Raw genomic sequence first — 144,179 nt, forward strand, 5'->3', positions numbered from 1 at the left:
AAACAAATATTACAATTTATAAAAAAAATGAATTTCAGTTTTCCCACAGTGGAGGGAGGGATAAACAGTGCCCCAATTGCGCAGCCCTCCTTCGGCGAGACTGCAACAAGCATAAGTCAAACCCTCCCTGTAGTTGAACGAGGCGCTGTCCTAGCAGCGGCCACACTGAGCGCAGGGAGAGGTTACGAGCAGTTCAGGCCGCGACAGGACAGGTCTGCACAGCAGCAAGCAGCAACAGCGGAGTACAAGAGCAACAAGCAACAAATAATTGGCCGTGGAGGATCGAGGCCGGGCAAAACAGCAGCACGTCTGAAGTAGAAGTGGAGAAGAAACATTAGATTGGAATATTGGAGCTCAACCACCACAATAACAGACATTCCTTACCACTTTTGAGCTGAAATGCAGCTCCTCAAAAGGGAGAGGTTCCAGCCGAGAGCTGCACTGTTTGCCTGGCGACAATACAGAGGCTAAATTGGGCTAAAGCCAAGCTAACTTAGCTACCGGAGCCCTGTACCCCCACGAATGAAAAATACGCTTACCAGCGATCGTGCCGCGAGAGGCATAGGTCCGCGTCTAGGTGAACGACTGTCCGTGCTAAAAATAGATGCTCTAATTAGAAAGGGATTTATATAAATTTCCAAGCAGATCAGAGCTCCTCTTACCTGCCGCGAGGCACCGAAGGACACGGAAGTGAAACGCCGGTAGGCGGGCAGATGCGTGACGTCAAAGGGGCAGACCAAGAAATGGCACTTTTATGGATCACCAGCTGGCGCAAGTGGCCAATGAGGGCCCAGGCCCTCAATTGAAATCCCACCTCCAACCACGTAATGCCACATGTGGATAAGTTTGCACAGCTGAAGGGTTCCAAAGGCTTGCTTTCCCTTGTTGCCTCTCCCACACCAGTTGAGCTGCGTGGAGACATCCTTGCCTAGGAGGGCCCCCATGAGTCTTGCTACAGTGCTCCTGGCATTCACACCTCCAATCCAAGACAGCTTGGCGAGCTGAAAGAAATCCAACAACATTGCTATGGGCAGCCGTTTGTAAAGAAGCTCATGCTGAAAAAAACGCCAACATTTTTTTGACATTTAGCTCCGAGCAGTGTTCGAAAAAAACAGAGTGAAGTGTCTGGACAAGGACACAACAGCACATGACTGGGACAGAGCAGGATTCAAACTGCCAACCCTTCGGTTATTGGACGATACGCTCTACCACCTCAGCCATGGCTGCCCCATCATATATGTGTAAAAATCACATAAATGTACGAGGGGGGACCGGAAAGTTCCCGTACTGTGTTTATAATTTTAAAACAAGAATGATTTCAGACTTGTGGCCATTATATGTCGCTACAGCATAGCCTTGAGGATAACTGTGAAAAATTTCACCTCCCAAAGACACACAGGCTGCTCACAGCCAGTGTTTATGTTATTACAGTCCCGCCCCCTTCTTCGAAAAATGCGAAAATGGTCCCACGCCTCTGAACCACGGAGCAGAAACAGGCTCGCGTGGACATGTGCCAGGAGCTGAAAAGGCAGCTGGAGGACGATGGAGGCTGTCTGGAAGATCCTCCCTGCTGCGGCGCTCCGGGAGGCGGTCAGGCTGAAGCGGCGGCGCTGTGGGAGAGGGGGGACTGTTTTACCCACAGGGCTCTGCGGTAAAACAGTTCCTGGTGAAAAATGGCATGGCCCCGCTGCTCCATCCGCTGTATCCCCTCGATTTAGCCCCGTCAGACTTCTGTCTCTTCCCAAGAATGAACACGGAACTGAAGGGGCGGAGATTTGATGACGTGGAAGAGGTGAAAAAAAAAATCGAAGAAAGCTCTTAAAGGGACCATTACGCATCAGCATGGTGACTGTTCTGAGTAATGGAAATCCCGGCTGCAGCGTTGTATTCAAGCCAAAGCAGACTACTTTGAAGGTGACAGTTCTGATTAAATGTGAAAATAAAAAAATAAAAAGTTATAACCACAGTCCGGTTTCTTTCCGGTACCCCCTCGTATATACATGTAAAATAACAAAGTATGAGAGTACAAATTCAATACGTGTATACATACCAATGCTTTTCTGGTGTTGTCATCATCATGAAGGGCATCCTCCATGGCCTGCAGCTGCTCTAGGGATGACAGTGGTAGCTGCATGCCACAAGGAAGGTCCAGGGGTGGATCGGCAGCTGCCACCGATCCTGCCATGTGTTGTTGCGCCTCCAACACCCTCATTATTTGCTGCTGTCCTAAGGCCAGTGCCTCAAGTTTGTCAAGGACAAGTCTCTCGAAAGTCACTGCAAGACATGATTAACAAGAAATATTAAAGAGATTAAAAATAACATGTTCAAACCAGCCAAGATAGCTTACCGGTATGCTATAAGCATGATTCCATTGGCTATTGTACAGTGGTTATGTCTCCGATATCACTAAAGCTATCAGAATTGAGACAACCATGTGGTTCATAACTCAGACCAGTAGCAATTCCAGTGATGACCCTATTTCAGCCTAATTAGCAGAGTGCTCGCTTCGAGTCCTCGTGAGGATTTCAACAAACAATCATTAGTTCTACCCAACAGAACAATCAGAATCGAAATCCCTTCAGAACTGAGGGAGGAGTACCAATTAATTTACTGCAAAAAAAACAAAAAAAACAAAGCTGCTAGCAACAGCAGCAAACATCACCAAAGCTAAATGTGCTAGAATTGAGATTGGTTGAGAAAATATGGAGGAGTCACAATTCTTGTGCTAAAAACCATGTCTTGGACCTAATTAGACAAATTAGACAAGTCCTAACTTGAATTTGCTGCTGTCCTGCCACTGTCATCCTTGGACGGACAGATGGCCATGCTGGACAATGGGGACATTGGGCGAGCCACGCTGGACGATTGGGTCACTGGGCGAGCCACACTGGAGGGGGTCTTCGGGCCACGAGCCATGCTGGATGATGTCTGGGGGCGCTCAGGAGTCTGAAATCCAAATGGCACAGTCGGGCCTCTGGGTAGATTACCGGTGCGACCCTTGCTCCTGCTGCAGGATGGCTGCTCCCGGACATCCACCTGGCCCGGGGCTGGCTCATTGTCGGGCTCGGAGTCAGAATTGAGAAACCGAAGGCTGCAAATACATTATGCAATGTGCGCCAAACAATCAATCAAAGTTGAATTCAATGCTGACGAGAATGTTGTGTTAGCTCATCCAACCAAAGGTCAGATTAAGTCTTAGCAGTTTCACAATACTTACGGTCAGCTCCGTTTACGTGCCGGGACTGGTTCATTCCCATCTTCTTCAGTCTGACTCGCCAAGTCAGATGTCAGTTCTGCTTGTTGGAGCTTCCCTGCTGCCAGAGTGTATGTCTCTGCAATGTACACAGGTCTGTTTAAATTTCTCATAATATCAGATTATAGAGCAAGATTGAGGAAATATAGAGTTAATGTTAGTTAATGCAGCATAACCGGAATACTTCATGTGTCATGGGTGATATCTGTTTAAAAAGTAGCAGTGAATAGGACTGTCATTGTTTGGAATGAATTAAGAGTGCAGGCAGTCCTGAGCATCAAAGTGTAATCATACCTGCTCTGTACAAGATGCAGGCTTTGAATTTATGCCATCCAGATTCTGGCTGTCTGGACTCCCTCACCATCTTGTCAGCCTTGGTCACACAGAGCACTTTTGGCCACATGCAGTAGCGTCCATCCTGAGACATCCAGTTGATTGGAACGGCTGCCACACTCTTGTCGTCAACAAACTCCACCACAACGAACATCATGTCCTCCGTCATGTCCATGTCAAGTCTACTGTATTGCGACAATCAGGAAAAGTGTCATTATCAGTGACTTAATTTTTTAATACAGTTCTCAATAATTAAAGGGGGGGTATTATGCAAAATCCACGTCTTTGAGCTTTGTATAATGCTGTAGTGTAATTTCACCAAGCTGTTGCTTGAGTGTAGAATGACTGTAGATTGATACTAAAGGGCTAAAAAACACCTAATACCCCCCACCCCCACCCCCCCCCAAATGAAAAACATCAAATCTGCCAAAATGGCGGTTGCTACATGTAGCTCTGCATACCAGAAGTAAAACAGTTAGAGAGCTGACTCTGGACTCCCCATGAGCTGATTTCCCCACTACAACCTGTACATCAATGGTTCACATACATAATTTAACAGGAATGCAGCAGTGGAATAGTGGCAAACTCTCCCTGAGCAGGCAGCAAAGCGAATTTCTTGCTGATTGATGAAACTGGACATGTATCAAGCACATCACTTTTAGCGGAAACAGAATGGATGCCCAGCATGGCTGAATCACAGGGATAGTGAAACAAGCTCTCCACAGACTGATAGTTGCTAAAAACCACATAGATCTCATTTCCATAGACCAAGATGTTCTCAACAGAAACAACTTTCCCATCAACTTCTGCACAGTTGTCTCCTTGACAGGTTGACAGAAAAAAAGATTCCAGTTGCACTTCTTTGTACTGCACAGCACCAAAGAACATGCCAGGAACTGGACCATGGGTGTGCTCTTTCCTGGGAGAGTTGATGACTTTGTTTGCCTTTGGCTTGTCAGGCAGCTCAGACAACCTGCGTATAACCTGTTGAAGTGGATATGTAGGCTTCCTGACTAGTTTCTTTAGCTGTCCCAAGAAGTTTTCAAAGGGGAAAGCTGACACATTGTCTAGTGGCCAAACGTTCTGGCATCACTGGTCAAATGAATGAGGAGATGAACATTGTACACAAGTTGGTCTTTTCCATACAGATCAGAGTAGTGTCCCACAAAGGCAACCAACATACTCTCTGCATAATCAGCATGGGTGAAACACAGCTTGGGTGACAACAGGATGAACATTCCCACAGAAAACAGCATGAAATTCTCATAGACAGCTGCTGGCACATCTCTAGAGAAAATGATGTGCACTCCATAGAGCATGAAGAACCGCAACTCTGTGGCTTTCCACCTGTCAAGTTCACGTAATGTTCTTGGTTTCCTTGAAAATTCCCTTGGAACAAACTTCTGCATGGAAATCAACTTTTCTGAAAAAGTCGAGATGACACGTGGACCTAGCCGAACCTTCAGAGGGCCTTTACTCAGTATGCGCAAAATGCACCTGGTAACCCCCAAGCAGCAAAGGTGCATGTAATCCATGGGGAATTGAAACACCAACCCTAAGGTAAGACCTTGGAAAGGAGATTCTCCAATGCGGTGCTCATCATCATCTCCACCAAACTCATCATCATCATCATCATCATCATCATCATCCATTGACTGCAAAAAATCTGAATCTTGTCTCAGATCAGCACTGGTTTCAGGGAACGTCATTCTCCCATGCCATTCTCCATGCTGCTTGTATCTGTCACACCCATTGTATGCAGTGTGGCCTTTCACATTTTTCACAAATGCACGGGCCGGAGCATCACAGATAACTGCAGCCAAGTGAAACTCGTAGTGATTGCCATTGAACACTAAACCTTCCTTTTGCAGTTTGGAGCATTCCTCCACAAAGGGTTTCAAATATCTGGATGCAGAAGTTGGTTTGCCTTTCCCAAAATATAAGCCATGACAAAAGGGTCTTTGAAGAAGTCTGTTCAAGCATACCTAGTATTGGCCAGAATTCTCCATTTGTGCTTTTAGATAAAGGTAGTCCATCGATGTTGATTTGCATCCACATGCAATTATTCCCTGAAGCAACTGAAGGATGCAGTGCTAGCTTGGACAGCAGGTTTCTCTTCATACCAAAATGATAATACTGTCCACCTGAAAGATTTTGAACATCTGTGACAGTTGCTGTGCCTAGCAATGTGCGAGCATCCTTGGGCAGACAGGGGATGACAGGGGATGACAGGCTAGAGAATGGCAAGCAAAGCTGACAGTGCATTGAGAGGAATCTTATATGTGGTTGCCCAGTCAACAAGGTTCTCCAGCACATCTTTATAAAACTCCTCATCTGAAGAGGATGATATTGGATCTCCTGAATCATCCACATCATCCCCATAATCAGGATCTGAAATACAAGGCCCTTGGGGTACTTGTTTATATTTTCCGGTTTAGAATCAGAAGAGAGGTGTTGGGCACTGTCAGTTTGTACAGCAACAGGGATTGACATGTCCATTGTTTCCATATAGGGATCACTGACTGGACGGAAACTGTCATCATTTAAAATCAGAGACTGAGAGTGTATCTCAGCTAAATGTCTCTCTACCCTCTTTCGAATTTGACGCTGTTTAGTCCAGTATGATTTGGGCCTGTCACTCATTTTGGTCAGTCAAGAAATTTGTCAAAGCAGGGGGAACATGCAGATGAATATCTGTAAAGTCAATGAAATGAAATAAAATAAACATGAGTCTAGGGTATATGGGTATTTCTTGATGCTTGAACAGTATTCTATTCAAAGTCCAAAGCTATTAGAATTGAGATCAGTTCTGAACTCACGGTGGACTAGGGATTCTCGCAATGTTGTCTGTCTCCCACCACCACTCGTACCTTTCTGCATGACTCGTGTATTGGTGGAGCTGATAAGAAGACAGCTGCCTCCCTCCTCAAGCGATGTAATTTACTCCTGGCTGGGCCGTCAGCTTCACCCCACAGCAACAGCCTTTTCTGCGAGACAGGTGACAGATATGAGAAACTCTTTACTGAAAACATTCACTTCCAGCTCCGGCACATTCATCTAACTACAACTTTCATATAAAAAGGTGCAAGGTGCCAATAAAATATCCTCTATTAGTCTGAAAATGAAACTATCTTTAGGAGAACGCTGTTAGCTCTAAATTAAGGTTGGGAGTCGTGGGTTGTTAGATTGTAGCAGCTGCTTAACAGAGATGTAATCACTTTAAAAGGAATACTCCGAAGATTTTGGACCGCCCTATCCCTATCAGGTAGCTTAGCTCAATTGCTGGGGGTCAATAGGAGGAGCCAGACTGACAAAATGGACAAAACACTCTTACAGTGGTCCAGGGGACGGCGTATTTTCAGAAGTGTCACGTGACACTTCTGAAGAAGGCTGCAGGTTGACAGCCGAAACATGTAAAGGTAAGCAAGATCATCATTGGCCTGTTTATAAGAATCAAACATGAATACGTCATTTAGAAACTTCAGAAATCCCAAATTGTTTCTTTTTCACACATTAAGTTAAATATAGAGAAAACTGTCAGACCTCTTTGACCAAAAATTTTGTTTGGTCATTTTAAAAGGTTTCAATTAATCTCCCAGGAATTACACTGCATCACTGATGTGTACTGATAGTCTTAGGTAAAATATACTGTGAAAGGTGAAAGATGAGGATAATCCAGTGTAAATATACTGTAGGGTATTAAAGGACTTACCAAATGTTTCTTAAAATTGCTGTCCTGACAAAGTCTGTCATCAAAGTTGTTTAGCTCCTCTAATGTGGAAATGGGGAGGCTTCTGTCATACTCGTTGCCCTGAGGAGTTGAATTAGGAGCTCTGTTTGCAACGACTGACTGTAGCAGCTGTTGAATGGTCCACTTTAAGATAAAGTTCGATGATATGTATGCAGTAGAAACAGGATCGTTGCTGACAGTTCCTGAAATCATTTAGAAATGGGGAAAAGAAAATCAACATTAAACGGTGCATATGCCACGCAGATAATGTTATGATCACTGCTAAGGTAAATGCAGTGAGTCCATATTATATTCATTAATTTGGATCATGAACCAGTCGTCTGGGACATTTTGCAACTAACAGGAGGACATTAAACATGCCTTGATGAAGAGAGGGAAATGCTTGGCTGAGGCTCCAATCAGCATGGACTAAAACACAGGACAGGCAATTCAGAAACAATTCGGGATGCGTTAAATCGGAATTTTCAAAGAGACAAAGTATAGCTTTCAAGACTGCATATTGTTTGCGGATCTAGTTTTGGTCTCAGAGTGCGGCCGTGACTGGTTCTTCCGCCTGTGTGAGGTTTACTAAACAGTACCAGAGGAAGAGACGCCTAATCGTATCAATCATCAGCTAAACAGAGGAAGAGAGCAAATATATAAAAGCACACACTCCTCCAACAGAACGTTCCACTGGTTCTTGCTGGTCGCTTCTCCTTCTTTGTGTGTTCTCCACCAGCGCACCGAAGTCCAGCGATCCACTTCTCTCTCCGTTCTACATCGGCCGTAAACCTGTGAAACGATCCTGCCTTTTCTCCTCTGTAGCTGCTACACCCAGCTGCTACACAGTTGAGAACCATTTTTTTAACTACCAAAATATCTAGAAAATTGGACTGGTGAGTGGTGACAATCAGCAAGCACGCTTCAGCAAGTTTGAACGCAGAGGATGCTGTATGCACATGACATTGTGTTGCCAACGTTGGGCCCAACAGTGGCCCAATGTCCAGACTGATTCAGGGAATGACAGGCCATCGTTGCATTAGATAGAAATGGCCTGTGAGAGGAGACGGTGTATCTTAGATGCAATATGACATAAAACTTTTCAGGGCTGGCTGGTTGGGGAACATGTGTTGGGCCAACAGTGGCCCGATGTCGGCAGCCAGCGGCGATGTGCCAACATGTTGCCTACGTTGGGCCAACTATTACATGTTTGCTGGGACGTCTTCGGCACCACATGTCGTGACGTGTCGGTCGGATAAATGCGACCTGGCCGTTCAGACTGAAGTCGCATGGCAAAAGATTAGGGGTGTCCTCAGGTAGTCGACGATTCGATGATTCGTTCGAAGGGGCCTGATTCGACTGCCAATCACGCAGTCGAAGCATCGAAAAAATGTGGTTATTAAACGAGGACCATTCCATTCCAGCTGTATGGGGGTGCTGAATGACTGATTTTACATAGGATTGCTTGTTTTGTTTTGTTTTTTCAAATAAACATGATATGAAGCCTATTTGATATACATGTTAGCCTATCAAATACACTGTGGAAAAATTTACTTAACTTGTACTTTTATTCAATATTCTATCTATTTAGTGTTTGTGAATGAACCACCATGGTGAGTGGCACAATCCGATTTTGCGCAGAGCTCCATCACAGAGCAGCATCTCGGTGGTGATTTGGGTTAACTTTAAAGGGCTCACAATGTCGGGAAAAAGAACAACTGAACTTTAGACCAAGTCAAAAATGATCCAAAAAAATTCAAATGCAAATTGTTTCTGCAGCTCCTTTCATATCACTTCACAACAACATGACTTTCCACATTAAACGGGTCAGTAGCCAGATAATTGGGCTAATAAAAGACGGTTCTGTTACTCAATTCTCATTTTTAATGCTGACTTTATTTCGTTTAATTGTAATATTTTAGGTTATTATTATATTCACACTCTCCACTGGCTTCCCATTCAGGCCCGTATAGAGTACAAGATCCTCCTACACACCCATCACTGTCTGCACGGTGCGGCCCCCACCTACCTCACTGAACTGCTCACACCACACACCTCTGCCCGGACCCGGTCAGGCCAACTGCATCGTCTCTTTCAGCCCAGGACACGGCTCAAAACCATGGGGGACCGGGCCTTTGAAGCCGCAGCTCCCCGTCTGTGGAACGCGCTCCCAGACCACCTTAGGGCCCCACAGACGGTGGGCACTTTCAAAAAGGACTGAAGACCTTCCTCTTCAGAAAGGCATACCAACAATGACGTTGCTTAAAGTGTGCTGTATTGCAATGTTTTTAACCCTGCGCTTGTTTTTAATCCTGTGTCTCATGTAGCACTTTGAGATTTGATTTTAAATGTAAAGTGCATTACAAATAAATCTATTTTATTATTATTATATTATTATTTTATTTATCTAAAGGCTAATTCTATTTAATTTAGTGTTTTTTTTGCATGGATGCTGCGCTGCGAAACGGACCCGAGACAGTGCAATTAAGCCTATTTCATTTAATTTGAGCAGATAATGTGAGAAATTGGTTAGCCAAAAAACTTGAGCTTATCTGCAGAGATTATAGATATAAATAAATGACATGCCTTTAGCCTGTTTGTTAGAAAGAGGGTTTGGTTCTGGTCATTTGAAACTACTTCATTTGTTTGATGTTTAGAATTACCGACACTTTGTTCCAGTCTGTGTTTCAGTGTGTAGGAATAGGCGGCTTGTAGGCATAGGCGCCCCGACGCTCCGTGTGCCGTGTGAGGCCGCTCTGCACTGTGCTGCTTCGACCCCCGTGTAGGAACGCTCCGCAGCGCCCCCCCCCCCCCCCCCCCCCCCCCCCCCCCCGCTCCGCACACAAGATGATAGATTCCACTATCAGTCCACTACTGGCAGGATCGGACCAAACAGATTCGACTATGGAAATTCTTAGACTGTCATGAAAGATCTGATACAGGTCGCATAGGGGCAAAAAAAATCGGATTTGGGGTCACTTCAGCCTGCAGGTGAACGTAGCCTAAGTTAGCCCAAAACCCACCTTCCACAAAGTTCATTGCAATCCGTCCATATACTTTTTCCATGGTCTTGCTAACAAACCAACCAACCAACAAACCGACGTGATTACATAACCTCCTGGCGGAGGTAATTAAAACAATCGCTAAAACATACAGAAACTGCTCCATGCATTAAGTCTGTCCTTTCTGGTGTGTGTGAATGAGGTCTTATGAATGAATGCTTTCATCATGAGTGTGTGTGTGTGTGTGTGTGTGTGTGTGTGTGTTGTGTGTGTGTGGTGTGTGTGTGTGTGTGTGTGTGTGTGTGTGGGGATGCAGTGTCAGTGAGGTGTGTATAGGAGGGACTCCTGAACAGGTGTGCAGAGTGAGAACACAGTTTATGATCAATTTGTGTCATGCTTCATTTTGTTAAATGGGGTTTTTGTAACGCAATAAAGTTGATTCATTGAAAATTCCCCTGTCAGCTGTTATTATAGCCAGCTATGGAAGTGACTGTCCACTGTGGGCAAGACAGCAAGGTTATAAGTTATATACTTTATATTTATGCATATCTAATTGAGTTGTTCTGTAGACATACAGATGTACAAACAAGTACTGCAATGTTTAACTGAGAGGTTGAAAAAAATCACAATTCAAATCATTGTAATTATTATCATAATTATTGTAATTATGCTGTCATAGTCCAAAATTACGCTTATTATTATGATGCATCGCTCTTTTGTACTGAGCCTCTGACAAAAGAAACATAGGAAAACACACTTGTGGTTTTAGACTGGCATCTGGGGTCTATTTCACCAAGCAGGTTTAAATAATTTTGCAATTATTTTTCTTCAAAAATAGCAGAATTTATGCAAAATAATGATACCTCAGACACATCCGGTTCTATTTTGTGGGAAATGTTTAAAGTGGTCATGAGGGGGCATGTCATATCTTATGAGGCAGCACAGAAAAAAACAATGAAATGTACAGTTAAAATAAATAGATAATAAATTATCACAGATGGAAATGGTACACAAACGGTGTGGTAATGATCAAACGTTGCAAGAGATCATCAATTCGTCTCGGCTACACCTGCGTTAGTCTGAACTTGGTGACAAACCACATACGCTTGTTAGCTCACCAGCTTCGGGGGCAGCAGAATAGCCGTGGCAATATATAGAATTACTTCAATTACAGGTGATACCCTCACCCATCCTAAGGCAATTAATGAGCGTTTTTTACATTTTTACCAACAATTATATAAATCAAAGGAAAGGGTGATATTGATTGTTGGCTTGATAATGTTTCAATTCCAAGAATAATTTTGAATGAACCCATAACAGTAACAGAAGTAATGCATTCTATTACAACTTTAAACCAATGGGAAAAGCCCTGGACCTGATGGGTTTGGGCCTGAACTTTTAAAACGTTTTCTGAACAGATATTCCCACTCCTGCTTAGGATGTTATCTCACTCAATGGACGTTAAACATTGCCTTCCCTTCATATGAGGCAGATATAGCACTCCTATTGAAACCAGATAGGGATGACACTAATCCAGCATCATATCGCCCAATTTCCATTCTTAACCGAGACTGTAAAATTTTTCCTAAAATATTGACTATCAGATTAAATAAATGCATCGAATCCATTGTACACACGCAAAAAAATGTTGGGTTATTTTTGCAACCCAACAGCTGGGTTGAGACTGTTGGTTACTTTAGTTGGATTGTTTTCATGAAATTGGGTAATTTAATAACCCAGATTGCTGGGTTATTGTAGTTGGCAGTTGAGTTATTTGCTGTTGGGTAGTAATTTCCATCATAATGTGTTGGGTTATTTCAGACTACCCAACATGTTGGGTTGACATCACCAATACCGAAACTTAGTGCTGCTACAGCAAAAGAGAAAAAGACTGTTACAATAGAGACGCTGCTGGCAGATTCTTCTAGGGAATACAGAGAGCTTTATTTAGTATTTTTACGAGAAGTTGTATTGTCGCATTAGGTGTGCACCATGCACATGAAAACCTTATCTAATGCAGCCAGAGCTTCATCTGACCAGTCTTAAGTAACACTCCAGTCCAGTTGGTGGCGGTAATGCCCCAAGATGGTGGGCAGCTGCCAATAAACAGAAGAGAAGAGAAGAAGTTGTTTTTCTCAAAAAATGTTTTAAAATAGTTTATATGCTTAGTTTTTAAAAAATATTCTGTAAATCACTGTTCAGTATTTATGATACTGTAGCGGCCGTGGGGCTGCTGGGGCTCGCTGCCCAAGTGACTGTGCCAGTAGCCGCAAGGCACTATGGGTAGGGATTGTTGGGCCGTTTCGGGCCGTGTTTCATTGTGTTTCATTTGTGTTTCTTGTGATTATGATTGTGGTTAGTAATTGTGTTTTTGTGTGCTGTTGCCATTTTTCCATTTCTTTGAGTTGAGTTTCGTTTGAGTCCTGTCGGACCGGGGGCCGAGGGATGGCCAGGGGAGTGGCCTGGCCTGCGTGCCAGCAGGTTGGCTGTGGTTCCAGCTGCTTAGTTGTTGTAACAATAAATCTCTGGTGTGTTGAAATGTGAAGAAGTCTTGTCATTTCTGTGCCACTTCATTTCAAGTTGCTGCTCCAGCGTCACAAATAATATTGACTTGGATCCTACGTTTGTGGCCTCAACTCAATTTAATATGACAAAGACTGTAAATATCTTGGAGTAAAAATTACTAAGAATCCTAAGTTATTTAAGCATAATTTTGCTGAGAGATTAAACGTATTGAAAAACAATATAGAAAAATGGAGAACATTACCCTTATCCATGATTGTACGGATAAATTTGGTGAAAATGGTTTCTTTGCCAAGATTTTTTTTATTTGTTTCAGAACATTCCAGTATGCATACCAAGGTCATATTTGAAATATGACCTTGGTTGGTATGACCAGATTGACTTGGTTATTTAAATTTTTTTCTGGGGATATAAGGCTCGCAGAATATCGAAGCAGCATCTACAAAAACCAAAGAATAGTGGTGGCCTAAGCCTTCCGTGTTTTTTAATTCTATTACTGGGCTGCTAATTTAAGATCAATGGCATATTGGCAAAATAATCCAGCCTTAGATCCAACAGTTGTACTTCCCTCCTGGTTAGTAATAGAACGCAGTTAATGTCATGCCCGGCTCCTGCCTCTCTGCAGGCCTGCTGTTCTGCTCTCTCTCCCCCTTCTACCTGCAGGTGAGCAGGCTGTGTGGGCGGTTCGTCAGCGAATTAGAGTCACCTGTCCGGAGAGTGGCCTCATCCGTTCCACCTGCACTGCTGCCTACTTAAACTGGCTGCAGTCCACTCTCCGATGCTGGGTCGTTGACTCCCTGAGTTAGTGCACTAGAGTTCCTGTAAGTGTAGCTTTCTGTTCTGGTTGCCTCTGACTCCGTTCCTGTCCATCTTTCGTCGGCCACCTTCTCACCTACCTCCTGCCTGGCTGCCACTGAAGCAGCACCCCGTCTCCCTGTCTGGCAGCAACTGAAGCTGCACCCACCTCTGACCGGTCCTCGGCTGCCAGTGGCGCAGCGACTCGCCCTCGGACTGGACCGATTATTAAACCAGTTAAAAACCTGACTTCGTGTGTTGGCTTGCCTTCCTGCATCTGAGTCTCCATTGCACGCCCCGTAACATTTAACCTCGAAAACATCTCTTGAGGCAATTCTGTTCTTGTCGCCAAGACCAGCAGCCTTGTGCAAAGGAGAACATTTTATCTTGGTTAACTGGCAAAAAATCTGGACACAAATTAGGAAGTTCTGTGAACTCCAAATTCATCTGCCATGCTCCCATATGACATAATCACGCTTTCCCTTCCTCATTCACAGATCCAGTTTTTAAGGAGTGGACACATCTAGGTATCAAAACTGTAAAGGATCTCTATATTAACAAGAGGCTCTGCTCAGGAGAAGGAAAGCGCGTCCACTAAGCGGCGGTTTATGATGTCCACTAGTGATCCATGCGCACACAGGAAATCAACCCCAAGAATCGACACGGCTACAGCAGCCATCACAAAGTCCCAGCCGAACTGCCGTCCATCAAAACACACAGTCACGTACCTGGTGCCGAATGTACGGACAGGAGTCTCATTTGCGGCATCCAGCTGCAGGCCGTGTTCACCGCTGGCTCTGTCAGTGCTGGAAGCCAGTAGAACGCTCAGCTGTGCGCTCGTGTCCCACAAGGAAACTTCCTGCCTTCCTGATCCAGTGTCTTTTATATACAGCAGCTTGTTGGTTTCCTCAGTGCTCACAGCTGCTACCGAGCGCTGAGGCAGCCGTCTCCCTGCACCGGGTGTGCACACAGCGGCGTGCAGCACTTCGCCCGGGCCCGAAACGCGGCTCCAGCAGGCACGCAACATGGACTCCGAGCAGCCATGACACGAGCAGGATCCTGTCAAGCAGCGAGCCTCCCCATAGAGAACTCAACTGTCGGACCAGGGGGGAGGGGGGTGCAGTGCTCATCCGTACCGTCGAACCGGGGCGGTTGGGGGGAGCAGTGCAGTGCTCACCTGTACCGTCGGACTGGGGGCGACAGTACTCACTCCGAGCTTTCTTTCCAGGTGTAATGTTCTGCTGTTGTGAGTAAAATAACACGCAGAATACTTCGGACAGCTCTGTTTAGTCTACAGTTTCGCACGGGGGTACGGCAGCGGCACTGGGACATACTGCGTGATTGCTACCAAAGCCCACATGCAAAAAGCTCGCCTCGCCTCCCCTGAAGCCCTCCGGTGCCCCCCAGAGGAGGCGCGCCTCACACTTTGAAAACCGCTGGTTTAAGTGATAAAAAGCAGATACTGTATGAGCACTTCTATTTTTCAGAGCTTTAAACACAATTATATTTTGTGAAAGTTAGAAGGTTTCAGACATTCTGCTGCTGCTTCTCTTCGTTTTCAGTTGAAATTAAAGCAGCTATGTAACACTGTCCATGCATCCCTCTATTTTGTTCTTCCTGTGGTGTGGGAAAAAAAATGTATTTAAAAATGTGAGGACCAAGCAACAACCCAAGATTCTCCCCTGAGAACTAGTCAAAAAATATTATGTGCACCCCGGTCTAGTATCAATGTTTGTTGAACTATTTCTACAAAAAATCTCTTACATTATTCCAAGGCAAAGTTGAACAAATTATTCCCCCAGTCTTCCTCTCTCTGTGACAGATGAAGGTTGCTCGCTGTACACTTGCACATCAACTTTGGTTATGTCCGACTCTCCAAAGTTTCTGGTGCTCAATATTTAGGTGGTACTCAAATGTATTTAATATAAATTTGGATTCTGACCCAAACGGATCATGCCACACATTGTATTTCTCATGCTGAAAAAAAAAAATACTGGTAAATTTGTCTGGTGCGCCGCTGCTATGGAACCGTGAGAAATACAATGTGTGGCGTGAGTGTGTGACAAAAGACCGAAATGCGTGACTGTCATGCTCAATGCGTGAGACTTCAGAGCCCTGCGAGTTTGCGTGGGGCCAGCTTGGCTAAGGGCCGACTTAGTGTAGGGCCGAGTTGGTCCGGGCTGAACTTGGGTTGGGGCTGACTTGACTGTAAGCCTCAGCAACTACAGGAATAAATGCAACAGTCTGCAATCAGCAAGCCGAGCCCTGTTTGGGCTTGGGGCCGAGTTGGTTAGCCTGGAGCCGAGTTGATCGGGGCCGACTTGACTGTATCCCAGTTGCTGAAAACTTCCTATAGTTGCTGAAACAGTTGTGGTCTGAGCTAACTACAACTACTCTGGTCACCCGCCATCATTTAACGAATCATTCACTGACTGGTCGAGCCAGATGTGCACACCACATCTCTCAAAGGGGCCACACATACTCTAATAACAGGCATTCATAACACAGCACATTTGCACCATGTTTTAAGCTTGTTAAAAGAGAAAAAAAAAAACAAAAACAGGACAGCGTCGTGTAGGCAACTGATGTAAACAATTTCTGTTGTCTGCAAATCTGACAGTGCGGGTGACGTCACCCTTTCAAACCCACTCTAACTCTGTATTAATGTATTAATATTGTAGGAAGCGGCGGTGAGAACGAAGGACAACTGAGTCTGCTCTTTGGTTTGAACAAGCACAGGAGTTTATTGTGAACACAACTAAACCCGCATCTGGCACCCACCCCGAGGCACGCAGGCCAGGTCCTCCCCGAGAGGTCCCCCTGACCCACGGTGCTCATAAAATGAAAATAAAAGGACATAAAACGGTGGCAAACAGCAAAACAACAATAAACAGAGCACTCCCATAATAAATGAACACAATAAACACATAAAACACACATAACACGGCCCGAACTGGCCCAAATAGTCCCGCCCTTCCCATGAGCCTTTGTGGCTCCAACACAGTCAGCAGGGCAGGCCCTCTGGCGCCCCCTAGCGACAATATGCTACAATATGTCGCTAAAATATGTATTAATTTCTCAGCATCACTTTGAGTCTACAAGTTCCTGATTGTAGAAATATTAGGCAGGTGAAAGAAAGAGGTCCTGCAGACCTGTTTAATGTGTGAGTTAAAGGTAAAGTCCTGGCCTGAAGTGACTCCCAGGTGCCTCTTAGTGGTTCTAGTCCTGGTTTAAATCCACTCCAGTTCCTCTCAGTGGTTCTGCTCCTGGTCTGAAGTAAGTCCAGTTTCCTTGTCAGTGGTTCTGGTCCTGGTCTAAACTGACCCCAGGTTCCTCACACTGTTACTGGAGGTTAAAGTACACCATCCAGAGTTACTAGATCATTCCCCCTCAGATGTTTTGGGCCAAAAGTAAAAACTTCTATTTTATCAGAGTTTAGAAGCAGAAAATTTCCACTCACTCATCCAGACTTTCATGTATTTAATGAAGAAAATGAAGTGTTGATAGTGCAAAGGGTCTGTTGAGAGAAAACATAAATCACACGTCATGCGATTGCCAGTTTACTGTCAATTCAAAGTGAAAGAACCTTTAACTGAAACTACAGTTGGCATAAAAGAAGCAAACCAGGAAAATACACAATTAAATAAAATGTTCCTCATCCCTCTTCACAAACACACACATTATCAACCACAAACTGCTAAACAGATGTAATAACATCATCTTCATCAGTAACAAGAACTTTTAAACATCATCCAACAACTTCATGTCTCAGAGAAAAAAACCCAAATCCCCAAACCAACTCAATCATGCTACAAGCTAACTATGATATTCCAACCACAGCTTCCCTCTTTCAGCATTCTGTGTCATTAATGAGCATCACGTTGTGGAAACTGTCTCAACACTGAATTTCCTTCATCAAGAAACTTCTTTATATGATTATTTAGACTAATATTTCACTTATTTCCAACCCAAATCACAGTAGATTCGTCAACTGGATGCAGAACAAAAAGCATTGGGTGTTTCCGTTTCATGTGAAGAGCTCTTCTTGGTCCTGGACTCAGAGACTGGACTCCTTCTTCTGCAGGGCCTTGCGGAGGACCTCCTGGATTTTCTCCTTGTTGTTTAAGATGTTGTAGGTGGTCAAGTCCCCGAGAGCATCATAATCCTCCGGGGAGTAGACCAAGTTGTTTGTTGTGTATGGAGAATCTTCACTGGTCACATCCACCTTCCCAGCCTGGATTTCCTCCTCAGTCTCTCGTTCACACCTGGAAGGGCACACCATGAAAGATCTCATTCAAATTCTGATTTACCAAGACAACCTGAAAATGTGGAAGTGTTCCAGAGTCAGTTTCACCAGTGGATGCTCCCCCTTAAATATTGGACGTATGGACGTCCAGATCATGTCCATATTGCGTCCGTCCGTCCAAGACCAATTATAGACCTATTTGGGACGTCCAAAATAGGTGAGGTATTTGGACGTCTTATTATTACCCAATTTCGACGTCTATATGACGTTGAAGATCTGGACGTCTAAATTAGGACCCAATGTCTACATGCGGTTGAACATTTGAAAGTCGGGGAAACTTTATGTTCCTTGATTAAAAGTGTTTACCATCTGAACGAGATGAGGAATGACGTATTATGTATGAAATGGGTTTTAATGTATTTTATTTTTGTTTTATTTTGAAGGGCGACAGACAGGAAGTTCTGTGTCTGTGTTCACTTATTGGCTGCCATAGTGTATATTAGCTTGACTGAGTGAACCCGGAAGTGGAGGTGTGTCAGATGCGTACACTTTACTGCGAAAGCCACGGAGCTGGAGACGCTGCTGTCAGGCTAATTAAGTGTTTTTCCCTTAATCGCGAGTCCAGCGGTTGTCGAGGAACCCTGATTCCTGTTTTGTGGACCGACGGCAGTCTGAAGCCACCTCGGACTGGCCGGTCTCAGTCCCTTCTGAGGGCAATCAGCACCACAGCATGCTGGCACAGCGGATGGAGGCAGAGTTAGCTGCAGATTTGTCACTGGTCCGGTATTTTGAGTACTGTCAAGTTTTTGCAATAAAATCTGTTTAAAAAGAATTGGATTGTGATCGTAGTTTCCTGTACCTGTGAATTTTGGCTTGTAGATAGAATTATGTCTAATAAAAGAGCTGCCCAAGCGGTTAAATTTAGTTCGTATTTTCATCAAATTGTGAACTTTGGAGAAACACAAAACGGACATTTTTAAAACCACCACTTTGTTTCGTGTGTATTGCGCTGTATTTCAGGAGAAGTAGTTTAAATAGTGGTCACCCTCCTATTTACGCAATAAACTAACAGCTCAATAGGTAAGGCTGAGGATCGCTGAACAGTAAGTTGTGAGTTCGAATCTTGTGTGTCACCCGTCTGTAATGAAATGCTGTAAAGACTGAAAAGAACATGCCTGAAACTGAGTGCACACCCGGTGATTAGATTTTGGTCAATTTAAATTATATTTTCCCCTCTTTTTTATGGCCCTTGTCTGAAGGTCCTGGTGACATCGATACCCAACGTCGAAATTACGTTAAAAAAAAGACGTCATTCTGTACCTTGTGGGTACCTCGCTGGGACGTCCAACAATGACCTTAAAAAGACGTTGATTCAACGTCTTTTTGCTCAGTGGGTCAGAGGGGGACACCACCCTCAAAATACATCCTGGGTAACATGGTTCCTGTCATCACTGTTTCATGAACAGCACATCTTATCCAACCCATCAGGACCTGTCAGACTCCGCATGAGCCTCATCTCTCTGACATCTCTGCATGGATCAAGCATCCACATGGATAACTCAACCTTTTTAGTCCTGCTCCAAACTCTGGTGACTGATGACCAGCTAACTTCTGGGATTTAGCACATTCAGACCTTTTTTACAAATGGAGCATGAACTGTTGCACCAAACCTCCCTGGATACAGTTTGTTCACAGAGGAAATGTTTGGTTTTCAAAACAGAACAGAGCAGATGAAATCCCTCCACTCACTGACCAGCAGACTAAACTAACAGGGACCAACCTGTCAATCACAATGAGAGACCGAGAGACAGCTGAAGGGAGAGAGAGTACTCCCAGCACAGCAGGTGTTTGTACTCTAACATTTACACCCTTCAAAGAAATAAAGCAAAAAAGTACTACAAACAAAAACAGTTCAAAAGACCTTTTACAGTCTGGTGGAGACATATAAAGACAGCACACGCTGAAAATCACTGACCAGGTTTTTTATATTGTTGATATGAGAGGTTGATGAGTGGGAAATGCATCACGATGGGAGCCTTGGGGTTCTCCTCATCCTCAAAGACGTAGACCTCCTGTAATGGCTCCTTTTCCAGACCGGCAAAGTCTGCGTCGGGGAACGGGATGTCATGATCTTTACAGTACACAGCGGTGTCCTCCAGCATCTGCAAATACATTTTTTTTTTTATTTCACAGTGCCTTTCAAAACAGTCAAGGACACTTAATAAATAAAAACACATTACAAATAAATAAAACAACAGTAAATGTAGCACAGTGAAATTAAAAAGAGTGAGGTTACAAATGATAGGCCGATTGAAACAGATGAGTTGTGAGTCTGCATTTGAACTGAGAGAGTCGATGTTGCAGATGTCAGGTGGGAGAGAGTTCCAGAGTCGGGGGGGGGGGGGGGGGGGGGGGGGGGGGAGCGGCTGAAAGCTCTGCTCTCCATGGTGCTGAGGCGGGCGGAGGGCACAGAGAGGTGGAGAGAGGAGGAAGACCTGAGAAAGCGTGAGGGGGGGCAACGTGAAGGAGATCAGACAGATAGAGGGGGGGCCAGGCTGTGGATGGCTTTAAATGTAAACAGAAGTATCTTAAAAATGATCTGGAATTTGATCGAGAGCCAATGGAGCAGCTGGAGCACTCAGATCGAGGAGGATGAGGACGGAGATCAAACCGGAGTCAGCTGCCATTAGAAGGTCACTGTGATCTTTATTAGTGATGTTTCGGTGCTGTGGCGGGACGGAAACCGGACTGGAATCATTCATAGAGACTGTTGTGGGTGAGATGGAAGTGGAGTTAAGAGGCAACAATTTTCTCAAGGATTTGGAGATGAAGGGAAGGTGAGAAATGGGGCGGAGCTTATTGAAGTTGTTGGGATCTGAACCAGGTTTCTTCAGGATGGGGCTGACAGCTGCAGATTTAAAGAGAGTGGGAACAGTTCCAGAGGACAGCGAGGAGTGAATGATGGCTGAAATGAGGGGGAGTAGAGAGGGGAGGCAGGATTTGACCAGGACGGTGGGGAGGGGGTCCAGCTGACAGGTTGAAGGCTTGGACTTGGTGATGAGATCAGAGATATCAGAGAGAGGAGGGAGTTCAAAGGTGGAAAGCAGAAGAGATGGCGGGAGAGGTTCAGAGGAAGGGAGAGGGGAGGTAGAGGAGCCGAGGTGTTGGTGGATTTTCATGACCTTGTCATTGAAGAACTGGAGGAGAGAGTTACAGGACTCTGCAGAGTACAGATTGGGGGTAGAGAGTCAGAGGGCTGGATGATGCTGTTGAATACGGAAAAGAGTGTCTTACTGCTGCCTGCATTGGAGCAGATGAGATCGGAGTGATATTGTGATTTAGCGTGAGAAATGGAGTCCTGATAAAGAGATAGATGAACAGTATACATGTCTTTGTGGATGTTGAGTCCAGATTTACGAAAAAGCCTTTCAAGCTGACAATTTTTGGATTTCATATTCCGGACAACAGGAGTGAACCAGGGAGCAGACCGGGCGGAGGAAACAGAGCAAGACTTCACAGGAGCGAGTGAATTGAGGTTGTGAGTGAGACCATTACTGTACAGGGAGACAAGGTCATCGGGGTGGAGGAAGAGTCAACAGTCAGGGTGGAGATGCAGGAGGAGAGGGAGTCCATGTTAATATCCATTGTTGTGGAATGAAATGACACGGGGGTCTTAGGAGTGGCGTCATTGAGCTGGGAGAAGTCACCAGGAAGTTGCCAAGTCTCATTTAAACAGAGAAAATCAAGCTTACGGTCCGTAAGGAGATCCTGGATAAGGTGTCCTTTGCCCGTGAGGGAGCGGATATTCAGCAGACTGAAGTTGATTTCGATGTTGTCGCTGGAGCGAGGAGTGTTAGCCGGAGCATTAGCCGACCTAGCCAGGCAAGCTAACACGCTGTGGGTGACAGACCGGCCCGATTTTCTGGACGGACGGCGAGTGGAGGACCAGATGGGAAGTAATTCCTTTGGAGCCGCCGAAATGAAAGCCCCACCAAGAGCCACGGTGGGGAGCCTCGGGCGAGGCTGGAAGCCGATGTCCAGGTAGAGCTTCAAAGATGCCGGAGGAGATCCGGACCGAAGAGAGTGAAGCCTGGGGAGCTCCGCCGCCAAATACTGTAGGAGTCCTTCCACTTGTAAATGGAGGAGTGAGAAGACAGTCCAGACCAGTATGGACCACACAAAGATCCTGCAGGCCTACATCTTGAAGCGCAGTAGAGAGGCGATGATGAGGAGCCAGGTGAGGAGCCGAGCAGGTAGGCAGATAGCCGACAGTGGGCAGCGGCAGTAAGGCGCGCCAGCGTTCACTCAGCTGGAGATTCACAATGCAAGATTCACAGTGACCGTTTTCTCTTTAAACAGTGTATTTTTGCTGTTTCTGGAACAGCTGGAAGAGGAAGATTGACGAACAGTTACATCTCCACATGAGAAATAAATGTTCTGACAAATTTGGTTTGTTTTTTTCTTCTTCATGATGCCTTTTAGACAGATGACTCAGAGGAGTCTCATAGTCTCCTAATGATGGTAACAGGCAGGAAATTATTACATGGAGACAGTGTTGTTCTTGGCAGCCTATTTTGATTTAGTTTTAGTCTTAGTCTTTTGGACAAAATGCTTAATAGTTTTAGTCACCTTTTAGTCATTTCTACACTTCATAGTTTTAGTCTAGTTTTAGCCGACGAAAACCAAATGGCTTTTAGTCCAGTTTTAGTCATTAAAAAAGGCTTAAACAATAAATGAGGAAAAAGACAAAGGAAATTGTGAACCAAACAAACATAATAAAATATATTTAAAGGAATACTCCGGAGATTCTGGACCCACGCCCTATCCCGATCATTTATAGAGTGAGATAAGCTCATAAATACCTTTTATGTGTCCGTTCTTCCAGTGGCTGACTCCCAGTTGTTAGCATCGTAGTTAGCTTAGCTCAACTGTGGGAGGTGAAGAGGAGACAGAGCCAGACTGACGAAAGTGGACAAAATACTCCTTCCAGTGGTCCAGGGGACGGCGTATTAGCACGTGAAGTAAATCTGAAAGCTGCTGTGCGCCAGTATATCCTTCCGCGGCGCACTATGCTTGTGCAGATCTGTGTGTATCAAAATGCTATTTTAACAGATTGAAAAGAAAGCACGTCTTTTAAAATGTTTTATAACCATTCAGATTTACTTCGTGTGCTAATACGCCGTCCCCTGGACCACTGGAAGGAGGATTTTTTTCCACTTTCGTCAGTCCGGTTCTGTCTCCTCTTCACCTCCCGCAGTTGAGCTAAGCTAACTACGATGCTAACAGCTGGGAACCAGGCACTGGATGCGGAGACACAAAAAAGGTATTTATGAGCTTATCTCACTTTATAAATGATAGGGATAGGGCGTGGGTCCAAAATCTTCAGAGTATTCTTTTAAATGGCACAAAACCAACATCACACATTTGAATAATAAATAATAAACTGGACTAGTTTGATACTTTGCAAACTCAATGCAGTGCTTATATGAGCTCTGCCAGACAAACTGAGAGGACTAATAGGAGTTTTGCTGATACTTTCAAGCTATTTTTATAATGTTTTATAACTGATATAAAGGCTGAGATCTTTTATTAAAACTGGTCTGTTTTGTTTCTATGTTACTGATTTGAACTGGTAGAGTAACTGCCTGTTATTACTTTTGGAGGAGCAATAAAACCAATATTAAGATGGTTATTAGGAAAATACTACCATTAAAACAACTGAAATAAACAAAAATTAATTCCTTGGGTTCTTGATGGTATGAAACTCTTGGAAGTCTTCAAAACTGCAATGACAAACATAACTTGAGTTTGATAAACTTTGTAAGTATTACTTACCTGAATTTTCTGTACACAAATTTTAAACAACAGTGAAAACACATTGCTTCAAAATAAGAAAACACCTGAATTATTAAAACAAAAATAATAATAAAATAAAAAAAAAAACAAGAAAAGAAAAAGTCAAGATTTATTAGGTACTTGGGGGAAAAAATCTTCACTAATCAACGGTGGGCTCCTATTGCAGTTTCACAGTTTGGATTAGATCCTTTGTCTGCCACTACAAGGCGTTCTGTTTTATTTTCTGCTGGATTCTGATTAAAGTACATCCATAAATCACTGCATCTTTTCCTCCCGCCAAGCCATGGGGAAAGTTGCTCCACGTTCTCTAGTGCGCCGGTGCATGCCGTGCAGGCGTGGTCAAACAGGAAGCAGCTCATGAATTGATATTTTCAGAGTAAAGCAGCCGATCTGCGTGAACAAGCTGGGGGAATCGCATTTGCTTTAATTTATTTTGAAAGTCAAAATACTGACATTTTCGTATCATCTCGTCTCGTTAATGAAAACAACAGATATGTCTCGTCACATTTCCGTATTTAAAGAGATATTTTTAGCTTGTCACGTCTCGTTTTAGTCACGGAAAAAAGGGGCATTGACAAAATATTTTCGTTGTTGTCATCGCTAACGAAAACAACACTGCATGGAGATCATGTAAACTCCACAGCCGAAAGCCAAATTAGGTGTGTTGTTGCTGTGAGGTGAGAGCGAATCAACTTCATGGTAGAGTGGTCATTACAGAGCCCATGAGCAAGACGGTGAACTCCAAGATGCCTCCCAGAGGAGGTGGAGCTCCATGCCTGGTAGCCGTCACCATTGCTGAATGAATGTGATTAACAATGTGGAGTGCTTTGGGACTACTGAAATTAACATCATGGTTCTAAAAAAGTGAAATCCCCAAAGTTAAATATGTTCAAATGTATCTGAAAAAAGGAGGTTTATAAAAGCTAAGAGTCTAACTGAAAACTAGAAAGACTTTATTTGGGCTTTGAACGGATGTTCAGGGTCGGCTGCTCACCTTCAGGAAGCGCTCTCCGTCCCACGAGAAACCAATAGATATGATGACGTCCACGTCTCTCTCTGGCCTCAGGACCGGCACACAGCCCTGTGTGATGGAATGACCGGCATCCACTGGGTGCAGAAAGGCGTCGCTGGGCGTCAGGCGACTCGGGATGGCATCAGGACGTAAGTCTGTGCGGAAAACAAAGGTGGAGGAGGATATAGGACATCTTACTCCTCAATGATTCTTTAATCACAAACACATATCTGACATGTTCAGTTTTCCTGCAAATTTGAAATTTGTAGATTGACATTAGCTAGAATTGTTATCAAATGCCTCAACAAAGCATCCATCTGATGTTAATGTGTGAGTCAAATCTATGAGTTTGTAAATGGAGGAACTTTTTAAAAATATAGTTTCTATTTTCCATCTGTTTTCAAAGTGGAGGGAAAAGTCTGAGGCTGATATTGAACATCGTGATATTTTTTCTTTTACTGTTTGGGAAGAATGAAAGAAGTGGAAGGTAAAACATTATTAAACATCACTAAAAATAATGAATTGTGTTTCGTGCACATTTTCGCTGGCAAAGTTTTTGGTAAAAAATCGATCAGAAATATCAGAAAGTTATTATTCTACTTCGTGTGGTGCTAAGCCCACCTACGGGCTTTGCTATTGGTACTCTCCCTGGCGCCAGCCAGACACTGCGACAGATAAAAAAGCTACCGTCACAATCCCACTCGCGCGCTGACACACTGCCCCGCCACTCACCAAGGGGATTTAAGCAGCTCGAGCGCACACAACTTCCTTCTTCTTTCTCAGCAAGCTCCTCTCAAGACTCAAGATTTTCAAGACGCAAGAGAAGATATGGACAAGCCGGCCCGAGAATCGTCGCCATCTGGCCTTGGGCCATCCAGCTGTCGTGGCTGCGGCACTTTCGCTCCTCGAGCAAGACTGCCATGAGCGGTGCTTCATCTGCCTGAGCTGGCAGCATCAGCGCCAGTGGGCTTCCTGCTCCGCTTGCCTCGCTCTCCCGCTCTAGGAATCTGAGCGGCAAGTGGCATTTATGGGCGCCGTTTCACCAACTTCTGCTCCCGACGAGACCCGCGAGTCCTTCCTCTCTCACCGCTCTCGCATGGGTGGACCCATGCTGAGCCCGGCTGAGCTCACTTCTTCCCTCACCGGCCTTCCTACGCTGTCAGATAAAGCGATGTGTTGAGGCGAGTGATGAGGATGTGGCGGCACCCGGAGATTCTGGCGTCTCTAAAGAGCAGCAGTCCTTCACCATGCTCGCGCCACTAGGGCAAGCGGAGCGTGGCGGTGAGCCGGACCCGCCTGTCTCCATGACGGCCGGCCCACCTGCGGCGGACCCCCGCTGCCAGGAGTCTCGTGACGAGTGGGCAACCCGGGTCGCTTCAACCGCGACCGGGCACCCCGGCATTCCATGGAGCTACATCTTCTGCATCACGCCGCACCACCAGGCCGGGCGGAGCGCAGCAGCGACCCTAACCCGCCGGCAGCGGTCGACGAGGGTCCTTTCACCCTTGCCCTGGCAGCAGCGGAGAAACTGGCGGCACCCAAAGGATGCACGAGAGGGATGCCTCTAGTGATGTGGCATCGGCCCCTAAGCGTCCCAAGCTGTCGTCCTGGGCAGGGTCTGATGCCCCCCGCTCGCAATCTCTGCCCACCGCTCGGTGGGGAGTGTCGAGCGCGACCTTCCCACGCCTTTTTTCCTGCCTCCAGCCTCGCTTCCCCGAGGGAGCGAAGCGGGGTTTTATGGCCCCGGGACCAAGTTGGTTCCATGCCGGGACCCTTCCAGCAGAAAAGTTCTGGACCCTGGCTCCTGCACCGTCGGCGGGGTGCTGGAATTTCTGCAGGCTTTGCTGGATAGCGGTCGCGCTGCATCCACTCTCGCGGTGTTTGCATCAGCCATCACGATGGGCCACGAAGGTTTTCGGCGTTTTTCAGTCACTCGCTGGTGAAGAGGTTTCTACGAGGGGCGTGTTGGCTGAGGCCTCCCCCCACGCATGTAGTTCCCCCGTGGGACATCCACACAGTACTGGATGGTCTGAGGGGGGCCCCTTTTGAGCCTTTGGAGCAGGCGGACTTCCGCTTTCTTTCCTTCAAGACTGCCCTTCTTTTGGCTCTAGCCTCTGCCAAACGGGTTGGGGATCTCTGCGCCCTGTCAGTCCACCCTTCTTGCATGGCCTTCAGTCAGGATGGGGGACTGGTTCATCTTTAGCCTAACCTGGCTTTTCATCCCAAGGTGATCACTTCGGACTTTTGATCGAGAGTGACCCGGATCAGGGCACTTTGCTCCTCACCTGGTTCGTCAGTGGATGATCCACGGCTGTGGTTGCTGTGTCCCGTCAGGGCTCTGCGTTGCTACGTTGAACGTACAGCTAGTTTCTGCACAACGGACCAGCTGTTTGTGAGATTTGGAGCCAGGGGGCGTGGCGCTCCGCTGTCCTCCCAGCGCCTGGCCCACTGGGTCGGTGGTGCTATTGCGGCTGCCTATGAGGCACGCAATCGCCCACTGAATGGTTCTAGCGTGGTTCACGCTCATTCTACACATAGCGGCGCCGCTTCTGTGGCTCTGTGCAGAGGTGTCACGGTGGGTGACATCTGCCAGGCCCCCTCTTGGGCCTCTGTGTCCACCTTTGTGCGCTCCTACCTGATGGATATGTGCGCAGATTCTGTGGCCATGTCAGTTTTCAGAAAGGACAGGGGTTCTGTCGCTTGACTGTGTTGGTTCTTGACCTGGTCGGCTGCTGATTCCCTGGAGGGATTCAGGCCGTGGGTGGTCTTGTTGCCTGCCTTTGTGACTCTGGGGAGTTCTGGCTGGCGTATGTGTGCCATTGTGTTACGGTGGTTGTCAAACACGTCTGCGGTCAGCACCTTGGTGCGGGGCTGCTTGCCGCCGGTGTCTTGGAGGTTTGTTGTGGCAGTACTGGGCGTACGTCCTGCCTGTTTCATTTCCACGCCAATCTTGTCAGCCTGTCCAGCTGGGGGTACATTTATCCCTACGGCTTCCGCCTTGGTAGTGTACTAATAGCGAAGCCCACAGGTGGGCTAAGCACCACACGAAGTAGTAATTATAGTTACTAAACGTAACTGCAGTTCTACGAGTGTGTGCGTGCCCACCTACCTGCAATCCCAGCTGACCTGCCTCTGTTTCTCCAGGGCTGCTCAGAAGAAGGAAGTTGTGTGCACTCGAGCTGCTTCTATCCCCTTGGTGAGGGGTGGGGCAGTGTGCCAGCGTGCGAGCGGGATTGGCGTGGCAGCTTTTTTGATCTGTCTCAGTGTCTGGCTGGCGCCAAGGAGAGTATCAATAGTGAAGCCCATAGGTGGGCATGCACACACTCATAGAACTGTAGTTACATTAATAACTATAATTTTCTTTAGTTTATCTCACTGTACCTTCACATAAGTAGCTGTTGAAAGTACAAAAATGAGTTCACACAATACTTTAGGAAAAAGTAAACTAATGATGTGCTTTTAGCAGGCAGCTGCTGCTGAACGCAGTGTTTCACAGCTGACCTTTGCCCGTGTTGAAGTTGCTGTTTTCTGTGTAGTTCCAGCGCAGGGAGAATCCACGTATGAAGTTGAACATCTCTCCAATTAGTACTTCATCCCGCAGAAAGCAAGACACCCAATCAGCCACATCTGATACAGGGTCAATGACCACCGTGTCCAGACCAGAATGTTCAGAGTCCGTTTCTGAAAACAAAATTCACATTTCAGGATGAAGGGGAGAATGTGTTTCTTTAAACCTCTTTCATACAATTGATATTTAGAGCCAAGTGGTAATGATGGTTTCCCCATTATTGTTTACCATAAAGATGACATGTTGTTGTATGTACTGATTGAAATTCGAGTCTGGAAGGAGTTTGGGCAAACCATGCAGGAGGACTAATGGTTGGCCTCAAAGAAATTTTTGCAAACTGTCCGGTGCCTCAGGAGGAGAAATCAGGTCTCCACCAACACTGTTTACAGTGGAGGAGGGGAGCTACTGACCTCGACTGGGGATCTTATTGAATGGTACCTTGTGGGGGGGTGATTCAGGAGTATGGAGTCCGGGTCCCTTTGCTAAGGGCCATCTGGTCTTTGTATGACAGAAGTCAGACTCACTGGTTCTGTTCATAATTTCTATGGACAGAATTTATAGGTGCAGCTAGGGGCTGTAGGGTTTCCGGTTCAGGGACCAGGGGCTGTATGGGGTCCAATTTGGGGACAATCTATGCTACTTTTTTTTTCCTTTTTTTTAACTGTCCTGTCAAGCATGGAAGCAGCAGAATGGAGGTCTGGCTGCTGTTATGTACCCCACAGATTTGCTCTTCCAAGAGGAGCTTATGAGCATAAAGTTCCTCTTGATGACATGGTTTCTTACTTTATTTTATTTTGAGGACTGACACAAGATATTACTGGACCTGACAGGAGTACAGAAAGACACAGAGAGAGACAGAGAGTGAAACAAACAAAGTGAACAGACAAGCAAACAAACAAACAAAAAAAAGTTAAGAGAAGGAAAAGAGAGCAAAGATAAGACATCTTTCAATTACTATTGACACTCCAGATGACCGGCTACTGCACCTGAATAAAGATATGGCAGAGGGAATCCTATGGACTGTTGTTGGAGAATATAGCTGGTAGTGAAATGGGACGTGCAAACTGAGGATCCAGGTATGAAATTACACCAGAGCATCAGGAGAGACCTAACAGATATCCATTAATCTAACCCACCACAAAAAAACAAGGTGACCAAGTCCATAAGCAGAATATGAAGCGTGATTAAAGATCAGCGTGATCATGCAAATGTGACAGTGACCTTTTATATAGACCTCTGACCCCTGAGAAGACCAGAAGCAGGCTAAAGAGGCCCACAGGGCCCAGACAACCTTAGAGCCCAGATCCAAGCCCCCCCCCCCCCCCCCCCCCCCCACCAGGCAAATGTCCACACACCGGTCCAGAAGGGAGCAGAGGAAATCCCCGGCCGGGAACTCACGGCGGCCACGGGGCCCGGGCCCCAGGGAGCCAAGACCGACTGGAGCCGGCGTCCCCCTCCGGGCACTGGACGCCCAGGGCGGGGAGAGCCGAGAGCCCAGGGCCCAAGAGCCCAAGATCTAACCCCACCTACTCAGACAGACGGCCATGACCATACTCAGGAGTACCAGCCCCAAGGGGCGAAGCCAAACAAGCAGTCCCACCTACCCAAGCAGCCACCCACCCCAACCCCACCCCCCACCTCCACCCCGGTCCCCCAGATGTGTGTGCTGTATATATCTGTATATATTCGGTCTTGCTGGATGACGAGGTGCAATTAAAACTGAGAGGCGAGACACCAAAGGGTTCAGTAAATGAAGCCACTTAGATGGCCCCCTCCACCAAAACCAACGTGATGAGCACGCCTCCCAAGACCCTTCATGTGTGTGAAAAAGAGAAGGGGGGAGACACTGTCATATTTGCAGATCACAGTGTCCTGTTGGTGTTATTGACCAGCCTCGTCACTCACCAGGTGAGTCATTATTGTGGATTTTGCAGAAAAGATCTAACATGAAATAACTTTTGTTCTCTATATCTATCTGTTGTACCTGTGACTCTGACTTTGGCTTTAAGCTGGTCGCCCCATGGAGCTTCATGACCTGTGAAGAACTTCCATAGCTGAGTGATGGATATAGCAAAGTAACTGCCCCATATTCCTGAAGAGAATAAGAAACACAAGCAAACATTAATTGAATTTTTGTTACATTTGTGAAATTCCTCTGTATATTGAATGAAGACCAGAGTCTCACCAAGAAGATATGCGATGCGGAGCTCTGGGAGTTTTTTGATGATATGACCAAGGAAGAACTCGCTGCCAAAGTTCTCAGTTTGGACAAACGCTCCATACTTGTGAAATCCCACCTCATATGGCGTAAATTCACACCACTCTGTCAAAACAATCAGTTGGAAAGTCAGTATATTTGACAACTGTTAGTAGTTTTACTGCATTTCTTTTTGCTCTTTTGTGGTTCAAGTTAATGTCAAAGAAACTTGATCTGATTGAGACTGAAGTTGACTAAAGGGGTTTGCTGAACCTGACACAAGACACGTCACTCCAATATTTAATATAATTGTTTAACACAGCCATTAAACATCGACAGCTTGGAGAAAAATGTAGATGATCCTTGTGTTTAATTACTGTTTGAAATCTCTGTAGGCACGATCACCTGTGTTAATGATTGCTTTTGGTCCTGAAAGTGGTCTGCATTTGAGTCCTGCTACCACGCCTTTTGATACACTACTCATCAACACCTATCAGTGTTTTAAAGGCAGAGCCTTGCAATAAAAGAAGGCCAAGCTGACTGAAGCTCTGCTGTGTTCAACTGAGCACCGAGCAGGACAAGATCAGCTCCACACAGTAATTCTTAGTGCTGATCAAACTGTCCATGAAGTTGGACACTTCTGGAAGCTCTGCAGAATTTTTTGGCTCACACCATCATGATCATCTTCATGAAAACAGTTCTGACACAAATCAAACGTCTTCCAGAATATTTACCATCTTCACTTCCACTGCCGTGCAGGTCCTCTTTTATATTGACAGCAGTGTAGATTGGTAAAGGGTTTTGACCTTCATTCACTGCCATCTGCTGCTCAGACAGGGTACTCTCGACTTTCTGCAATAAAAAAACAACATGCTATAACACTTGGTAACCTTTAAAATATTTGATCAGCCAGCTTAACTTTCAGCTTCTCACCTCCCCAAAAACAAGTTGCTCAAAAACCAGCCCGGCGAAATCAATGGCGGATGAAATGTGTCCCTGCTCCTTTTTCTCTGCCATTTCTTCTCTGTAGTAGCGCAGCCTCTCGGGTGAGAAGAGGTCCGGGATAGTCTTTGTCATCAGTTCTTTCTCAGCTGAGATGACTTTGTTTAAGTCCTGCTGTGACCAGTTTGCCTCCCGATACAGAGCAGACATCGCCCTGTTCACCAAGAAAAACACTGATGTTACTTTCCTTTGGACTGACTGTAAAACACAACTGAAGGTCTCTGTTCTCTTCCTCACCAGGTGGATCCAGAAACACCAGAAATGTAAGTGACAGTGTCCAGGACCCCTATTTCCTGCAGACCCCTCAGGCTTCCCAGAAAGCCCGTCATTGCTCGAGAGCCTCCGCCTGAAGATGCCACTGCTATAGTTGGAACCTGGACACAGAGAACAGACAGGGATTCACACATTGCTATGTTAACGGAGTCAAAAGGAGCAGCATCAGAACAACAGCTTAGAGGTCGGTGAAACTCAGACATGATATCAACATAGAGATGAATCCTACAGTTTATCTTTCAGAGTTTCTAACAGTTTAATGAGTTTAACAGTTGAAAATGGTTCCTCAGTTCTCTTATTTCACATTGAAATTAACTGCTGCAGAGGTCACACAATGGTGCAGCGGGAAGGAGGACTGTTCACAGAGAGAACAGAATATACTACATATCATCAGGATTTTACTTTACTTGAACACCAATCCATCCATCCATCCATCCATCCATCTAAACTGGATGGATCCAGTCCCCTGGAGTCTCAGTGGCAGAGACCACACACCTCTTTCTATCTCTGCCTCCTCCACCTTCCTTCAGCTCTTCTCCTCAATTCTCTCCCAGACCAAACCACAGATATAACCCCTCCAGTGAGTCCTGGACCGGCGTTGGTTCCTCCTTCCAGGCAGACGTACCTGGTAAACCTGGGAATGGAGGTGACCAGGGGGCATCCTCAAATCAACATAACTTTATTGCTATGGCACTTCAAAAACCACCTGCTTTGACAAATCATCAAGAGTCAGCTGGGATGTGCACACAAGTCTGAGCTCCTTTCCTGTTCTCAAGTAAAAAGTTAAAGATCTTGAGTTATAATGTTTTTTTTTCCCTCTGTGAGGCTGTTGGAAGGTTTCTGGGTCCTGGTTGATAATCTTATCCTTAAATTCCACTGCTGCGTGCGCTCCGCTCTGCTCCGCTCCGCTCCGGTCCGACCACCGCAGCAAATACGTTGCTATTTTAATGACTGTAGCTGATTCCACAGCCTGCGTTCAGCTCCGTCTGGGTCCGCTCAGCTCCGTCAGTCCAAAATAGAGCCAAGGTCTATTTTTCTCTCCGGTCCGGTCCGTCCGGGTCTCCGTACGCATAAATTTCCACAGTTCAGATGCACCAAACAGGAAAGAGAACTCCAACAACCTCCGGCTTTATACTAAATAAAATCATTTTGTCTTTATTAAAAACTTTAAACTGTTTAAAGACGTTTTATTTGTCCTCACATTAAGTTTCAGATATATCACGAATAGACATACCATACTGATTAAAATACACACTTTAAAAAATGGGCAAACAAAAATTAAAAACACACTTTCAAGTTTTATATGACAAACTTCTATTTTGTCTGTAATCAAGCTATAGTCAAACGTTTCTGAATGTTTACACAGCTGCATATATGGCCCATTTGCAGGCTATTGTCCATAAATTTCGTGTTTTCTACAAAATACATATTCAGGACCGTGTATGCATTTTATTCTGAAAGGCCCGAATGTCAACATCCTGTTGCACGAAATTCAGCTGTTGAAGCACAACAACCAGGATGAAGAGACGCTGATTTTGGAAGTGGAAAATCATAAAATTTTATATGACCCCATCATCCTTTCTACAAGGATTTACAGAGAAAAATGCAAGTGTGGCCCAGATTGCTCAACTTTTGGAGGTCGATGCTAAATAGCGCTGCGCTGCTCTGCTTCTCCGGCCGGCGGAACAGAGACGCAGCGGAGCAGAGCGGAGCGGAGGGCTCTGACAAAACGGAGCTGAGCTGAGCGGAACGCAGCACAAACACACGCAGTGGAATTTAGGAGCCCAACAGGTCCACAGTTCAGCAGAACAAAATAGAAACCCACATTGTAAAAGATTTTGGTTCAAAGAAACACGAGAGCAGATAAAAATGCTAAAATTGTGAAATGTGGCTTGAAAAAAAGGTCCAACTGCCAAAACAACAACTAGAATAGTCAAAAGCATTGGAATGGGTAGAAAATGAGAAAATCAAAAAGAAAATGTCTGAAAAATGTACATGAAAAATATATTAGAAAAATATGAAAACAGGTAAAATAGCATTGCTAAAATTGCTCAGGATGTAATAAAACTTTCTAAACCATTATAAAATGTGAAGGAGAGAAAAAAAAGAAATCAAAACACTTAAAGAACCAAAAATGTCTAAAAACGACTCCCACACAGATCAACATGTATGTATTGCAAAATTCTATAAACAGAGGTTTCTTAGCTGTGCTATCGGCATTTTAAAGTTGGCACAGGTTTTCTGGGCTCAGGTAAACTCTGCAAGATGCCACCGTTCAGCCTGACACACCTCTTGTAGTTTTTATTTGAATAGATTATCAGAGACTGCTGTACCTTCTTGGGGTCGAGTGGAGAGGTGAGGGACAGAGTCTTCTCCAGAGCCTTCATCACCAAGGCCTTCCTCTTCATCAGGAACTCTCTCTCCTGCGCCGGGAGCTCATTATCAAGCCGAACGGCAAGATGCTCCTCCTGGCTATTTATAAGGTACGTATATGAAAAGCGTGCAAACATACACACGTATACAAACACAGAAACTTTCAACAGTTCGTCTCCAGTTTTGGATCATCACCATACCTCTGCTGTGCTTCTAGGTCCAATACCACAGTTTTCTAGAAAGACAAAGTGTCATGAAGATTGGCATAAAAATTCACTGTTCAACATTCCAACGATGCTTTCAACACTACAAATTAGGAAAATATCACTGTATACCTTATGTTCCCTGGAAAATCTGTTTTAACTCTAAACAACGCTGCAATCTTTATCTGTATGTCTGATATATGGAGAGAAAAGTTGAGTTAAACAGTTGTGATGAATGAACTGTCTGAATTAGAGATGTTCCGATTCCAATACCAGTATCGGAAATTGCGCCGATACTGCCAAAAATGTTGGCATCAGTATCGGTGAGTCCTGGAGTCCAGCTACCGATCCGATACCACGTTATTTATTAAATTAGTAATTTATTTACTGATTAGCCCCGTTAGCTCTGACACAGTTCTTCTTCGTCGATCTAAAACTGTGCCACTGTGCTGCAGCGCCAGCTTGCTCTTTTTTGACCGACAAAGAAGAATGGATCACATGACACACGCACAGCGCCGGAGCCGGAGTTTGTTGACACGGGACCGGAGCTAACTAGCACTAGCGTCATGTCAGCGGTGTGGCAGTTTTTCACGCTGGATGCTCCCACCAGTAAGACTGCGACATGCAATATATGCAAAAACAGGATTTCGAGAGGTGGCACAAGTGCTGCTAATTTTAACACCACCAATTTAATTAAACACTTGAAGACGCGTCACGCTAAAGAGCACGAAGAATTTACGAAAGCAAAGGGGAGTAATGAGCCGCAGCAGCAAAGCTGCCTTCCAACGACGAGAGAAATTCCCCGGAGAAAGCCCAAAAGCAGGTAAGATAACAGACAAAACTGACAAATTTATAGTCCTGGATGACCAACCCCTGTCTGTTGTCGAAAATGTGGGGTTTCGCCGCTTGATGGAGCATTTGGAGCCAAGGTACTGTTTGCCGGGTTGTAAATATATCTCTGAAACTGCGCTGCCAAAGTTATACCAGGCAGTTGGGGACCACATTTTGTGTATGCTGAAAGACGTGAACGCAATCAGCTTCACCACGGACATCTGGAGCTCTGGCGTGTCCCCCATGTCTTTGCTGAGTTTAACGTCACACTGGGTGGACAGAGACACAAAATTTACCCCGCAAAGTGCAGTGCTGCACGCCAGCGAGTTCCGAGGATCACATACTGGCACATTAATTGCTGAAGCCATTGAGAGGATGCTAGTACAGTGGAAAATCCCCAAGTCAATCGTTCATGTTGTTTTACGGGACAATGCTAGCAACATGAAAAAAGCCATGGACGAGATGGATGCGCCAAGTTTGGGATGCTTCGCCCACACCCTCCAGCTGGTGGTGCATGAAGGGCTGCTGTCACAGAGAAGTGTGAGTGATGCACTGGCGAATGGGAGGAAGATTGTCGCGCATTTTAAACACTCGCCACTGGCTACTACACGCCTCGGTGACATTCAGAAGGATCTGAAAATGCCTACCAAATGTCTGCACCAAGATGTAGCAACGAGGTGGAACAGTACCTGCTACATGGTCGAGAGTTTACTGGAGCAGAAGCGGGCAATTTCAGCATATGGAGCTGACCATGACCTGCCAGTGACCCTTTCAGCTGACCAGTGGGCTTTACTGGAGAAAACAGTCACTGTTCTGGCACCATGTGAAGAACTGACCAGACAGATGAGCTCCTCCACCTCATCTGCAGCTGAAGTCATCCCCTCGGTCACAGCGCTGAAACGTCTGCTTGCTCGGGAGAACGAGGAGGACACAGGAATAAAAACCATGAAAACAACCCTGCTTGAGGCTGTAAACAAAAGATTCAAGACCATCGAGAATGAGCCCTTGTATGCAGTTGCTACTCTCTTGGACCCTCCATTCAAAGACAGGTATGTCTCATTTTTCATTAAATGGCTATATTATATACATAACATTTTGAAATGTTTTAGATAACTACATATTGCATTGTTATTTATTACTAAAAGCTACTATGGAGGGGGTTGTTTATTTTACACATTATGACTTTTAATTTTTTTCATTGTTGTTTCAGATACTTCACAGATACAGAGAGCATCAAGCATGCCAAGGATGCTCTGACCCAAGAGGTGGAGAAGATGGTGACGTTACTGAGCAGAAGGATCACACCTGAGGAAGCAGAGGCGGTGCCCAGCAGCCCCGGTAAAGCCCCTCGCATGGAAGAGCAGCCAGATGACAGCAGCAGCAGCAGCAGCAGCAGCAGGAGAAGCAGCTTGAAAGGCTTCTTTGAGGAAATCCTCCAGGAGCATGATGATGAATGTGGGCTAGTAGCACAGGCACACAGGTTCAAATAGACATATTTGACAGAGCAAACCATCCCTCGCTCAGACAGCCCCTTCCAGTACTGGGGAGTCAACCAAATTCGGTTTCCCACCCTGGCTGCCGCTGCTGCAAAGTTTCTCTGTGCTCCTTCTACCAGTGTTGACAGTGAGAGACTGTTCAGTGTAGCGTCCAACATCGTTGATGCAAGAAGGAACAGACTCGGAGGAGAGAGAGCAGAAATGCTCATCTTCTTGAAAAACAATCTGCCTCTGTTCTTGAAATTATGAGCTGTACTCGATGTCTAAAATGCTGCTGCAGTGTTCAGCTGACTTGTGTTAAAGAAGCCTATTTTGTTTTTACTGTTCTGCTCTTTGGATTTTTTTTTTTTTTTTTTTTTTTTGAATGTTAGTTTTTAGAGGTTGGTTTTGAACTATAACATTTTTGGAAAATAATCTTTTAAATTGCTGTTGCACTGTTTTCTTTTTTGCTGTTCTATACAAATACCCTGTTCATTTTACGATATTATGTTTGCACCTTAATTTAAAAAAATATTTCTGGATTTATTTTTTAAGTTACTTTTGCACCACAGTTATTTATACTGTTTTATGTAAATACCTTCATTTTACAATATTGTGTGGGAACTTTAATTCAAAAATGCAACAATGTATATTCCTAGATTTAAGTTGTCATACTGTTTTATATGGTTCTATTCAAATTCCTTTTTAATTTAAAAATATTTTGGCTGCACTTTTAGTGATTGAAAATGGTTATTCCTAGATTTTAGTTCAATTGCACTTGCACTACTGTTATACTGTGTGTTTATACTGTTCTATTTAAAAATAAATGGCTTGAATTTGCTGTATTTATTCATGTTTTACAAAGGGTTTAACCTGAGCCAGGCCTTACCACAATGACAATCATGTGACAGTCATGTAGGCGTGGTATATTACTTTACAGGGCATGAAATTCGTCAAAATTTTAACAGGCCCTCACAAGTTTTAACAGGTCCTTAATTTTCAATTTTGTAAAATGCTGATCAAAAACAGGATCAAACAATACTTTTTTAATTAAACTGTTGTATTTTGTTGTGCTTGTTTCGTTCTGTTTCTATCTATTTGCTGCACTGCGTCTGGGATGGTAGATCTTCTTATATATGCTATATGGCCCACCCTAAGTTTCAAATTTCTGAAATGATTTTTATTTATTTTGCTGCAGGTATGCATGTTGCTAATTGCTGATTGAAGCATCCCAGCTTTGACAAGTTCCTTTGGTGGTGGTGGCACATTCACCCTAGAATCCGTACCAGCACAAATCACATTTCAGATCATGTCGTTGCTCCCAACTGAAACTAAATATTTTAGCTGAGATCCTGCTGATGGCTATGAATGTCAGTGTAGATTCTGATTCTATTCAGGTCTTAATCTGACCAGGTTTTGTCTGTGTATGTATCAGACCCTGGAGGACCTCTCTCACTGATGTTCATTGATGTTGTTCTGCAGCTGTGACGGCCTCATTCAGGGGTGGAGAACTGTAGTATCGCAGTAAATCATTAACTGTTTTGGCAGATTTGCATATTTACAGTTACTACTGTTTACACCCATTGCTGTCATTGTGTTCTGAAGTATTTGTTGTTTGGAGTTCACAGACGCGCCTGAATCAAGCAGTACCTCCTTCAATCCAGCAGAGGGCGCATTGTGATTGTTGATGCATAGTGCAGCGTGAAGCACAGAGAAGAAGAATGCAAAAATGGAATCCCAGCGTTAAGAGGCGTGTTGGTTATGATCGATTCATTAAAAGAGAAGCAACGCGTCTGACGTCACTCCGGTGAGTGTTTTCCGTGTTGGTGAAGCTTGCAGAAGCCTGCGAGCGACTGAAGTGCTTGCTGTCTCTCTCTTGCTATTACTGTTAATTCACGAAGCAATCAAAAATCGGGGTTATTTACGCCCCCGGGGTTACTTCGCCCCCGATTGACCAAGCGATCTCTCGTGAATTACATTTCTTCTCCGCCGTTAGCGCCACCGGCGTGCTAACTAGCTTAGCGTGCTAACTAGCTTGGTCCGCCGGGACCGCTATGGCGTCCTCCCCTCTGTCTTCTTTTCTTTCCTGCTCAGTGTGCCGTATGTTGAGTCAGAACCCTGCCTCCCTTGACGATAGGGGTATTTGCGTAAAGTGCAGTGTATTGACAGCGCTGGAGGCCAGGGTAACCGAGTTAGAGGAGCGGCTGCGCAGATGTGAGGGGCAGGGCAGCGCTAGCTATAGCGAGGTAGCGGCAGGGCTCGCAGCCCGTTCCCGCAGTGAGAGGAGTGTTAGCAAGCCTAGCCCCGCAGCGTGTCCCGAGCAGCCGGGACAAGACCAGGACCGGTTTGTGACAGTCCGGAGGAAGGCTAGTGCTAAGCACCGCCACGTAGCACTCCAAGAACCGCTTCACGTCTGCAATAGGTTCTCTCCCCTCAGCGACGACACGCCGGCTGAACTGGACACGCTGGTGATTGGCAGCTCTATAGTTAGAGACGTGAAGCTGCCAGCGGTGAAGGTTAGGTGTTACCCGGGGGCCAGAGTGGGGGACATCGAGGGGAACCTTAGGCTTTTAAAACAGGAAGGTAGGAGATTCCGTCGAGTCGTGATTCACGCAGGCGGTAATGATGCCCGGCGGAGACAATCAGAGGTGCTCAAATTACAAGTAGCCTCGGTGTGTGAATTGGCTAAGTCGATGTCTGATGCCGTAATATTCTCTGGTCCCCTGCCCAATTTGGTCAATGATGAAATGTATAGCCAACTTTCATCATTCAATCGCTGGTTGTCTAGATGGAGTGAGGAAAACGGAGTTATTTTTCTAAACAACTGGCGCACCTTCTGGGGAAAGCCTGGGCTCATCCGCAGGGACGGCATCCACCCAACTTTGGATGGTGCAGCCCTTTTAGCTCACAATATGGCTGATCGGCTTCGAACTCTAAATTGACAATCCAGCTATGAGCCCCGGGCGCAGAGCAGTCGTGTAGAACACTCCTCTGTTGATCTTGTTGATCCCGTCACTAATCCTGCTCCCGGATTTTTACAAGTCAAGCATGGAGGTTTACCTAGGCTAACAGAGACTGAGTCTGTCCAAAGTGCTCAAAGCATTAAAAAAAAGTCAATGGGTAAAAAGCTTAACATCTGTACAAGACAAAATAACTTTTCCATTAGGAAATACATAAAATGTGGTCTACTAAACATTAGAGCAATCTCCACTAAATCTCTGTTAGTTAATGACCTTATCGGTGACAATAACATTGATCTCCTTGCTCTAACAGAAACTTGGCTCCAGCAAGATGATTATGTGAGGCTCAATGAATGTACCCCTCCAACCTATGTTAATTTCCAAACAGCTAGATCAACAGGTCGAGGTGGAGGTGTGGCAGTGATTTCCCACTCCAGTCTTCTTCTTAAACCCAAAACTAATGTTAAATTCAACTCTTTTGAAAGCTTAATACTAACGCTTACTTGTCCAAATTGGAAGAATCAAAAAGCTGTACTATTAATTATTGTGTATCGACCTCCTGGTCCTTACTCTGACTTTTTAACTGAGTTCTCAGAGTTTTTAAGCAATATAGTATTGACTCATAACAAGATCCTTATTATAGGTGACTTTAACATCCATGTGGATGATTCTGGTGATAGTTTGAGTAATGCGTTTATTGCAGTATTAGATAGTATCGGTTTCACTCAAAATGTTGATGAATCCACTCATAGTCACAAGCACACCCTGGATCTGGTCTTAACATATGGGATAGAAGTCAGTGACCTAAATGTTCTCCCTCAGAACCCCATACTCTCAGACCATTTTTTAATTACTTTTCAGGTTTTGATTGAAGACTACTGTGCTCAAAAAGATAAAATTCAGCTGATACGGACATTATCTGAAAAATCTGTGGCTCGGTACAAAGAATTGATCCAGCCTGCATTTGCTGCATTATCTTGTGAACTCACAGAAATGAGCTTATTGACCAGTGGTGATAATAGTGATCAGTTTGTTGACAGTGCTATGCACTCACTAAAATCTGCCCTTGACGTAGTGGCCCCGTTGCAGCTGAAAACCAATCGACCCAGGCGCGTTGCTCCATGGTTTAATTCTGAAACCCGTGTTCTCAAACAAAAACTCGGCAATTAGAAAGACTGTGGCGTAAATCTAAATCAGAACAATCTCTGAAGGCCTGGAAATGTAGCTTGCTAAGCTATAAACAAATTCTTTTTAAAGCCAAGACATTATATTACTCTCGTTTAATAGAAATAAACAAAAATAACCCTCGGTTTCTATTCAACACTGTAGCCAGACTGACAAACAGTCATACTGTAGTGGAACCAGTAATCCCAGAATCTTTAAACTGCCATGACTTTCTTAAATTCTTTAATGATAAAATCATAACCATTAGAGGTAAAATCAGTGAAGCGCTTTCCTCAGATCAAGCTCAGGGAATCCAGCCACTGCCTCCACCTGAAATACCTGAAATACTAGATAGTTTCTCATTAGTAAATGGGGCTGAGATTACTTCAATTGTAATGTCTTCTAAAACCTCAACCTGTCTCCTAGATCCAATTCCAACTAAGCTTTTCAAAGATATCCTTCCAGTTATCTTAAATACGATCATAACTATAATAAATACCTCTCTAGAAAATGGCTATGTGCCACAGTCATTTAAATTCGCAGTAATCAAACCACTGCTGAAAAAACCTAATCTCGATCCTGATATTCTAGCTAACTACAGACCGATATCAAATCTGCCTTTTATTTCAAAAGTCCTGGAAAAAGTTGTGGTTAAACAGCTTTACCGCCACCTACAGGACAATAGTTTATTTGAGAAATTTCAGTCAGGATATAGAGCTTATCACAGCACTGAGACTGCGTTAGTTAAAGTCACTAATGACTTGCTATTGGCGGCTGACGCAGGTCTAGTCTCAATCCTGGTTCTCCTAGACCTCAGTGCAGCTTTTGATACAATCGACCACAATATTCTCCTGCAGAGGTTAGAATGTGAGGTTGGCATCAGAGGAAAAGCCCTCTGCTGGTTCAAATCCTATTTATCTAATAGGTACCAATTTGTTCACGTTAACCAACAGTCCTCACCGTGCTCCCAGGTCAGTTATGGGGTTCCTCAAGGGTCCGTGCTCGGGCCAATTTTATTTCTGTTATATATGCTTCCTTTAGGGAACATAATTAGAAGTCACGATATCAATTTTCATTGCTATGCAGATGACACACAACTGTATTATCTATGAAACCTGATCAAACTAATCAAATAGACAGACTCAGTGACTGTATCAGAGAAATTAAAACCTGGATGACTACGAACTATCTCCGTCTGAATCCTGGCAAAACAGAGGTCATTATACTAGGCCCCCCTAAACTGAGAGAGTGTCTATCCAAACAGATTATTACCTTAGATAACGTCAGTGTATCCTCCTCCTCTACTGTGAGGAACCTCGGGGTCTTATTTGATCAGGATATCTCATTTAAAGCACACATCAACCTGGCTTGTAAAACAGCATATTTCCACTTGCGCAACATAGCTAAAATAAGAAACATTCTACCTAGAAGCGATGCAGAAAAACTCATCCATGCATTTGTTTCTGCGAGATTGGACTACTGCAACTCCCTTCTCGCAGCCTGCCCAAAAAGTGTATTAAAAAACTTTCAGTTGGTTCAAAATGCAGCCGCCAGATTATTAACTGGAACTAGAAGACGTGAACACATTACTCCCGTTCTAAAATCTCTTCACTGGCTTCCAGTCGAGTTTAGAGTTAGATTTAAAATCCTTCTCCTCACTTACAAAATCCTAAATGGGATGGCTCCAACCTATCTCCAAGATGCTTTAACGCCTTATCAACCAATCAGAGCACTTCGCTCTCAAAATGCAGGGTTACTGGTGACTCCTAGAGTCTCTAAATGGACACTAGGTGGAAGAGCCTTTAGCTATCAGGCACCATTTTGATGGAACCAGCTTCCAAGTGGTGTCAAAGAGGCAGACACAGTCTCCACATTTAAGGTTAGGCTCAAGACGTTTCTCTTCAATGCAGCCTATGATCAGGTCAGCTAGGGATTCTAAACTAAACTAAACTAAACTAAACTAAACTAAACTAAACTAAACTAAACTAAAACAAACCAAACCAAACTAAAGTAAACCAAACTAAACTAAACTAAACTAAACTAAACTAAAACAAACCAAACCAAACTAAAGTAAACCAAACTAAACCAAACTAAACTAAACTAAACTAAACTAAACTAAACTAAAACAAACCAAACCAAACTACAGTAAACCAAACTAAACTAAACTAAACTAAAACAAACCAAACTAAAGTAAACCAAACCAAACTACAGTAAACCAAACTAAACCAAACTAAACCAAACCAAACCAAACTAAACTAAACTAAACTAAACTAAACTAAACTAAACTAAACTAAACTAAACTAAACTAAACTAAACTAAATTAAACTAAACCAAACCAAATTACACTAAACAAAATTAAACTAAACCAAACTAAATTAAACTAAACTAAACTATACTAACTAAATACTAGTTTAAACAGTTAAGTATCCACAAAGCTGCCCCAGGAGCTAGAATGCTGTGGGAAGTACGGTGCACTGAGCCCTGTCCTCCTCTAATGTCTGAATGTTATTCCCTTTAGTCCGTTCATTGCTTTTCACCTGCTGTCCCACCCTTCGAGGGGGAGTCTTCTCCAGTTTCAGTTGCTGACTCCACTATTACGAAGGCCTATGAACAAGCTCCGTCTGGACCGGGAGGACACCCCTGTCGGTCCTGCACGTGGACTGGCTTCGGTTCTACTGCTGGGATCCGTGGTTCTTGTGCTGGACCGTCCAACGAACTGTCCTCAACATTGTCCTAGGCTTTACTTCTTATTGTCTCATGCTAGCTGTTGCCAAAGCTGTCCGTCCCTGGGAGAGGGATCCCTCCATACTGTGGTTCTCCCCAAGATTTCTTCTTTTCCCACTGGGTTTTTGGAGTTTTTTCTTGCGGATGTGAGGGTCGAAGGCGGTGGTTGCTTCGTTCTGTCTCGTTACTGTAAATATGGCATATTACCATTATGCTTATTCACTGTTTTTACTTTTACCGACAAATGTAACATCTTGAAGCCCTCTGAGGCAACTGTTGTTGTGATACTGGGCTATACAAAAATAAATTGATTGATTGATTGATTGATTTCATGATAAAAAAAAGCCAACAGGCGGTAAGGACCTACTTATAGATTCGATCTCAATCAGTCCCCGCCACCATTTTATAGAGAATTTCGCGCACTGCTTTATAACATACTGGTATCGGATCGGTACTCGGTATCGGCCGATACCCACAGTAAAAGTATCGGAATCGGTATTGGGAGGCAAAAAATGGTATCGAAACATCTCTAGTCTGAATGACTGAAATGACTCAGACTTGATAAAATGTAATCTGAAATTTAGTCTGAAATGCCTTTTAATTTCATAAAATCAATATCATTTCCCCTTCATAGGAGAGAAAAAGGAATATCGTCTCATCAACTGAAGCTTAGTAAATCTATTAAAACTAAGCCTTGAATCTTCAGGCTGATTTTATTTGGCAGTTCGAATGTCTCTTCTTGTCCTAAAGTTGCAGACCTCTGCATGAAGAAGACGTATGAGTGTGTTTCTGTTGGAAGTGGAACAGTTTGTGAAAAGCGAAAGGAACCATGTGGTCACTGTTTTGTTCTCAACACACACACAGATTCACTTTCTCCCCGCTGGTCTCATTGTTTCTAAAGTTTCCCACCAGCATGAGCAAAAAGGTCACCTGGTCAATAGTGAGAGTGGCCGTCCCTGAGTATCGAGCTGGGAGAGGCGGGGACGTTGGCAGCAGATTCCAGAGGAGCATCAGCGTCGTCTTCATCAGAACCAGACTGATGGACACCAGAGGAGAGAACCACGTCGTGAGATATCATGTGTGGGATGTCATGTCAGGTGAAGAAGCTCTTTGCTTGAAGTGAGTTGATACAGAAGATGAGGAGCCTGTTTTGTACAGAAACATGGCGCACAGCGGCTTAGTGCTCCGGTATATCCTTCCGCAGAGCACTGCGCATACGCAGGTCTGTGTGGATCAAAACGTTATTTTAATGGATTGAAAAACAGATAGCCTGCTGCAACTGTCTTATTACAACTGTTTGGTGACATGTAGTGCCAACATGCCTTCAGTACAACAGACAACCTCAGCAAAATCAAGGCGTCTGTTGGGGTTTACGATTGATAATTGGGAATAAATTACTGAAGTATTGATTACCTGGAGTAATATGTTACTTTAAGTCATTTAGTTACTTATTAATTTGAGTAAATTTTGATTTACCAATTAATAATTGCAGGTCATTAACAGTGGATCACCAATAACAATCAATTACATAATTTTAAACTGTTTAAAGTGAAGCACCAAGTAATTTAACCCAACATCAATTATTATTAATCTAAACAAACTGTTATTTATTCCTTAATAATGCCAAATAATCAGCTATTTGGGAATGAAGTAGACCACAGAGTGATTTTACCATTAAATTATTGATTAACAAGGTGTTATTAATTAATCAATAATGTCACAAATTAACAATTACTGGAAATTGGTAAATTACAGACAATGAGCAGAGAGAAGTTGTAAATTAAGCATTAAATTAACCTGTGGTTTATTTAATTTATAATTTTGGGGCATTCCCAAATAGCTGATTATTTGACCACTATTAACGAATAAATAACAAATTATTCTGATTAATAATAATTGATGTTGGGTTAAATTACTTGGTGCTTCACTTTAACAGTTTATTACACCGTGATTGATTGTTAATGGTTGATCCACTGTGAATGACCTGCAATTATTAATTGGTAAATCAAAATGTATTCAAATTAATAAGTACTAAATTATTTAAAGTAATCAATTACTCCAGGTAGGGCTGTCACAATATCAAATTTTCTCTTCACGATTATCATGGGCCAAAAACTATCACCGATAACGATATTATCATGATATCAGCAAAAATTTAACTAATAGCCTAATGGTACAACAATTCAGATTCATCTTAATTTTATTTTTGTTTGTTTTCTCTCTTTTCCCAGATGAATTACATTCAGAATACTGTCAAATGAGGTGTTGAAACAATATGAGAACAGTAACTGAACAACTGCCTACCAACAGTGTAGTACACTCAACTAATTAAAATCTGATGAACTGATTAACAGAGGATCCACAGCAGAGGCTTAATTTACGTCCGGTTGGCGGGTTCACCCCTGTTGGGGTGAAATCCTGTCCCACCACCACACTGCCGAGAACTTTTGTTTGTTTGTTTAAATCCGAGGCGGAATGAGCAGCAGCGCTTCTCTCCAGCCAGAGGCGCCGCTACTGGCTAGGGCCCCGAGCTGAAGGGGGCCCCGAGGAACGACTGACATCAGTCAATTTCAATGACAAATTTAAGGCGCTACACTAGATGCTGCAACAACAACGTGTCGAAAATCCCCCGCATGGGGCCCTTTTCCGAGTACTCACGGTTAGTTGCTAGAAGGGGGGCCGGCAGAGAAGACGGCGGATATCAGCGACACAACTTGAAACCCCCCGGACACATTACAATGACACGTATACTACGACAGCCCTAACTCCAGGTAATCAATACTTCAGTAATTTATTCCCAATTAGCAATCGTAAACCCAATATGTCAAAGTCCTTAACAGGTCAACATGGGCCCACCTTATTTGAAAAGAAGCTCACATCGACGCCTTCCTGGGATGCAAACAGGTTAATCACCATGTCGTTGAAGTCTGGTAATTTTTGGATCAAGTGCGTCTGGATAGACAGCGTGACGAGTGCATTCAATCGGTCCAAATAATTGGATTATCCAGAGCAAATAGTCCACCTCGTTCATGCTAACGCCCGCCATACCTGAACTTTTCTCCCTCCTCCCCAACTCTGGCACAAATAGCAGCCCCGCTGCATTGAAGGTGCTGTAGGCAGGATTCTGCATCTCCGCCATCTTGCTTAGGGTTACCTAAGCAAGATGGCGATTTAACCCATCTAAAATGGCGATTTGAAACCCAGCACAGCCAATCCTGTCCTGTTTTCTCTGACATCACGCCCTTACGCAAGTTAAGCCCCTCCCACAAGAACGTGCGATGAACGCCTCTCGACCAATCACAGTTAGAGCCTCAGGGGCTCTTCTGATTCGTCAAAGATACCTGGAGCTGTGGAGATTCCTTTTCAGCTCAGAACAGAGACAGATGGAAACGCTGTGCCTTCACGGTAGTGCAATTATACTACACTCCTAAAGGATTATCAATGGATACTCTATACATTTAATCCAAACAAAATACAGAAAATTAGCGTTGACTAGCAAAATCCTGCCTACAGTACCTTTAAATCGCTGCTATTGGTCAAAAGTCAGTAGCCTGTGGGCTAAATGAAGTTAGCCCAAAATGTTCAGTAAACCACGGGGGGCGAGACATGACACCTGTCAATCACTTACAAGAACGAAATGAATGTATCTGCTGGGGCTGTAAAAAATTCAGCCAATTTAGAGATATTCTATGTTTTCCTTTGACTGATTGGTGCTGTTGCTACCTTTGGTTTTATCTAAACTTAAAAACAGTCTGTTGTAAGTTATTTAAAAAATGCTTTTCTCATCTTTTTTGTATTAGCTGTCCTTTTGTGCTGGGAGGGCTTAGCCCTACTAGCCCATTGATACCAGCCGTCCCTGGTCCTGGACCACTGGAAGGAGTATTTTGTCCACTTTCGTCAGTACGGCTCTGATTCCTATTGACTTCCAGCAATTGAGCTAAGCTAACTATGGTGCTAACAGCTGGGAACCAGCCACTGGGGCGATATCAAGCTCTGCAGAAGCCTGATACCAATCCTGATCATTTGAATCGGGTGTGTTGGAAGAGGAAAACATCCAAAACATGCAGGATAGTGTGCCCTGAGGACCAGGGTTGGGAAACCCTGCCGTACGCCACCTTACTTGGTGCAGTGAATCGCTCCATGGCTTCTCCTACCCCTGTTATGCTGACGCCACTCAGCTTTTACTCTCTTTTCCACCTGACAACGCGACAGTCTCAGCTCTGATGTCAGCATGTCTGGCTGATATCCCTCATGGATGAAAGAACGACACCTTCAGCTTAGGGTTGGGTGGTATGAACAAATCTTATATCACGGTATCAGAAATTTAATATCACGGTAACGGTATATATCACAGTGTGTATTTTTCCCCTGTAAATTTCAAATAATGCTTAAAAATAACCAAACTGTCACATTTGCTCATTTTCCTCTTTTATTTTTTAACTCCGGTTTATATAAGTTCAATTATTTAAAAAAATCACAACATGAAAGAAAAAAGAGCTGAGTTTTTAGCGTCACTCCCAGAGCCACTAGTCGGTAACCAGTCAAATCGGCCCCGACATAGTTGGCCCCCAAGCCAAGTCGACCCCGACCAACTCGGCCCCAACTAACTGAAAAAAACTACCCAGTAAATTTGTCTGGTGCACGCTGCTATGGAACCAGGAGGAATCAAACACAAGCCTGTCACGATTTGACTGTAATCCCTGCTAGTCTCTGCATCTGCCATTATGGCTCCCACCTCTCCGGATACGCTGGTGTTGTTGAGCGCATCCTGTGCTGACCTGACAATGAAACGCAGCGAACAAACCCCGCACGACGTCGGGACACGCTGTGATAATGCACAAACACACTCAAACAACTGCGCTCCAGCTGTCCTGTTAGCGAGTGCAGACGACTGTCCCACTGACTCAGAGAGATGCAGACATCTGCTCTCTCTCCGGTATGGCAACATTTCAACCGGTATACACTTTTACAGCGTCACACGGTATTATACCATCAAACCGCTCAGCCCTACTTCAGCTACATCTTTCAAAGACTGAACTCATGGTCTGTCACAGCTTGTCCATCTGTCCAGCCTCAGGTCAGTGTCCAACTTCACTCCGGCCTACTTGTGCCCACAAACTCAGCCAGAAGCCACGGTGTCATGATTGATGGCCAGTTGACCTTTAAGGGTCACGTGCCCTCAGTTTCTCAAACTTGTCGTTATGCCTTCTACAACTGCTGAGTCCTGTCTACTTTTAAGAGACAATTGAAGACTCCATACAGAGAACACCTAGGCTCTTTATCCAACTCCACCCCACCTTAGGGGTAAAATAAGTCAGGTGGCCCAAAACCCAGCACTTAGCACTGACTAAGTTGAAAATAAATAAATAAATAAATAAATAAAAAGAGGGGTTGGCACTTCTTCTGTAACTTGATGGCAACACCTTTGAACCAATTGCACTTGAAGTACTTTTGGCACTTGCTAAAGGTTTTCCTTACGTCTGAATTCTTGCTTGTGTTGTATGTCGGTTTGGACACAAGTGCCTGCTAACTGAAATTGTAGAATTGTAGAATATAATGGAAGGCAGATCTTAAAGAGCTTGAAGATCTGCCAGATTTCTTGAATAATCTCTCTGTTGTTGCTCGTAATTACCAATTAAAGGTGAAAGATTAGTCAAAACTGAGAGTAGTGTTCAGTGCAGATGGATCCTCTGTCTCTTTTGCAAGCTATAGACTTAAAATACTCACTGACTGTATTTTGAGATCAGTCCCCAACAGTTACAAAATGAAAAAACATCACATGGTTTACAGGAAGTATAGAGATCCAAAGGTAGACATGAACCATCCATCTGAGTAACTCACACACATCAAATCAACATTCATGTCACCACAGACTTCAACAGTCCAATATACTCACACAAAACTAATATTTGACATGAACAGCATTAATTCAGTTTACTTTGTTTTTAATGTAGATGAAAAAACAGAGTGAGACTGATTTATCTCATCATGTTTTGAACACAGGTCAGTGCCGCATTAAGACGTATTAGAAGCTGTAAAGGCAGAGGAAAGATGTTGCCACTCACCAGGACTCCCAGTTCAGTCTCCAGGTCTCGGTTGATGTAGAAACACAGGTCCGTACCCCTCAGAAGTGAATCTCTGGGTTCATCATAAGCCCCCTCACCTTCAGGATCCTGTCTTTCAGGATCTGGAGGAGAAAATGAGACGCACCAGAAGCTCAGAGACAGGTTGTGTCAAAACAGGAAGTCAGGAATCATCCAGGAGTGAAGACCTACAGTCACTGTTCTGATGGTTCCTCATGCTGAACTGCAGCACAGAGAGCGGGGCAGCCTGTAGGAAACCAGAGGGACACTCACCATCACAACACAACCAACAACCAATCAACTCCCTCAACCCAAACCACTCTCTATGGTTCACCCTGAAAGGCTCCGGTGGCACCTAGCACGCTAAGCTAGCTCATCTGGTCAGGACCCCTACTTGTCCATGGGCAACACATCAGTCAGCAAAGAGGTTAATGTGACTGATGCAGAAGCAGGATGATATGATCGCAGCAGCTGGGGCTTCCAGCTAGACCGAGCTGCTTCCTCCCTGGACTGTGAGTGCATGGAGCAGGTTGGCATTCCCCGTATACGCCTCATGGAGCTCTTCATCCATATGGTGAACGACATCCTCCAGGAGCCCCACTCTGCTTCCAGTCCATCGTGACGGAGCAAGCCTATAAGCACTGGCTGTCAGGGTGCGTCATGTTTCCTCAATGCTCGCAGGTTACCAAGCTGAGCAATGTGGAATATGATGACCAAGATTGACCCGGCAGTGTGCAACAAGATTACCGTGATGACAGATATCTGCTGCCACGTGCAGCACTGTGTGCTTCAAACCACTGGAAAGTCTCTGCTGATGATGGTGTTGCAGGAAGGAGTGTGATGACTCAATATGACCAACCTATCTGACAGAGAAGAACATTCTGGACACGCCTGCTGGCCTGTGAGCTCATTCGACCCGTGGCCTGGCTGCATCCTGGTGAGATGTCTCTTCAGAAAACCCTTCTTACTGGGTGAAACAAGCAGAGGTGCTTATTTGAGTGACGGTAGCCCAGTGTAACCAACGGGCTGTTCGTTACTGGTAACACGACACTGCACTTTGCACTGAGCACTTTTTCTCTCACTCACATAGCAGTTTAAAATGCACACAGCACTTTAAAAGGAAGTTAATTTGCACATAAGAAAAAAATTGCACAATAAATTATTATTAATTTATTGGAGAGCTGTTTGTCTGTGGGTCCAGCTGGGTGCGGTGATGGCGGCAGATCTGCAAGACAAACAGGACTAATCAAATCTGAGAATGTGCAACATGTGCCTGTTTTTAATTGGCTTTTAAGGTGTTGGTGTGCATGCAGTGAGCGTGAAAAGGTGCTGGGTGTGTGAGTGTGGTGAACTGTGTGTGATTTTCACTCACCTTCTGCTCTTGTGTCCAGTGGTGTCCAGCCAACAGACTCCCCAGGGACCGACTGCCACTAAAGAGGGTTCCGGGCTGGACCAAGACTGGAAACAGGTGGGGGTGCTTTCACAGATTTATTTGGATAATTAGTTTTTATTTTCTTAAGTATGGGTTTTGTTTTGTTTAGATTATTATCATGAGTGTTGCAGTGGAGAATTTTAACAGTTTTAGCAGAGTAATGTTATGCTTTTACACCTCATGGAATTTTATGGTGAAGCTGAGTGTATTTAAGGGCACTGAAGACATTCAGTCAGTAGTTGTGGTAGTGGCAGCTGGGTTCTATGCTGCTGCTGGGGAGCCTTGCTCCAAGGAAATCCTCCAATGCACTTTATGCACTTTGTTTTTGCCCAAGAAAATAAAAGAAGTGGACCTCTCAACCTCTGACTCATCTCCTCTAGGTGCTCACTGTTTTTCCGCCGCTCATGCTACACTGCTTACACCAGGATACTTTAGGGTAGGTGGCTCCACCCAATGCAGGCGTCATTCTCACCAGCCAATCGGAGCTGGCATAATGACGCTGGGGGCGTATCCCACAGTGAAACGTCTCCCTCATCGCACTCCGAGAACCAGGATTACCTCAAGCAATTCATCAATTTCAAACATGACCAGTGTCTACAGAAAGCTCACGGATCTCTGGAATTAAGTGTCGCATTGAACAAACTTTTCAGTGTGACATGATGTTACCATGATGATGCCGTTGCTGATGTACTCCTGAGGGGCTTCATCACTGCAAACAAAGAAGAAAATGGAATTTATTCAGATGTTATATCGGACAATATGTTCAGGTTTATGAACATATGTACAGAAACCTGTGTGATCCCAACCTCTGAATGAGCTCGAACTCCATCACAAGTTCATCATTTGTCTGAAAGAGAAAGAAAAAGAGAAAACTTTGCCACCGTTTCTGGCGTTTGACAGGCTTAAATCAATGATTATCTGGTGGAAAAACTCCAAATAGTGACTTGGTCTGAGTTTAATCAAGCTGGAATCAACCTGTTTTAAGTTCATGAGTAGACTCAACTTGGCAAAGTAACAACTTCGTGCTAAAACACTGTACGGAAGGTGTTCTAAAAACTGACCAGATGGAGCCTGGTCTATTCTTGGCACAGATGAAGCACACCCAGTGCTGATTTGGCTGACAGGCACACACACACACCAAAACCTCACCGACAGGTTTCCAGAGTGTTTGGGTTTTCTTTGTTGAAAGTTGTGTACTTCAGTTCAATACAATTCAGCTTTATTTATATAGCGCCAAATACAACATTTCAAGGCTGCTTTTATAAAGAAAACCCAACAGATCCACATGAGCAAGCATAAGTGACTGTGGAAAGGAAAAACTCCCTTTTAAAAGGAAAAAATTGTTACAGAACCAGGCTAAGAGTTGGCAGCTTTCTGCTATACCTGTCGGGGTGAGGGGACAGAAAGGGAGAGAAGAATCAGACGGACAGATTTATTCTCTGAAACGTTTTAACTTAAATGATTTCTGATAATATATCTCAGGCCTGAACCTTCTGTTTTACAGTCTCCAGTGGTCTACACTTTTTTAGTTTCACTGACAGTTTATTTCTCACACTGCTGGATGATCAAGAGGAATATTCTGGAGGACTGTCAACATGTTTTACCTCAGAGTTCAACTCAAACACCTTGGTCTCCTTTTCCCCAACACGCAGGTTTCCCAGGTCAAACAGGACTGTTGAAATGTGGTCGTCAGATGTGATGAGATCCTCATCATGGAGCTGGATCTCCAGAACATTCTGGGAAAACAGCAGATAGTGTTTGGTCACATCAAACCAAAAAACAACCAAAACCAAGAAAGGCAGAAAGGCAAGGGAAGCTCCCATCATAGGATTCATCAGTAGAACACAAAAACAACTTGTTCATATAAGCAAAGAAACTGACAGATTAAATTGTGTTCATGATGGATAAAACAAGAAGACCTCCCCAATGGATGATCAGGGTAAAGAGTAAAAGAGCAACAGAAACTGAAGCAGATGAATGAGGCAGAACTGTCCTTTATAGTTTAATAAACTGCCAAGTACAAAGACACTGGCTGGCTCAGAAAAGCTGTACTGAATGAAATATGGACTCAGGTAGAAACTCTAATCAGGATTTACAGGAGAAAAATAAGAGTAAAAGGAACAAGCAAAAACACAGTATTTCCTGTTAATCACATCATCACATTTCCAGTGACTGAAACAATAGAAAATGTTACTTACAGATAGATAATGTAAAATCTGAATCATGTCAGACAACATGTGGTGTACCTCAGGGGTCGGTGCTTGGACCAAAACTATTTATTTTATATACGTATACCTTATTTCTCTGTCTAAACTGCTCAAATGCATTCTCTAGATATATCTAGGTGGGTGAAAACACTTTCTTTTATTTTTTTGGTTGGATGTGGTCAAAAAAATTCTTTTAGAACTAAAATCGTTCTACATTAATAAACAGTTTAAATTTTAGCACATAGTAAAATCACAGTATTCTGCAAATTGTGCATAAAGCTCATCAGAATCTTAACACTTAATCCAGAACAAGAGTATAATGGGGTATAAAGGAACAGAGCTCTGCACAATATCAAGATTAGTTTGATATGAAGAGGCCAATTTCATAATCTTATTCTTGTTGTGATCGTTGTTTCTTTGAAGTCTGGAGTCTTCCCTCTTTGTACTGTGTTTTCCTTACTTTGTCAATGTATGAAATAAAACGAACAGAGAAGAGAGAAAATGACTTTCTCTCTTCTGGCTGTGAATAGATTTTGTTTTTGCATGACTGTTCAGAAAGTGAAGGAGGGATTGGTTCTTCTGAAAAATGAAGAGTTCATTCTTTCCTTCAAAGGGAGAAATGTCCTGACCACAACCAGAAGAAGTAGTGAACATATCCACCTGTAATCACCCTTCATCTTTTAGTCAGTCCAGTCACACCTAATGTTCTAGAAGTTTGACCAGTAAGTAACAAGATGTCCTACTTTGAGCAGGACGGGGACCCGGAGGGTGAAGGTTTCCTTCCACTCCGGCTGGTTTGTGTTTGACACAGTTCTGGTGCGGTACTTCCTGGCTGTTGCCGTTGGAAGGAAAAAAGTGACGTAGCAGTCTGAATTTGAAACTAGAACACAGAAACAGAAAGCCGGTGAGAGCAAGTGACACATAAAGGTAACGTCTTGGTTTCAAACTCAGCCAGAAAAATTAGGTTCTGTTACTTTGGTGACTGTTTTTCATAGAAGGTTGCAGAGGTGGAAAGAAAACTGAAAACATGTACTCAAGTGCAAATACCAGCTGAGGCCAGGTGTGTGTGTGTGTGTGTGTGCGTGTGTGTGTGTGTGTGTGTGTGTGTGTGCGTGCGTGCGTGCGTGCGTGCGTGCGTGTGTGCATGCGTGTGAGTGTTGAGTGGTAGCTTTTGGGGCGGCTGTGGTTCAGTGGGGAGAGTGGTCATCATTTAATCAGGAGGTTGTTAGCTCGATTCCCATCTCCGCCTGTCTGCATGTCCAAGGCTACGTTCATACTGCAGGGCTTAATGCTCAATCTGGATTTTTTTTTGTGAAATCTGATTTTTTTTTGCAACTTGTATGTGATCTCTCGTCTGAACTTAAATACCACCCAAAAGTGCCCCGCATGCACAGAAGAGGACATACGAGGGGGGACCCAAAAGTAACCCAACTTGGGCTATAACTTTTTTTTTTTTTTTTTTCAATTTTTGCAATTATTTGAAACTGTCACCTTCAAAATACTCCTTTGGCTTGAATACAACGCTGCACCTGAGATTTTAACTGTTCAGAAGAGTCGCCATAACCGTGACTAACTGTGCCTTTAAAGGTGCTGTAGGCAGGATTTTGCTAGTCAGTGCTAATTTTTCTGTGTTTTATTTGGATTAAATGTTAGAGTATCCATTGATAATCCTTTAGGAGTGTAGCATAATTGCACTACTGCAAGGGCACAGCGTTTCCATCTGTCTCTGTTCTGAGCTGAAAAGGAATCTCCACAGCTCCAGGTATCTTTGACCAATCAGAAGAGCCCCTGAGGCTCTAACCGTGATTGGTCGAGGGGCATTTGTCGCACGTTCTTGTGGGAGGGGCTTAACTTGCGTAAGGGCGTGATGTCAGAGAAAACAGGACAGGATTGGCTGTGCTGGGTTTCAAATCGCCATCTTAGATGGGTCAAATCGCCATCTTAGATGGGTCAAATCGCCATCTTGCTTAGGGTTACCTAAGCAAGATGGCGGAGATGCAGAATCCTGCCTACAGCACCTTTAAGACAGAACTTCGATTTCCCCTCCCCCGCCTGTATGACTGTCTTACCTTTCCGCTGACGCTCCAGTTTCATCTTTGACAACAAAAAGCAGTCACCTGGGGCGGTGGGGAGGCTGGCTGGTCACGGTTTTAGTCCAAAAATATGCTTTACGCACGGCATTTGGTGCTATTTCTGTGCGTAACGGGGCGTCCTGGTCTGCTGTCTGCAATGATGCGGCCATTTCCAGGTGCCTTGGTCTCACTGCTTCTAATAACCGCCAGAGGATGATCTGTCTGGATCTCTACAATACTCCCATCAGATCTGCAATGTCATCAAAAGTCCTGCGTGGATCTACCAGGACGTCTTCTTCAGTTTTTGTGACGTTTTCCTCTGTTCTGGAAGTGGATTGTTGTCCTCTGCGTGCCTGGTTTCGTGATGTAATGATTACTCTTCAAGGGCCCAAACCACTCAGAAACCACAAGCAAGCACGCTTCAGTGTTTGCAGAAGTAAACATGGGCGATAATGGTGCAGCGTATTTTACGATTCTGACATTGTTGTCCAACCGAAGCAAGCACACTGACAACCTGATTTTAAGAAGAAGGTTGAGAAGGAAGAGAGCCAGTTTTGGACATCGCGTTTTGTGGGGCGGTGGCAGCAACATTCACCCAGAGAAACGCATGGGTGTGGGGTTGCAGCTCGGAGTGGCGGGATAGTGATGTGAGAGGCTTTAATGATACGGACTTCATTAATAATTTTCAGATGACAAGAACTACCTCTGTGTACGTCTGCAAGCGCATTTTTTTTGTGATGTGTAGGTCAGATAAATGCAACCTGGCCGTTCAGACAAAAGTCGTATGGCAAAAGATCAGATACGTTTCAGATTTAGGACAACATATGCAAGTGGCCTGGGTCGCATTTGAAAAAATCGGATCTGTGTTGTTCAGACTGTCACGAAAAAATCAGATACAGGTCGCACAGGGGCACAAAAAAATCGGATTTGGGTCACTTCAGCCTGCAGTCTGAACGTAGCCCAAGTGTCCTGGGCTCCACTGAATCCTAAATTGACCCCAGTGGATTGACTGAGTGTGTGTGGCAGCTGGCTCCACTGGTGTGTGAATGTGTGTTTGAATGGGTATAATACAGTGCAAAGTGCTTTGGGACCACTGCAGTGTGTAGTCCATTTAATGGTGACTCTACCCCTCGGTGTGAGTGTGTGTGGTTGTGTGTTTGCCTGTCACTATGCGATGGACAGGAGTACTGTCCAGGGTGTATCCTGCCCTTGCCGGTAGCTGGGATTGGCTACTGGTTGACAAAATGAGTGAATGAGGACTGCAAGGTGAAGGGATTCTGGCCTTCTTTTCACCATGCATTAAAATGTGTGTCGGATGATCCGAACATAAATGTTGAGCCCTGAAGACCTCAGAACTCTTCCCACATATCTAGGCACATGTTTGGTAGTAGAAACAATATGTGTCTTGAATGCTCCCTCGGACAGCGGCACATCCGGAAGATACGTCACACACAGTGAAGCTGGAGGTAAATTTCTCATGAATATGTCGACACATCTCTGCCACAGTTTGCTGGTGTGTGTGTTGTGGTGTCGGCCTCTCCTGGTTCCCCTTCCCCTCTGTGACTGTTGGGCGGAGTCATCTTGTCTGGCACCCAGCAGAGCTGCACACCAGTGAATCATCATCATCATCATCATCTCCTCCATCAATTCTCCGGACCTTTCTCCACTCCTGGCCGGATTGTCCCGTTGCCTACGTGGTATTCTGCTCTGCCAGGATCCAGTTCTTGTTTAGGCTCAGCTCAAGTAGTCCATGTCTTCTGATCCATGTGACTTCTCTGTGCACAGATCCCGTGCGCTCCGTGGATTTCCAAGTCAACTGCGCTCTCGTTTTATGCGATGGGTCAGACAGCAGCCCCAGCCTATGATCTTCCTTGCACTCTCATGGCATCCAAGCAGCAGCAACCCAAATAAAAGTTGTTGCTTACTCACTTCCATCTCCTTGTCAGCTCTTGGGTCCAGCACTCACACAACCGTAACAATCACAGTTTTAAAGACAAGACTGAAAGTAATCAAATGGCTGGGCAGGCTTCAACACTTCAACGTTAAATGAGAGCTTGTGTCTGAATGAGTTTACCTGGATGAAAGCTAAATGAAGATGAAACATCAGCCCAAAGACCTAAAACTCCCTCCATCCAGATGATGATTACAGTTCATTTAAAAATCAAGTCTTCATCAGGAATGTCTTAAAAGCATAAATGATTCTTACAGTAATCTTCAGAGGTGTGCAGGCGTGCTCTCAGTACGGTGACCTTCGGGTCCAATAAGAGACCTTCTCCTTGTGAATCTGTTCAAGGAAAACAGAGAAGCCGAGATCAAATCATTCCGTTCATCCTTCAACCCCCAAATAAAGTCATCTTAAAAACAGAGGACTATATCATAAAAGTGATAAACCTTTCATCACTTCTCATATGAGGACCCTGAAATTTTCCTGCTCCATAATGGGAAACAATGAAATAGTTGATTGGGTAGATTTAAAAACCTCAAATCAACACATGACCAGAGTCCCAAGTCAGAGGTCTGGGTCTGAGAACCTCCACCAGCAGTCTGGGAGTTTGAGGTCCACCAGAATGTTGGTACTTGGATTCCTTAAAGGGCCACGGTTTTCCAGTCCACTCTCCCTGCCACTAAAATTTTCTCTCCATGTTTCTGATCCTGGTTGCATCTGACACCCTGCTATGGTATGCTGGACTGTCTCTGGGGCATCTTTGCACAGCCTGCACCTTGGATCTAGTCTACTATGGTAGACCCTGCAGGTTTCTATGACCCTTGGGTCTGATCGACTATAGTAGACCCTGCAGGGCTCTTTCCCCAGGTCAAACAGGACTGTTGAAATGTGGTTGTCCGATGTGTCAGGGTGTTCATCATGAATGATGCGCTAAGCCAGCTCCCATCATACCATTCATCAGTACAACACACAGCAACAACAACTCCTTCATTTAAAGGTGCCTTAAGGAGTTTGCACGTTTTATGCGAAACAGCGCCCCCTGCAGGCCTTGGGCGTAACGCAGCTTAGTGAAAAACTCGTGCCTGTGGCTCACGTGCACGGAAGAGAGGAACTCCTTCTCGCTCTTTTAGTAGCACTCAAGTAAGATTTAAGTTTCTTCTCCTGGTGGAGTCTGTGTGGAGCTGCAGTGCTAGAAGCCAGTCTGTTCTTACTTTCTGGAAGATCCTGCTCAGCTGTTGCTCACTAAGCATCTGGCGGAGTAATGGCGGACAAAGCGAAACCTAACCAGCCGGAGCGTGCATTATGTCATTCCTTTCAAATTCTCCCCCAAAAAATTCTGGTCCCGGACCGGCACTGTGACTTTCAAGTGACAATTTAGCACTGTTAGCGGTACTTGCAATGAATATGTCAGGGGACATTGTACACATCATTAAAAATGTGTAACATATTTATGGTGGAAAATAAGTATTTTTAAGGTTGAAAAACTCCTTAAGGCACCTTTAAAGGAGCACAGCGCAGTTTGCTCGTTTTATGCGAAACTCCGATCTGCAGGCCTTAGGTGTAAAGGCTTCAGTATGCTCCTCCGTCGCCGCCACGGCGTTCCTACCCTACGCCGCTACTGAACATATCTTGCTTCTGCGTCAAGGGAACGCCCTCCTCTGCCAAGCCGCTAGCAGTCACAACAACAATGCGGCTTCCGTAGCTCCGGCTTTACCTAGACATAGATCTGTAGTTATAGATTTCTAGACGTACGTATCTAGACACGCGAGCATTTACCGAACATATATCTGCATATAAGACATATCTGGCGACACCGGGCTGTGGTGGAGGAGAGGCTGAGCGGACCGTGATGAAATATTGGTGAAACTAATGAGCTTTTGAATGATTAAAGCCGTTTAGGAGCGGCTACACACAGCCCCGTCTGCTAACAGTGCTAACACTGCTAATAGTACAGGGATGTGCGCCGCTCAATTTTGGATCTAAATTTCTCCTGAAGCTCTGTTCGGATCAGAAAAGCATTCCGTGTGAGTTCTACTTTATTCTATAAACAACGCGAAAGCGGACCAATCACAGCCCTCGACGTTCACGTCACCACACGTCGCCACAACGCGAAGTCACTTTTTTCGAGAAGCTCACGTCAAGCCCCGGCGTAGTATACTGAGGCCTTAACCGTAGCTTTGTGAAAAGCTTATGTGTGTGGCTTGTGCCCATGTACGAGCACAGAAGAGGGGAACTCCTTCCTCGCTCTTTTAGCAGCGCTCAAGTAAAATGTAAGTTTCTTTTGCCTGGTGGGGTCTGTGCTGGAGTGTGTGGCAGTGCTAGAAGCTGGTCTTTTCTTACTTTCTGGAAGCTCCATCCTCAGTACTGCTCAGTTGTTGCTGCTACGCATCTGGCGGAGTAATGGCGGACAAAACGAAACTTAAGAATATCAGGCCAGCGGGAGGCGCATTACGTCAAGCTCAGAGCGATTCGTACCCGAATCACTCATATTGCTGTGCCTTCAGTGCCCTGCACAGGGAAATAGGAGCCACTGCGATCTTGCAAAAATAGCTCTTGCTGCCCATCAGGCAAAGGTGAAAACGTGTGTGGGTGTGAATAATTGATAATGTAATATTTAAAACTGTGCTGTGCCCCTTTAAGCAAAGAAATTGAAAGATTCAATTGTATTCATGTTTGGATAAAACAAGAAGACCTGCCCAATGGATGATCAGGGCAGTAAAAGAGCAACAGAAACTGAAGCAGATGAAAGAAGCAGAACTGTCCTGAATAGTTTCAGTAAAATGCCAAGTACAAAGACACTAGCTGACAAGACTCACGAAGGGTGTACAGAATGAAATATGGACTCAGGTACAAATTGTAATCAAGATTTACAGGAGAAAAAATAAGATGTAAAAGGTACAAGCAAAACACGATTTCCTGTTAATCTTATCATTAGATTTTTAGGTCCTGAACCTTGTATCTCATTGACTATGATAGACCGTGCAGGCCTCTATGACCCTTGTCTTCAGTGTTTGTCCTTGTACTGCCATGATTACTGTGTCTGTGTTGTCTGTCAGTCCAGTGTTTTCTAGCCATCGGATGGCCTTCATGATATCAGCCACTTCCTCTATCTGGTAGCGGTACAGGCCATGTGGGGCCTGGGTCTCCATGTTACCATGTTACTTAATTTTGATCAGATTTCTGCAGTTTGGTGCATGAAAACAGCTGAATAATTTGTAATTAATAATTTTCTTTTTTTTTTTAACAGGGTAACAGAAAGACAGGAAATGATAGAGAGTGCACGGGAAACAAACAAACAAACAAATAAATAAATAAATCAACACACAAAAAGAGTGGCGAGAATTCCTTCTGAGTGAAAGGCAGTAGTGTTTGGTATGGCGGTGTGTGTCGGTGCAGTCGTCTGCTGCAGCCTTGGAAAGATGGTAACAGTTGGGTACTTTCAGTATTGTCCACATCTAGTGGAAACACATGAAAAACTGTTCCGTACCGTACTGTACTGTACCATGCTGGAGTATTCTGTGCAGTGTAAATAAGGCTTTACGGAGACTACCTCAGTACCAAGCAACAAATTAAGACCATCAGATGCCATGAAAAATTGCTGAGTACATTTTCATTTTACACTTTGCTATGCATCTAAGATTCCTGAACTGACTTGAGCACGTTTTTGCAGCGATCCCAAACCTTGTTGCATCACTGACTGGTTTTAAACAACATTACTTTTCTCTGGGCAGGCAGGACAGTGACCAAAATCACTTTCATGAGGACTTAAAGGTGCATTATGCAGTTTGCTCGTTTTATGCGAAACATCGACCCCTGCAGTCCTTGGGTGTAACTGCAGCTTAGTGAAACGCTCGTGTCTGTGGCTAGAAGAGGGGAACTCCTTCCTCGCTCTTTTAGCAGCGCTCAAGTAAAATGTAAGTTTCTTCTGCCTGGTGGGTCTGTGCTGGAGCTGTGGCAGTGCTAGAAGCTGGTCTTTTCTTACTTTCTGGAAGCTCCATCCTCAGTACTGCTCAGTTGTTGCTGCTACGCATCTGGCGGAGTAATGGCGGACAAAACGAAACTTAAGAATATCAGGCCAGCGGGAGCGTGCATTACGTCAAGCTCAGAGCGATTCGTACCCGAATCACTCATATTGCTGTGCCTTCAGTGCCCTGCACAGGGAAATAGGAGCCACTGCGATCTTGCAGAAATAGCTCTTGCTGCCCATCAGGCAAAGGTGAAAATGTGTGTGGGGTGAATAATTGATAATTTAATATTTAAACTGTGCTATGCTCCTTTAATGATCAAACAAAAAAAAAAAAAAAGAAAACTGACCGAGTTGACGGCAGGAAAGACTCGCTGATGGAAATGAAGCGATTTTTCAAAAAAACTAATTGAGCACTCTAAGTGTGCACTTTCAAAATAAAACTCAATATAAGACTAAGGGATGTGTACATGTACACTTTCAAAATAAATCTGTTTCTTCTTTCTGTGCGGCCGGTAACAGAGGGTCCATGGCCAGCTGCCAGTCTGCTGCTCAGAGGTTGGAACCCCTGCTTTAATGTGTCGACTTCATAGATTCCAGGTGGCTTGGACCTACCGTCCGGCCTGCTTCACCACTCCATCCATCGTTGGCTTCACCGGGAAAACAGACAGGAGTTGTCCTCAGCAGCCTCAGGAACAGGAGCTTCACGTCAGTGTGGATAACAGAGAGCTGCTTTCTGCCTGTACAAACAGCCACAGGACAGGTGAGGAGAGAAAATCCTCCATTAGACAGGAGCAAGACCACATTCCTCCCAGATGGTCTGACCTCACTTCCTGGACGTTCACAGACAAAGAGCTATTACACCAAACATTGTCCTGTCCCAGCCTTTTGTTGGACATGTCGCTGTCATCCAACTCAAAATAATTCAATGACAACATATTTAAATCCATGATCAGACATGATGTTTATATTCTACTCTGAATGAAACATATTTTAATAAAATAGCAGGAAGAGCTGAAGCTGTTTCAGGTGACTGAAGTACTGATTCCTCTCCTGTTTCACTTTGCACTGTGATAAATGATAAATATCGCTACTAACATCACTAAGTTTGAGGTTCTTTCCTGCAACAGTGATAAAATGTGGGGAAGCTTCAGGCAAAAGCACAAATGAAAACAGCACAGCGTCCAACTACAGTCACGACAGATACTCTTCTTCATCCGGTCTCTAACAGGTCTTCATTTTAAAGGAGAACACAAATCTCCTAAATAAATCTTTAAAGTCTTACCTGTTGTTCTGTTGGTCTTCAGTGCACTTTTTAAAGATCTATTAATTCCTGTTCTAACTGATATTTTAGTTTATGGCTCCTTCTGGATGGTAGCAGAAAACACTCCTTTGCCTTGGATCCTGAACAGATACCAGATGTGCAATGCTCCGTTGGAACTGTGCATGAATGGCCTCAGACTGAGTATTTATCACATGGAGGCAAGCCAAGCCCTTCTTTCTCTATCGTGAGTAACCCGTCCAGCTGAGTGACCTTGTCAAACCAGATCCAACAGTCGCTCGGTCGTGCCTCCTCCTGCCTCTTCCCGTGTTTCGCCTCACCTTCAGGTGACTGTCACCGTGAAAAACAAGTTAGAGGGAGAAATTCACCTTTCGAGCTTTATTTCTGTCGTATTTGTGAGCAGACCTTCAGACTCTAACGTGATGAGGTGTGTTTTCAGAGAAGGAGCCGGTTTTGGGGGGTGGCATGCAGGCTTTGAACTGTGAGGACAGCGAACTCGTGGCTTGGTGCCCATAGAGCGGCAGACAGATGTCATATTCACTGAATGCATCACTGCAAATTTGATCCATGGTGCTGATTCATGATCTGCTCTTCATCATTCGTAGTGCTAATGAAAGTTTAAAAAAATTAATACAGAAACTGATCCATGCATGTTGTTTTGTTCACATACAGATGATATAAACAAATGTTTAAATGAGGGGTTGACAAAATCACAAATTAAATTCTTGTAATTACTATCATAATTATTGTAATTATGCTGTAATAGTCCAAAATTATGTTAATTATTATGATAACTCTCTCTAATGCACTGACCATGACCAAAGAAACATAGGACAGAAAGTGAAGGCTTTACTCAGAGAATAAGTCTGGCATGCTTCTTCATCTCGCTATGTTGTGTGTGGTTAAATAGCTTCTAGAACAGAGAAGACTATTTTAATGAGAAAGTAAGGGTCACATAAAAGTTGTCAAATCGTTAATGATTGTTTTTATAGAGGAGCGCCATGTTCTAAATAGGTTTCTAACTTTGACAGTGATTGTTGATTTTGATTTAGTTTAAAATTTACAGTTAGTCATAAATTCCAGGCATTGTCTCTCATAAAAAAATGATTCCATGTTGATGTCTCACAGATTGTGATCATTAAACTGACAGGTGTAAAAGACATAGGACAGCAGAGTGATGAAGGAGCTCCAGCTGTTTGGAGTCCACTGAGCTGCAGTTCCCCCTGTGTCCAGTAGGGGTCAGTATGAAGCTGAACGCTGTTTGTGATCCTCCAGAAAAGCGAGAGAAGAAGCAGCTTGAATGGAGGAGGGTGTTCTTATGAAAGTCCGATGCTAGAAAGACCTTTCCAATCTTTCGTCACAAATCAAAATGGCGGATCGGGTCGGTGAAAACAAAGGATTTAGACCGATTTTGTCTTTATTTGTGAGTTTCTGTTTTTTTTTATTTAAAAATAAATGTTGCAGAATGACGTTTGACTACTGTGGCGGTTTGTGTAGAACACTCAGCAGTGTGATTTCTTTGTTTGGTCCATGTTAAACACGATGATGAGTTCATTGAACAAATGTTACAGAAAACAACAGCCTTCTTCAAAAACACATTCTGCACGAGCTTCTGACCAGAACCCTCCAACACAAAAGCAATGAGCAATCTGAAAACCAAGAAAATGTTCCTAGTCAGTGCTTCTGTGTCAGCAGCCAGAGGACAGCAGGCAATACAGGCTGTGACAGTGCAGACTGTCAGTACAGGTGGACTGTTTAAAATCTGAAAAAGCCCCAAAAAGTGAATGGTACTGTCCCATGTGAAGAAAACTAAAGACAGTGAAGTGTGCCTACATTCTTATTGTGCACCTTACACATTGTAAAAATTACTTCATTTTTCCTACTCAAACTGCTCTTTAAACATGCCATTTTGGACTGTTTGCACTATATCCAAGGTTAACATTGCACATTCTAATTGCACACTCTAATATTATTCTCCTTATATACTTTCTTCTTATTTATATTATTTGGGGTGTTTTGCTGTGTCACGGATGCAGGTGGAGGATCCACGCACAGGCAGCTAGGTGGAGTACAAACTCATTTATTTTCAAGAACAGGAACGCAGGAATACAGGACCGCAGGAATACAGGAATGCTGAGCTGAGCCGACATGCAGGCAAGGACACAGAAGCACGAAGACAGACCCACAAGGAGCCGACAAGACACACCAGGGGAGCAGGAAGTAAATAGGGGCAGATACAGGTGAGGCACATTCGGTGGTGAGGAGTCAGGAGAACATGAGGGCAGACAAACAAAAACAGGACCCAAGCGCCCCCACATGGCCGCAGGGGCACAGGGCATGACAGTACCCCTCTCCCAATGTGCGGCCCTGGCGCACAACGGGGCAAGTATCCCGGGCACCACCGCCCAGCAGCCCGTTCAGAGGAGGGGGACAGACGGGACGGACGGAACCCGGACACAGACTGCAGCAGACGGGAAGACAGGACACGGAACAGCACCTAGCAGACAGAAATGGGATTGGGAGGGGAACTGCATTCAGCAGAAACAGGAACGGGACAGAACTCCTCCTTCCATAAAGGCCATCCAGGAGCGGAGAAGCGGGGGAAAAGGTTGCCAGACAATCCGGGGGCGAGCTTCGTCGGCAGGGGCCAGAGGCAGATGATCCGGGGCAGGTGGAGCACTGCCACTGTCAGGCTGAAGTCTTATGTGGGAGTCACACTGCTTCAGAGACTCATTGCCCGCTGGGTCCAGTGATGGTCAGCTCCTTCTGTCATGGGTGCAGGTTGGAAGGACCTGCATGCAGGCAGCTAGGTGGAGGACAAACTCATTTATTTTCAGGAACAGGAACGCAGGAATACAGGAACGCAGTATTTATGAAGTAACAATCACTTGCATGTTTAAAAATTCTAAATACTTAGTGTTTAGAGTGACGATTACATCATTTATAGTTAAGCTCACTCGCAACAATTAGTAGCAAACACAATGTCATTTACTCCTGATTTACATCCCGGTCAGTAGGTGGCAGTAATGCCCGTTGTAAAGGTGGCCAACCGCTGTTAAACTGTACAAACATGAAGAGCTGACAGCAGCCTGCAGACTGAAGATTGCTTGTGACAAACGTCAATCTTCTGCAGAAAGGTAAGATACGTTATCCAGCATTTTTTGCTAGTTAATAGGTTTTAATTACTGCTACGACAGTTAGCGTTAGCAGCCTACTTTGAAAGCATAAAGTTAGCTTAACCGCTAATACTGCTAGCAGGTGTTAGCATCCATTAGCTAGCTGTATGTTGTCCTGAACAGAGAGATAAGGTACTTGGACTGATTGAGTGAGGTCTGTCTATCGGACAGCATATTTTTCCGCCACGGACAAGTTTTTCTGCCGTTCTGTGTTTTATTGAACTCTGGTAGTTGGCAGTGTAGCAGACTTCCACGTGTTTGATACAGGCGAAAGCGCCGCTCAGCGCCGCGCCGCAGTCCTGCTCCAAACTCCAAACCACGCTGAAAGCGGCACCGCAGTGGAGCACAGCCCTGTTGGGAGGGGCTGATCGACGGCGAACCACTCGCTCTTGCACGAATAGCGCTGTCACACGTTAATAAAACATATAGACTGAGAAAAGAAGAAAACAACACCTCATTCGCTTTTCTCGGGTCTCTTTGCTGGTCCCAAACACACCGTTTTGTGATTTATTTCACTTTCACTATCTTTTGTGAAAATAGACCTGAAGGGAATCTCCAGGTCCGTGATAAATAGGAATGTATTCCTTTTTTTCATTGTAGACTAATGTTGATTGAAACGGTTCTTTCTCTCTGGTAAATGTGTTGTATTTTACTGCTGTTAGACATCTCTGCTCAAGGAATAAAATTGAAATGTTCCATCTCATATTTCCATCACCTCCCATTCCAAGCTGCTGCTAATGTGAGGGCAGATAATAGGCACAATAGCAAGAAAAAAAAATCTGATTATTTTTGATCAAAATTATTGCCTGAGGTACAGTATTTTTAAAGACATCTTCCTGCAATACTTGTGTGAAGCATGCTCATATAAAGAGGTGTGTCAGTGACCTACGAACAACAGTATCAGTGGAACTTTTCTTTAACTACAACATTCTTTATCTTTTTTTCAGATCAAGTGAAGATCTACTGAAGACCTGCTTGGTCAATGTGGGCCAAAAGATTTGAGGATTTCTAAACGCTTTGGAGGTACTTTTAATTTTGCCTATGGTTACCGTAAACAATCATTTGTTTTTTTAAAAAAAGAAGAGAAAAAAAAAGGACAAGAAGCTGGAGCTCTAGCTCTACATTGACTTTGCATGGAGAGAGGTCGCAGAGGACGCTCAAGTCTCGTTCAGTGTGTAGGCACCTTCATGAGAAGGAAAGTTTTTTCTTGGGAATTTTTAAAAATGCGTGTTTTTTTTGGGATTATTGCCATTATTTTGGAATACAGAATTGCACTTGTTAGCCTGTATGTTCTTGTGATCCATAAACTCCTATTATAGTTTTAAAGCAGTTTACTGTGTTATTTGTACAGTTTTAAAGCTGTGTTTATAGATGTCATTAATGGCAATCTTTAAGAAGCTGTGAATGAAAGAAAAATAAAAACAATTTCTCTTTGAACTTTTTACTTTGATTTCTTTTATGATTAATGTAATTTCGATTATTTTAGTAAATTGGAACCAGCTTTTCATTTGAAGCACTCAGATTGCTGAAGTCGAGTTTTCATGGTTTGAGCAAGTAAGTCAGATTGTTTTTCAAGTAAATGTTTAACTCAGAATAAGTCAGTCCAACTTAGATTAGTATGTTATAAGAACTGAACAGAGCAAATTCAACATGCAATCCTTAAGTAGATTCAAAAAGTAATTCTGAGTAGTCTTTACTGAGTGAGGAGTATTCTAAAGTAAGTTATCAAGTACTCTCTCCTTGATTCTTTTAGATGTGTAAACTCTTTTGTAAATGTACTCTACAAAGGAAGTGCTTGTTAGTACAAGCAAAATGAACTAGTTTTCTTAACTTGTTTTTTTAAGTGCAACCGGTTTGCATGCTTTTTTTAAGTAATGATAATTAATTGGATTTTACAGTGCAGCAGAGTTAATTCATCAGCATAATGTTACATCAACATGCTTTTACTCCTGGTACACAATGTTCTCACCAAGGTTGACAAAAACTGCACAGGAAATCAGTGTTTTGTCAATTTTTCTTAGCTCAAGTCCATCTGCCTCATCAGTCAAAGTTTTAATTACTGGTATGGATAAATTTCCTTGTAAAATTTTAAACGTTCAATGTGAATTCTGACAGACTTCGTTTTGGGATACGATGTTTTCTCTTTTTGACAGCAGCAAATCTCCGGAGTTTGGACTCTGATGACTTGGGATCAGTTTGCGAGAAGATTGTTTACACCAAGGAAGGTGCGTTGCATTGTGGGTAACCCCAGAAATGCCCGGATGTTCGGAAAGGTCTCATGTAACGGATCTGTGCTGCTGGGGACCAACGGAGAGGTTACTACCAAATGCTAACAGCTGGGTCCAGTTTAAGCACAACAGCCTGACCCGAAGCGTCCCTTAGCCTGGTTCATGCCTCACATGTCCGCATTCCACGTTACACTGCGGTGTAAAGATTGTCATTGACTCCTGTCCGTTGGGGTCTAGGTGAATCGATACGCGTATGCTCCGGTATAGCATTCGCCAGAGCGCCACAGCAAATACACCACGCTGGACGCTAACTTTGAAGAGTGACTGTGTGAGGCCATCCGGCTGTAGCTCCGCCTAAAAAGATACCCAGAGAGTGAAAAACTGGTGGATGGAGAATATTATAATATAGAAGTTAGGGATGGGACGAGATCGAATGCCGCAAGATTGAGTACGTTTATATGCAAGCAATAACTATTAACTGGAATATTGACTGAATAATACATTACACGGCGCACAGCCATATAAACACGTGGAAACCCCCGAATATGCTCATATTCATTTTAAAAACCCGGTCGAAAGGGTCATGAAATTCTGTTCTGCACATGTTCTATGCACAAGGAATCTTGGTCTTTTGAGTACACAAACTACTTGTGATAAAGTTTAATTGCTACGACGTAAATAAAATGTGCGGAAACGATCGTTCAGTTCTTCTTTTTATTGAAAAAACGGTGCATCGCATCAATGAACATGTTACCACGTCTTGCCGGCTCACACTCTTTTCTCACATCATGCAGAGAGAGCCTGCAGCGGCTGCGGCGCCCTTCTTCCTCTGTGGTGTCTGTGTAAATAAGGTTGAACATGCAAACAGCACACCTAGTGGCATGAAGTGCAAATGCAGTCTGTGCGCCGCGGTTTGAACGGGAATAGGGGAACTAGGCAGCCGCCGAGGGCGCAGTGTACAGGGGAGGGTGCCGTGGCCGTACAAGGGGCGCCTCGACGCTCTGTGTTCCGTGTGAGCACTGCTCTGCGCCGCTCCAACGCTGCATGTGAGTACCGCACCGCTCCGCACAGCTTAGCACTCACCCCCCCTCCCCTCCCTCGTCTTGTGTCGTCTCGTCTCGATCTCGTGAACTCAATCTCGCGAGACATCTCGTCTCGTGGAATTTGTGTCTCGTCCCACCCCTAATAGAAGTATAACGACTAGGAGCTGGCGGTAATTCAACGAATGGGATGCAAGCTGCCGTAAAACACCGCAGAAGTAGAAGATGAGGAGTGTGATGGAAATTTTTGGTATAGCTGAGCTTTGATGCAACTTCAAGTCCTCGGCAGACGCCCCCTGGCCTGTCGACGGACCGACCCACAGGGGGGTTTCTTTCCTGTTTGTCCTGTTATATGTTAAAGGAATACTCCACCCAAAAAACGATTTGGCCTCATTTTCTACTCACCCTCATGCTGAGAAACACTCTGGAGCACTTTTTGACGTTTCAAATGCAGTTGGAGATGTTTGGGGATTTTCGTTGTCAACAAACAGGGACCGACAGAGCCCGACAGAAAAAATGGTCCACAAAGTCCACAAAACGTTCCCATTTTCCTTCATACTGCTCGTCCGCTGTAATCCAAGTGTCCTGAGCGGGTAACGTCCATAATTAATTCTTAACGAGGTCATTTAGTACATTTTAAGAGCCCAAACAGGGCGCTCTCATACAGCTCAGGTGCATGTCTGCACGCGCTCCCTGAAGTACGGAAGCTGCGGCAGACCAAGCAACACGCTTGTGCCCTTTCAGCAGGACACCGAATTCAAAGCTTTAAAACAGTAGCCAATCACTTTTGTGATTGTCCACATCTCGGTCACTCACAGCAGAATATAAACAGCGGAACTTCTTCTTCTACGCTTGCAATTTAGAAAAGTAGTCGCTGAAAGCGCGCAGGCATGTTGCTTGGTCTGCTGCAGCTTCCGTAGTTCAGGCTGCGCGCGCAGACATACACCTGAGCTGTACGAGAGCGCACTGTTTACGCTCTTAAAATGTACTAAATGACCTCGTTAAGAATTAATTATGGACGTTACCCGCTCAGGACACTTGGATTACAGCGGACGAGCAGTATGAAGGAAAATGGGAACGTTTTGTGGACTTTATGGACCGTTTTTTCTGTCGGGCTCTGTCGGTCCCTGTTTGTTGACAACGAAAATCCCCAAACATCTCCAACTGCATTTGAAACGTCAAAAAAGTGCTCCAGAGTGTTTCTCAGCATGAGGGTGAGTAGAAAATGAGGCCAAATCATTTTTTGGGTGGAGTATTCCTTTAAACAGACATGTCTCCCCTGACACGACGTAATCTCCAAAAGGTGTCTGGTGTTTCTATACTATTCTTCTAAGATGCATCGGCAGCCACAGGGGTTGAAGTGGGTTGGGTTGTTGAAGTTTCTGTTCCTTTGTCACTTCATCTGTTAAATATGTGTCCCTTCCTGATTGAGGACAGCCTCTAAAGCCCCTTTCACACTGGCCAAAAAACCCCTTTAAACCTGCTAATTAATTGCCTCCCCATGGCAGTGTGAAAGCGTTCACTCGGCTTTAGACCCGGATTTTTCAACCATGCAATCGACGCAGGTTTTTAGCGGGTCGCTGCTATCGGCTTTTTAGTGGGAGGGGCGAAAGGGAGTGTGAAATGAAGACACAAGTCGACGCTGTAACTTACGTGATGACGTCGACGCAGCGCGGCTATGTTAGCGCGCTAGTTGTTGTTTCTGGACACAGCGTGAGATTTCCTTCTTCAAGATGACCCAGTATTGGCAAGATAGCGAGACCAGAGAGCTGCTCTGGATCTGTGGGGAAGAGGAGATTTGTCTACAGGTAACGGGGACTCAGCTCTAGTCCGTTGTTTACTTTCGCTTTGCTCCATCGCGCTGATGATGTCATCAATTCGGGACACTATCGGTGCGGGAAAACGCAGCGACTCGGCTCGCCAGCAGGCGGGTCTTCAGGCAGTGTGAAAGGACTCAAAAGGCGATTATTAGCGCGTCGAAAACACGTGTCGACCCGATGGTTGCAGTGTGAAAGGGGTATACGACAGGGTTTCTTAACCCTGGTCCTCGAGGCCCAGTGTCCTGCGTGTTTCACCTCTCTCCCAGTTGGAACACACCTGATTGCAATGAGAGCTAATTATTGGGCTGCTTGCCCAGTAATTAGCTCTCATTGCAATCAGCTAAATAAATGTTTGACTAAAACCTTTGGATGAACTCCAGAGCATTATTTGTTCAGGCCTATTCAGAGCGGGTAACGTTAGCTGGCAAATAATTTACTCACCACCCAGTGTTATTATCATATAAGTACTATAAGTACTATAAGTACTATAAGTACTATAAGTACTGCTAATCTTACAAATGACTTCAGACTTAGTAAATGGAGGTTGTTGCTGACTCTAGCTAATAAAACAGTGAGGCACTCACCTGTTCATTGTGAGGAAGGAAATGGATGACAAGTTGGGTGGCTTAATCTCCTTCAAGCATGCTGCTGACATCCTCTTGTTCCCAAAATACAATGTAACAATTACAAGAACTTGTTGTTTTCTTTTTTGAAGTAATAATACAGCAAAATAATGTTTTGAACTGTTTTTATGCAGGGTTTTCCTGTACATAGATATAACAGGATCTTACTGTTGAAATTTTCTTGTAAATTTACAGCAATTTGTTAGAGTGTGCGGTAAAAGTAACTGGGCTGGGAATTCCCCCATAAGTAGGGGATGACAAGCCAAGTAATCAAGATGAAACTCACCAGTCGTCCTAATGTACAAGATGTGCCCTCCTTTATCACACAATAAGGTCAGTCGTCTATTAAAGGTGCTGTAGGCAGGATTTTGCTAGTCAATGCTAATTTTTCTGTGTTTTCTTTGGATTAAATGTTAGAGTATCCATTGATAATCCTTTAGCAGTGTAGCATAATTGCACTACCGAGGGGTGCAGCGTTTCCATCTGTCTCTGTTCTGAGCTGAAAAGGAATCTCCACAGCTCCAGGTATCTTTGACCAATCAGAAGAGCCCCTGAGGCTCTAACCGTGATTGGTCGAGGGGCGTTCGTCGCACGTTCTTGTGGGAGGGGCTTCACTTGCGTAAGGGCGTGATGTCAGAGAAAACAGGACAGGATTGGCTGTGCTGGGTTTCAAATCGCCATCTTAGATGGGTCAAATCGCCATCTTACTTAGGTAACCCTAAACAAGATGGCGGAGATGTGGAATCCTGCCTACAGCACCTTTAAATATCACAGAATCGTAGGTAGATGGTAATGCTGCAACGGCGTTGTTTCCCCCTTGTTCAAAATGGCGGTTTTTGTCACACCTTCTCCCTTTGTATCTCACTTAATTCATTTTATTGTCATGAATATACTAACTTTAAGAATTATTGGCATTTTGGTGGTATGAAAATGCAGTAGACAAAAGAAGACAAAATAAAAAGCTGTTACAGAAGGCCTATTTTAAGGTCATTTCTATGTCATGAACACATTAATAATATATAAATAAATAGCTGTTGTAGCAGTTTTTGTAATTAATATCCTGTTTCTTACATAACTTTCATAATTAATGTTATTTTGGTCTATATATGGTCTATTTCCTTTTAATGTTGCTATTCAGAGAGTACCAAGCACATTTTCATTGTTCTTAGCAACAGTGACAATAAAGACCTATTCTATTCTATTCTATTCTATTCTATTCTATTCTATTCTATTCTATTCTTCTATTCTATTTGGTAGTCTAATGTTGAAGTAGACAAAAGTAGATGAAATGGGAATGTTTGCCAAAAAGGAAGTAGACGAAATGGGAGTTTTGGTGTAGACGAAATGGCCATAAACCGGCTGTGGTGGCTTCTCTGTTCTTGTTGCAACTGGAATAGAAGGAATAAAGGAACTCATCGTTGGTGCATTTGTTTAATAGAATTTCCAAACAGTTGGAACCAGCGGGTGCACGAAATTTGCTGGAACGATTTGAGGAGCCAACCGGACTCAGTAAAGAAGAGATTCTGGAGCTGGGTGACTGGGTGTCTGCTCGTGAGAGGGCAGAGGGACAGCGAGGGAGGAGAGCCGGGGATTTACAGGGGACAAGGAGGAAAAGGACGAAGAAGAATAGTGATAGAATAGAGTAGAGAGTACAGTACTTCTTTATTAATCCCAAACTGGGAAATTCTGGTTTTACAGTGCATCAGAAAGCAAACAAAAATACAAATATATATACAATTTACATAGAAAAAATTCTATACAGTAATAATAAAGATTATATGCATACATATACATATATACAAGCCCATATACCCACACCCATATTTGCATCATACATACACACACATGTACACACATATATACAAGCACATACACACATACAGCCGAAAGAGTAGAAGAATAAAAGGTTAAGGACATGAGAAAATGTTGTTGAATAAAAGATGTGAGAAGTGTGCTGAGCGGGATAAAAGAAAAATAAAGAACTCTAGGATAATAAATATTATTAGGATATTAGGATAGGAGTGTTATCCAGAAAAACGGACCTATGCAGCAGATCGGTGAGTTTTCTCTGTCGGCCAGGTGAGAGTTATTGTACAGGCGATGGCCTGTGGCAGGAATGATTTCCTGTATCTTTCCTTGTGACAGCAGAGCTGTAACATGCTTTTGGAGGAGGAGCTCTGTTGTCTGTCCGAGTGTGGTGGAGAGGGTGGTGGGGGTTCTCCATGATGGACAGCAGTTTGCTCAGTGTCCTCCTCTCCACCACAGCCTCCACAGTGTCCAGTTTGCAACCAATCACAGAGCAGCTTTCCTGATCAGTTTGTTGAGTCTGTTGGAGTCGCTGGCTCCAATGCTGCTCCCCCAGCAAGCCACAGCGAAGACGAGAACTCTGGCCACCGCGGACTGGGAGAACATCTCCAACATCTGCACACGGCGGAGGATCTCGGCTTCCTCGGGCAGGGAGCTGAGAGTGAGGGAGAGCGAAGGCCGGGGGAGGAGTGACAAATAGTGGTGAGGTTTGAAGGAGAGGGAGGGGTAAAGAAACCGGATCTGCTAAAACTAACAAGAGTGCCTAGAGATCAGTTTGGAGAGGTGAAATATGCCAGGGTGCTGCGGGGAGGGAACCTGGCTGGATGTGTCAGAAGGACAAAGGGGTTGCTGAATGTTGGGAAGGTGAAAGTATTGAAAGTGAGAGAGTAGGGGAGAAGAATGATGGTAGTAAGGCGTAATATATGGGATACCCCAGACTGCTGATGTGAAAAGACTTACAGAGGGATTGAAAATAACAAATAACAAAGAGAAAAGTGTGGTAAGGATGACCAAAGGAGAGGAGAAGAAAGAGACAGAGACAGTGCTGGATGAATTGGGAGGAGGCTCTTCTCCCCAGTGAAGTGTTTTATGGACCGATGAGGTACAGGGTGAGAGATTCATCCCAAAGCCAATGAGATGCTTTGAGTGTCAGGAGTTTGGACATGTTGCTCATGGGTGTAAAAGAAAGGCCAGATGTGTTTGATGTGGTGGCGAGCAAAGATGAGTGTAAAGAAGGTGCTCAGGTGACGTAACTGTGGAGGGCGTCACAGTGCAGCCTGCCGGGGATGTGAGGTGATGAGGAAGGAGGTGGAGGCACAGCAGGTTCAAGTTTCGTGGACAATGATTCTTTTGCCTGCATTAAACCACATCCCATGGTGCATCAGTGAAAACTTGAACTTTAAGTTAAGTTTTGATTTTTTTAAGACAAATAGCCACGACACTTCCAACTGTGATATTTGAAGTGATGTTTCAGTAAGTGGTGCTCCTGGGGTGTTTGGAGTCCACTGAGCTGCAGTTCCCCCTGTGTCCAGTAGGGGTCAGTATGAAGCTGAACGCTGTTTGTGATCCTCCAGAAAAGCGAGAGAAGAAGCAGCTTGAATGGAGGCTGTGTGGAGCTGAGCTGTTGTGTCCCCAGAGGAAACATTTCTCCTCCTGCAGCAACAATGACTTCAGTTCAGGCTTTAAGAGAGTTTATCAGCGAGAGACTAACTGCTGCTGCTGGAGAAATCTTCACCGCGTTTCTACAAACTATCGTCCCCTTCGAGGAGGAGATTGACCGACAGAGAAAACTGCTGCAAATCAGCTCCAAACTGAACATCAAGTCACACAGAACAGGTATGAAAACGTGTGAATGAACACATGAATGTGGTTGATGGAGGATCGTTTCATTAGTTTTGAAGCTGCAGACAGAAATGAGGTTGCAGCTGCAGTTCGGTCGGTGTTTCGGATTAACTGGTTTCCGTGTTAACTGGTGACCGACAGACGTAGAAAGCCCGACCGAAACTTGAAGTCGTTCCAATGAACGTCGGTTATCTTCAGTTACAGTATACTTTTAAGGTGAGGGCTTTCTGTGAGCTTTACTGTAATATATGCTGTTACTGACATCGTTTACAGAAATCAGTCACCAGTCAACAGGGGAACCAGTTATTCCGAAACACCGGTGACGTTCTTCAGGCAGTCAGATTGGATCTTTCACCATCAGAGGTCATATATGCATGATCGCTATTACCCTCACATTTACATGATCACGCTGATCTTTAATCATCTTCACATTCTACCTGTGGACTGGTTACCTTGTTCTCTTGTGGTGGGTTAGACTAATGGAGATCTGTAGTAGGCCTCTCCTGATGTTGTGCTGTAATTTCATCCTTGAGTTCTCAGTTTGCAGCCCCAGTTCACTGCCAGCTATATTCTCAAAAAATAAATAAATAAATAAATAAAAGAAAGTCAGTAAGATGCCCTCTGTCATACCTTTATGTAGGTGCAGTTAAAGCGATACTTCAACATTTTGGCAAATTGGCCCATTTAGGGCAATTCCCTCGTCATTTAGAACAGCATACTTGCTTTTTTGTGAGGGCGAGCTGTTGTTTATTCAGCGGTGGGTCTGAGGAGAGCTTCACGGCGGACATAATGGAAGTGGACGGTACAGTTGCTTCCCTCGTCAAACTCATCAAATACACAATCCAACAACCCCAAAACACTCAGGTGGACACGTTATAATCCACACATTCACTACGCTGTGAAATATTAATGCAAAATTACGAGATTGAGCGTTTTTGCGAAGATTGCTAAGACGGAACTACTTACTGAACATGGCGTCTGGGCGTAGTGATTTCAAAAGAAAAAGTAGAAATGTCGTAACGCTACAATATTATTTGTTGGTGTTCCACAGCGTAGTGAATGTGTGGATTATAACGTGTCCACCCGAGTGTTTTGGGGTTGTTGGATTGTGTATTTGATGAGTTTGACGAGGGGGAACAACTGTACCGTCCACTTCCATTATGTCCGCCATGAAGCTCTCCTCAGACGCACCGCTGAATAAACAACAGCTCACCCTCACAAAATAGTAAGTAGGCTGTTCTAAATGACTACCGAATTGCCCTAGATGGGCCAATTTGCCAAAATGTTGAAGTATCGCTTTAAAGAAATAAGGGTTTGTCGTATCCGTGCACTCTTCCTTCTCTTCACCCCTCTTGTTGTTGTGGCCTTGTCTCCTCTTGTCTGTTCACTTGTTTGTTTCTTTCACTTTTCTGTCCCCCTGTCAGGTCCAGCAATATGATGTATCAGTGCTAAAATAAATAAAAGAAATTATTTTAAAAAAAAAAATGTTAACAAGAGGAGCTTTATACTTAGATGCTCCTCTTGGAAAAGCAAATCTGTCAAACACAATAGCAGCCTGACTCTCGTTCTGCTGCCTTCATGCTGGACAGGACAGGTTAAGAAAAAAAAAAAAAAAGAAACACTAACTAACAGCAATGACTCTTCAGCTCAGATCAGAGTTAAACATGGAGTTTCTTTGAGTTCTGTCTTAAGACCTTTGCTCGTCACATTATACAGGCTTCCTTTAGATTCCACTCTAGATTTAATCCAGTGAAGAGAAGCTAATATTGATCTGATATGATCTCTCCTGCTGGTTCTTGTCAGAACTCTTGTTGCAGCATTTTGAACCAGTTGAACACTGTTTAGCCTTTTGTCTAAGTTATTGGCATAAGCATTTATCAGGCCATTTTTATATTTCTGTTCATTTTTTTATTTATGACGGTTTTGGTCCAACGTACATTTCAAGATCACGAATTAAGGAATGATTTCATCTTTTACTTAATAATACATATTGTATGAAGAAACAAACTTTGTCTCTATAAAAATAACCCAAATAAAAAACTCTGAACAGATTTTATTTGCTGAACCACTTTTGCCACAGTTTTGGATCCTGCCTCTTATTTCTGATCAGACGCAGCCTGACTCACTCAGTCTCCTCAGCTCTGGCTGCTGCTCAACACAAAACACTAAGAACCATCGTTGTTTAAATTTTCGCTGCATTCATTCCAAGGCAAAGAGTGTGAAACCATCTGGAACAGATTCCACACTGAACCTAGACGGTGATACATGTATGAAACGGAGTGGAACTGTGAAGGAGAAAGCTGTCGTCTCATCAGTCTGAGCTAACCTGCTGACGTTACTGTGGTTTCTGCAGCTTTACAGTAAATCTTGAAGAATGATGATGCCTTCAGGTGTTGCTGGGAAAATAAAGTCTTCACCACATCAAAGTGGAAACTTCCCACTAACATTTCAGAGCTCAGAGAGGCTCATGTTGCATCCAGACAGTTTTCTCATTAATGTCTAAACCTCACAGCTGCTGCCGGTTGAAGTGAAAGGAGCATTTTGTTTGTAAATGTTTGTCTTTTAAATGTCTCCTGTTGCGTCTCGTCCGTCCATCAGTGTAAAATATTCCCCTCCATCCCAGAGTGACTTTGTCTTGTTTCCCTCCAGAGAGTCCACAGCAGCACATTGGTGAGCAGAAGAGCAGCTCCAGTGTGGAGCAGGAGGAACATGAAGCTCCACACATTAAAGAGGCGTCTGTTCCTGATGGTGAAGGTGACGATTCCCACCACTCTGAGAGAGACTGGAGCAGCCAGAGACTGACTGCTGCTGCTGTGGAGATCTGCACCCTGTTTGAACAAGCTATTGTCCGGAGCCAGGAGGAGGTGGAGCGTCAGCACAGACTGCTGGAGACCATCTGGAAACCTCAGATCAAGTTACACAGAGCAGGTAATGAAAAGTGTGAATGAACACATGAATGTGACGCTGGAGGATCTCCATCGTTATGGCTGTTTGACACAAGCAGGATCTGAGTCTCTTATGTTTTCAGTGTCTTTAATCAGCTTTATTCACCAGACTGGGAACTCCAAACACACTCTCTCTTCTTCTCCACTCTGTCCTTCCACTCAGCCACACAGCGCCCCCTCTGGTGTGGAGGTGGAATCACAGTAACAGGATTACACTTTAGGAAACACAACATCTCCTTTTCCCCAATGAAATATTCCTTCTCAGTGTTTTCTGGAAGTTGTGTTTTCACCTGTTTACGCAACAATGGAGTTGGAGCATTTTCACTAATGAACCACCTCAGGAGCTGTTCTTAAAGGAGTCATATTATGCAAAATTCACTTTAAAAAGGTGTCTTTACAGTCATATCACCTCCCAGAGCCTCTGTATGATCCCCCAGAAGTGAAAAATTCAGTCACCTCCCTCAATTGTGCGCTCCACTTTTAAGGAAATATACACTCAAACATGCGATTCTGAAATCTTCCTCTTGATGACGTCAACAAGAGGAAGACCACTCCCCCGGAAGAGGATCCAGCCTTTGGCCGGCCCCCGGATAGGTGGTTATAGTAATATGTGTTGCCGTAGCCTCATTAGGACGTTCAAAATTGAAAATGGTCTTTTTCCTCCTTGTCTTGCTACACCACATTTTTGAAAATGTCACGATATCAAATTTTCTCTCCACGATTATCATGGGCAAAAAATGACACGATAACGATATTATCACGATATCAGCAAAATTTAACTCATAATGGTACAAACATTTAGATTCATCTTTAATTTTATTTATGTTGTTTGTTTTCTCTCTTTTCCCAGATGAATTACAGTCAGAATACCTGTCAAATGATGAAACAATATGAGGACAGTAACTGTTACACTCCACTAATTAAAATCTGATGAAGTGATTAACAGAGGATCCACAGGGGGCAAAATCTGCTATAACTACAAGATTAACAAAATCATTTGTGGATAGCAGGGACAAAGCATTTGTATGTAACTGAAGAATGACAAGTCATATGTCTACTGAACAATCACGGGGATATTTTTCTTTTTCTGTTTCCATTCTCTGCTTATGGCAGATTTTTATGAAGGAAAACAAGCATGTTCAGTTCATCAGGTTTCAAGCTGGAGCGAAACACTGTCTGAATGTTCCCTGAAGAGCTGAAGTCTTTCAGATGAAACGCTGGTGGCAGGAACACGAGGACCTTCCTTGCCAGTTTTGCCAACCTTGGGAACTCCTCATTAGCATTTCTTGCAAATTGGCTTGTCGTCAAACTTGTCCGCTTCCGCCTTTAGGAACCCAAAAAACTCCCACACCACCGACTTCACTTTCTTCGGGTTAGGATAGAGCGTCCCGCTGTCGCTGTCGGCCACCGCCGACATGTTTAGTTCACTCGTGACGCTCGCTAACTGGGAGCCACGCTAGCTAGGAGCCGTGCCGCTACCGCTGCTCTGCTGTGTTTATATGTGAGGAGGGGGAGGGGGGAGGGGGGGAGGGGATGCTGCAGGAGGGAGACCAAGCAGGGCAGAAGAACAGGAGCGGATTTTGAAAATACACTTCAACATGTTCAAGTGGCACTAGATCCTTTATGCGATATCATGTGCGCATTTTGAACACGATATTGAAATTTCATTTTTTATACCACGATTATCGTCAATACGGTTTACCGCGACAGCCCTCGTGGTTATAGCAGTATATGTTGCCGTAGCCTCATTAAGACGTTCAAATTTGAAAATGGTCTTTTTCTCCTTGTCTCGCTACACCGCATTTTTGAAAATGAAAGTGAAACTTAAGCTGAAATGGTCGAGGGGATGTGCCTCTGACTGTGCCCCCACCGTGTGTGAGAGAGTGGGCGTGGTCAGATGCGTTCAAGTGCATCCCGGAAAGAAGGCTGTGAAAAACGGGCTGTTCCGATCAGGGTTCCTCAGAGCCACTTTTTAGACCGCTCAAACCCCGAACATAGGATCAATTTTGGGCGAACAAACTTGTATACTATGTTTTTGGGCTTCTGTGACCTATACCTCTTTCCCACTGGCCAAAAAACCCGTTTAAACCCGTTAACTATCGGCTCCTCATGGCAGTGGCAAAGGGTTTACCCACGATTTTGACCCGGGTCGTTCGACCGGGCAATCGACCCGGTAATTTACCGGGTCATTTTGTATCGGCTTTCAGTGGGAGGGACACATCCGGGAACTTACATGATGACGTCGATGCAGCGCGGCTACGTTAGCGCGCTAGTTGTTGTTTCTGGACACAGACCGGAGAGCTTCCCCTGATCCGTGGGGAAGAGATTTGCCTACAGGTAACAGGGACTGTGTTCCGCTGTATGTTACTTTTTGTTTGCTCGGTCGCGCTGATGATGTCATCAACGTGGGACACCATCAGCGCGAGCAGCGACGCGGCTCGCCAGCAGACGGCTAGACCCACGTCTGCAGGCAGTGGGAAAGGAGTCTAATAAAAAAAAAAGCCGATCGTTAGCGGCGGGTGGAAGCCACGGGTCGACCCGCTAGTTGCAGTGGGAAAGCGGTAGCCTACTGCATGACGTGACTGAAAAATAGCATAATATGGGAGCTTTAAAAAGTTCATTTTCAGGCTTGAAGCGCCGTCGTCCTGTAAATTACTGGAAGTGCAAATCAAGTTAAATCTATCAGACCATGTGGCGAGATGAATCAGGTAAAAGGAAGCCAGACAACGCCACCTTGGGACTTGCACCCAAGGAAATAACTAAAAAGTAATGATTGGTGAGGACACTCAGGTTCGTGGCTTAAGAAGCAGGAGACGTGGGTTCTGGCCAACAGAAATATCTTTATTAAATATAAAACTTCAAAAAAACACACATTCACTCCTCTTAAAAGAAGGGGAAGAGGGGGAGCCCAATCAGGAGCTGAGGCTTACCGGAGGGACACGGGTAGTAGGGGGAATGAAGGCCTCGGAGGGATCACCCCAGACACACGTGGACACTCACTCGCTGAAAATAAAGGTGAACACACAAACAAAAAAAGGGTGCGCAGCACATCACAGGAGGGAGACCCACCACCCAGGGACACCGATGTCACCACCGTCGTGCTCAGCTTCTGGAAGGGAGGGAAAAAGACGAGGGGAGTTAAAAAGGGTTTTTCCCTCACATTCATGCATTCAAAAAAAAAGAAAAAGAATTAATTGAATGAACTAAACACAAGTGGGAGGGCAGCCACAACTCACAAGTAAAATAAATAAATGCAAACCTGTAACTGCCACACCAAACAAAAACAAAGGTAAGTGGAAAATAACAAAGAATGAACACACAATTAAATAAAGAAACAATAACCAAAAAAAACAACAAAATATACCAACACCTAACCCAAATATACTTAATCAAAAGAAAAGATGATAAAGTAAGCGGATCGCTTCTGTGTATTCCTGGCGTCCCACAAGCGTGTAATCAGCTCGGTCAGGAAGCCAGCAGGTCGACAGAGGTGCAGCAACCTGCGGACGGCGGACTTCCAAGGAGCAGAGGCAGTCCAGGCGTATTTATGGGTGCCCACACTGGACTTCGAAGACACCGGAAAGACAAAACAGCTGGCGGGCTCCACGGCAGATTAGCCGCTCCTGGCAAACAAACATTTAACTGACACGCCCAGTAGGAGAGGTGGGGAGTCTGCGACCTCCCTACAGCCACTCATCTAGCAGCAAGTTGACACCCAGATGAAGGGGGAATTGATCCCCAAACGCGGCCCAACAGGTAAGCACAACTCGCACGGCTCACACGGTTCACACCAGGAAGTGAGAAAGCCCAGGGGCGGGGTCTACTCCAGACTCAGCGGCAGAGCTGCACCAGTGAGAATGGCCCTCTTTTATACACAGCTCCCCTGGTGGGATTGGTTAATTATTACAAGCCAGTTCGAGAGGGCCTCCTTGCTACAGTCTGCCCCCCTTTAGAAATCGTCGCCCCGACGATTACCCCTTAGCTCTCAAGGGACCAGCTAATCCCATGGCCTAAAAACAGTGACCATGGCATTAGAGGCTGAGCGAGAAGGGTCTGCATCCCGTTGGGTAGGGTCCTGCACGGACCGTGGTAAGTGATGGACATTTGGATGCTGGCCGGCAGTTGCCCTTGCCGTCCGTCGCACTGTTACCTCGCTGGAGACATCAGAAGGTCCAGAAGGACCAGCCTGCAACCGGGGGGAAGGACGCTCGGCCACAGCGGAGTCCAGCCCTGATGATTGTGGGAGCAGCAACTGAGGAGTTGTCTGGGTTACTGCAGTTGTCTGAGCGGATCTTGTTCGGGGGACCTCCTGCTCAAGAAGGAACAAATCCCCGTCACATGAAGGTTCATCCTCAGCCAAGTCTGGCCATCGGGGGGTGAACCAACAGCCGGGGCACATCTTGAGGAGCGCCCCGACCACAGCCTTCAACAGGGTGCGGTTGACCTGGCGGACTTTGGTGGGATCATCCACAGGGGCAATGGTGTACACCGATCCCCCACCTGTTGGCGCTCTCACGACTCTGTACACCACAGGCCCCATAGGTCTTGAATCTTATGGCGCCCCCTCGAACTGAAATCCCGTAACCGCACCAACTGGCCCTCCATCAGAGGCACATCTCGGACACGACAGTCGTAGTTTCTCTTTCTGCGCTCCGCCGCAACCCTTAATCGTTCCCGGGCCCCCTCAAATGCTACATGCAACCGGGCCTGGTGCTCCTGAATCCATTCATGTACATCACCACCAACAGGGTCTGGGACCCTCCCCAGCAAGAAGTCAACTGGTAACCTCGGCTCTTGTCCAAACATCAAATAGAATGGGGATTCACCAGTGGCCTGATGGGGGGTCGTGTTATAAGAATATAACACTTGTGGCAGACAGGAGTGCCAGTCTCTTTTTCGGGACACTGGCAACGTACGCAAAAGGTTGTGGAGAGTGCGATTAAAACGTTCGCACTGGCCATTACCAGCTGGGTGGTACGGTGTGGTGCGGGATTTCTCAATGCTGTACAGGCTACAAAGTTGCTGGATCAGAGAGCTTTCAAAGTTACGGCCCTGGTCGAATGTATGCGGGCAGGAACACCAAACTTGAAAAACCATTCAGACGCCAGAACCTGGGCCACAGTCGAGGCCCGTTGGTCCCGAGTGGGCACTGCAAGGGTGTATTTACTGAAAACGTCTGTCATAACGAGGACATTCTCCAGTCCATTATGGCTAGGCTCCAACACAGTGTAGTCTATGGCCAAAATCTCATTTGGGCGAGACGCCAGCAAATGCCCCATGAAGGCCCAGCAGGGTTGGGAATCCTTGGCAACTTGACAACGTTCACAGGCCTGGCACCACTGAGCCACCGCTGAAGACATCCCCGGCCAATAACACCGCTGTCGCAACAGCTCCAGAGTCCTCTCCACACCTTGATGACCGTGCCCCTGATGAACCTGAGTAAGTACCTCTTCCCTTAAAGCAGCAGGCACAGTAACTGAAGCACTGCTTCAGCCCCATCAGGCGGAAGATTCCCGGTAAAGGACCCCGTCTCTCTCAACCAACCGGTCCCACTGGCGAACCAATGCCAGAACAGGCGAAGATAGTTGCTTCCGCTCCTGAGCATTTGGTCGCTGCTTACGTCTCCAGAACACAAAAAATTCCTGGAGAACAGGGTCAGCTTGCTGGAGGGCCTGAATGTCAGATGTTGCATGGTGAGGCAGGGCTACAACCGCAGCCTGCATGGCTGCAGCAGACTCACCCCTCAAAGCTTGCTGTAGAGGCTCAGGCATGGTGTACCCGGGATCATGGCCTCCAAGGCCTGTGGTTCAGTTGGGTGCTGGCGAGACAAAGAATCTGCATTTTTATTACTTCTCCCAGATCGGTACTTTATCTCAAAGTCAAACGAGGCCAGCTGAGCAGCCCAACGCTGCTCAGTGGCACCAAGCTTAGCCGAGGACAGATGACTGAGGGGATTGTTATCTGTGTACACAATGCATTTGTGACCTAGCAGATACTCCCTAAACTTTTCAGTCATTGCCCACTTGAGCGCCAGGAACTCCAGTTTCATTGAGCTATAGTTCGACATGTTGCGCTCAGTGGGCTTCAGGCCTCGGCTGGCAAAAGCTATTGGCCGAACCTTCCCATTCTGCTCCTGCGAGAGCACAGCTCCAAGGCCACCAAAGCTGGCATCCACTTCCAGGATGAACGGCAAAGAAAAGTCGGCATATGCCAGCACGGGTGCAGAAGTTAGCTTAGCCTTTAGTGCCTCAAAGCTTCGATGACATTCGTCTGACCATTTCTCAGGAACCTCCCGCTCAGTCGGCTTACCTTTCTTGCCCCCCAATTCAGCAACCAGCCGGTGCAGGGGTGCCGCCAACTTTGCGAAACCCTCAACAAAGCGGCGATAATAGCTGGCAAAACCAAGGAACGACCGCAGCTCTGAAATATTTGTAGGAGGCGGCCACTTAGCAACAACCTCCACCTTGCTGGGATCTGTAGACCCCCTTATCAGAGACTATGTGGCCCAAATACAGCACCTCCCGCTGGAAAAACGCACATTTGTTTAATTTTGCCTTGAGGCCTTGCTGTTGAAGTCGCCCAAGCACCACCTCCAGCCGCTGCAGATGTTGGTCAACGGTGGAGGAGAAAACCACAATGTCATCAAGGTAGAGAAGCAATGACTGGCACTGCTGGTCTCCAAACAGCCGCTGCATCAGTCGTTGGAATGTGGGAGCATTGCATAGTCCAAAGGGCATGCGTTCCATTCAAAAGACCAAAAGGAGTGCAGAATGCTGTCTTGGGCCGGTCGGCCTCGAAACTGGGACCTGGTTGTACCCACTGGCCAAATCTAGAGTTGAAAACCAGCGGGCACCTGTTAGAGCATCCAACGACTCTCGATGCGGGGAAGGGGAAAAGCATCTTTTCTTGTCTTGCTGTTCAACTGTCTGTAATCAACGCACATACGCAGACTGCCGTCCTTCTTCTTGACCAACACGATTGGGGAACCATAGGGACTGCTGCTTTCCCTGATCACCTGTGTCTGAAGCAGCTGATTAATGTGTTCTTTAACCACCTCGTACTCCGATGGGGGATGCGCCTGTAACGCTGTCTGACCGGGACATCATCCACCAGAGGAATGTCATGGGTTATCAGGTCAGTGCAGCCCAGGTCACCATCGTGGGTAGAAAAGACAGACTCGTATCTTGAAGAAGAGACTTCACCTTGTCTTGCTCGACTGTGGGGAGTGCAGATAAGTCCAGGGAATCTATTTGTTCCCTACTGAGGAAGGACTGTCTGGGATGCCACAGTGGCTACACCAGATGGGACCTCAGTGATTCCTGCAGGCAAACTGACAACACTGACCTCTTCCAAAGTGCCCACCACAGTGCGTGGGTACAACCGTGTGGCAACGGAACCAACATTTACAACAGGGATGTAGGCCGTGCCCCTTACTACCCTGACCAAAGACGGCGAAACCAGTAATCCAGCAGGTAGGCCAGAGTCCAAGGGCTCAAACAACACACTGTTACCCGAGTAGCGCTCTGAACAGGTTGCCGCAACTATCTTCAATGTGCCACCAGGGATACGACAAGCTTTGTTGCCTCGAACCTTTACCCTACCGGCAGCATCCCTTGCACCTGCTCCTTGGCCTGACAACACTTTTGTAATGCCTGCACGACTGGCTCTGGAGCCCCTACTGAGGGTAAATCAAAGAAATCGGACCCATGATGGCTAAAGAGCTCCTTGTAACACCTGCGAATGATGTTCATCCCCAAGACACCAGGGACCTGAGAGGACTGACCTCCAGGAGGGTCCTTGACCACCAACACCCCACATCGTGACATGAATTTACCACAGAGCTTCACGTCCAGCTCCAGGTAGCCGATATAGGGAATGGCTAACCCATTAGCTGCTCTGAGCTGCAACCAATGGCACGACTGGAGTCTCTCCCGACCCCAGGGCTCAAAATGCTGGAGAAAGAAGCTCTCCGTGACAGTAGAAACCATGGACCCAGTATCAACAAGGCACGGAACCTCAACTTCCCCCATGCACACATTCACCTGTGGACAAGATGACATAAGCTGACAAGTTTCTTCTCCCTCATCAGAAACAGCTCTGGAGCCAGTGTCCGCCCCGCCCAAACTGTGGCTCTGCAATTCCGGGCGCTAGTTTTCCGACTCCTGAGCAGGACGCCTTCTGGCCATTTGAGGTGCAGGAGAAGAGGACCGGGTACGAGGGACACGCACACCATCACAATCACTTGCATAGTGACCCGGCTGCTGGCAGCGTCTGCATATAATGGGACCCCGACGAGGTGGAGGACGATGCGGCTGGGGGTTCTGTACTGCAGCAAGGCTTTGAGTGAGGGTGTTTAACTGCTCTTGCTGGAGCCTCAACATCTCCCTTATCTCCTGAAGCTCTGACACTGGGGGCGGGGTAGCTACACCATGAGAATTGCCATGCACCCCATACTGCAGACCAAGCACCGAGGGAACAGAGTGACTTCGACCCCGGCTCCCCAGGCAAACCCTCACATTCCCAGCGGATCGCCTCCCTCCTCACCTCAAGCAGGGAAACCGTAGGCTGTCGACGCACCAGCTGTTTTAACTCGCGACGGAGGGCACCATCCATCACATGTTCCACAAACTGGTCCCGAGCAGAACCTCAGAATTTGGTACTCCCCCTTCAGGTGCACATGCTTCACCGACGCCATCAGGCTCATCAAGGCAGGGAGAACCCCTGGAGCGTTTCCCCTCCTGTTGCCGCCGTGAGAAAAATGCTCCTGTAGGGCTACATAGGACTCAGAGCAACCATACAGTTCCTGTAAAATAGCGAAAATCTTGTCTGGATCATCCCTCTCTGTGCTGGGGCGGTACTTTATTTCCTCCCTTGCCTCTCCTTCAAGGTGATCAAATACAAAAATGCCTGATCGGATGGGGATAAATGGCGTGCCCTCATGCAGGCTTGGACTTCCTCAATCCACTCATTTAACGCCATTCCTGACCTTCCCCTGAAACTGGGGCATTTTCTGTCTCGAGGTACGAAAACTAATCTTTCTGTGATAGGGGCACTAGAAATGGAGGGGGGAGGAGCTGGTGCCAACCCAGAGTGAGAGGCAGAGCTAGGACCAGGCGCAGCTGCAGCCTGTTCCCGTCGCAACCTCTCATTGTCTGCTCTTAACTGTGAAACCAACTCCCTCAATTCTTGCAGTTCTTCCCCCATAACTACACCCTAACTGACTCACCGGAACCCGGCAGCTGTTTTGTCCTTAAAGAAGCGAAAAAAGAGAACAGTAAATTCCAAACAAAGATATACACAGAATATGGAAGATGAAACACCAAAGAGAAAAAAACAAAAAGACCAGAACACACGTCTCTGCTAACCAAAAGCGATCCTGCCGACAACGCCAAGTTTGTGGCGAGATGAATCGGTAAAAGAAGCCAGACAACGCCACCTTGGGACTTGCACCCAAGGAAATAACTAAAAAGTAATGATTGGTGAGGACACTCAGGTTCGTGGCTTAAGAAGCAGGAGACGTGGGTTCTGGCCAACAGAAAATATCTTTATTAAATATAAAACTTCAAAAAAACACATTCACTCCTCTTAAAAGAAGGGGAAGAGGGGGAGCCCAATCAGGAGCTGAGGCTTACCGGAGGGACACGGGTAGTAGGGGGAATGAAGGCCTCGGAGGATCACCCCAGACACACGTGGACACTCACTCGCTGAAAATAAAGGTGAACACACAACAAAAAAAGGGTGCGCAGCACATCACACAGGAGGGAGACCCACCACCCAGGGACACCGATGTCACCACCGTCGTGCTCAGCTTCTGGAAGGGAGGGAAAAGACGAGGGGAGTTAAAAAGGGTTTTCCCACATTCATGCATTCAAACAAAAAAGAAAAAGAATTAATTGAATGAACTAAACACAAGTGGGAGGGCAGCCACAACTCACAAGTAAAATAAATAAATGCAAACCTGTAACTGCCACACCCCAAACAAAAACAAAGGTAAGTGGAAAATAACAAAGAATGAACACACAATTAAATAAAGAAACAATAACCAAAAAAACAACAAATATACCAACACCTAACCCAAATATACTTAATCAAAAGAAATGATAAAGTAAGCGGATCGCTTCTGTGTATTCCTGGCGTCCCACAAGCGTGTAATCAGCTCGGTCAGGAAGCCAGCAGGTCGACAGAGGTGCAGCAACCTGCGGACGGCGGACTTCCAAGGAGCAGAGGCAGTCCAGTATTTATGGGTGCCCACACTGGACTTCGAAGACACCCGGAAAGACAAAACAGCTGGCGGGCTCCACGGCAGATTAGCCGCTCCTGGCAAACAAACATTTAACTGACACGCCCAGTAGGAGAGGTGGGGAGTCTGCGACCTCCCTACAGCCACTCATCTAGCAGCAAGTTGACACCCAGATGAAGGGGGAATTGATCCCCAAACGCGGCCCAACAGGTAAGCACAACTCGCACGGCTCACACGGTTCACACCAGGAAGTGAGAAAGCCCAGGGGCGGGGTCTACTCCAGACTCAGCGGCAGAAGCTGCACCAGTGAGAATGGCCCTCTTTTATACACAGCTCCCCCTGGGGGATTGGTTAATTATTACAAGCCAGTTCGAGAGGGCCTCCTCCTGCTACACCATGATTGTTGGGATTTCAACTTCGGGTTCCATAATGTTGGAGAACAACGTATAATCACTTTGGCTAGCAGGAAGAATGAATTATTATCACAAGGTGATTGTTATTTGAGGAATTTGGGATCTGATGTCTACAGATCCTCTTGGGGTCACCACCTATAAAAGAAATGATGGCCAGTTCGTTGTCATCAGTCTCATAAACTAGGTTAAACTGTTACTTTTGGAATTTAAATGAATAATGATTTGATGACCAAATCTGATAGTGAAGGCTGACGGATTCTGGACTTCTTGACACAGAAGAGGTCAACATTTCATTCATTATTGTGAAACATCAACATAGAAATGATTTTTATTCACAATAAAGATACTCCAGTTCTATCTAGTTATAGACACAAATACAGGACACAAATACAGGACACTTTGTAAAATGAGATGGGAGATTGAGGAGTGGACTTCCAGATCAAAATGGCGGATCGCCAGGGACGACACAAGATGGCGGATTGAGAAAGCACGGCCTCACATGTGGTTTGCGAGACAAAGGGGAGGATCGTGGCTGCATGAGCAGTTCCTCCTGCAGTGCAGCTCAGGCTCATCTGTCCTTCCAGAGAAATGCTGATTTCTTGTGATTGTTGCAGGAAGAAATTCCTGATAATGCGACACATTTTCTATGTAATACATGTGGGATTTTTATGCAGTTTAATGCGATGGAATTGTGGGAACTTGCAACAATGGCAGTTTGATGTATGAGGAAAAGTGATTCCCCCAACGCCCTGTTCTCACGAGGCTACGACCCACATACAGGTGCTGCTCAAAAAATGAGATATCATGAAAACGTTGATTTATTTCAGTAACACCATTCAAAAAGTAAAGCTTGTCTAATATATGCATTCATTCCACACAAGCTGATATATTTCAAGTGCTTATTTTATTTTCTTAAAAAAAAAAACAAAAACAAATTCACTGTCTCAGAAAATTAGAATATTCTGAAAAGGATCAATATGAAGACACCTGGTGCCACATTCAATCAGCCTGATAACTCAAAACACCTGAAAGGCCTTTAAATGGTGTCTCAGTCCAGTTCTGTACGCGACACAATCATGGGCAGGGTCAGCAACCCAAAGTGTTCAAAGAGCCATATTGGACCAAAAAACCAAAATCAAATCTGTTTGGAGCCGCAAAAAATTAAGTCTTATATAAGCCTTATATGAAGGCAACACAGGCTGTAGGTGTATATTAGCTATATTAGTCTACTATCAAAATGAGTAAGTAAGCTACAAATACATAATGATCATCATGACTGAGTGTTTATTGTCCCTGCAGCGTCCTGGAGAGAATGAAACGCCACATGACCACCCTGCTGTACGATACTTGGTGCTTTAAGTTTAACTTCCATTACAATATTAATGTATCATGTTTTGTCACATTGATGAAATTATAGAAATACAGTAAAGAAATCCAATTGTTGGTGTCATTTTTATTTTGAAGATTTGAAAAAAAACCAAAATGGAATGTGACTATTATTAATAGGCCTCCTGTCAGACCTTCCCATGGAAATAAAGTGCAATCCTCTTCAAACTTCAATAATACAATCCTCTTCTCTTTTTCCATTATCTGGGTAACAGTGCAATAAAACCTGCAGTTAAAACACAATCTGCAACTATACAAATAGAACAGCAGCCTTTTGAAAAGGTAAATAGGTTATATAAAAAGAAAATGAGCTGTTTAATTTTGATTTCTGTGCATTTTGCAAATGCAAAGTTAGGCAGCCTCAGTCAGTGCAAAGGAATAAAATGCAGAAGAATCCTTTTTCTATTTTCCCACTGATGGCAGCAACAGACACAAATGAAAAGGCCACAATTACAAACGAGTATTAAAAAAGCCTGTAATTAAAAGGCAGCTTGCTTAAAAAAGTAAAACACAGTAGAATAGCTTTCTGAAAATGTAAAGCATAAAGTTAAGATAAGCATCCTCTTCTCTTTTCCTCCTCCTCTCTCAGCAACAGACAGCACAACACCAGCAGCAATCCTCAGACCTGAGCAATAAAACACAATAACATCCCTGCGTGTCGTTCAAAATACTGACAACAATCGGAAATCTCTTTTAAAAACAGGCACTTTGATAATAAATATGTGTCTATGACAGGATTGTGTTCTCACCCGTTTAATGTGACTTCTGTTTTCGGACATCACTGGACAAATTCTTAACATCGGGCATGTAAAAAACTTCAGACTTCACTCAGGACTGCAGCTCTCCTCTGAGGCGGTGTTTGCGCCTGACCTTTCTCTCTCCGTCTTTGCGGAGAGAGGTGGTTTTCCTCTGTATTATCTCTCGGGTTGCAACAAAACTTGCAGCAGTCGTGGAGTTTGGAGATGAAATCCACTTCTTAAATCGGTCTTTACGCTCCTCTAATTTTTCCAGGAGCATTTTTTCTCTCACTGTGAACTGGGCTAATTTAGCATGCCTTCCCTGAAAATGTCGTTATGACTTCTCGTTACAAAGCAAACATGCAGGCAATCTCCGCATTGGCAATAAAAGCAAATGATTCAGTCCATTCTTACTTGAATATCTATCTTTCTCTTTTTACCTTTGGGATCCATGGCCATGACAGACCCGCCGCGCCGCGCTGCAGCGCCGTCGCAGGCTGTGACGTAAATCTTCGTTGACAGAAATGTTGAAATTTAATATTTATTATGCATGCCTTTACAGCATTGTAAAACGCTAAGAATGTTTTTCATGTTTGTCCTCCTACAGAAATCATATTAAAACAAAAAATATCCCCCATATTTTTCCATTTCATACATTTTTGAAGAGGCTCCAGGGAGCCTAAAGAGCCGCAGGTTGCCGACCCCTGATCTAGACTAGGGGTGTGCGGTATGATGATATAAGATTGTTAAGGATTATAACGTCGGGACGATCTTATAAATCAGAAAGATCGTTAAACCGTCTATAGGGCACGTTCTACTCGCTCGTTTTTCACCTATATTTAATATTTTAGGAGTGATGATGTTACCTGAAAGCTTCAGATAATATCAACTAAATAATCCACATACATGATGGATACATGCGACACAACATTAAAGTGATACTTCAACATTTTGGCAAATTGGCCCATTTAGGGCAATTCCCTAGTCATTTAGAACAGCCTACTTACTAAAGAGCCGCATGTGGCTCCGGAGCCGCGGGTTGCCGACCCCCGATCATGGGGAACCATCATTGACACTTCACACGAGGGTGGCAAGACACAAAAGGTCATTACAAAAGAAGCTGGCTGTTCACAGAGCTCTGTGTCCAAACACATTCATCAAGAGGCAAAGGAAAGGAAAAGCTGTTGTAGTAAATAGGCATGGGCCGGTTACCGGTTTTAAAGTATACCACGGTATGAAAAAATCAAGGTTTCAAAACCACTAAAACTTTCCGTCATACTGTTCCTGCGGTTTGAGCGTTTTTTTAATGTGACGTCTTATCGGGGAGACAGTAGAGGTCCCTCACGCTGTCTGACTGCAGCCTAAAGCGCCCCTCCCCTGCGCACCCCGTTTGTTGTGAGTGACAAGCAGGCAGCTCTGCAGGCTGTGTGATGGTAGGAAGAAGGTCGCCCGACGATTGAATCTCCTCCTGCTGCTGCCTTTATTTGAAACCGGCATCTGGCATGGCTGCCGGACAGGACCGGGACAGAGATGCTCAAGAGCAAGAAGAGAGAAAAAGAGAAAGATAAACATAACATATATACATTCCCAATACAACATATCACACGTAACAGAGAACAATCCATAACCACAGCACTTATAACAGAGACACTGACAAAAAATCGATAACTAACAATGCTTTGTTTCATTGGTTGCTGTGCTATTTTAGTCCGCACCTTTCCTTTTTTGATTGGCAACTAAGTGAGAGGCTTGCAGACATGTTTGATCCCTTGCAGTAACTTTTTATTTTTTTTTTTTTCAGCGAAATACAATGTGTGGCGTGAGTGCGTGACAAGTGAGGATTGGGGCCGAGTTGCTAAGCAGCTTACAGTCAAGTCGGCACCGACCAACTCGGGACTCCTCCCGAGTTTGCGTGGGGCCGACTTGGCTATGTGCCGACTTGGGGCCGACTTAACTGTAATCCAAAGGAAGTCCTCCATCCAGCTGCAGAGCTGGTGGTCCAGGTCCAGAGCAGCAGCTGGTTGGCCAGCTTGCCCGGGTCGACAGTGTTGAAGGCTGAGCTGAACAGTGTTGTTTTCGTTAACAATGACGACAACGAAAATATTTCGTCAACGCCCCTTTTTTCCGTGACTAAACGAGACGTGACGAACTAAAAATATCTCTTTAAAAACGGAAATGTGACGAGACGTATCTGTTGTTTTCGTTAACGAGACGAGACGAGACGAAAATGTCAGTATTTTGACTTTCAAAATAAATTAAAACCAATGCGATTCTCCCAGCTTTTCACACAGATCGGCTGCTTTACTCTGAAAATATTATGAATTCACGAGCTGCTTCCTGTTTGACCACGCCTGCACTGCATGCACCGGCGCACTCCAGAGCGGCAGCAACTTTCGCCGGGGCTCGGCGAGGGGAAAAGACGCAGTGATTTATTGTATTTAAACCAGAATCCAGCAGAAAATAAAACAGAATGCCTCTTAGTGGGAGACGGAGGATCTGATCCAACTGTTGACTGTTTGTTCTACTGTGAAACTGCAATAGGAACCACCATTAATTAGTGAAGATTTTTTCCCCAAGTAGCCTACCTAATAAATCTTTACTTTCTTTCTTTTTTTTTTTTAAATAATTCAGGTGTTGTCTTATTTGAAGAAATGCATTTTGACTTTTGTTTAATATTTGTATGGAGAAAATTCAGGTAAGGAATACTTACAAAGTTTATCAAACTCAAGTTATGTTTGTCATTTCAGTTTTGAAGACTTCCAAGTGTTTCATACCATCAAGTGTACTCAAGGAATTTTTTGTTTATTTCAGTTGTTTTAATGGTAGAATTTTTCTAATAACCATCTTAATATTGGTTTTATTGCTCCTCCAAAATAACAGGCAGTTACTCTTACCAGTTCAAATCAGTAACATAGAAACATAACAGACCAGTTTTAATAAAAGATCTCAGCCTTTATATCAGTATGGACATTATAAAAATAGCTTGAAAGTATCAGCAAAACTCCTATTACTCCTCTCATTCTGTCTGGCAGAGCTCATATAAGCACTGCATTGAGTTTGCAAAGCATCAAACTAGTCCAGTTTATTTGATATTCAAAGGCATCAATGTGTTCTGCTGGTTTTGTGCCATTTAAGTATATTTTATTATGTTTGTTTGGTTTACAATTTCCTTTGTCTGTCTTTTTCCTCATGTATGGTTTAAGCCTTTTTTAAAGACTAAAACTGGACTAAAACCTGTTTGGTTTTCGTCGACTAAAACTAGACTAAAACTATCAAGTGTAGAAATGACTAAAATGTGACTAAAACTAATAAGCATTTCGTCCAAAAGACTAAGACTAAAACTAAATCAAAATAGGCTGCCAAAAACAACACTGGAGCTGAAGTCAACAGACGTCCTCCTCACAGACGAGTTTAGGTTGGAGTTCATGAGACTCTCCTCATCAACTGGAAATCCAACCAGAATCTACATATAAACCCACATAAAAACCTTCCTCTGGGTCACATTGGAGAGAAGATCTGCTTGTTATAAAAACACCCTGATGCACCTGGAGGAGGACGTCTTATCATCACTCCATCTCAGGCGGCATGGTGAACAGGGAACAGACTGTTGAAGGAATATGAGAGAAGATAAGTGAATATAGCATCTAGAAGATGATCATCTAAAAGGAATGGTTAATCCAGCAACGGTTCAGCTGCTGAAGGTTCACAGCGGCTGTACACTAGTTTAGAAATTTGAATTGTAACAGTAGAAGTAATGTAACTAACCTGTGATCTTGTACTTTTTGTCCCTCCAGAGCTCCAACAGCACCATGACTGTAGAGTGGAGCAGCTCTTTAAACAGGAAACACACTGCTGTCTGGAACAGGAGGAACCAGAACCTCCTCAGGTCAAAGAGGAACCAGAAGAACAGGAGGAACCAGAACCTCCTCAGGTCAAAGAGGAACCAGAAGAACAGGAGGAACCAGAACCTCCTCAGATCAAAGAGGAACCAGAAGAACCAGGACTTCTACACTTTAAAGAAGAAGGGAGGAACCAGAACCTCCTCAGACTGAGGATCAGGAGGAACTGGGTACCAGCCAGGAGGGAGAGCAGCTTCTACTGAAGTTTGAAAGTGATTCCTTTAAGGTTCCTTCTGTTGAGGAGCAAAGTGACCTGAGAGAACCAGAAGAAGAACCAGACTCTGAGCAGTTCCTCTCAGGACTCTGAAGTCCATGATGGAAGAAAACAGAATGACTCAGAATCAGCTGTAAATGCAGAGCTGGAAAAAAGCAGCATATTTCATAGTGACGGAGTGGAGAACTTTCCTGAGTCAGAGAAGCAGGCTGGATGTGAAAAGATTCTTTGTGAGGAAACATGTGGTGAAACTGTCCGAAAAAAGTCCGAAAAAACTGTCACTGAGAAGAAGAAGTTTAGTTGTGAATTCTGTGGTAAAGGTTGTACCTATCAGAGTCAATTCTTGATTCACATGAGAACTCACACAGGTGAGAGGCCGTATTCTTGTGAAACATGTGGGAAAAGTTACAGTCAACAGAATGCTTTGTTGCGTCACATGAGAACTCACACCGTTGAGAAACCTCATTGTGAGACATGTGGCAAAAGTTTTAGACTTAGGAAGAGTTTGCTGAGACACATGCGACGTCACACAGGCGAGAAGCCTCATACTTGTGAGACATGTGGGAAAAGTTTCACTAAAAACCATGCTTTAAAGTGTCACATGCTAATTCACACAGGTGAGAAGATGTATTGTTGTGAGACATGTGGGAAATTTTTCAGTACATACAGTAATTTGTTGAGCCACATGACAACTCACACAGACGAGAAGCCGTATTCTTGTGAGACATGTGGCAAATCTTTCCGTCAACGGAATATTTTGCTGCGTCACATGAGAAGTCACACAGATGAGAAGCCGTATTCATGTGAGACATGTGGCAAGTCTTTCCGTCAACGGAATATTTTGCTGGGTCACATGAGAAGTCACACAGGTGAAAAACCATATTCTTGTAAAATATGTGGGAAACGTGTCGCTACAAATAGAAGTTTGTTGCATCACATGCAAACTCACACAGGTGAGAAGCCATATTCATGTGAGACTTGTGGCAAACAATTCAGTCGACAGAGAACTTTGCGGGATCACATGAGAACTCACACAGCTGAGAAACTGTATTCTTGTAGAATATGTGGGAAAAGTGTCACTACACATAGGAATTTGTTGCGTCACATGGGAACTCACACAGGTGAGAAGCCGTATTCTTGTGAAACATGTGGGAAAAGTTTCAGTCAGAAGAGTGCTATGTTGCGTCACATGCAAATTCACACAGGTAGGAAGTCTTATTCTTGTCAAACATGTGGGCAAACTTTCACTAAGCAGGTTCAATTCTTGCGACACAACAGAGCTCACACAGGTGAGAAGCTATATTTTTGTGAAGTCTGTAGAAAAAGTTGCATGTGTCAGAGTGAATTGTTGGTCCACATGAGAAGTCACACAGGCGAGAAGCCATATTCTTGTAAAACATGTGAGAAAAGTTTCAGTCTGAGGGGTAATTTGTTGGTTCACATGAGAATTCACACAGGTGAGAAGCCACATTCCTGTCAAACATGTGGGAAAAGTTTTAGTGATAAGAGTTCTTTGTTGGTCCACTTGAAAATTCACACAGGTGTGAAGCCACATTCTTGTAAAACATGCGAGAAAAGTTTCATTAGACGGAGTCATTTGTTGCGTCACATCAGAACTCACACAGGTGAGAAACCGTCTTCTTGTGAAACAGGAAAGTTTCCGTCGTCGTCAGTCATTGCAGCAACATGTGGAAGCTCATAAAGAGATGAACTCCAGTTGTTCTTCAGGAAGTTCATCTCAAACCAGAAATCACAAGTCTTCATCCATTTTAAAGGAAATGTCTCTGTTGAGGCTGAGCCTCAGGAAAAGGAAGGTTTCTTATTTGTCCCCCGAATGGTTGGAATGTGGGCGGGTTGTGACACGGGGACACGATGGAAACGTGTTGCTCTCCTCCGGCTGTTGCTCCTCAGCGGCAAGTGAAGCTGTGAGCCTCCACTCGGTGGTATAGCTGGGAAAAGCTTCTCATCCTGAACAGCACCCCCCCACCCCCTGACTCTGTGTGTGGAAAGCAAAGTTCTTAGTAAATATCTGTAGATGTGACAGCACAATCTTAACACCCTGTGTTATGTGTGTTGGGGAACAAGCAATGAACTTTGCGAATGTTTCAGCACCCCCTCCTCCTTTTCTCTCTGGCCCATAGAGAGAAAGACCCCCCCACCCCCAGACGCGCACATGGTGCTGGCTGGTTGTTCATGCTGTGTTTCGATCTTTCTTTGAAGTTTGCTTGTTAGATGTTTTCTTAAGACAATTTAGAAATGGACATTTTGCCTAATAAAGCCTCGTTCACTGAACTGAATGATTTTCATGATCTTTGTGACAAATCCATGGTTGTCGACAGTGCTGATTTTCACACCTTGTTACCCATTTAAAGCTCGGGTAGACGATGTTGTCCAAAAGCACTTCTGGTCATACTGAGTGAAACGCCCCTCGCCCCCTGGGAGAAGTCAATACATTATGTGGACGGAAAAAGGTGCTGAAAAAATCTGACAACTGTAGCGGCCACAGGACAGTAAAAACTTCGACCAATCGTATCGCGTGGACCGCTCTTCAGGAACCAATGAAATCCCTTCGCCGTTCTACCAGCCCCCTGCGCGTACATTTCAGTGGCGTGCACTGGCCCTGGTTCAGAGCGCGTTGCCAAGGTGCTCTCGGCGCTCGCGGCTCGCGTGAAAAATAGAATGAAGCGGAGCGGCGCGCTGCGCTCCTATGCGCGTTCTGTGCGGCAGTCAGAAAGGTTCATAACACTGGAGGCGATCACAAACTCCCTGCGCGCGGCGCTTCCGCATCCAGTGCGTTCGCTCCCAACAGGAGCTCCTCCAATGGGGTGGGAGCTGGGCGGAGCCTTGGGGAGATGCCACATTCGTGCTACATGCTAGTTTTCCAAGATCGTCGACCCTCGCTTTAAGTATAGTTTCATATGAAGTATTGGCCTGAATACAGGACGACTCTGATTATAAGACCACCCCTATTTTTCAAACATCATTTTGTGAAAATAAAATATGATGAAGACAATAAGGTTACTCATAAAGCAAGTTTTTTTGTAAAATTATTCTAAACTCAAAAACTCATAACATTTCATGTGATTTAAGATAAAAAAATATTACTGAGGCATTTAAAAATTATATTCTCTTCTCGAAATAAGCAACAATTAAGTAGCCTCAAAGGTTCAATAACGGCATTAATGATGTAAATAATTTCATAACCATCAAATTCAAGTTCTATTCAACTTCATAAACAAATAATTCAGTCTGTGATGAAAAATGGAGGAACGTGACCATCTGGAACAATGGCGCTCAAACGCTAGAAAAGTGAGCCAACAACAGACTTAACTGATGGGAATCAACCCAGCAGAGTCGTCAAACTGCCAAGCGCCCAAGGTATACTGTATTAATATCCTTTCCCACTTCCTGCAGACCCTGGTCTAACCGGCTGCGTGGCTGATGCCCCTTTCCCACTGGCCAAAAAACCCGTTTAAACTCGCTAAGTCATGGCAGTGGGAAAAGGTTTGACCCGGGATGTCGACCCGGGTCGTTGACCCTGCAATCGACCCGGTAAATTTCCGGGTGAGTTTGTAGTGGCTTTTAGTGGGAGGGACACATCCAGGAACTTACATGATGACGTCAACGCAGCGCGGCTAAGTTAGCGCGCTAGTTGTTGTTTCTGGACACAGCGTGAGATTTCCTTCGTCAACATGACCCAGTATTGGCAAGATAGCGAGACCAGAGAGCTTCCCCTGATCCGTGGGGAAGAGGAGATACCTACAGGTAACAGACTGTTTTCCGCTGCATTGTTTACTGTCGTTTTTCTCCGTCACGCTGATGTCATGAACGTGGGACACCATCAGCGCAGGAAAACGCAGCGATGCGGCTTGCCAGCAGGAGGTGAGACCCAGGTCTGCAGGCAGTGGGAAAGGCGTCTAAAAAGTTAGCGGGTTGCAGACACGGGTCGACCCGCTAGTTGCAGTGGGAAAGGAGTATGAGTTTTCCCGCACTGATGGTGTCCCACGTTGATGACGTTATCAGCCCGACAGAGCAAAGCGAAAGTAAACAATGCAGCGGAACACAGTCCCCGTTACCTGTAGACGAATCTCCTTTTCCCCACGGATTAAGAGATCTCTGGTCTCGCTATCTTCCTAATACTAGGTCATGTTGACGAAGGGTATCTCACGCTGTGTCTAAAAACAACACATGCCCGCGAACATAGGCACGCTACATCGACGTCATCACCTAAATTTCCGCGTCGGCCGGGTCTGGCTGTCACACTTAAAACCGATTGGAGCCGAACCGATTAAAGCCCGGGTCGGTTGCAGGATTGATCGACCCGGGTGGGAATGCCGTTTAAACGCTTTCCCACTGCCATGAGGAGCCGATTATTAGCGGGTTTAACGGGTTTTTTTGGCCAGTGGGGAAGGGGTATCAGACTCTCCATTTGCTTCCTGGTCACTGGTACTTTGGCTCCATCTAGCGGCGCCAATGTGTAACGATAATCTAGTCCTCAATCATAGTACGACCCCATTTTTTAGAATACAATTTCTGGAAAAAATATCCTATATTCGGGACCATACGGTATGTATGTACGACACAGCGCCCCCTCTGAAGTTGAAGTGGAATCACAACAACAGCATTACATCTTAGGAAGCACAACGTCTCCCTTTTCCCAAATGAATATTGCTTCTCAGTGTTTTCTGGAAGTTGTGTTTTCACCCGTTTACACAACAGTGGAGTCGGAGTATTTTTACTAATGACCCACCTTGGGAGCTGTTCTCAAAAAGTTTCATTTTCAGGCTCGTGGCGCCGTCGTCCTGTAAGTTACAGAAAGTGCAAATCAAGTTTAATTTATCAGACCACTTCAAATTAAGACAGTCAGAACATTTTTTACAAATAATTTCCGTAGATAATCATGATTTATTTTGTTGTCTTCTTCTTCTTAGTGCTCCAGGAGGGTCAGGGTATCCCGTCCCGGTGCGTTGAGCCGACCAGATGAACCAGGTTTTTCCAGTGCTGGCTATCTTGTGCCAGCTGCTCTTCATCCGGTGACGGTGACGGTGACGGTGAGCGGAGAGGACGCTGGCGTGAGCTGTTTGCCGCTTCTCTGCAACAATCCGTCCGACCTTATTGCATCTTTGCTGTAGTAAAACGTAAGTACTACAGCAAGTACTACAGCAAGTGACTACAGTAAGTGACATTTTTGCAGTACAGCACCGTAAAAGTTGTGTAGTGCGTGTGCCCGGACCTACCTGTCACTTCGTTGGACACTGCCTCGTTCCTTCTCTTCGGCTTCAAAATCTCCGAACCCTGGTACCAACTTTGAGTCCATCAAGCCGGATTATTTCATCGGTGATGTCCTGGTACCACTTGTCCTCCTTGATGGTGTGCTCTACAGTGACGGCTTGTCAACTCGCTGGCAACTTGTTGTTTTTGACAGCTATGCTAACAGTGATAGCCGGAGCTACTCTCATGCCAAAGTGTCCCAGAAGTCTCCACGAACTCTGCACTGCCACTGCCTTCAAGCGGTGGTCTGCGAATGGATTACCACCCATGTGGAGGTTGTGGATTGTCTGTGTTGGTGTGGCTGTCATCCACCGCGGCTCACCTGGAGTCCGGCTAACTGTTAGCACCGGCGGCGCACCACTGCCCAGCATGCTGCCCACAAACACCCTCGACACCGCTGCTCCGGACGAGTAACATCAACAGAGATCCACTGGAACTTCCACGCCGACCTCGCTACATCCACCGGGGATCGGGGCGCCGCTTTGTTATGTCCAAATGCGGTGGCCACAACTCGATCGTATCCCTGTGGTCTGCATCTCGGCCGGTCGCGCCACTGCTGCGTCACCAACTACGTCATCGGAGCGCCGCTACCCCAGTCACTGATATGGCTGAGCGGCGCATTGGAAGACCTGGAGTGGATTACACTGTGCTTCGACCCCTTAACAAACTGGATTCAAATCCCAATATGTCACTGGAGCAACTGAATGTACAGTCACTGACAAAGAAATCTGGTCTCATTCACCAACACATCTTGGACAAAGGGATAGACATTCTCTGCCTCACAGAGACTTGGCAACCGCCTGAGGAATACTCATCACTCAACGAGGCTTGTCCACCAGGATATAATTACCTAAATAAGGCCCGCACAACCGGCCGTGGTGGTGGCCTTGCTGTTTTCTATCGCAGCAACATGGTATTGTCCCCTGTGTCTGTCCCAAGTGCTAGCTCCTTTGAGAGCCTTGTATTCAAATGTACCCATCCCTTCTCTGCAATAGTAGCTCTCATTTACCGCCCCCCCAAACCGCAACCAACATTTATTTCTGACATTCATGAGTTTCTAATCTCACTTTGCACAACATATTCTAACATTCTTATTACCGGTGATTTTAACATCCACATGGACTCTCACACTTGCCGACTAGCAGCTGATTTCAAACAGGTTTTGGACTGTCTCAATCTTCAACAGCTCGTAACAGGTCCCACTCACCAGAGGGGGCACACATTAGACCTCGTCATCACCGACTCCCTCCCACTCACAGATCTTGAGGTCTATGATATTGGTGTTTCTGATCACTCAGCTGTTACTTTCAGAGTCCCCAAAAGATCATCTCTTGCTCTAAACCCAGGCACCAGATCACCTTCAGAAACATTAAAAGCATTGATTCCGCTTCCTTCTGTTCTCATCTACAACAGCTTTCCCCCTTCATCTTCAACTGTCAGTAACTTAATGGACTTCTACAATTCATCTCTCACCTCTATCCTGGACACTCATGCCCCGCTCAAAACACGGACAGTAACCTTCTCCCGCTCTGCTCCTTGGTTCACAAATGAGCTGAGACTAATGAAGAGATCCGGCCGTGTCCTGGAGCGTGCCTACAGAAAATCTGGCCTGACAGTGCATAAGTTGGCTTACCGGGAACATCGCAGATCATATGCAAAAGCCCTCTCCAAGGCCAGGTCAGACCACTACTCCGCCCTCATCAACAATAGCCCAGGTAACTCCAAACAACTCTTTTCCACAATCAGCCATATTCTCAAACCGCAAATCACTCCTTATCACAAACACACAGATGCAAACTGCAACCGGTTTCTTGACTTCTTCACCACAAAAATTGCCGACATCCGCTCCTCTCTTTCACCTTCAAACAGCTCCTCCATTGACGTTCCTTCAACACCAGTTACACAACACTTATCACACTTTACGCCTTCAACGCAGCAGGTCGAGGAAATCATCTGCAAATCCAGATCCTCCACCTGCTCCCTTGATCCTCTCCCATCCCCTCTGCTCAAAGTTTACAATCAATCCATCAGCCATCTCATAACAAAAATTATAAATGACTCATTGGCAAAAGGAATCGTCCCACCCACACTCAAAACGGCCGTCATAAAACCTCTTCTCAAAAAACCCACATTAGACCCTGAGCCCCTGTCAAACTACAGACCCATCTCAAACCTTCCATTCATTTCCAAACTCCTAGAAAAAGTTGTTTCCTCCCAGTTACATCATCATCTCAAAAGCAATAATCTCTATGAAAAATTTCAATCTGGTTTTCGCCCTCCCACAGTACAGAAACTGCACTCATCAGAGTTACAAACGACCTGATGATGGCCTCTGATTCTGGTTCCACTTCTCTCCTCATCCTTGACCTCTCTGCTGCGTTTGATACAGTTGACCACAACATCCTCCTTCACCGTCTCCAGCATTACATCGGTCTCACTGGTCCTGCCCTCCACTGGTTTCACTCCTACCTCACTGATAGGACGGAGTACGTGGCTCTGGGGGAGGCAAAATCCAGACCACACACCGTCACTTGTGGGGTCCCCCAGGGCTCCGTACTCGGTCCTTCCCTCTTTACCATATACATGCTTCCCCTTGGTTGTGTCGTCAACAAGCATGCAATAAACTTCCATTGCTATGCTGACGACACACAACTCTACATTAAAATTTCATCCAACATCTCTCCTACCCCCTCTGTCTCCACCCTCAGCTCCTGCCTGGAGGATATAGGGGCGTGGATGAGTCAAAACTTCCTGCAGCTTAACGGCTCAAAAACAGAAGCCATTCAAACTGGTACTCCTCATCAACTCCGCTCCTCTCCTCTTACCTCTGTTTCATTCCTTGGTCACACCATTCCCCTCTCTCCCTCTGTTACAAACCTTGGGGTCAAGTTTGACTCCCACCTCTCTTTTGACAATCATGTCACCTCCATTTGCAAAACATCCTTCTTCCACCTTCGTAACATTTCCAGACTACGTTCCTCCCTCTCCCTCCCTGCTGCAGAGAAGCTTGTCCACGCCTTTGTTTCCTCCAGGCTGGACTACTGTAATGCACTCCTCATTGGGATCTCTGGCAGGAGCCTCCAAAAGCTCCAGTATGTACAGAACAGCGCTGCCAGAGTCCTGATGAGGGTGCGGAAAATGAGCACATCACTCCCATCCTTCACACTCTCCACTGGCTTCCCATTCAGGCCCGTATAGAGGACAAGATCCTCCTACACACCCATCACTGTCTGCACGGTGCGGCCCCCCCTACCTCACTGAACTGCTCACACCACACACCTCTGCCCGGACCCGGTCAGGCCAACTGCATCGTCTGGTTCAGCCCAGGACACGGCTCAAAACCATGGGGGACCGGGCCTTTGAAGCCGCAGCTCCCCGTCTGTGGACTGCGCTCCCAGACCACCTTAGGGCCCCACAGACGGTGGGCACTTTCAAAAAAGGACTGAAGACCTTCCTTTTCAGAAAGGCATACCAGCAATAATGTTGCTTAAAGTGTGCTGTATTGTAATGTTTTTACCCTGCGCTTGTTTTTAAATCCTGTGTCTCATGTAGCACTTTGAGATTTGATTTTAAATGTAAAGTGCATTACAAATAAAATCTATATTATTATTATTTCATCCTCCACAGTAACCCCGTGTTGTTGGAGGTTGTCCGCAACGACGTCGAGCCATCAGGTCCGGGGCTTCCCTTGTGGTCGTCTCCAGCCTGAGGCCTTTGGGTCAAACTGGAGAATGACTTATGGCTTGTGTCGGATGTTCTGGGGGTAGACCAAGGTATAAGGAATGTTTGTTCTTAAACACCCTGCTGTCATGTGGTTAAATTTCCACATTTCTTATAAACTTATCTCGAAACGGAATTAATTTTCTGTAAGTAGCGCATGTAGACAGATCATGTAATCACATTACTGTGCAAGTTTATTTTTACCTGCATGGTGCGATGGTAACACAATTATATGACACAAAACATGCATCTGTTGTTACAGCTGCTTTTATACACAACACACTGTAAAAACACTGGGCTGTAAATTCAGAATCATGTGACCCTGTAGGCATTTTTGAGGAAAAGTGGGCAACCAGCATTTTTGAAAGTCAAGGTGTCCCAAACAAGAATCCACTGGTTGCCCTTCAAATAAGGCCCCTGATTTTCTATATTTCCTCCTCCAAGTTATCCCCCTTACATGGTAATTTGGATGTTAGACACTGTTGCCTATCCTGGTTTAGGCTCATAGTTAGGGCACTTCCCAATGTTCAGTAATGTTGTGTTAGGTGTCATTTAAAGGGGACATTTGTAGCTTTCATTCAAATTCAGTTATGAACCTTCCTGACACACATAGTAACTAGAGCTCCTGAAACCACAAAGAACATATTTTTTCCACAAATTCCGCCTAAGTTATTTTCTTTTTTTAGCCCTGTGGTACCTAGGAATACCAGAGACACAAAAAACAGATACTGAAATACTGACTTTCCTATGGAGTTTCAGAAAATGTATAACATCACCATATTATTACAATCTGGGGGATTACTGTGAGCCTGGAACCCGACTAGGGAGTTACTGCAGACAAGAGGCCAACACGCATGCTGACAGCTTTCATTACGTTGTTGGTATCCATCTTAGGTAACTAACACTTGTTTTTATTTGAGATGTGTTTATGTAAATCAATGAAGTTATTTGAAATCAGTGAATTCCATTGATTAAAGATAGCGAGCTAGATTAATCATAGATTTAAGCTAGTTTCTATTACGAGCTAGCTATTGTTAATTCTTGGAATTCATTGATTTCATTGCTAGTCTATAGCTTACTTATTACCTAATATTTTATATTTATCTTTATTAAATTACCTTTGTGTTTATTGTTTACGAGTCAATGATGTGATGCTGAAAAGTCTATAGATGTTTAGCTAACTGTAGCCCAGCTAGCAGGCTATACCCTTGAGCATGTGGCAGTGGTAGTTATTAATAGTAATAACAACTATTAATTAGTTATTAGTCCTACTAGTTCCATTCCAGGATTGATGGACATTTTAATAAAACACATTAACAAGCATGGGAGGTGGATCCACCTCCCATGCAAGTTGGGAGTGACATCGTAGAGCCTGTCAGGAACTTTGTGTACCTGGGGTCCATGGTGACAGACAGCGGGGACCTAAAACCAGAGATTGATCGCAGACGAGCCCTGGCAGCATCTGCTCTGCAGTCCCTCTGGAAACCACTCTGGCGGCACCAGACCATCTCACGCATGACGAAGCTCCGGATTTACAACCTAGCCGTCCTCTCCATCCTGCTTTGTGGCTCAGAAACGTGGCCCCTGAACAACACTGTGGCCGCAAGAATCGATGGCTTTGATAGCAGGGCTCTGAGAACCATGGAGAACATCAGGTGGCCCCAGCAAATCTCCAATGAAGTGCTTAGAGCCCACACAGGCCAGCCCCGAGCATCTTCCTTGGTCGCACAACGCCGCACCCGCTGGCTGGGCCACGTCCTTCGTTTACTCTCAGAACATCCGACACGAGCCATTCTCCAGTTTGACCCAAAGGCCTTCAGGCTGGAGACGACCACGAGGGAAACCCCGCACCCGATGGCTCAACGTCGTTGTGGGCGAGTTCCAACAACACGGAGTTGCTGTGGAGGATGCAGCAGCTGGCACAAGATCGCCAGCAATGGAAAAACCTGGTTCACCTGGTCGGCTCAACGCACCGGGACGGGATACCCTGACCCTCCTGGAGCACTAAGAAGAAGACATTAACAAGCTGACTAAATAAGCAGTATAATTTCTGTTTCAGCATGATCATGGAAGCTGCTGGCACTCTGAAGGAGACTGGCCACTCTCTAGCTCTAGAAGAAAGTCTCATCTGTCAGGAGACAAAAATGAAAAGTTATCAAAAGGAGGACAGCAGGAGTTTGACACAATACAAGGTGCTCCACAGGCCGAGACAAACTTTGTGATAGAGACAACCAGCCAGCGATTGATCGTATAAAGGAACTATCTATAACAGATGTGGAAAAACTGTGGTGGCACAAATCTTGTTACTCGTTTGTCACCAGCAAACTTAAAACTGAAAAAATAAAACGAAAAATTCAGACATCCAGGCCTAACTGTGCTAGCACAGCAACCCCAGTGCTGAGAAGTTCAACTCCAACTGTGAGAGAGACACCGATGTCTTGATTCTGCTGATCGCCTACTTCCACAGAATGCCATGCCAACAAATCTGGATGAAAGCAGGGACAGCAAAGGACAGAAAGTGCTTCCCCATTCATGCAGTTGTGGGTTAGGGTTAGGGTTAGGGTTAGCAAGATAGAAGAAGAGGTTCTTGAGCTACTTCCAGGTTTCCATGCACTCACTGGGAGTGACTTGACATCATACATTTCAGGACCACGAAGACCTGCTGGAATGTGTTTAGACAGCACAGCCATCTACTCAAGGGGCTTGGTGAAGGTCCTGAGCTTAGTGTCTCCACCATCATGGATGCAGGAATGTTTTTCTGTAAATTATATGGTGCGAACAACATTAATGACGTCCGCTTGGGACCGTTTGTTATCAGCATGACCATAGAGAGACTGCCACCCACCAGAGATGCTCTGAAATTTCACATCCAGCGTGTTCACTTCCAGACTTTGGTTTAGCAGAAGGCCCACTTGCAGTACCCGGTGCTGCCGCCCCCTGAAAATATGGATGGAAGATGAAGAACAACGTGCTTGTTCCTGAACTCATGTCGTTGCCTGCAGTTCCAGATGCCTGTGAGGAGCTAGTGACCTGTGGCTGCACAACTGGATGGAAGACAGCCCGGTGCGGCTGTAAGCCAAACCCATGCCTGCATCCTGTCAGTGCCGAAAGTCAAGTGACGCTTGCATGAATATGTAATGCACTGAAGGAAAAAATATGATCACAAAGAACCTGTAATGCCGTTTTGATTTAATCATTACGATTTGTATTTGTAATTAGTTGCCATCTTCAGTGAATTTTACTGATTAAAAGGATGAAAAATGTCTACCTGGCCTTTGATTATCATTGCATTAATATTAGTGATAATATCATTACATCTAAACAATTGGTGTGGGTTTTTTTTTGTTTACATAATGCAAGGAATGAATGGAGGTGAATGGGCCTGAGCTGGTTACTGCTAATTTAAGGCTCACAATAACCTCTCACAAAGAAATATCATACATTCCTGTGTTCCTATTTAGTATTGAGATTGCTGGCTTTTGGGTCCTTGATATCCCTTGATCCCACAGGGATAAAATAAACTATGTAGTTTATGAGAAAATTGTGGGAAAATGTGTGTAATTTATGGTTTAAAGAGGTCATGTGACCTCTGTGTTTTTCAGAAAGATATAAATATGGGCTTAAATTAAAGGCCAGAAGGTCCACTTTACAATGATACCAAAAAATCATTATCGCCATTAGAACCGCACTTCGTTTTGTTGAATGAAAGCACAGAAAACAAGAACAGCTTTAAAAAATATTATTATTCATAAGCAAACCAATAAATGCTGTACTGTGCGGTCATGAGTTGGTACTGTAAACAAATCTTACCGGGTCTGGTCTGGTCTGGGAGGACGGTACCAGTCAGCTGCAGCACGGGTCCGGCAAACTGCTGAACGGTACCGGTGAACTGCTGAACGGTACCGGCAAACTGCGAACGGTACCGGTGAGCTTAATGAGGCTGATGAGCTGCAGTGACGCTCTGGTGAACTGCGAGCCAAAATTCTATAAAACAGAATCAACACAAAAGATTGCGTTTCAGAGTTTGGATCATTTCTAGCTTCATATTCACAGCAGGCTAACAGCTTGGTGCTCTATGAATGAAACTCACCAGGATATGGAGTCATTCAGGAGCCGCTTCACCTCCCGTTGGACCCCAGACCGGGTCTGCGCTGCTCCGCCAAGTTTCTCCTGAACTTCTGTTGAAGACCACAGCACCAGGAGGCCCTGGGTCTCCTCCTCAGACCACCGTTATTCTTAAAATCCATTTCTTGGCTAAATTAAACTAAATTAAAAGCTGCTCCGCTGCTGCTTTCTGACACAAAAAATCACGACTCCCTTTTTTTTTTGCTAGAGGAGACTTAAGAGGAGCCTGACGTAGTCGACACGTGGCCGGGGCCCTGATCTGGGGCTCAGCTGGCCCACCTCAGAAGCGGTGCCTTAAAAACCCGAGTTTTTGGGAGCCAGAACTTGGGCCACGGTTTGTGCGAACACAAAAACTGGTTCAAAGTTGGGGCTAGCCCCGATTTGGCCCAGGAACCAATTTGGTCGAAAAGGGGTAATACTTGGACAGCTTTCCCTTTGCTCATGGTGCAGCAGCCTGGAGCAGGCACACGGCGGGGACTGCGCTGTCGCCGACTCCATCTGCTGCCTCTGGACGGTGAACTGGCATTTCGCTGAAGCTCTCCAGGCTTCTCGTCAGCCTCCGCTGATCGCCTATCCAGCCAGCTCTTTCTCTGCTGTGGGAAGCTGCGTCTTGAAAACGATGACTGTGGTCCATGGAGATTTGGGAGATTCCATCAGGATCCCACTTCTGACACCACTGTAACGCCATCGATGCAAACACAGGAGAAGAGACGGATTGTATTGCTCAGGATGCCTTTATTTTGAACCATACACACACACGTCTCACTCCAAGAGTGCTTACCAGCCATCTCACCTCAGCTCAGGGTGTAACTCAGGCAACACAAAGTCAGCACTTCCCATGGTCCTTTGTGCCGCCCCCAACCCTTCACATTACAGCGGCCACTGCAGTACAGATATGGGCAATAAAGGTCTTTAAAACAACGAAAAAATGTATGGGATGGACGTTGTCTTTCATCCAAATATGGAAGCAGAGCACCAATGATTTGGGATTGGACTTAATGATGCACTACAGATCTTTCCTCTTCACTGTAGTGCAGCTGTAAAAAACCACACAGTACAGCCATAACTCTCCACTCTCTCTTCCTCAGCCGCTGACTGCCTCTGGTCCAGTCGGTGAGGAGATTCTATGGTGGCCCAGTGTTTCTGAGGGACTCCAGCTGGACCTTCTTCTTCCCGGTATTCACGCTCCATGTCAGGTCCTCTGAGAAATGGACACCAAGGTTCTTGAAGCTCCCTGTTCCTCTTCTTCTCCACTGATCAGCAGCCTGCTATGTGTGCTTCTGTCTTCCAAAGTCAAGAAATGCTGCTTTGTCTTACTGATGTTCAGCAACAGGTCAATATTCAGACACCAGGATGTGACGACCTGGACCTCCTCCTGGAGAATGCCTCGTCAGTGTTGGTTGTCAATCCCACCACCACTGTGTCGTCAGCAGCTTTTTGTGTTGGTTTTGTGTGAATGGGAGAGAAGTAAGTGAACAGTGAGTATTAAAGCTGAGTGAGGACACAGCTCTGGGTGTCGGTGTTGAGGACAGTGCTGAAGGAGACCAGGTCTCCAAGTCTCACATGCTGCGCTCTGTTGGAAAGGAAGTCCTCCATCTGTGGTGTTAAGAGTTTTATTATGAAAGGCTTAACAGGAAGTGCCTGATGTTACGTGCTTGAGCTTGTGTTGAATATGGTGGCTGTGAACGAGACGCACATTAAACTTTCTGAAGCTCTAAAAATTGTCGCCTGTGTACCTGTGCCGAAGAACACGACATGGTGTCAGAAGTGGAGCGGCAGTAAGAGCGCCGGGGTGAGAGAAGGAGCAGTTCTGGGAGCGAAAAAGTGACTTTTTATGGACGGAAAGATGTCGCAAGGAGAAGCGGGAGCTAGCGCGGGAGCGGTGCGGCCTCGCTCGCCCAGCAACAGGCAAACAGCGGAGGTAATTCCAATCCACCCCCGAACGCCACATTCACCATTCAGCCTCCCGAGCCGTTTGATTTTACTAAGCCACAACAATGTGAAAAGTGGATACGGAGGTTTGAAAGATTCAGACAAGCTAGCAACTTGCATCTTAGCTCAGAGGCTAACCAAGTAATCACGCTCATCTACTGTATGGGGATGAAGCAGACGACATTCTACGAGGTCAAGCATTATCAGAAGCTCAAAGACAGCAGTACCAAGCAGTAAGAGACATTGTGCCAAGGAAAACATAATCTACGAGAGAGCCCGGTTTAACCAGAGAGTGCAGCAAGTTAATGACTCATTTGTCACCGCGCTCTATGCTTTGGTGGAAAACTGCAACTGTGGAGCTCTGCACGATGAACTGATAAGAGATTGTCTTGTCGTGGGACTCAAAGACACCAGCTTAGCTGAGAGACTGCAAATGGACAAGGATTTGACGCTGGAAAAAGCCATAAATCAAGCCAGGCAGTCAGAAGTCATAAAGAGACAACAAGCTGACATCAGAGGGGAAAATAAAGTGGAAATTGATGCCGTAATGACAAAATTCAAGAAAAAGCCAGCATTCAAGACCCCAGGTCAACCCACAGAGGCAACAAAGACCAAAGCAACAAACGAGAAATCCTGCTACAGATGTGGAAAAACCCCTGTGCACGGAAAAGGACAGTGTCCAGCTAAGGACGTGTCTTGTCATTCATGTGGTAAAAGAGGACATGACAGTAAAGTGTGTAAAGCTGTAAAGTCTGTGCATGTGATTGATACTGAGCAATGTGACACTCCTAAGTTTCTAGGTTCTGTAGATGCAGGTTCAGATCCTTGGTATGCAGACCTTATGATCAGAAACCACAAAGTGAGATTTAAGATAGACACAGGAGCTGATGTTTCTGTTATCCCAGCCCAGATGTACTACAGTATTACCCAAAACGAGACTGAGTTGTGTAAACCAGATAGACCATTGTTTGGGCCAGGTGGTACTCCATTTAATGTGTTGGTGTGAGCAAAGAAACACTGTGCAAAGGTGAACAAAAACAAGAGGATGTGTATGTGATAAAAGATTTGCACATTGCACTGTTAAGCAGACCAGCCAGTGTCAGGCTAAATCTTGTGTGTAGAGCAGATAGCATAGACATGAAAATGCTAAATGAGAGTTACTCAAAGTTGTGTCAGGGATTGGGTTTAATGCAACAGCCTTACACTATTAAGCTGAAGCCTAACGCTGTGCCTTTTCCCCTCGCCACTCCAAGGAGGGTCCCCATTCCTTTACTAGGAAAAGTCAAAAAAGAACTGGAAAGAATGGAGTCCATGGGTAATCAGCAGAGTTGAAGAGCCAACGGAATGGTGCTCAGGTATGGTTCTAGTGCCAACCAAAATGACTCTGTGCGTATTTGTGTTGATTGACTCACCTCAACGAAGCAGTGTGCAGAGAAAAGTACATCCTGCCCTCGGTTGAACAGACACTTGGATCCCTGGCCGGTGCAAAAGTCTTCAGCAAGTTGGACGCAAATAGAGGGTTTTGGCAGGTTCCATTGGCACCAGAGTCAGCACACTACACAACGTTCATAACCCCTTTTGGACGCTACCACTTCAACAGACTTCCTTTTGGAATAGCCTCAGCCCAGAGCACTTTCAGCGGAAAATGTCATTGATCTTAAACGCGCGCCAGGCGTGGTTTGTCAAATGGATGACATCCTCATTTGGGGACAGGACCAGCAAGAGCACAGCACGAGACTTCACACGGTGCTAAACAAACTACAGGAGGCCGGTGTCACATTAACATGGAAAAATTTGAACTGAGCAAGCAAGAGGTAAAGTTCCTCGGACACGTTTTGTCTGCGGAGGGAGTCCAACCTGACCCAGACAAAATCAGAGCTGTCAAAGAAATGAAAGAGCCGTCAAACGTCAGTGAAGTACGCAGCTTTTTAGGGATGGTCAACCAGTTAGGTAAATTCATTCCTGGACTGGCTGAAAAAGACAAGCCCCTAAGAGACTTGCTCTCAAAGAAGAATCTGTGGGTTTGGAGTCATGCGCAACAAAAGCATTTGATCAGCTGAAAAGTGAACTGACTTCAACACTTGTTCTCACACTCTATGACCCAAACAAAGAGGTGAAACTGTCAGCAGATGCCTCATCCTTAAAGACTTTCTCATTGGCAGACATTTCTCATTAGAGACTGACCACAAGCCACTTGTCAGCCTGCGAGGACAACAAGCCCTGACTGAGCTTCCACCCAGGATCCAGCGGTTCAGACTCAGGTTCATGAGGTACAGTTACTCAATCTCACACACTCCAGGCAAAGCACTCTTCACAGCGGACATACTGTCACGCGCACCTGTCAGTCAAGAGTCAGATTCTCAGGCTACAGCAGAACTACTGGCCTACACCAGCATTTATGTGGATGAAATAATTAAATGTCTGCCTGCAGGCTCAATGTACATCACACAACTGAAAGAGCAGCTGAAAAGAGACAGCATATGTTCAGAAGTCATGTCATTTTGTCAGAAGGCTGGCCAGATTACAGCCGACTCACAGGGCCTGGCAAAGCATTTTGGCCATACAGAAACAATCTAACTGTACATGATCTGTTACTGAAAGACACCAGACTAGTTATTCCTGCCACTATGTGTAACTCTGTCCTAGTAGCTTTGCACAAGGGACACCAGGTAATGTCTAGATGCGGAGAGAGACCTAGAGAGACAATGTGGTGGCCTGGTCTGAGTGGACAATGAACTTGTGAAAAACTGCACTATTTGTATTAAAGAACGTGCCAATCCAGTGGAGCCATTAATACTCAGTGAGTTTCCTGAGAGGCCATGGCAAAAAGTTGGAGCAGATGTTCTTACACTGAACAACAGCAACTATGTTCTTCTTGTGGACTACTACTCAAGATTTGTGGAAATAGCAAAGCTGACTCCCACGAGATCAGAGGATGTTATAGTACACCTAAATTCAATCTTTTCCAGACGCGGCATTCCTGAGATTTTCTACAGCGACAACGGACCTCAGTTCTCAAGCCAGCAGTTTAAAGACTTTGCCACAACCTACGGATTCACGCACATAACCAGCAGTCCATGGTTTGCACAGAGCAATGGTGAGGGCTGAGCGTCATGTCCAAACTGTGAAAAGACTATTGAAAAAAAGCAAAAGACCCATATCTCGCACTTTTGGCGTACAGAGTGACCTCATTGGCTAATGGCTATAGCCCAGCTCAGTTACTGATGGGACGGAGAATTTGCATGCCAGTGCCGCAGCTTCCTTCATTGCTCAATCCTAGCCTGCCAAACAAGACTTCAGTGAAGACAAAAGAGAGAGAAAAGAGTGAAGGACAGTGCAGCATTCAACAGGACATCGCGTGAAAGATCTCCCCCAACTTTCACCAGGACAACCAGTGTGGATCACAGATACAAAGTGTGAAGGGACTGTCGTCTCATCTCACTCTGCACCACGTTCATACATAGTGGAGAGCCCTTCAGGAGCCATCAGGAGCAGGCATCACCTCCAACCACTGCTTGAAAGCACACCAGAAATTCAAATGCCAAGTACACCTGGCAAACCACCAGAGGGCGTCTTTCCCCACCCAAAAGTTCTGAGACTACAGCTCAGACAGAAGACCAAAACCCCAGGTGTTGTCAAAACTAGGTTTGGGCGAGTTGTTGTGAAACCTCAAAAACTGGACTTGTAACAAAACTTGGAAAGCTTGGAAAGAAAATGGAAATGTAACTTGAAAAAGGAAGGTAAAAGGAAAAGTAACAGACAGGAAAAAAAAGTGTTTTCAGGTTTGCAGTAAAATTTTTATTATAGTTTGCACTGTTTTCAAGAAAGGGGGATGTGGTGTTAAGAGTTTATTGTGAAAGGCTTAACAGGAAGTGTCTGATGTTACGTGCTTGAGCTTGTGTTGAATATGGTGGCTGTGAACGAGACGCACATTAAACGTTCTGAAGCTCTACAAATGTGTCGCCTGTGTACCTGTGCCGAAGAACACGACACCATCCAGCTGCAGAGCTGGTGGTCCAGGTCCAGAGACAGCAGCTGGTTGGCCAGCTTGCCCGGGTCGACAGTGTTGAAGGCTGAGCTGAAGTCAACAGACGTCCTCCTCACAGACAAGTTGGGGTTGGACTTCATGAGACTCTCCTCATCAACTGGAAATCCAACCAGAATCTACATATAAACCCTCATAAAAATCTTCTTCTGGGTCACATTGGAGAGAAGATCTGCTTGTTATAAAAACACCCTGATGCACCTGGAGGAGGACGTCTTATCACTCCATCTCAGGCAGCATGGTGAACAGGGAACAGAAAGTTGAAGGAATATGAGAGAAGATAAGTGAATATAGCATCTAGAAGATCATCTAAAAGTAATGGTTAGTCCAGCAACTGTTCAGCTGCTGAAGGTTCACAGCGGCTGTACGCTAGTTTAGAAATTTGAATGTAATAGTAGAAGTAATGTAACTAACCTGTGATCTTGTACTTTTGTCCCTCCAGAGCTCCAACAGCACCATGACTGTAGAGAGGAGCAGCTCTTTAAACAGGAAACACACTGCTGTCTGGAACAGGAGGAACCAGAACCTCCTCAGGTCAAAGAGGAACCAGAAGAACAGGAGGAACCAGAACCTCCTCAGGTCAAAGAGGAACCAGAAGAACAGGAGGAACCAGAACCTCCTCGGATCAAAGAGGAACCAGAAGAACCAGGAGTTCTACAGTTTAAAGAAGAACAGGAGGATTCAGAACCTCCTCAGGTCAAAGAGGAACCAGAAGAACAGGAGGAATCAGAGCCTCCTCAGATTGAGGATCAGGAGGAACTGGGTACCAGCCAGGAGGGAGAGCAGCTTCTACTGAAGTTTGAAAGTGATTCCTTTAAGGTTCCTTCTATTGAGGAGCAAAGTGACCTGAGAGAACCAGAAGAAGAACTAGACTCTGAGCAGTTCCTCTCTCAGGACTCTGAAGTCCACGATGGAAGAAATTCCAAGAACTCAGGAACTGTCACTGATAAGAAAAAAATAAGTTGTAAAGTCTGTGGTAAACGTTGGACCTATCAGAGCAAATTGTTGCATCACATGAGAATTCACATAGATGAATTCTTGTGAAACGTGTAGTAAAAGCTTCAGTCGACAAAGTTCTGTGTTGATACACTTGAAACTCACACAGTTTTCTTGTGAAACACGTGGGAAAAGTTTCCGTCGACAGTATCATTTGACGGTCCACATGAGAACTCCACAGGTGAGAAACCGTATTCTTGTCTCAAAAATTTCCGTCATCCTTCCGTTGCTGCAACATGTGGAATCTCACAAGAAGAAGGAGTCTGAGGGCCCTCATTCAGGAAGTCCAGCTTGATCCAGACATCACAAGTTTTCATCCAGTTCGTCGAGCGCCACCATGGCGGCATGAGCCCGTCAGTGGTGGGCAGATAAACTTCACGATCACTACCTTTAATTCTGGAGCCACAAGATGGTGCTATCTGTTCAAGAAATGTTTCAGAGCCCACTTCATTCCCAGTCCTCAAAATGAAGAGTGCCATCTAGTGGCTTCAGAAAATAGAGTTGTTGATAAAGCTTCATGAAGCGTCATCTGTCTATCACCAGGTAGTTCATCCCAAAATGAGAAGATTTAAACAAATGTGTCTTTGGACGACACAGAGTCTGATTCACCATCCCATGGTTGCTGAATTCAGCTACATTTACTCTGCAATTTTACATTGGATTTGCTGGCTATTTATGTTACTCGCAAATGTTTGTATTTTATCATTTTGTGAAGCTGTACGCTGTGGAGGGTTAAAGGTCATATAGAGGGTAGGTAAATCCAGCATGGTGGTAGATCAGGATGAGCTAAATATTTGTACTGTGTAAATAGCAGCTGCAGCTGATGGTAAGGGACAGGTGTTAGCCAAACGCCCTGAAGAACAAAGAACCTGTGTGTGATTCTGTCAGATTGCAACGAAACATGCATGCAATGATATTCATTTAACTTGCATATGCTTTTTAAAATTTGAGGGCCATTCTCAAGGATTTTGATTGTGTCACAATAGGCTAAAGGAAGGGGCAAATAGGGGTTAGAGCTGACACAATTAGAAATTGATGACCACAGGAACTCTCTCAAAGACCCTCGAGTAGGACACCATTAGAAAACTGAAGAGCTGCTGAGGGGGGGCTTTTCAAAAGAGACTTTCATAGACCAGATTATTTTCAGCTGAAGGAAGGGTGGTCCAAAAATAACATGGCTGGATGTACATGTCTTAGGTTGAACAAAGAAATCAGATTTAAAAAAAAAACAACACTTTAACCAGTCTTGGACCAGAATAAAACTCATTTGTATCCAGTTCCGAACTCTCTTCTGCTTTTTGTTTCAAGTTCATCTCATTTCTACAACACGGCATTGAACACATAGTAAAAGTCAACGTCCGCCAGGGATTAAAGTTCTCTGTCGCTAGACACATTACAATCAGGAGAGACAGAGAATGCTTTATTATGGTACAGTTTGGTCCAGTGCATGTTAGTCATTTCACTGATGCTGATGTGAACCAGTGAACAAGTCACGCCCTTGGCATTGGCCTATCAGAAAAGAAGAGTTGGATCAGTGTATCCTACTGAATGGTGCATTTTATGATAAACATGATCAAATCGAAGTCAGGACCCACTGATGACCTGAGCTGCAAAGGCGGATGTCACCTCGAATGTTCGGAGAAGCTTGGAGCTCCACCTCGTCTTCATCATCCAAAATGTTCTCAACACTTCCCATCGCCCTTTAAACAGGGCTAAGGGGAACAGGAAGACAAGTATTACAAGTAGAACTAAGCAACTTTAATTCATCAGTGAAGAGGGAAAATAATTTAAATTGAAAAAAAAAAAATCAATCTCCTGGTCAAAAAGGAAAGCACAGAAACTGAAAAGTCTTTCGATTTGGTCTATTTATTTATTACAAACATGCATGAAAGATTTAAAAAAATACATTTAAATAAATGGAAAAAAAATATTTACTTTTCATCTTTAGAAGAGTAAAAGACATTCCTGGTTGGGAAAAAAAATTCTGTCAGATTATTTTTGCTTTAATCCTGACATGTGCATAGGTTAATTACTTCAGAACTTTTGACTTTTCAGTGTGTGTGTCAAGTGGTTTGCCAAATAACGAGACTGTGGAGTTCCTCATGACACTTTCATTCGGGAACATAAACAATATAAGTGGTGTTGTCTCACATCAGCTTGGTTCTGCTGACTTCTGCACTGCCAGTCACGTGCCTCCAGCGTACAGCTGTTCTCTCAGTGAAGATGCACACTCCTCCTTGACACCTTCCATTACTTTATCAATCACAACACTCCCTGTCTGAGCACCTCATGTCATTTAAGCCTGAGGTTTTAACAGCTCCTCTTAGGTAAAGTGACTGTCTTTAACAGAAACACAAAGGCAGTTCAATTTACACACCAATCTTCTCAACAAACTTACAGAGTTTTCCTGATCCAGTTAGTCCCTCAGGAGTCTTGCTTTTTATATATTTAGCACACATTAAGGAAAAAAAAACAATGGTGCAAGGAGGCAATGGCCGAAGAGTTTGTACAATAGTTCCACCGCTTTCAACAAACATGAACAATGAAACACTGTAAAAGTTTATTGCACATTTTATCTTTCATAAAATGTACGATAAGAACACTGAACGTGTGTGTGTGTGTGTGTGTGTGTGTGTGTGTGTGTGTGTGTGTGCAAAATCAACTTTTTAGATCTGTTATTCATGTCGTTTTGGTGGTGGGTTTTTTTCACCCACCCCTGATCACTCGACCCGGGAGGACGGCTGCCGGGTGGCTTTCACCCGCTGCCTCTTCAGTGATGAGCACCGTTCTGCGAGGACGGCTCGTGCCTGTGAAAAAAATCTGTCAGAGCATATACAGACTGACCGTCCGTCCGTGCATGTCTCACCTTTTTGGCAGGCCTGTCCTCTTGCCCCGTCGCCCTCCTCTTCTGGGAAGTTCCTCCAGCAGCAGCCAAGGCTCCGGGCCTGTCCTGGCAGCTGAGTGCCACAAAGCACTGGCGCATGTTCCGCTCCGTCTGGACCGTCTCATACAGCGCATACAGGCGCTCTTGGTTCACAACACTGTGGCAGAAGAATTTGGCCACACTGTCCCTCACTAATGTATCCTGGTTCTTCTTAAAGTTCTGAAACCAGACCAAATACTTGATGTATTTCTTTAACGGCAACCAGATTGACAGTTTTATTTATTTACTTATTCATTTTTTTTGGTTTTTTCACTTACATGGGTGCACACAGCAGTGCGTAGGTCAAAAAAGTTGGGACTTCCGCTGAGGCCCATTGCCTTCCAAGCCCCTGACATATACTTGACCAGGTCTTTTGTTGGTCCTCTCCCGAAGTCACTGAAAAAGTAGGGGTTGGTCGGCGTGGACCAGCGTGAAAGCCGGATCCATCTCCGACACCACCCGAACTCCTCTGCGCTGAGGTATATTTTGGCCACCCCCGTAGGTCACCACTGTCGTGTGTTTGGACACCTGCAAACAATAGTTTTATCATATTTTTAGCTACAGTCCTTTTGTGTGCATGTACACCTGTGTGTGTGTGTGTGTGTGTGTGTGTGTGTGTGTACTTACATTGATGACGTACCCGACCTCGTCATCGCCGGCGGCATTTAAGATCTCTTTTATGGTCATGCTGGTCAGCACGCCGATTCTGTGGCCATAAGGCAGCCGAGGTAGGCTGCCATGTGGCCCAAGTAATCGTACCGTGCCTTGTGGTCTTTCAGCGGGGCCCGCGCCACCGCATCTAGACAGAGGCAGATGATTATGTAGCAATAAAATTAACACTCAATAAAGACAATCAATTTGCAACATCAAATATTACCAAGCAGAGATGGCATCCTGGATTTGGCAACATCCAGGCCCTGTCCAGGTCCTCCTTGGACACCAGACGGTCAAATTTCTGGGCCGGGACCCAAACCCTCCTGGGCTCGGGTCTCCCGCTCAGGGCTGGTAGGATGGTCTTGCCTCTCGGGGAGGTCTGCTTGGGGCGGGATGGCTTGGCGTGTTGCCTTTCCGGGCTGGCCCGCTCTGGGCTGGTTTGGGTCTCCCGTTTGGGGCTGGCCGGACGGTCTGGCCTCTCGGGAGTGGCCCGCTCTGGGCTGGTTTGGGTCTCCCGCTCGAGGCTGGCCGGATGGTCTGGCCTCTCGGGAGTGGCCTGCTCACGGCTTGCTCGGTCCTCCGCCTCCTCATGTGAGGGCCCAGCCTGAGGGCTCCTCCTCCCCCGCCGAAGCTCCTGGATTTCTCTCTATAGAGATAAAGAGGTGGTCTATTGTACTCATCAAGCTTGATATCACATGTATAATGTGTGGATTACTTTACCTCCAACTCCTCATTTCTTTCCTCCAGAACACAGAGCCGTTCTCGGCATGCAGGGTTTGCAGAGGGCTGGTCCCTGCCCAGGTCCAGCCGGGAGGCCATTAGTGGATCCGCATCAGTGGTCCTTAAAAGGCCCAACCGATCCATGGCCGCTTTCTGACTGGACCTGAACAGCACCTTTTGCTTGGCCTCCGGGGTCATATCCCGGTGTGACCGCATGACGTGCTTTCTCACATTTAGAAGGAAAGCAGAACACCCCTGCACGGGGCATCGCCCAGCGGGGATCAAGAAGTGGCCCGTTGCAATGCCACACAATACTTTTCTTTTCCCCGTTTGCAACCCTGTGCACGTTTCGGATATGCGCGGCAACGCGGTTCCTCTTTTTGCTGCACAGGGGACAGATCCCGGGCTGCCTTGGTTTGTCTTTTTGTCTGAAAAAAGAAGCTTATTTCAGTAAAACTGAGCAAATAAATAGGAATTTTTCTATCAATCCATTAATAAATGCTTTCAACTGCAAACATGATTAAAAAAAACTGAAATGCACAAAAATGCACATACGCCCTTAAAGGTGCTGTAGGCAGGATTTTGCTAGTCAATGCTAATTTTTCTGTGTTTTCTTTGGATTAAATGTTAGAGTATCCATTGATAATCCTTTAGGAGTGTAGCATAACTGCTCTACCGCGAGGGCGCAGCGTTTCCATCTGTCTCTGTTCTGAGCTGAAAAGGAATCTCGACAGCGCCAGGTATCTTTGACCAATCAGAAGAGCCCATGAGGCTCTAACCGTGATTGGTCGAGGGGCGTTCGTCGCACGTTCTTGTGGGAGGGGCTTAACTTGTAAGGGCGTGATGTCAGAGAAAACAGGACAGGATTGGTTGTGCTGGGTTTCAAATCGCCATCTTAGATGGGTCAAATCGCCATCTTGCTTAGTAAACCTAAGCAAGATGGCGGAGATGCGGAATCCTGCCTACAGCACCTTTAATTGCAACAAGCTTACCAAGACCGCGTTTCACAGGAGAAATGCAGTTGACAAGTGCTTCATCCATGATTCTCCTCCCGGACCTCTAATGGACCACACCACTCACGGACTACTCCGACGAGGCCTTGAAACGATCCCAAAAGACCTCTGCCCCTCACAGACACGAGGCTATTTTCAAAGTAAAATGCTGTTCCCTCACAGAAACCTCCCTCAGAGGCTTCCCATGACTGGAACACTCATACACATTCAGAAGGAAGCAAAAATATAAAAATATGGCAGTGGCCATAGCAACAAGACAAGTATACTTCACTATACTATTATTAGGGATATAGAATAGTTTATAAAAAGTACACTTAAAGTGTACTGCCTCAGTTTTAGTATAAACTGAGGCGGTTTGGGGCGACAGTAGCTCAGATGGTAGAGCGGGTCGTCTCATAACCAAACGGTTTGCGGTTCGATCCCCGCTCCCGCGGTAAAACTGTCGTGTCCCTGAGCAAGACACTTCACCCACCTTGCCTAAGTGAAAGTTGTGAGAGTGAATGGTTGGTTGCTGATGGTGCAGATTGGCAGCCTCGCTTCCGTCAGTCTGCCCCAGGGCAGCTGTGGCTACAGTAGCAGCTTACCACCACCCAGTATGGAGAGAATGAATAATGCAATGTAAAGCGTCTTTGAGTGTCTAGAAAAGTGCTATATAAAACCAATGCATTATTATTATTATATAAACAGGTATACTTTGAGTACACTTGAATAAAGTACTCTTTGAACTGAAATCTAAGCTTTACATTCTTTGAGGCACAGGAGACAAAACAATTCCATGTTCCCACTTAAAGTCCATCGTTAGCCAGAGGAGAAATTAACCCGATCTCAGATGGAATCCACCTTACGGTTCAGTCATTCCAAACAAATTGTCAACTGTCTCTCGACTGACTTGGGTGTAGCGGTTCATCTCTCCTTTGAGCCACTTGTTGATCAACATTATGGGCTGTGGTCTTCAATTTCCAGAAGCACGGCCCGGTGCATAATCTAATCATCATAAGACCCGTCATAATCAATGGACAGAGTCGCCAGACACATGACCTTCCACATGCCCCATGCGTCGACCACGTAGCCGGCAGAAACACTCCCATCCGGGCAGGCAGGTTCCCCTGCGTCCCTGCTCGTTGTTGAGATAATCTTGTCAATTGCATTGACAGACCCGTTGATCAATTCCATTCTGAATTTTAAGTTTTCGAAGATCAAACAGAGCAGAGTTCCAAAGACAGACGAAGGACAAAGCAGCAAGTGGGGAGAAACAACAGGAGGAAAAGATGCAACCCCCTCCTTCAAGAGCGAGAGCAGAAAAACAATGGTTTAATCCAATCAGAGAGAAAGCTGTGATTCTAATTGGCTGAAAACACTGACCGCTTTACTGCTTTGAAATAGAGACAAAACAAATGTCATCATATTGTTGATCCTTCAGTGAGCGACTGATAAAGGTCGCTCGAGAGCGGCATGTTGGAGATCCCTGGTCAAGCTTTAAGGTGCCTTAAGGAGTTTGCAAGTTTTATGCGAAACAGCGCCCCCTGCAGGCCTTGGGCGTAATGCAGCTTAGTAAAAAACTCGTCCCTGTGGCTCCCGTGCACGGAAGAGGGGAACTCCGTCTTCGCTCGTTTAGTAGCGCTCAAGTAGGATTTAAGTTCTTCTACCTGGTGGAGTCTGTGTGGAGCTGTGGCAGTGCTAGAAGCCAGTCTGTTCTGACTTTCTGGAAGATCCTGCTCAGTTGTTGCTCACTCAGCATCTGGCGGAGTAATGGCGGACAAATGAAACCTAACCAGCCGGAGCGCGCATTACGTCATTCCTTTCAAATTCTCCCAAAAAATGCTGGTGCCGGACCGGCACTGCAAGTTTCAAGTGACAATTTAGCGCTGTTAGAGGTACTGGTAATGAATATGTCAGGGCACGTTGTACACATCATTAAAATGTGTAACATATTTATGGTGGAAAATAAGTATTTTTAAGTTTGTAAACTCCTTAATGCACCTTTAAGCATGCCGAAGCAGCAAAGGCTCAATCTGAAGAAGCTGAAAGGTAAGTTCAATGGTTTCCCCACCAACTGTTACGAAAATAAAATTGAAAAGCTGAATTTAAAAACTAAAACTTCAATTCAATTCAGCTTTATTTATGAAGTGCCAATTACAACGTAGTCGTTTCTCAACACTTTTACAAAGCAAACCCAACAGATCCACATGAGCTCACTTTTTAGTCTCCCATAGTGGAAAGAGAGAGAGGGGGAGATTCATTCATTCATTTTCTGCCGCTGGTCCCTTTCGGGTCGCGGGTGGCTGGAGCCGATCCCAGCTGCTGTGGGCGAAGGCAGGGTACACCCTGGACAGGTCGCCAGTCTGTCGCAGGGCTGACATATAGAGACAGACAACCATTCACTCACACATTCATACCTAGGGGCAATTTAGGGTGACCAATTAACCTACCATGCATGTTTTTGGACTGTGGGAGGAAGCCGGATACCCGGAGAGAACCCACGCACACACGGGGAGAAAAGAGAGAGAGGGAGGAGATCATTTTATATCCTGTAATGGAAATTTTATGTATTTGATGCATGTAATGGTTATCAACTTGAAGTAGACTCCTTAGCAGACGGCCCCCTGGACTCCTGACACCAAGCAAACCCAAATGGGGTTCTCCCCTGTTTGTCCTGTTGCATTTTGAGCAGATGTGTGTCCCGTTGACCAGGCGTAATCTCCAATACCCCTTTCCCACTGGCCAAAAAACCCATTTAAACTCGCTAAGTCATGGCAGTGGGAAAAGGTTTGACCCGGGATTTCGACCCGGTCGTTCACCCTGCAATCGACCCGGTAAATTCCCGGGTCAGCTTTCTACCGGCTTTTAGTGGGAGGGACACATCCGGGAACTTACATGATGACGTCGATGCAGCGCGGCTAAGTTAGCGCGCTAGTTGTTGTTTCTGGACACAGCGTGAGATTTCCTTCGTCAGCATGACCCAGCAATGGCAAGATAGCGAGACCAGAGAGCTTCCCCTGATCCGTGGGGAAGAGGAGATTCGTCTACAGGTAACAGGGACTGTTTTCCGCTGCATTGTTTACTTTCGTTTTGCTCCGTCGCGCTGATGATGTCATCAACGTGGGACACCATCAGTGCGGGAAAACGCAGCGACGCAGCTCGCCAGCAGGAGGTGAGACGCGGGTTTGCAGGCGGTGGGAAAGGCGTCTAAAAAGGCGATAGTTAGCGGGTCGCAGACACGGGTCGACCCGCTAGTTGCAGTGGGAGAGGGGTATTACAGGTGTCTGTGGTCTGTATGCTGTTCTTCTCTGATGCATCGGCAGCCACAGGGGGCTGAAGTGGGTTGGGTTGTTGGAGTTTCTGTTTCTTTGTCACTTCATATGTTAAATATGTGTCCCTTCCTGACTAAAGGCAGCCTCTAAGACATGTTAATGACATTAACATGTCTGCCCCTGGCCCCAGGGGTTCAGGACAGGGTATAAATATCAGTCTGTATCACAGAGCTTTAGAACTCACACTGACTGAGCAGTCGTGACTTCTCTCCTGTTGCAACTGGAATTAAAGGAATCAATAAGGAACTCATCGTTGGTGTATTTATTAATAGAATTTCCACAACAATCCATTGAAGTGGACGCAGGTTCACAGATTTATACAATAAATGCATGACTCATTTTCCCAACATCACCTTACAGAACAGTTACATAACAGTTCCTGAGACACACACATTGGGGGGGGGGGGGGGGAGCTCCAGGCTTAAAAAGAAAAGCCTGAACCAGCCCTAACTGTAAGCTTTATTGAATGGAAAGGTCTTAAGCCTAGTGTTAAAAGCACAGGCATAAAAGCAGAGAAAAATGAGTACAGAAAGCTGGAACAGGGCCGGAATGTCCTGAAATGCTGCACATTTCCATGCTTGATCTTGCTTCCTACTGGATAAAACTGCAGAAGGAGAACCGAGCCAGAAAACACAAAGAAACTGGAACGAGGAAAGTCACTGTGTGACGCCGGGTTCACGCTGGATGCGTTCCGGCTGTGGTCCGTCTGCGGTACAGAATCACCGCAGCACTGTGATTCACACCGCCTGCGGTTGTCTCTGCAGTCCGCAGGAGGAGGGTGCCAGATCTGTCGCTCTCCCCCGCAAACAATATGAAACATGTTTAACTCAATAGAAAGCAGGACAGACCGCCATCTCGATTGAAAATGCACGTCAAAATGGTCTACACTTGTATCGCGCTTTTCCTCTGCAGAGCGCTTTACACTGCGTTAACACATCTACCCATTCACACACCAGTGGTGGCGGCCGCCATGCAAGGTGCTCAGTCCATCCACTGGGGGCAATATGGGGTTCAGTGTCTTGCCCAAGGACACTTCGACATGCAAACAGGGGAGACAGGAATTGAACTAACAACCTCCCGATAAGCAAGACGACTGCTCTCCCCCCTATGTTAAAACCGTAAAAAGTAGGAGTGTAACGGTAGACAAAAGCCACGGTACGGCACATACCTCGGTGTCAGGGTCACGGTTCGGTACGTTTTTCGCTACAGCGGGGAAAAAGAAACAAAAGCTCACATATCAGTGTTTCCTGCAGGATAGGGGGGGGGATGCCGAGCAGTGCACTGCTCACACGGAGCATCCAAGCGGCCGCCGCTGCTGCTCCGCGGTGCGCAACTGCTAATTAGCCGCAAACGCGGCGTTATTTATTATTATTTTTTTCCTGTCCATTGAATTCTGCAGGATTTAGCGTGGGCGGGGCGCCCGGAATGAAAAAGTCTGGCGGAAACCCTGCATATTACCAGAACATCTTTCCCAAGCTTTCCCATGCCACAGATTTACAGGAGACTGGCGGGTCTTCCAACTCCACACACTGCATCTCTCATTCTGCTTGGACTTTCTTCTTCCTTTGTTCATGTTTGGATCTGTTTGTTCTTCTTCTTATGTGGTAATGGTGGTCGCTGGCAGCTTTTAGGCTCATTACCGCCACCTAAGGTTGTAATCAGGACTCGTTTTTTTTTTTACATTTTTTTTTTTTTTTACTCACTCGTGTGTTCGTCGTGTGATGGTGTGCACCGACCCGTGACGAATACAAATATCGTTACACTCCTAGCAAAAACTGTATTTGTATTATAAAAAACAGGTCATAAACGCATGATCATCAATCTGTCCGATGTGTTCAAAAAAGAAGCTTGATTTGGCAGAAACCCGCCCAATCTGGCAACACAGAGCCGCTCCGGTCATACAGCTATTTTGTGCAATTTTGGCGTCATTTGACTTTCCTGCAGTGACGAAGTACAAAACCGTTCATTCTTCTAATGCGCATAATGACGATATCATGTTGTTTGTCCTGTATTCTACCAGAAGTAAAAAAAAAAATACATATAAGTATATATTATATATATATATATATATATATACATATATATACCACATAAAAAATACATATATGTATATATATATATAAGAATTATTAAGGCAAAAACACGACACAGATTTTATTTTGAAATCACTTATTTTGGAACACGTATCGCGTTTCCTTCCGGCATCCGACTTGCTTCTGTCTGGATTGACGCGGTAGGGCTGCAGCATGCGGAGAAATAGGATCCTTGTGGAAAGAGACTGGAGCGCCGCAGAGGCTCTGGAGCCGGACCGGAGCCGGACCGGAGCCGGACCGGAGCCGGACCGGAGCCGGACCGGAGCCGGTGTGAGCCACAGCATTGATTTAATGACGGATTAGCTGCAGTGTCCGTTCTGCTGCCGTTCTGCAGCTGGAACGCATCCAGTGTGAGCCCGGCGTGAAAGTGATGAATGTTTAAAACATTCAAACAACATCGTCCCGACTTAACGACTGTTGAAATGTTCAGGAAAGAGTTTTGGAAATTTCAGCGATTTTACATCCTGCGGATAATAGTTTTATTTAAAGTGGTCTGTATAATTTACTTGACTGGAATTTTCAGTAATTAACAGGACAATGGTGCTTCAAGCATGAAAATGAAATTTTTGAAAAATAACACCCAAAGTGGGTCTTCAATGAAAACACTGGACTCCATTGTTGTGTAAACGGATGAAAACAAAACTTCCAGAAAACACCGAGAAGGAATATTTCCTATGGGAGAAGGGAGATGTTGTGTTTCCTAAAGTGTAACGCTGTGTTTCCACTGGACACGACGCAAATATTTCATGCGATGGGATTTCATACAAAGTCAATGTAATGACGCGATTGTCACTGAATCTTGAGCGGCGAGCGTTTCCAGCGAAAATTCGCTCGCGGCTCGAGTTGAAAGAATTGAACTTTTCAGGCCAAGTTGCTTGTTGACGCACCAGGACAGCCTATCAGCGTCCTCCTGACAGCCCCCCTCCTTCATTTGTCACGGAATTAATTCGCATTCACCGCTTCTGGTGGAAACACAGTAGAATGCTGCTGTGATTCCACACCAGAGGGGGCGCTGTGTGGCTGAGTGGAAGGACAGAGTGGAGAAGAAGAGAGAGTGTGTTTGGAGTTCCCAGTCTGGTGAATAAAGCTGATTAAAGACACTGAAACATAAGAGACTCAGATCCTGCTTGTGTCAAACAGCCATAACGATGGAGATCCTCCAGCGTCACATTCATGTGTTCATTCACACTTTTCATTACCTGCTCTGTGTAACTTGATCTGAGGTTTCCAGATGATCTCCAGCAGTCTGTGCTGACGCTCCATCTCCTCCTGGCTCCGGACAATAGCTTGTTCAAACAGGGTGCAGATCTCCACAGCAGCACAGTCAGTCTCTGGCTGCTCCAGTCTCTCTCAGAGTGGTGGGAATCGTCACCTTCACCATCAGGAACAGACGCCTCTTTAATGTGTGGAGCTTCATGTTCCTCCTGCTCCACACTGGAGCTGCTCTTCTGCTCACCAATGTGCTGCTGTGGACTCTCTGGAGGGAAACAAGACAAAGTCACTCTGGGATGGAGGGGAATATTTTACACTGATGGACGGACGAGACACAACAGGAGACATTTAAAAGACAAACATTTACAAACAAAATGCTCCTTTCACTTCAACTGGCAGCAGCTGTGAGGTTTAGACATTAATGAGAAAACTGTCTGGATGCAACATGAGCCTCTCTGAGCTCTGAAATGTTAGTGGGAAGTTTCCACTTTGACGTGGTAAAGACTTTATTTTCCCAGCAACACCTGAAGGCATCATCATTCTTCAAGATTTACTGTAAAGCTGCAGAAACCACAGCAACGTCAGCAGGTTAGCTCAGACTGAGAGGAAATAATCACTTTTTCAATCTGCAAACAGCAGTTTCTGATCCAGATGTGTTTAATGCTGAAGGTTTCTGCTTTAAAATCACTCCTGTTGTTTCACTCTGAACAAGAACTGCAGAGGCCATCTTGTACAAATTCCATAATGAATCTATATGAGAACAAATGTATTAAACACAGAGAGGACCCATAAATAAAGCTGCAGTATGTTCAATAGGAGTCTTCGATTGTTTCCTGAGTCTAAAGCACATTACAATGAAGTTATTGAATTTTATTACTCACTACACTCCATTCCAACCATGAAAAGTACTTTTTTAATCTGATCTTTAATCTTTTTTCTTTATTTAATCGTTTAGTCTGAACACCATGTGACAAGTGCAAGTTGTAGTGATTCTGGTGACACTGCAGTGAATACCAGTGATGGCATGGGATATCTTTATATTTGACTTCACTGTTGCACAGTCTTGTAATTTTCAGACGGTCCCTGAATCTCGACATGCACACGTAACCATAACATAAAACACCAGCTGCTCATAGAGATCAATGCTGTTTCTTCTGAGAGAAATATTGCAGATTGTGCACCTCACATAGAGGTATATGAAATCCGTTTTATTTTTTCCCCAATTCCGTTTTTTCCCAAATTCCGTTTTTTTCCGTTTTAATATTTCTGAATTTGGTATTTTGTTTTTATGCTCATTTTTACCATAAAAAAAGGTGTCTGATAAGTGGAAATGAATAAATGTCCACAATTTAATAGGATAAACAGTCCATTTAATGTTTAAAGTCCTGCAACAAAGAAATACTTTTCAATTAGTCGCATGCGTCTTTGCGAGTCCAGTCCACAGTACGTTGACAGTATTTACGAAAAAGCTTTTCCCTGGAGGCATAAAAGTCCGTGTACTGTTCTGCTCTGTATTTAGCGCTTAGCGTGGAGTTTCATAACTTTTTGAATGTGTGAGAGGGGAGGGAGCAGCTCGCTTGGACATTGTGTGCGTCGCGTCGCTTCGCGGCTGGAACGCGCGTTCACATTTGTTTTCAATTGTATTTTGACGCAAAATCGCGGAAAGCATTTGGCGTTGTGAACGCAGCTTTAGCATGTTAGCAGCGCTGTGGAAGTGACGTACACGTTGCAGCAGCTCGGGCGGTCCCCCCGGCATGTTTGCTTTGCACTATAAGGTTCCATTTTCTCCCGAAAACTGAATTTCAGACCAGATTAGGACGAATTCCGCAATATTCTGCGTTTATTCCAATTCCGTTTTTATTGGTCATTTCCGCGATTCCGTCCGCGATTCCGTTAACACGGATTTCATATGGCTCTAACCTCACACCGAAGGGAAAGAGGCGTGTTTTGTGACTTAATAACGTTTTGTTAAGAGTTATTGATGCTAAAAGACCGGATCTGAGTCCCTGCCAACAGGGCTCCAAAGGATGACGTCAGCAGTGGAAAAACCGCAATGCATTGTGGGCTTCTTGGGACGCTGAAACGTTTGTTTACGGCAGCTACAGACAAGACTCTGTGCTCGTGATGTTCTTTCGTTTTTGTTTGGCAAGTTTTTATAAATTAGAAACATGGTGCAGTCGTGCTGTGTCGTTAACTGCCACAGTCGTTCCCACCATCGCTCCAGTAAAGAAAGAACGAGCAGTGTTTCCCCTACCGTTATATTAGGGGGGGTCCGTGTACCTCTCAGCCATTCGATTTTCGTTTTATTTTGGGAAATCCAAAATCGGGAAACGAGCCGACTTCCGTTTCCCAATTTGATGTTGGGAAACAAAATACGGGAGATGTTCCGTTTCCCGTTTCTCGTTTGGAAATTGAAAATCGAAAAACGAAAACGAGCCTTCATCTGATTTCTAATTATGCGTTTATCAAACAGAAGTCGGGAAATAAAATACGGCCATCATTTAAAGGTTGTATAGAAGATCTTTATTACTAACAAAAATGAATTAAAGCTAAAAAATGGCGTTACTAAGATGCAGCAGCCTTGTTTTTATAATGATCAAAAAAATTAAATAAAAATAATCAACTCTGGAGGTTGTAAAATCAATATTACTTTAGCCAATCAATAACGAGGTAGCCTCGTTATCTATTGGTTTTCTAACGTGTCAATCAACCTCTCTACATTTTTAGCGTAACTGTCATGCTCCTACGCACTTTACATACCCCCCCTCCTGTTGTCGGCACAACACTCCCCCATGCGCTCCACCCCACTCCCCCCATGCTAGGCTCTGCTGCCGCAATCAACACCTTTTCACATGTAGACTTGAGACAATTTTTCTTAATCATAGCTACAACGTGCTGCCATTTGGCGAAAATGTATGTTTAATCTTAAAACAAGACTTGTATGAAAAAGTCCGGAGAGTGGGGGGGGGGGGGGGGGGGGTGTTCACGTCTGCCGGCTGCAGCGCACACAGACCCGCTGTGAGCTCCGAGCGTGAGTCTGCTCCAGTCCTGCAGCTCCACACAAACGTCCCCGTCCTCCTCTGATCCACCGAGACCAGGGACGGCTCAGGGACAGGATTTGGCACAAGTACAGGATTTTACTCATATTCGCTGTGTTTTGTGTTGTTCAAAAGGACACGTTGGTAGCTATGTGTTAGCGCTATGATGCTAAGTTGCTACATGCTACTTTCTGCGTAAGGAGGAGGCGGTCCTCCGGAGAGAGCAGGGGAGGAGGGTGTAGGTCACGCATGCGCAGCATTTCAAAAAGGACTAACTGTCACTGGATTTCTCCCTCCGTGGAAAATCCTCTATACAACCTTTAATTCAATCATTTTTCAAGTTTGCATTGCCGGAAAACCGGAAGTCGAGCTTTCTCTTCTTCTTCTTCTACTACTTTGCTTCGCCCTCTTTTCCTCTGCTTCGCCATCCTCGACAACGAACAATAAAAAAACGTGCATTTTCTTTAAAAATGTCTTTGGACGATTACGCCCACTTAATAGTGGACATGAATGCCAGCGGCATGACTGCAGGTGAAATCTCTGCACACCTGTGCAGTCAGTTTGGCCCGGTCCGGGGGTTTTCAGACAGAAATGTCCGAAGATGGATCTCTGAGCGCGGCCTCTCCACCTTTGTGTCTGATGATCAACTCCAGGCTGAAGTCGCTGCAGCATCTGCCGAGGTGAGCGGCGTCAAACCTCATTAATTTATATGGGTATGATTAAATGCGCGGCTTTTCATTGATTTTACCAGTTGTACAGCGACACCTACTGGCGGCAGCAGCACACTGCAGATTATGCTGACTCAGATCTCATTCATCACGTTGACAGAAACATTTTCAGGAGAGAAAAATACACATAAAAAATAGCAATATCAAATCTGAGGCTACAGATGCTTTCAGTATCAGTAAGGTTGTTTTCATTTACAATTGGGTATTGACACTTTCTAATGAACAAATTATTCCATTTTGTATATTGGTTATTGATTCATAATACAATCCAAAAATCTATTATTGTTCTTCTCAACAACCTGATGTATTTCTGTTTGCTGTTGTGTGTCATTTTCATTAACTTACTGAATCGTGTGTTTATGGAATTGATAGGTTGGGCCAACATACGGGAGGAAAATGATGACAGGATTCCTGTCTTCTAAAGGCATCCATGCCAGTGAGAGGAGAGTGGGAGCTGCAGTTCACCCTCCACACCACCAGGCTCGCCAACATGTAAGCCTACTTTCCAGAGAATCACAACTGAACAATAGTTAATTCTGTCAGATTTACCAAATTTCTTTTCTTTTTCTTTCTTTAAGGGAGCCCGGAACCTGAACCCAGTCCCGTACAGAGCTGACTACTTTGGACAGAAGCTCCACATGGACCAGAATGAGAAGTTGGTCATGTTTGGAGTGACCCATGTCGTAGCCATCGATGGGTACAGTGGGAAATTGGCTGCCCATTCCACCATGGCAATTAAAAACAACCTCAAAATATATGAAGAGGTGTACAGGTAGAGTGTTAACTCTTACACGTATTTCAAAAACAGTTTAGTTCTAACAGAGACACAGGATGTTAAATTGAGATTTCATGTCAGCATGTTGTGAGAACGGAGTGAGCATGACTTTTAGACCCTGCTGTCTTTTGCTCTTAAACACAGACATATCAGCATATGTACACCTCATGTTGTTTACTGCTGTTGTTTTAGGGCAGCAGGGATGAAGTACGGGCCGTGGGATCAGCTTCGGGCAGACTGTGGGACAGAGTTTCACCTGAGTCTCTTCATGCAAGAGAAACTGTCTGACTACAGATACAACAAGGAGCGGCCGGCATTTCTGCAGACGCCGTCAACACCAGTAGGTTTTCTTTGCTGCTCTTTTTCCGAACGATACATTGTGAAATTAACATGCTCTGATAATTCAGTTTGATTTTACTTCACAGGAATGATATTGTTAAAATATTTTATTTTTACTTTTTCATCTATTTTAATCTTTTGTTTACATGCAACCGATCATTATTCATGAATTCAAATCCCTCCTTTTTTTGTACTTCTTTACTTTCAGAACCATGGCATCGAGCGGATTTGGGTCGAGGTTTGTATGTTTTTCATTGTGTGAGATATTAAATTTGTTTTACTGAGCTCAGATACAATTTAATTGTGATGTATGTGTGACTATGTGGTCAACAAGGAGGTCCTTGATATCCAGGATGGGGTTGTCAGGTTCTGCGTCTCAGCTCTATCATGCCAGGTTGCCAGTGCTGGCATCAGCCGGTTTGTGGAGTCCTGGAATGCTCACAGAGTTCCTGGTACTTTCATTTTCATGCTCATTGTTTTAGTGTGTCTATATTCATGACAGTTTGAGGAAAAATAGTGACCAGTCACTGCAAATCTTGATCATGATGTACTGCTAATAGGCTGTTTCACTTGCTCATGTGCGACTCTTGTCCCTTGTGTCCTTTTTGTAACCCAATGCAGGAAGAGGGATCCCCAGTGTTCTGGCCTCAGGGGGCTGTCCAGTCCAGGTTCCTGAGAACCTGCTGCCTTGTGCCTGTTGCAGCAGACTGGTACGATGCAGAGAGAGGCTCTTCCCTGACCAGGGTCTCAGGTTTTGGAGTCGACCCTTTCACCACAGAAGAGGCGAGACAACAGGCTGGAAGACGATTTTCAGAGGCTTTTGGCGACATCACTCCGCTGTTCGATGGCATCACCAATGACAACCCAACGGCCTTTCTGGATGCTCTCTGCAGCACCTCATCCGTGTCAGCAGTGAGTGAAGAGATCAGGGAACAGAAAAAAAGTGGAGAGAGTTTGCTCTCCCATTAAAGTTCCTTGAAAAAAGTTTGGATGTCTACTTTTTTTCCTTTTCTTTTTGCAGCAAAAGATTAAGACAAGGTTTATTGATGAATTAAAGCTGAGGTTGGCGATCTTGGAAAACTAGCATGTAACACGAATGTAGCATCTCCCCAAGGCTCCGCCCAGCTCCCACCCCATTGGAGGAGCTCCGTTGGGAGCGGAGACGCGGAGACGTGTGCGCGCGCGCTGCGCGCGGTGCTTCCGCGTCCAGTGCGTTCCTGGCATAACCTGTCCTCAGCGCTTCGTTTCTTCGTTTTTTTATTTGCACTATGACATTATGGCGCACTCACCGGTAAGTAAGCCCCAAACATTCTTCTCCGCCATTCTGCAACGACGCTCCGTCCTTCTACGCGCGTACTGAACCAGGGTCAGTGCACGCCATTGACATGTACGCGCAGGGGGCAGGTCGAACGGCGAAGGGATTTGATTGGTTTAAAAAAAGGTGTCCCGTCAAGACGATTGGTTGCTGTTTTTCCCATTTTACTCCTGCTGTAGATAGCGGATATTTTCCAAACTACTTTAAGAACACGCTATGAATTGCTTTCCATCGGGTCATAAAGATCATTTTAACCAGTATTTAAAAAAATGTATCTCATTCAAATCGCCAACCCTAGCTTTAAGAAAGGAATCAAGAACTTCATTTTAACCAACGCCCAATGGGAAATATCAATAAATTTATTACACAATATTTCAAACAATGACATTAGAAACATTAAACTAACTGCAACAGCAAAACAAAGTATGTACAATCACAAAATGAGAACTACAAACAAAAAAAAAAAGTGCATGGGAGAGGAGAAAACACATTAAATCACTGATTTGAAAAAGGCCAAGGCAGCATCCAGACCCCTTGCCTGGTGGATGTTGGACTCAAAGTCTGGGCTTCTGCACTGCAGGCAGTGGTCTGCATTTATGAGCCACTGCCTCACACAGGCTCCGCCCCCACCAGTGAGCAACAGCAGGTGGAAAACATGGGCTCATCCATGATAGCTGTAAATGCAAACACAATTCTGATACAGAATCATCACATTTAAACAGTTCATTGAAAATTATACAAAGTGTAAGTCAGCTGATCTTGCACTTCACAAGTCTCTATATAACCGATCTTCTGCACACCTTTACAAACCAAGCAGGTAAAAGCTTCCACCTGGCTGGACATCAGCGTCTTGAATTTTCTTCATGGCCATCTCAGATAGCTGATTGATATTATTGGAGATGCCATGGAGGTTCTCGGCAGCATTTTTCAGCTCATCGATTTTGTCGATGACATCCTGCAGATGGCTGTCTGGAGCCCTTCGACTTACATGTGGGAACAAAAAGAAGCAACTGAAACAATATAGGATAAAAAAAATCATTGAAGATTTCTGTGTTAGTGCAGGTAAAATGCACACATTGCATCTCACAACCTAAATCACACATTTTTGCTTCATGTCAAATGTTATACCTTGTTCTGGCCCGCCGTCCACTCTGAAATTCCCGGAATTCACTGTCCAGCAATGCAAATACTTTGCGGGAATTCTGCTTCCAATAGTGGGAGTCTGAAGAGTCAGAGAGAATCTACCTTACTTTTCCATTTAAAAGCTCAAAAGACTGATAAATTCCTATTATATAATTCCCAGTTTGGATGTGTGATATGTACCAAACAGTCAGATAACCTGTCGTGTCTGAGAAAAAAACAACTTACTTCTTGTTCCCTCACAATCAATGATTTCATTACCCGACTGTCAGTCAGAGTAATGTCCTCCTCACTGTCCAGAGCATCTCTGACTTTGGAGGCAATCCCCTCAACAGTGGCCTCTGCTTCAGAGAAGCGTATGACCACTGTTCTGGAGGCTGCCAACCTCCCATTGACAGCCTCACCGATATGGATTGACCTGGGGATGAATGAATGAATGGATGAATAGACACTTTATTACTCGTTGAGGGCATGTTGAATCATCCAGTAGTTCACAATCAAATATAATACAACATTTCCAGCTAATAAATAATTATCAGTAATAAACAGGTATGTTCTGACTGGGGAAGGTTGAAGAATGAAATTTCAGTTTAAGCCTCAATTCCATGATTATGTAGGAACCGTTACCTCTGCAGTGGTCTTGAGAAGCCAATGGGTCTTGATATCCCCAATCCCGGTGCTCTTCCTGAGCCCACTGAGGGGACAGATGACGAGGGCATGGAGAAGGGGACAGGCCCTGTTGACTGGGGTTAAACTTGACCCCTGGTCTCCGTGGACCTCATAATGGCCACGGTTCGTGAGGTTTGTTAGGGGGAAAGTCCCTGAGAGGTCAGGGAAAATGGCAGTGTTTGTGTCGTCAGTGATGAAGACACTGCCAGCACTAACCTGTATAATTGGATAAAATGGAAGATAGATTTTATTTGGGATGATCTTTACAACACAAGTTTTATCAGTTCAAAATTCTCATAGCATCTTTGCACCAAAAACAGTGTTTGACTACTATTACTGAGAGTAAAAAAGTGTTGCGCAGTGCATTATAGACAGTAGTAATAAAAACTAGTATAACACTAATAAACAATACAGTGGAAAATTATTACCAAGTTATGCTAGCTAACCTGGATTGATGCTAATTCCATTCAATCATCTCCCACAAACACAATTCAAACCTTTAATATCATGTTATGTGACGTTTACTCACCTGAAAAATCCTGCAGACTTTGTCCACCGTCATGTCTTCCCCTCTAAGAGACACTCTTCTCCCTCCGCGAAATAATACAAATGACTCCATCACGTTTTAATCTTCACACCGATCGGAGATGGCGAAAGAGGCCGCGTGGCGGGTGAGGGAGGACCGCTGGGATGCTGACACACATAATTGATGTCTATCGGGTGGCGGGCTTCGTTTGAAGCTCACAGACATACAGAAGGGGCAGCACATACACAATACTCTGACTTTTCAAACGAAGAAGAAAGTCTTCCGGTTTCCGTCAAACCAAGTTTGAGAAAAAGAATGATGGACGTATTTTATTTCCCGACTTCTGTTTGATAAACGCATAATTAGAAATCAGATGAAGGCTCGTTTTTTTTTTCGATTTTCAATTTCCAAAGGAGAAACGGGAAAAGGAACATCTCCCGTATTTTGTTTCCCAACACCAAATCGGGAAACGGAAGTCGGCTCGTTTCCCGATTTTGGATTTCCCAAAATAAAACGAAAATCGAATGGCCGAGAGGTACCCCCAACGCCCCCCCCCCCAGAAGGTCAAGTTAAATTAAAATAATTGTTACTTTTTTTACACGCAAACTTTAGTTTTCCTGCATAAAGGCCGCTCCACATGCTGTCCTCACACGAGACGCGCCGCTGCAAACTATGTGTGTGTGTGGTGACTGTGGGGGGGGGGGGGGGGGGGGGGGGGGGCAGTGTGACTGTTTACAAGACGGGGGGAGCAGACACAGTGGAGTGCTGCAGCGAGTGCCGTACGGGGGGAACGCACTGAACGCGGAAGCGCCGCCCGCGCATGGAGTTTCTGATCGCCTCCCATATTAACCCATCTGACTGCCGCACACAACGCGCCGGGGGGCGCTGTGCGCCGCTAGCCGAACCTGTCCCGCCCCCGAGTCGGAGAGCCTCACTGCGCTCCAGCTGAGCGTCAAAAAACAAAACACCGCGCTTTTAGCGGTGAACCACGGTCCATTCCTCAGTATTTGCCATATCGAACTCGGCCGAATTATCAGAAAAATCAGGAGGAAAATGCTGGTACGAGGCACAAACTGAAATAAGGAGCGCAAATATGAAGAAAATGAAAGTGAAACTTAAATCGCGAGTTTTGTCGGTGCAGCGTTTCGGCCAGCTGGGCGTTTTTCAGGCGCTGAAAACACGCAAAATAAAGTAGATTTCCCTTCAACACACAATCAGGCTTAATAAAGGTAAGTATGAGGCACCATGCGGCGTGACTGAATTTAGGCTGTCTTGGAGATAGAATGAAGTTTGAGGAAGTGAGCGCTAATAAGAAACTTCTATTTTTCATCTGCTCTGCTATTGGTGTGTGTGTGTGTGTGTGTGGTGGTGTGTGTGTGTGTGTGTGTGTGTGTGTGTTGGGGGGGCAATCCTGGTAAAGACTTGGTATTTTAAGCCATTATAAATCATATTTGATCAATTGTAAAATGATTTATGTAACACACATTTTGAATGGAATCGGCAGACTTCAAATGAGCCATTGGGGTGCAATTAATCGCGATTAAGAAATTTAATCGTTGCTCAGCTCTAATCAGAAATGAAACAAGAAGAATATATTATGACTCAAATTCCTTATTTGGAGTTTTTGTACGACGGCAACAATGACTGACGCGAAACCCCCCCCAAGGGGCCAATCCTAGGGGAAACACTGGATGACATCTTTCTCATTCCCAACCTGGAAGCAGCGCAGGGAGCTCGGATATGTGAGCTAACAGAGACCGAACGGCCTGGAGAGCAGCGTCAGACGACCAAAATCACTTTCAACGCCGTCACCAGACACGCTGGAGTGTTCACGCCATCTTCACCCTGGTGAGTTCTGTTATGTTACTAGCGTGTTGCGGTGTTAGCAGTGTTAGCTGGTTGCTAGCGTTAGCCACACTAGCTGAGGGCAGTGATGTTAGGAGATGTGTCGAGGCTTGGAAGCGTGTGTCGAGTTATGAAGGGGGTGTTTCCACTAGGGCTGTCACGATATCAAATTTTCTCTTCACGATTATCGTGGGCAAAAAATATCACGATAACGATATTATCACGATATCAGCAAAAATTTAACCAATAATGGTACAAACATTCAGATTCATCTTTAATTTTAATTTTGTTTGTTTTCTCTTTTCCTAGATGAATTACATTCAGAATACCTGTCAAATGAGGTGTTGAAACAATATGAGAACAGTAACTGTACAGCTGCATACCAACAGTGTAGTTACACTCAACTAATTAAAATCTGATGAACTGATTAACAGAGGATCCACAGCAGAGGCGTAATGTCCGTAGGGTTGGTGGGTTATGAAAACCCTCGGACCCTGTTGGGGTTAAAATCCTGTACCTCCACCACACTGCTGAGAGTTTTTGTTTGTTTGTTTGTTTAAATCCGAGGCGGAATGAGCAGCAGCTGCTTCTCTCCAGCCAGAGGCGCTGCTACTGGCTAGGGCCCCGAGCTGAAGGGGGCCCAGAGGGACAGCTGACATCAGTCAATTTCAATGACAAATTTAAGGCGCTACACTAGATGCTGCAACGACAACGTGTCGAAAATCCCCCTCATGGGGCCCTTTTCCGAGTACTCACCGGTTAGTTGCTAGAAGGGGGCCGGCGGAGAAGACGGCGGATATCAGCGACACAACTTGAAACCCCCCGGACACATTACAAGGACACGTCTGGAACCTACCTAATGGGGCCCCACTACTACCCGGCTAGCTTCAACGTGCAGTCAGTGTTGCTAAACACACTTTCTTCGGGTTAGGATAGAGCATCTCGCTGTCGTTGTCGGCCACCGCCGACATGTTTAGTTCACTCGTGACGCTCGCTAACTGGGAGCCACGCTAGCTAGGAGCCGTGCCGCTACCGCTGCTGCTGTGGTGTTTATATGTGAGGGGGGGGGGGGGGGGGGGGGGGTGCTGCAGGAGGGAGACGAAGCAGGGCGGAAGAAAGGAGCGGATTTTGAAAATACACTTCAACACATTTCAAGCGGGACTAGATCTTCTTTACGATATTATCATTTGCGCATTTTGAACACGATATTGAAATTTCATTTTTTAATACCACGATTATCGTCAATACCGGTTTACCGGACAGCCCTAGTTTCCACGAAGCGCTTATCGAGGCCTGCTTCATTTAGGTTGCCTGGTAAACCAGCCCCGCCCACTCCTCATCCCGTTTGGATTTTGGAGCTGGGCTCAGTCTGGTCGGAGCCCATAGAGGGGATTTCATTCGGTTGCAAAACGGCCGAGCCAATCAGCGTTGCCGCTTTTTGTTTTCAAATTTTTTTGGCGAATTCCGGTGGCTAGACCAGAAGTGACGCTATCGCTGCACGTAGCGGAGATGACGGACTTTAACTTTAACCATCGTCTGAAAGCTGCAGTCAGTAAAGTTACAGCTATAATACCAAGAATGACAATAATCAAGCAAGAGCAGGAGTCTGGCCTGGAGAGTTTCTAACAGGAAAAGACATTTTCGCGTGTCTTTGCGTGTAGAGAAGCTATAGTTAATGAGCTAATGCTAACCCTTAGAGAAGCTAACGCATTTTGATGACGTATTGTTTTGAAGCGCTGATTGCTGAAGTGTGCTGTCAGTCAAAGGAGTAACCGACGCCCCCTGCAGGGAGTTTCAGTGGGCTCCTATCCAGACTGAGCTTAACTCCAAATCCAAAGTGGATGAGGAGTGGGCGGGGCTGGTTTACCAGGCTATCATTTAGGGGAGGAGCCAAAAATGATGACGTTTGAAGCCTCATGAGCCGGTCGAACCACCGACTGCTTCAGGCAGTGGTTTTCGGGTATGACGTGATCAAAATATAACGGGCAGCGAAAGCGATGGATTCCTCCGTTCACATCTTGTGGATTTGGGCCTTCTTTATCCTGCATTGGAATCGGTTGACACTCTTTTTTCCATGGAGCCAGCCAGGAAGAGACCATTCTCTCTCCCTGTGTGGGACCATTTGACTTGATTTCACCTAATAAGGTAGGCACATAGCGCAAGTCAAGTGTATATGTGTAACTGTGACAACACCCGCGCATCGCTTGTACTAATTTATGTTTTTTTTTTTTTTTTTTTTTTGTGGTATTTTAAAAGGTGAAATGTCTGTTGTGTTCCAAGGAGCTTGGATACAACAACAACACCTCATCTATGCTGAGGCATTCCAGAGCCCTGCATGAGAACAAGGAGACCAACCGCGGTGGATCAAGCTCAGGTAAAGAACTTAGGATGCAATGATAAGTCAGCAAATAAAAAACCCAAGAACATAGAATTATACATTTGCATACTAAAAAAATAGCTTGTATTCTGCATATTATTTGTTTGTCAATATATGTAACCAAATAGTGCATTCATGTTGTCACAGGAATGAATGATGTGAATGAAGCCTTGGTGAGCGTGGTCACTGAGGAGACCCAGCCCTCCTCTACTGGAGGACAGCAGGTTCAGGAAGCTGGTTCAAGCTTTAACCCTACTATGTTCTCCCCACAAGACAGGTAAGTATGTGAGCACATGAAGCATTTTTCACCATTTCCCCATCATGCCCTTCTAAGAGTGTTCTTTTCTTTGCCCTTTTAGGCTTTTAAAGCTATGGTGGAGAAAAAATACAAGGAGTCCAAGGAGAAAGCCAAAGCCATGGTCTCCAAGGCGGCCTCTGTTAGTTTGACATCCGATATGTGGACCTCATAAACACTGATGCAAGATTCGGCGGTGACGTGCCATTTCATTGATGCAAGTACTGCTTTGTAATTATGTTACTGAATGTAGTCACAAATTACATCCTGCTTTTCTGTCTTTCTTAGGCCGCAGACTCTGGCAGCGATTCAACAACACAGTTCAGCAGACAACAACCCAAAATGTGACTGCCGACGCAACGATTGAAGTTCAGATGAACCTTGGTGAACCAAATAGAAACATTCTGCAGAGCCCTCTGGATTACTGCAATAGACAACTAAAGACCTATCCCAATTTGTTCACACTTGCTACAAAAATCGTTTGTACGCCGGCCTCATCTGTTCCTTGTGAAAGAGTATTTTCAAAAGCTGGAGAATACTGTCCAAAAAAAGAAACCGCCTGAGTCCCAGCACAGTTGAACAATTGATTTTTTTGAATAAAAATGAATAAAAATGTCGTCCCTACTTTGTTTTTCACGTTGTCACTAGTAACGCAAGCACAGTCACAAAACAAGTAGCACAAGCACATAAAATTCTATTTATCAAGCCCGTTTTATAATTGAAAAAATATCGAAGCACTTTTCTGAAAACCAGAACCTGACCCCAATAAAACAGTCAAGCTACATATCTCAAATCTCTCCTCAAGTTGTTTCCACTTCCCCCCTCTGTCCCTGCTGTCAGGAAAAAACCCACACTACATTAAATATATTACTTGTTAACTGGCAGGATCATTTAAACACAATTCAAAGCTTCACATAGCAAAGCCAGTGTGCCATCGGCACTCTGCCTGTTTTACTTTTATTCGTCCACTTGATGGCGCAGTAGAGCAAATGAAGCACCATGAAGCTTCAACCCATGAGTGAACCAATTGGACGGAAAGCCTCAGTGGTTCATGAAGCTTCATCTCGCCATCACGAGCTGAGGACAGTAGTAGCAAAGCAAACACTCTCTCTCTCTTTCCTCCACTTCCTTATCGAGTACTTTTGAATTTATATGATAGTTGTCCTCACTCACAGGAGACTGACTTTGAGATTACATTGTAACTGACCTCATGTTGAAGTCATAATCGGCGTGTGTGTTTTTCAGGAGACCTGCTGATGAAGTGAATGAAACTCATCCAGACTGAACCTGTCGTTACATCTCGACACACGGAGGTGAAAGCTGTGGATTACCAAAGATTCCAACGGAGAACAAGGAGACAGGAGACTGTGACGGCAGTTACTGCCTCACACACCTGATGTGTATCAAGCTCCACAACAAAACGACATGGTGGAGAATGAGCAGTGTGTCCGTTGTGAACGTATGAATGGTGACATTAAAGCTGGTGTCCGGAGTTTCCATTCATTTCCAACGTATGTATCATTTTTCAACAGAGCTTAAATGTGTCAGTCTGGTTCGATACTCCAATATAATATTAGCATAAAGCAATATAAAAATGCATTTATGAGCCCCGCCTTCGTCTCATAGACCCCCATGTTATCCGAAAAAGCGCCGGTCAGCTTCAGCCAATAGATTTCGAGCTTCCGCATTCTCGTGTTGTCAATCAAAGTGTGGAGCAGCCAGAGAGCACGGCCGCTCGCCCAGCAGAGGAGAGTTAGCTCTGCAGCAGATATATCCACTGTCTGCTGAACATCCGCCGTAAACAGCTGAACATGGAGGATGCTGCAGGACTCAGAGGCTCTCATTTTCACCCGACGGATAATAGCGTGCACAATTAAAGGGGCGTGGCTTGGTCGTTCATGAAAGCAGAGGGAGGGGAACCTGAGACGTTGGATTAAAAAAACCTCTCTCTTTCAAAACTCTGGACACGAGCTTTAAGTCCATGTGTGCTGACACGAACCGCTTGTTTTGTTTATCTGGATTATATGTAGTGGTGCAACGGATCATCATTGATCTGTGATCCATTCAGATCACCGTCATCGGTTCGGCACATACGTGACCCGCAGATCGATTTCAAAAAAAAAAGAAAAAAAAAAGAGAACGTTGTGCTCAGTCCGCACACAGCTTGTGGTGAGCGGAGAAAGGAGGAGCTTGAACGCCCCACGACACTTAAATCCCTGCATTTTGTTTTTTTGGTTTCCCTGTCAAATATGACAACGAAGGAAAGAGGTCAGTGGGAAAAACCGCAACGGTGTGTGTGTCGGCACTGTGGCATAAAAAAGCCAAGTGAAGGTGGAAACACATCCAGCATGTCGCACATTTGAAGCGACACCGCAGCATTTAGCAGCCTCTCCCTCTGCAGTCCGACCGGTCAGGTTCTGTCATTCTCCTTGTTTCAAGGAAGATGTCTTCTTATGTTCACCTTTGAGTTGTATTTAACTAATGGTCTTTTGAACCAGCCTTTTTATGTTGCTGTTGCACTTTAAATTGATTTTTGGTTCATTATTATATTTCAAATGAAGGAGATATTCGTATAAGTTGCACTTTAAGTTGTTTTTCAATAATAATTATGTTAAAAAGAAGCCATTATGCCTTGTGCACTACTTTTATATACTTAAATTTAATAATTTAAGTTTCTAATACACAGACAAAACAGATTTTTTTTTCTTGCTTTTTGCCTATCCGAAAAATGATCCGATCCGTGACTCTTGATCCGCGGACCGATCCGATCCGTGAGTTTAGTGATCCGCTTCACCACTAGTTATATGTGACCAACTTCTGTTTTTTTGGAAATAAAACTGATGGCTAACAGTCTTCCTCGGCTTAATTCTAAACATTCTACACATCCTTAACATTTCATTATGTCCAGGACAGGTAAACCTCCTCAGCTGTTACTTGTTCATATGGTGACAAAATCCAGCCCTCTAATTTAATAAGTTAATCAGAATATGGTGAAAATAAATATTGTAGTTCAGTAGCTATTTATGAAACTTCATTTTATTGGGAAATCCTCTGTGGGACTGCGCCATTTACCCATGCAATAATGTCAGACCGCTTCTTGTTTCAGTCTTTTCTGTTTGTTACCAACCTTCTTGCGTAGCAACCACACTGTTAAAGTTAGTTACAGTTCAAATAAGGTGCAAAAGTCTTTGTGCAAACAAATACCACTGCAAATATATAAAGTACGATTAGATTGTGCGTGAAGAAAAAGACTACAAATAAAATGAAGGAAAACAATGCACCTTGCAGTCCACTGCCGTCCACAAAACTAAGTCACAAAACTTTGCAGCTGTCACAAAAATTTGTGTCTGTCACTGGCTGTAGTATTTCTGTGTCTGGCTGTAGTATTTCTGTGTCTGGCTGTAGTATTTCTGTGTCTGGCTGTAGTATTACTGTGTCTGGCTGTAGTATTACTGTGTCTGGCTGTAGTATTTCTGTGTCTGGCTGTAGTATTACTGTGTCTGGCTGTAGTATTACTGTGTCTTCTTCGAGACAAAATGCCGTCACTTAAGTCCAGACAAAAGTTTATGCACAAGCCTGTAGTGCCGTGCTGCTGCGATGCTTTGATGGACATTTCACTTCCAGGCAGAATTTAAAGAACAGGAGCGGTAAGTGAGCCGACCCGGGTCTGAACCGGGTCCAGCTGGTCTCCGTACGGTCTGCCACCTTTCTGTTTCAGTCCATTCCTCCTCGTGTTTAATTCTGTCTGTCACTGCACAGTACGCAATCATACATGGTCAACACTGTAAACGTGAACGAGCTGTCCCGTATTGCCCACAATACATTGCAAGATATCACGTGTCCTTTCGAGACCTTCACCGGTGTTTCGGACTAACTGGTTTTCTTGTTAACTGGTGACTGGTTTCTCTGAACACATGCTGGTAAAAGCAGCTGTTGAAGTTAGGCTAACAACAGGCACTAAACTTTAGAAAAATACAGTAGCTGCAGATAACCGACATTCACCAGAAAAACTAGAAGCCTCAGTGGAGTTTTCAACATCTGCTGGTCACCAGTTAACACGGAAACCAGTTAATCCGAAACACCGGACTGAGCCTCATTTCTGTCTGCAGCTTCAAAACAAATGTAACGCTCCTCCATCAACCACATTCATGTGTTCATTCACACGTTTTCATACCTGTTCTGTGTGACTTGATGTTCAGTTTGGAGCTGATTTGCAGCAGTTTTCTCTGTCGGTCAATCTCCT

The 144,179-nt window shown here is 45.0% G+C and overlaps 4 protein-coding genes and 1 long non-coding RNA gene across 5 annotated transcripts; 2 read left to right on the plus strand and 3 right to left on the minus strand.

The window, feature by feature from the left end:
- Window positions 1-17,340: 17,340 nt before the first annotated feature.
- On the minus strand, window positions 17,341-28,324 carry LOC115399638 (cytosolic phospholipase A2 beta-like). The gene is made up of 4 exons (XM_030107155.1): window positions 28,252-28,324; window positions 24,733-24,905; window positions 19,858-20,044; window positions 17,341-17,901 (listed from the first exon to the last, which is right to left on the minus strand). The coding sequence occupies exons 1-4, from the start codon at window positions 28,322-28,324 to the stop codon at window positions 17,852-17,854; spliced, it is 483 nt and encodes a 160-aa protein (XP_029963015.1). The 3' UTR covers window positions 17,341-17,851.
- An 808-nt stretch (window positions 28,325-29,132) lies between these two features.
- LOC115399828 (cytosolic phospholipase A2 zeta-like) lies at window positions 29,133-49,674 on the minus strand. The gene is made up of 11 exons (XM_030107410.1): window positions 49,586-49,674; window positions 44,451-44,556; window positions 34,364-34,398; window positions 34,124-34,262; window positions 31,755-31,891; window positions 31,449-31,671; window positions 31,250-31,367; window positions 30,504-30,641; window positions 30,303-30,410; window positions 29,717-29,781; window positions 29,133-29,141 (listed from the first exon to the last, which is right to left on the minus strand). The coding sequence occupies exons 2-11, from the start codon at window positions 44,544-44,546 to the stop codon at window positions 29,133-29,135; spliced, it is 1,068 nt and encodes a 355-aa protein (XP_029963270.1). The 5' UTR covers window positions 44,547-44,556; window positions 49,586-49,674.
- LOC115399829 (cytosolic phospholipase A2 epsilon-like) lies at window positions 46,111-60,389 on the minus strand. The gene is made up of 8 exons (XM_030107411.1): window positions 60,383-60,389; window positions 53,986-54,122; window positions 52,640-52,771; window positions 51,842-51,882; window positions 51,702-51,744; window positions 49,796-49,850; window positions 49,586-49,707; window positions 46,111-46,122 (listed from the first exon to the last, which is right to left on the minus strand). Exons 1-8 carry the CDS (start codon window positions 60,387-60,389, stop codon window positions 46,111-46,113), a joined length of 549 nt encoding a protein of 182 aa, XP_029963271.1.
- A 14,446-nt stretch (window positions 60,390-74,835) lies between these two features.
- On the plus strand, window positions 74,836-97,067 carry LOC115399830 (zinc finger protein 260-like). The gene is made up of 5 exons (XM_030107412.1): window positions 74,836-75,034; window positions 77,690-77,968; window positions 94,556-94,589; window positions 94,821-94,830; window positions 94,960-97,067. The coding sequence occupies exons 1-5, from the start codon at window positions 74,863-74,865 to the stop codon at window positions 96,574-96,576; spliced, it is 2,112 nt and encodes a 703-aa protein (XP_029963272.1). The 5' UTR covers window positions 74,836-74,862; the 3' UTR covers window positions 96,577-97,067.
- A 42,021-nt stretch (window positions 97,068-139,088) lies between these two features.
- LOC115399644 (uncharacterized) lies at window positions 139,089-140,141 on the plus strand. The gene is made up of 4 exons (XR_003932702.1): window positions 139,089-139,409; window positions 139,521-139,638; window positions 139,789-139,918; window positions 140,001-140,141. It is a non-coding gene; the product is annotated as an uncharacterized LOC115399644 (long non-coding RNA).
- Window positions 140,142-144,179: the final 4,038 nt, after the last annotated feature.

Source organism: Salarias fasciatus, chromosome 13 (genome assembly GCF_902148845.1).
Source record: "Salarias fasciatus chromosome 13, fSalaFa1.1, whole genome shotgun sequence".
Classification (NCBI taxonomy): domain Eukaryota; kingdom Metazoa; phylum Chordata; class Actinopteri; order Blenniiformes; family Blenniidae; genus Salarias; species Salarias fasciatus.

Coding starts and splice junctions, on each gene's coding strand:
- LOC115399638 (XM_030107155.1), bottom strand. CDS start 28,324: ATGTTCAACTTCATACGTGGATTCTCCCTGCGCTGGAACTACACAGAA. Junction 24,906..28,251: donor CAACTTCAACACGGGCAAAG/GTCAGCTGTGAA, acceptor TTTTCCGCACAG/ACTTACGTCCTGATGCCATC. Junction 17,902..19,857: donor TCAACAATATAAAAAACCTG/GTCAGTGATTTT, acceptor GTGCCCTTCCAG/GTGTGAACGAGAGACTGAGG.
- LOC115399828 (XM_030107410.1), bottom strand. CDS start 44,546: ATGAAGACGACGCTGATGCTCCTCTGGAATCTGCTGCCAACGTCCCCG. Junction 31,892..34,123: donor CTCCACTCGACCCCAAGAAG/GTACAGCAGTCT, acceptor CTCTGTGTCCAG/GTTCCAACTATAGCAGTGGC. Junction 30,411..30,503: donor CCGCATCGCATATCTTCTTG/GTGAGACTCTGG, acceptor TATTCTCTTCAG/GAATATGGGGCAGTTACTTT.
- LOC115399829 (XM_030107411.1), bottom strand. Junction 51,883..52,639: donor TGTTTGAGTTGAACTCTGAG/GTAAAACATGTT, acceptor TTTCTCTTTCAG/ACAAATGATGAACTTGTGAT. Junction 49,851..51,701: donor TCAGCAACGGCATCATCATG/GTAACATCATGT, acceptor GGTTTCCTACAG/GCTGCCCCGCTCTCTGTGCT.
- LOC115399830 (XM_030107412.1), top strand. CDS start 74,863: ATGACTTCAGTTCAGGCTTTAAGAGAGTTTATCAGCGAGAGACTAACT. Junction 75,035..77,689: donor CATCAAGTCACACAGAACAG/GTATGAAAACGT, acceptor GTTTCCCTCCAG/AGAGTCCACAGCAGCACATT. Junction 77,969..94,555: donor GATCAAGTTACACAGAGCAG/GTAATGAAAAGT, acceptor TTGTCCCTCCAG/AGCTCCAACAGCACCATGAC.